The sequence below is a fragment of the Acomys minous genome, assembly GCF_964271855.1.
Source record: "Acomys minous genome assembly, chromosome: 17".
Lineage (NCBI taxonomy): Eukaryota > Metazoa > Chordata > Mammalia > Rodentia > Muridae > Acomys > Acomys minous.
In genome coordinates, this window is record NC_140500.1 from 46,939,589 (window position 1) to 47,069,656 (window position 130,068).

The 130,068-nt window shown below is 42.2% G+C and overlaps 4 protein-coding genes across 9 annotated transcripts in view; 3 read left to right on the forward strand and 1 right to left on the reverse strand.

The window, feature by feature from the left end:
* ARL6IP5 (ARF like GTPase 6 interacting protein 5) overlaps positions 1 to 1,805 on the reverse strand; it is a 22,355-nt gene extending 20,550 nt beyond the window's left edge. The window contains exon 1 of the mRNA XM_084765756.1: positions 1,548 to 1,805. Coding sequence (XP_084621882.1) covers positions 1,548 to 1,723 — 176 coding nt within the window. The 5' untranslated portion in view covers positions 1,724 to 1,805. The remainder of the gene's footprint in view (positions 1 to 1,547) is intronic.
* Positions 1,806 to 8,986: 7,181 nt separating this feature from the next.
* On the forward strand, positions 8,987 to 30,845 carry UBA3 (ubiquitin like modifier activating enzyme 3). 2 transcript variants are annotated; one of them, XM_084765754.1, is made up of 18 exons: positions 9,002 to 9,114; positions 9,300 to 9,341; positions 11,267 to 11,387; positions 12,676 to 12,756; positions 15,146 to 15,228; positions 16,976 to 17,056; positions 20,674 to 20,717; positions 21,910 to 21,974; positions 22,292 to 22,447; positions 23,779 to 23,881; positions 25,810 to 25,923; positions 27,894 to 27,947; positions 28,383 to 28,419; positions 28,505 to 28,586; positions 28,896 to 28,996; positions 29,100 to 29,163; positions 29,255 to 29,309; positions 29,998 to 30,845. In XM_084765754.1, exons 1-18 carry the CDS (start codon positions 9,095 to 9,097, stop codon positions 30,081 to 30,083), a joined length of 1,389 nt encoding a protein of 462 aa, XP_084621880.1. In that variant the 5' UTR covers positions 9,002 to 9,094; the 3' UTR covers positions 30,084 to 30,845. The 2 variants fall into 2 exon arrangements, with proteins under 2 accessions (XP_084621881.1, XP_084621880.1); XM_084765755.1 differs by lacking the exon at positions 9,300 to 9,341 and having other exon boundaries at positions 8,987 to 9,114.
* A 4,788-nt stretch (positions 30,846 to 35,633) lies between these two features.
* Positions 35,634 to 60,408, forward strand: TMF1 (TATA element modulatory factor 1). The gene is made up of 17 exons (XM_084765727.1): positions 35,634 to 35,911; positions 38,096 to 39,273; positions 41,014 to 41,117; positions 42,093 to 42,219; positions 43,905 to 44,010; positions 45,347 to 45,489; positions 46,047 to 46,213; positions 46,719 to 46,875; positions 50,102 to 50,194; positions 50,557 to 50,713; positions 55,227 to 55,419; positions 55,742 to 55,811; positions 56,016 to 56,108; positions 57,597 to 57,698; positions 57,957 to 58,109; positions 59,084 to 59,209; positions 60,172 to 60,408. Exons 1-17 carry the CDS (start codon positions 35,770 to 35,772, stop codon positions 60,313 to 60,315), a joined length of 3,255 nt encoding a protein of 1,084 aa, XP_084621853.1. The 5' UTR covers positions 35,634 to 35,769; the 3' UTR covers positions 60,316 to 60,408.
* Positions 60,409 to 65,452: 5,044 nt separating this feature from the next.
* On the forward strand, positions 65,453 to 101,927 carry EOGT (EGF domain specific O-linked N-acetylglucosamine transferase). 5 transcript variants are annotated; one of them, XM_084766534.1, is made up of 18 exons: positions 65,453 to 66,782; positions 67,371 to 67,567; positions 68,069 to 68,126; positions 69,992 to 70,215; positions 71,362 to 71,462; positions 72,319 to 72,427; positions 76,353 to 76,447; positions 77,186 to 77,290; positions 80,302 to 80,408; positions 84,583 to 84,686; positions 89,064 to 89,156; positions 89,530 to 89,601; positions 89,699 to 89,785; positions 91,589 to 91,657; positions 95,134 to 95,195; positions 97,877 to 97,996; positions 99,031 to 99,133; positions 99,739 to 101,927. In XM_084766534.1, the coding sequence occupies exons 4-18, from the start codon at positions 70,006 to 70,008 to the stop codon at positions 99,883 to 99,885; spliced, it is 1,584 nt and encodes a 527-aa protein (XP_084622660.1). In that variant the 5' UTR covers positions 65,453 to 66,782; positions 67,371 to 67,567; positions 68,069 to 68,126; positions 69,992 to 70,005; the 3' UTR covers positions 99,886 to 101,927. The 5 variants fall into 5 exon arrangements, with proteins under 5 accessions (XP_084622660.1, XP_084622662.1, XP_084622661.1 ...); XM_084766536.1 differs by having other exon boundaries at positions 67,371 to 67,563; XM_084766535.1 differs by lacking the exon at positions 65,453 to 66,782 and adding an exon at positions 66,790 to 66,998.
* The last annotated feature ends 28,141 nt before the right edge of the window (positions 101,928 to 130,068 follow it).

Below are 130,068 nucleotides of genomic sequence, written 5' to 3' on the forward strand. Positions count from 1 at the left end.
GTATAACCTTGGCTGTCCTGGACTCACTTTGTAGACTAGGCTGGCCTTGAACTTCAAAAATACTTCTTTGGGCAATTTTTCTCTGGGAAGAAGCACAGTGTGCAGTAGGTTTGGAGACAGCTGTCTCAGGTCTTCCTACTCTGACTAATGGTTCCTTAGTCAGAGTCTACCACAGTCTGCGTCCTCTGCACACCAGGCCATCCCCAGAGTTGGCAGTACCTTCAGCCACACACAGAAGGATCGCACATGGAGCCTGCATTTGGGAACTGGCGCCCACTCCGAACCACGCCCGGAAATGGGGAACCCTGCCAGTCTCCTCTGTGCTGTGAGTTTGCTCCTTTTGAGGCTCAGCAAATGCCATGTGTCCCTGGGCCAGAGTTCAAGTCTGATTCATCTTAATGTGCCCGGAGCTTGGCACGGGGTCTGGCGCCCCAAGGTAGCTAAGTAAATAAACCACCTAACCTCAGGCCAACTTAAGACATCACCTTATCACTCGCCTCTTCCTACGCCCTCCAAATGACAATCTCTCTCTCTCTCTCTCTTTCTCTCCAGCTTTCTTTCTCTTTGGGTTTGTTCTGAAAAAGAAGCCTTCGACAAGGACTTCTTTTTGGGTAATAAAGTCCTTTATAAAGCCTTTTCTTTAAGTTCGTGTAAGAGATAGCGAACAAGATGGCAAATATAACCACTTAATTTTGCAAAAGGTGGGAGAAGCATTTTTAAAGGGTAAACTACAGGGAAAGGCAGCTTCTAGAAAGACAGGTGCAGAGGTGTGTGTGTGTGTGTGTGTGTGTGTGTGTGTGTGTGTGTGTGTGTGTCTACCCGAATGCCCGGAGTATAAAGTTAACTATCGCAGGGCACTTCTTAACTGTCGGGAATTGAAAAGGCTTTCAGATACAGAAAAGATCGTAGACTAAGAAGCGAAGTTAAAGTGATCATGTCTGGCAACTTCTGGAACAAAAAAACTAAATGAAAAAAACGTCTTGGGGCCTCATTTCCATGTCACCTCACATAGGAAGATGCGCCACCAGGAGATTCGCACCCTCTTGAGCCCAAGCTCAGCTCCATGTACAGTCTAGCAGACATTAGGCATAGAGGCCACTTAAACACGGCCCTGGGTCCACACCCTGTCACTCCAGGCTTTCTCTAGGCAGCCCCAGGACAAGGTTACAATACCACGTTTTCTTATTTTTAAAACACCCACGGTGCTACAGACATCTGACAGGCGGCCGACCTCAGCACGGGGTGGGGGGAACGACGGAGGAGGGGGTAATTTTTATTGTCTCAAGTTCTCAGCAGCCCCCCTCACTTCCCCCCCTCCCGCCCCCAGGGTCCTGGTCAAGTCTCAGCCTCCAAAGCGGAAAAAGAGAAAGGGGGACCCCAAATAGCTGCGGCCTCGCCCTGAGAACAAGTTTCCACTGGGTTAGCCACTTCCCGAGACTGCAGGGCAGACGCTCTTGGACTTAGCCTTGCATTTCGTGATATTGTTCCCGAGGTCCCTACGTCCTGGGCCCCCCGGACAGGTGCTCCGGGCAGGAGACCCCACTTACCCCACGACCGAAATCATCATGGCAGCCACCACCAGGTAGTTGGTCTGGTAATAGAGCAGATTGCTCACTACACGGTTGTTCCATTTGGAAATGTCCCTGAAGTCCGGCCGGGCAAAGCGATCAGAACCCGGGAAGAAATCGTCCCAGGCACGGAGCGGGGCGAGGTTCACCTCCATGTTCCTAGGCTTCGCGAGCTTCGCTTTCGGAATCTGACGGCGGCGGTAGCGGCAACCAGCTGAGTGAAAGATGACAGCGGCTCCTTTGGATTGGCTCTGTGGTTAGAGCACAGCAGGGCCCAGGAAATTGTCTGCGGGCGGGTGTGTTTGTCTGTCTGTGATTGGCTGGAAGTAGTTAGTGCCGGAAAACAAGGACCATCCACTGCTCAGTGGACCAAATGTGGAACAGAATACTGACAGAAAGTAACCAGCAGAAATCTCCTACCTAAAGGTGGTGTCAATTCTCTCTCTAGAGGTTTAAACACAAACCATTTCTTCTTAAAAACACCTTTTATGCGCGTTCTCTGCCTTGGAGGGAGAAAAAAAGGCAGCTGTTCAGACGTCAATCAATCTAAGTGGAATGGAATGGAATACGACCTCAGGGTTACTGGAAGTCCAGTATTGCTAAGTTCCCTACAGATGCATGGAATTTTCATGAGTCACTTTGTGTGAAATCAGGCTGGAAAAATGGGAGAGAGGGTCAGATTGTTGTCCTTCCGCGTTTTTCTTTGCACTCCATTTCTGCTGTCTAGTTGCAAAATTACTGAAGTGCCGCGCTATGGTGATAGGTAGGTGATCAGATCGGTACTGGGCGGCTTCACTTCTTGTGGAGCGTGCTCTTAACAGCGTCAAAGCATACAAGTGCCTGCAGGTGGTCTGTGTTTCTGGGCAGAAGCATGGAGTCCACAGCAGAAAGATTTCTTAGTTTTATTCCCATATTAAACCAATGGCATTTACTTAAGAATTCATAAAAGCTTTATTTTACTTTAAAAGTTACATGTGTGTCTGAGTGGGTATAGGCGTATGAGAATGAAAGTGCCCTTGGAGTCCAGAAAAGACTTTTAGGTAATCTGGAGCTGGAGTTAGAGGTGGTTTTGAACCACCCAATTAGGGTACTGGAAACTGAATTCAGGGACTCAGCAGGACCCCCACAGGACTTTAACCAAGCTATCTCTTGGCCTAAGCACAGACCTTTTTTTGGGGGGGGGATTTGTATATTTATTTTGTATATAGTGCACATCAGATCACATTGTAGATGGTTGTGAGCCACCATGTAGTTGCTAGGGATTGAATTCGGGACCTCTGGAAGAACAGACAGTGCTCTCAACTGCTGAGCCATCTCTCCAGCTCCCTACACACAGATCTTAACAGATGAGGAGACATTTTCATCCTATGCCAAATACCTGTCAAGAGCTACATTGGTTACCACTGCTTTTCTCCAGAGGCTTATGGGCTTGTTGGTATTTCCAGGTAAGGTATTTGTTGGTAAGATGACTCCCTAGTTCCTCTCCCTCTCCCTCTTCCTCTCCCCCCCCCTCTCTCACAAACACACACACACACACACACACACACACACACACACACACACACACGGGTTTCTCTTGTAGTCCAGGCTGTCCTAGACTCATTCTGTAGACCAGGCTGGCCTCGAACTCACAGAGATCTGCCTGCCTCTGCCTCCCTAGTGCTGGAATTAAAGGCGTGCGCCACCATGCCCAGCCCCCTACCCTCTTCTCAAAAACCCAAACCAACCAAAACAAAAACAGGGTCTCACTATGTAGTCCTTGCTGGCCTGTAGTTCTCAGTGAAGACTAGGCTGGCCTTGAGCTGACACAGATCCTCCTACGTCAGCCACACAAACGCTGGAACTAAAGGCACAAACCATCACTTCAAATATATATATATATATATATTTAAAAAACTGTTCTGTATGTGGTTGGTTTAATCTGTGAATGGTAATGGACAGCTTGATAGGTAATAGCTACATGTTGGTTAGTTCACGGGGTGGAAGGGAGACTTTCTTAAAAAAAAAAAATTCTTCTCTCATACATTTCATACCAAATGCAGTTTCTCCTCCCTCTAATCCTCCCAACCCCCACTACCTCTCTGCCACCAGGTCCACTCCTCCTCCAGTCCCTTCCGAAAAGAGCAGTCTTCCCCGGGATATCAACCAAAGACGACATAACAAGATCCAATAAGACTAGGCACAAACCCTCATAACAAGGCTGGACCAGGCAGCTCAGTAGGAGGAAAAGAGTCCTAAGAGTAGGCAAAAGTACCAGGGACTTGCAGCCCCCTCAACCTCTACTGTTAGGGGTCCTAGAAGAACACCAAGCTATACCATAACATTTACACAGAGGACCTTAGCACAGCCCCATGGAGACCCCATACCGGCTCCATGCTGCCCCTTCAGTTTGCCTGAGCCCTGCTTAGTGGATTCTGTGGGCTGCCTTCCTCCTCCCCTCTGACTCCTCCAGTGGAAGGCGGATTGCTAAGATGACAGACAGTGTCTAAGGTAACAGTGTTCCTAAATTTGTAAGTGGTAATTTTTAACCAAACTCAATGAGCTCTACTAAGACCACCAGCGTCCCCCCAAAACAAAGAGTAATAAACACACTTCATGCTATTTTAGTTGCTGATTAGAAAGACAGTTGAGGAAATTATGGTGGCTTTATGCAATTTCTGCTGCCACTGGTGTTTAGGATAGCTTGGTAACTGAATCTGGCAGGTGACTTTGGAGAAATTTCTGTCCTTGTAAAAGTTAACTTATAGTCTGGCACGGTGGCGCACACTTTTAATCCTAGAACTCAGGAGGCAGAGGCAGAGGCAGAGGCAGAGGCAGGTGGCTCTTCGTGAGTTCGAGGCCAGCCAGGTCTACAAAGGGAGTCTAGGACAGCCAGGGCTACACAGAGAAACCTTGTCTCAAAAAACAAAACAAAAAAAGTTATTTTTGGGGAATGAATATTTTGCCTGCATTGTGTGTGTGTCATGTGCAAGCCTTGTGCCTGTTGACATCAGAAGAGGACGTCAGATTTCTTGAAACTGGAGTTTCAGGTGGTCCTAGTAAGACCTGAAACTTGAGTCTGGTCCTCTGAAAGAACAGTGAGTGCTCTTGACGACTGAGTCATCTTCCCATTCCCACAGAGAAATTTCTTAACCTCCCCCAGGTCTTACTTTCCTCACATGTGTTGTTTTAAATGAAAATCCCAAACATTTTACCAATAAGGACTCAGGAGCCAGATGTTTTGGTAAAAACCTGCTAGATCAGAGAGGTAGAGAAAGCACCCAGCTGACTTTCTTACTCAGCTCACATCCTGCCGGAAAAGTCCCCAAAGGCTCACTAGCTCAGCTGACAGGCCAGGAGGAAAAGGCCAAAATATCCCAAGGCCAAAGGCTTGCTAGTTCAAAGCTGAAAAACCCCGAAGGCCAAGGAACTAAAGAGCTAAAAGCTCAACGCACCTTCCACTTTCACAGGCTGTCTTAACTACCCTTCTACCCTTTAATCCCTGTCAGCTGGTTTCTTGCTCTGCCTCTTGACCTAGGATTAACTTTCTTAAATCTGGTGTACAGAAAGCTCTTGGATTAAAGGTGTGTGTTAGGGCTCAACCCCAAGAAACAGGGATTTACAGTTCACAGTCTCAGGGATCACAATGGGGTCAAACATCCTACAACATGTGTGTGCTTTCCTCATACGTAAACTGGGGTTCGTTGAAACTCTGCCACAGAGGTAAGGCTAAATGAGAGATGTTTGGAAGTGTTTAGTGCATCTAATTGTTCACAGATTTTACTGATATCAATGATAGTACAAACTACCCTGGTGAAGCAGACCCGGAAGCCCAGCTACTCCAAAGGCTGAGGCAGGAGGATTTCAAGTTCAGGGCTTGCTGGGGGGTGGGAGGTACAAAGTGAATTCAAGGTCAGCCTAACAACTTGCTGAGACTCTATAGCTCAACATAAAAAGCAAGAAGAGTGCTAGAAATATATCAGCAATGAACACTTGCCTAGCCTGGAACAGTGTTGGTCTTGTGCTCAGTTCCCACTATTAGAACAACAACAACAACAAAAAAAAACAGAGCAAAAGGCTGGTTTAGTCTGCGATTTACCTGGTTGATATTTATAGTGTTTTAACTTGTTTTCAATACTTCTAGAATAATCATCTCCTGACTCCCCCCCCCCCCCCCCCCCCCGTGTTGTCACTGATCATTGTGGCTGTGTCTGAGTAGCTAAGATGGGAGGCAAATGTTCAGACTCCTTAGTACCATGCCAACAGATACCCTAAGCGCTTTCCAACCTCTGTGAAGGCATTGTGGGGAGTCAAAAAGGGGAAGTCCCTGCCCTGCTCTGCCTTCAGAGGGCCAGTGATGCAGGAAATACTCAACTCTGAGACAGTGAGAAGAGAGCTAAATTGAGATGCGGGAGGCCTGTTCAGTTACAGGAAGTCAGAGGGTGTGGCGGAATTCAAAGACCGTGATGAATGAATTAGTTGTATTAGCATCCCACTACAGCAGACAATCTATAGTCAACAAACATTAGCTGGCTATATAGTTTTTACATTTATTTATTTGCTTAAACCTCCCAAAACAGCTGAGCCAAGTGGTGCAAGCTTCTATCTCTGGCTCTTTGGCAGATGGAGGCGGAATGGGAGGGTGGGGGTTGGGGGGGGGTTGCGAGTTCAAGGCTTGTTTGGATGACTTGGTGAGATTCTGTTTCAAAATCAAAAGATAATTGGTATGGATGTAGGTCAGTGGAAGAGGTTTGTTTTTGTTTGGTTGGTGTTGGTTTTTAGCATGCACAAAGCCCTAGGTTCGTCTTCATTACTGCTGATGAAAAGTGATAGAACAGAAAGAGGTTTAGGTTTTGTAGGTTTGGTTTGGTTTTCTGTTCATAGACCAAGTCCCCTTCTTTTTCTCTGAAAATGCTGAGTATGCTTCTGTCTCTGGCTGGACTATGGTAGGTTTCTGTTGGATTGCATGATTTTTTTTTCCCTATATATTTTTTTAATACCTTGTCGTGTAACCATTTTACATGAGAATGACCACACATTGGAGCAACTTTACTCCAGTCTCTGTTTAAAGGCTACTCTTAGCAGCTCTTCGTCATGATTTTTAGGTGTGGGGAGGAGGAGGAGGAGGAGGGACATTCACTGCATTAGTGTCTTATAACAGATGCTGAAGAGATGGCTCAGTGCTTGCTGCTCTTCCAGAGGACCAGAGGTCCATTCCCAGCACCCACATCAGGTGGCCTGCAACCACCTGTAACTCCAGCTCGAGGGGATCTGACACTTTCTTTATGGCTCCTGTGGGCACACACAATGAACCTTTTTTTTTTTTTTTTTTAAAGAAGTCTCTTGGAGCTTTTCCACAGGGACTTAAGTGTTAGTAAGCACCACCATGGGTATCCCTCTGTCTGGCTGTAGACGATAGCAGACGTCCAATAGTTAATGATAAAATGAATCTACTGAGGATTTTGCTCACTTGCCACCATTACTGTCATTATTAGAAAATGGAGGTGACTGTTTCTAATCAGTCAGGCTGATCTAATGGATGTCTCATGTCAGCTGTCAAAATGGTGAGTCATGGTGTCACTCTCAAGAGGCACAGATGCAAGACAGATACCTTTGTAGGCTTCTTTTGAGTGTTTTGTCTGCGTGTATTTGTGTGCTAGGTGCCACAGACTTGAGACTTAGAGGCTATTACAAGGCACTGTGTGGGTGCCGGGTGAACCTGGGACCCCCTGGAAGAGCAGCTATACTCTTATAGCCGAGTTAGCTCACCAGACTTTTCTCCTTCCTTCCTTTCTTCCTCTTATTTATTTATTTTTTATTTTTTATTTTTTGCCATTTCTGTCCTATCCCTAAAGTTCAGTTTCATTCTCTGTGAAATAAGTGGTCAATCTCTGTTAGTTTTTATTCTCTGAGGGGGCCAAAATACTTGCTGACACGAATTAAAGGCCCAGCCCACAGAAACCCATTTTGATCCTAGAGGACATCCCAGTGATGATGTCCATGTATGGAATTGTCTGGGCAAGAAAAACAGATTTCTGAATTGATCATGAGACATGTGACTTAGAAAGAGGTGGGGGTCTGGTGCAGCGCATGAATTTTATTCCCCTACTTAGTGCCTGTCTCTGACTGATTTTTAGCACAGTGCATGCTACTGATGAACGTAGCTTGGGGATCATAAGGGATGAACCTTCCAGAAGTTTCACGGAGAATAGTACAAAGAGAGTGAGTAACAGCCCCAACTTTGATGAGCACCCTGAAAGCTTCATTGATTTTCAGACGCTTCATCCAAAGACCCATCTATTGTGGTAAAATGCAAAAACTGGCATTTGTAACATTAAAGTTATTCAGATCAAGGACTATATTTAAGAACCACTCAAGATTTCACTTACTTTTCAGTCTTAATTGGTGAATACTGTTATTTTCACTTTACAAATGAGGATCAGGAAATGCCCAAGGTCTCATGGTTAATAGCTGGGTGGTAAGGCTTTAAACTGAGTTCAGATTCCATATTAAATTTTTATCTTACCTCAGTAAAGGACATAGATTTGTGTAAATACATATTTGAAACATATGAACATAATTATTTCCCCGCTCTTATCTACCAGGCTCATTCATTTGCATACAATAAAGGACTGTGAAGGAGTAAAGAACTTCATTGGTATTATTACCATTTTTAGGTGTTGGGTTATACAATTAATCTATATTTTAGAACTATCATCTAGCTTATCTATCAACCATTCATTTATCTAATACATATCTGGATATATATTTATGTATAAAAGAGTAGTTTTCTGACAGAATGGTGTAACGCTAAAGTATTAATATAGATTTTCTCAAAGAAAATAAGACTCTCCACCTTCTATTTAATGTCTGAAACTGCATGGGTATAAAGGAAGGATTTTGAATCTTCTTGTAGTATGGGAAAAAAGACCTCTTACCAATTTTCCTGGAGGAAAACACTGGTATATTGGTTGTTTCTTTCTGTTTTTAAATGGCATATATCAGCATCTTATGCAATTATTTGTCAACATATAAGTGTATAAATAAAAATAACACTAAGCTCATGCGGCATGGAAACATTATAGATAGGATACCATTGTTTAAGTAGGTACAATTGATCAAGATTTTAATTAAAGTGTGAAATGCTTGCAAAACCCAAGGGAGCCTCAGCAGCCAATTTACCCAAGGTTACCCACTGTTCAGCTCCGTTTCCCGCACAACCCCACCCCTCCCTCCCTTCCCCTGCAGCCACGGCCTCTATACTGGCCCCGCCTCTCGCTCCTTTTTCTTCTAGCACTGACTGTATCAGCGCTCTGGTCTCGCCCCTCTGCGCCTGCTCAGGTTTTTCTTTCTTAAAGCCCGGTCCCCAAATGACAGCTCCGCCCTTCCCCTTAAATCCCTCGCCAGCCCCCGTTTACGCGTTCCTTACCTGAGGCTCCGCCTCTTCGCTCTAGCTCCGCCCTCCATTCGTCCATTTACCTGCAGTCCCGCCCCTCCCGGGCGGACCGATCCACCGCGAGGGCCTCTGGGAAGAGGCGGGGAACAATATGGCGGATGGCGAGGAGCCGTAAGTATCGGGGTTTTGCCGGAGCGCCGGGTTGGGCTGGGCTGTGAGAGAGCGCGGCGGTGGGCGGTCACCGCTGCCATTCGGGAGACCCCCACCTCCCGCCCCGTCCCCTCGTCCCCCATACCCTTGCGGCGTCCTCTGTGGAGCTTGATGCTGACCCTTCTTTTATTCTCTCTTTCTTTTAGGGAGAAGAAAAGAAGGAGAATAGAGGAGCTGCTGGCTGAGAAGTTAGTGCTGCCGGGAGGCCGGGGTCCTCTCCGGAGACCCCAGCCTCCCCCCCCTAGCCCCAGGCCTAGGGGACCAGCCGCAGCGGGCCCGGGGGGCTGGGAGGGGGGCACCCGGAGCAGGCCGCGCGGCCTCACCCCTGACCCCGTCCCCAGCCCCGGCCACTGGCCGGCCGCTCCCCTGCTCTGCTCCCGCAAAAGCCACCCGGTGCCCCACCTCTTCCTCCAAACTAAATTGTCAGAGCTGTGACCTTGTGGCAAGTGAACCCAATCTAAATCTAAATGGACACGAGGCCTGTTTTGGGTCCTTGGTAAATACTGAGATACCAGTACAAGCTATATAAAAAAAACTTTTTTTAAATGAACACTGAATCAGGAATTGTATTAAACTCGTCATTTTTGCAAAGTAATTGGGTCTTAAAGGAGATGTCGACTTAAGCACTTGCTCCTTCCTTCATTTACCACACAACCTGTATCAGAAGCTTAGTTTCTTGATGCCACAGATTTATATTTCTTTTCATATAACCAATCTTACGAGATTTTACTCCGCTCCCTCCGTAGGAAAGGACAAAAATACTCCTGTAGTGGATGTGTCAGTTCCCAGTAGTACTTTGGTCTTTTCCACCCCCGAATCCCCTTTGGTTGCCTTTTTAAATGCAAGAGTTCGGATTCCTTTCCCACCTTTTAGTTACCTACTTTTTTTTCCCTCCTCTTTTGGTGAAATGATGACGTTTGAGTGCTGAGTGCTTGCTATATGCCCAGAGCTGCCCCTAAGTCCTCTGTAGGATTATCCCTTTATCAATCACATAATCATCAGAAGTAGTTGCAGTCTTCGGTTGAGCTTGCTGACAGTTAAGGGGTTGCCTCAAGGTTAGGATGCACCTGGTTGTGGGATGAAACCAGGCCATGTATCAGAACCTCTTCTTTTCTTGTTATGCAATCTATATTGATCCCTTTTCTTAAAAAAGAAAAATTGATAGCACAGCTGGGCGTGGTGGCACACACCCTGTAATCCCAGCACTCAGGAAGGTGGAAGCAAGTGGATCTCTGAGTTCGAGGCCAGCCTGGTCTACAAAGTGAGTCCAGGACAGCCAAGGCTACACAGAAAAACCCTGTCTGTAAAAAAAAAACCAAAACAACAACGACAACCACAATTGATATTACTAATCTATTTGAAGGTAGAAATTGAAAGGCTACAGCAAAGTTATCACCACCAAACATGAATGAATCTGTGATTGTAAAGTGCCTGTGTTTTTTTGTTTGTTTTTTAAAGAAGGGTCCTACTTTAGTTACATGTTCTCAAAGTTTCTCAATGGTAGTGCCCATCTGTGGCATAATTGTAGCCTACATATTTTCTTTTGTGTGTTTGGTGGCAACAAATCCACCTCAGTATTGAGAGGTTTAAGAAAATACTGGGACCTCTCTGAGGAAAGAAATGTGTGAACCTTGCTTTCATGCAGTACGCTCACTCTGTAGATCGCACTTTTCCAAATGTGGGGAGCAATAGATACGTTTAGATCTAAGCACTTTAGGTCTCAAAGTCCCCCTTACTCTATGTATTTATTATTTCCCTTTCCAAATGTACGGAAGGAACAGATTATGGACATCTACAGTGAGTGTAATACCAAACATAGGGAAGCCCTTTTCTCATTGAATCAATTAGGGTTCCAGCTTAGAGCTCTGGGTGCTGAGGAAGCTGGGAACACAGTGGCTGATTTATTTCATCAAGTGGGTGCGAGTGCTTTCCCATGAAAGATGAGCCAAATCTGGAAAAATATAACCACAGTTTTCCTTTACTATAAGCTCAGTTTTCCTTTTTATTTGAGCAGGTCTGGTGTGGTTACCTTTACATTTGGGGACACCTAATAGTTATAGGCGTGGCTTTTTCATACTGATCTTTGCAGCTGAATTTACTGTGTTCTGTGCAGAATGGCTGTTGATGGTGGGTGTGGGGACACTGGAGACTGGGAAGGTCGCTGGAACCATGTAAAGAAGTTCCTCGAGCGATCTGGACCCTTCACACACCCTGATTTCGAACCAAGCACTGAAGTGAGAAACATTTATTTTTAAATAACTGCTCTAATAGTTTTACATTTCAAAAATAATAAGATGCTTCCTTTAAAATTTGCTCTTACGATACAGATAACTAATAAAATTGTTTGTGAAATTAAGTTATCTTGTGAGTACTGAATTGAGTCTTTACAACTGATTTTATGTAAATAACTAGTGATGCGTTTTTACTCTTTTCATATAAGTTTAAATTTTTTGAGAGTAGGATAAGTTGATGACTTCATATTCTGGTATGCTCAACATTCTAGTTTAAAGTGATTTCTAAGCCACATTCCCCTGTTTGTAGCCCTGCTGTAGTAAATTAATTCTAATAAGATTGTAAGGTATGCTTACTTAAGTATTGAAATTTAGTTGGAAGTCTTTATTTAGCATTGACTATAATTGCATGTTAAAAAATGTGCTTGCAATATGATAGATACATATTTTGAACTGTCTGACTTAAAGCAAATATTTGGTTAGATAAATTTGTTTCTTAGCATAGAGTAGGAGCAAAGTATTCACTATAGTGTTTTATGCCATTTTGTGTCCATGAAGAGATTTTGAAATAGAAATACTTCTCATAAAGTTGTTGTGTAAACTCTTGAATTTGGCTCAGTAGCTTGTGTGAGTAAACCCTTTCCTCCTCTAGTGTAAGAAGAGGGCATAGAACTAACTTTTTGGATAATATAGTTATACATCATATTTTCTTGTACTTTAAAAGTGTTTCTGCACAATAGCATAAGCTTGTCACTGCTGCTAAGCAATGTTGTAATTCTGCTGATCTGGGATTAAGGAAGGTGTAACTGCTCTTGTCTCGTTTTTGTTAGATGTTCAAACACTGATGTACTTTATCTTCTGGTTTTTATATCTTCTCTACTTTTTAAAAATTTTTAAAAATTGAAAAGCATAAAGAATGGGAGAAGTACTAGAGTACTGTAGGAAATATATTACCTATGAAATGTAAAAGTAGACATAACTAGGGATAGTGTTAAAGAATTTTATTTTTATTTTATGTATATGAGTGTTTTGCCTTTATGTATGCACATGCACTTCATGTGCCAAGTACCCACCAAAGTCAGAAGAGGGCATCCCTTCCTCTGGAAGGATTTCATAACTTGTAATTACATTTCTTTGTAATTTGAAATAACTAATGACAAGCCAGGTGTGTTTCTTACGGCTAATTGCCTTTTTTTGTGCCTACGTTAACAACTGTTGTGTGGTTTGTTGCCTTATTCATGGTTCCTGTGGTGATTGCCTAGATTTTAATATGCATTTCCATTCTTTACAGTCGCTCCAGTTCTTGTTAGATACATGTAAAGTTCTAGTCATTGGAGCTGGTGGCTTAGGATGTGAGCTACTGAAAAATCTGGTAATATATGTGTGTGTGTGTGTATGTGTGTGTGTGTGTATTCTCTTAGAGTTAAGTAAGTTTTTTTGCTTTTCTGCCATATGAGGAATGTCTTCATTATTTTTTTCTCTTGAATATTTATTGGGTAAGCTTAGCAGGTCAAATTCAAGACAGTAATAAAAATACATACTATTACTTTGCAACTCTAAAAGTCTTAAAGTCATTTTTCTGCTCTCTCTCTCTCTCTTTTGCTTCCTTTTTTAGCTTAATGCTAATTTCATTTCATTGAAGTAAATAACAGAATAGTTTATCTTTTAATGTGTAATTTCAAATAATTAATTCTTTTGCTTCACCAAATAACCCAGTTAGGTTGGTTTTTGTATTACTTTCTCCAAAAGGATACATTGAGGTGCAGCAAAATTAAAAGACTCCCTCATTTTTTCCCCTGAGTTACAGTGAGGTTCCTAGACTCTAATCCAGATTATTAGTTCTTTATTTAAAGTACGCTTTTTCACTGAAGCCTTGCATGACTTAAGGTGGTTGTTTTTCATGATCATATGATAGTAAGTGCCTCAGATTTGAAACAGCTGAGCCTGTAGCGAAACTACCCAGAAATGCATAGTTGTGATGTAATAGGTTTTGATGAGTTCTTATAACCATGAAGTGACTTTGCATAAGTTTCTGTCAATGTAACAGATTGAGGAAGGAGACAATTACTGTATCGCTGCAGTATACCTGGCTTCTCACCAGGTAGAAACATGGAAAATTAGAATAAGCAGATCATAGCAAGATGGAGGGCACCAATCACCTGCCGAAAGCTAAATTTACTTATTTACAACGTTTATTTTTATTTCATGTGTATGAGTATTTTGCCACATATATGTATACCACATGGGTGCCTGCTGCTCCAAGAGGTTAGGAGAGGGTGTCAGACTGAAAGTGGAGTTAGAGGCTTGTGAGCCACCATGTGGGTTCTGAGAGCTGAACCCAGGCCCTCTGCAGGAGCAGTAAGTGCTTTCAACTACTCAGCCGTCTTTCTTCATCTGACAGTTAGGTTTTAAACATCAAGACAGTCACACCGATTTTCTAGGAAACAGTAGTGTTGGTCCTGCTAAGGTTTTAAAATGAAAAACACCAACTGTTTAGTGCTTTGTTAGTTCTGTGGGAATTGTAGGTCACTGTGGTCTCTGTCTGCGGTGAACTTGAAGTTTGGGGACATAAGACATCTTGAAATCAATAGCAGTAGGTATGGAGTAGTGTGATGTTCCAAAATGACAGCTCCCTCTCAGTTACTCTAGTAGTGTGACAGCTCAAAAGTTGGAGAAAAGAAGGGTTTATGGAGTTTGGGCATTGTTTTTTGTTTGTTTGTTTGTTTGTTTTTATACTAGGCAGGTACAGGTACCTTAAAGCTTAACTGCACTTTGAAGTTGTGATTTATTTTTTAGAATTGCAGTGTATACTATTAAATGCACTGTCATTAAAGGTTAGATCTGAGGATTACTTATTTACTACATCAATGGTTCTCAACCTTTCTAAGACTGTGACTCTTTAATACAGTTCTTCATGCTGTGGGGATCCCAACCATATAATTATTGCTACTTCATAACTGTAATTCTGGTATTGTTACTAATCGTAATGTAAATATCTGATACACAAGTTGGTTTTAGGTGACTCGTGTTGAAAGGGTCATGACCCACAGCTTGAGAACCATTTAATACATTCTGCTCCTTTAAGCGCATACAGAGAATGTGGGCCTTTCACTCTATCATTTATTATTTTGTTTCTTTTAGACGTAAGTATAGAAGATAAGCATTTTTTTTCTCTTCCCTTTCACTGCCTGTTAGTCCCCTAAAGGCTCATTCTAAATAAAAGGAGAGACTCTGACATTAATGTTGCTGATTAACCAGATGGTTATTGAGCCTCCTCTTGTAAATTCCAAGCACCATTTTAGGCATTACGACTCAGAATGGAGCAATATAAGCAGGTGTTTATGGAACTCAGATTTTCATTGGGGAAAAAAAGAGAGAAGGAAGGTATGTGGAATGTCAGCTGGTAATCCATGGGTAAAGAAAGGCAGCCTGGTGGTGAGGTCGGGGGAGCAGTGTCCTAGAAGAACACTGGGGAGGAAAGGCTCTAGGCAGAGCGGGCAGCAGATGCAAAGCGGTAAGGTTGAGAGTTTTCTCTTGGCTTAAACCTGAGTGCTTGTGCAGTTTTGTTCTTTAAGAAGATTCTTGATTTTTTTTTTTTAATGCCTTGCACCACAAACTTTTGTTTTAGCCAAAGAATATAATTATGTAGAATTTATTGCTGAAAATGTATGGATTTAGGACATAGATTTTGAAAATCTATGTTATGTTTTAAAAGAAAGGAAGCTCTTGCCTAATTAGATTTCTTTTTTTTTTTTCTACAGGCATTGTCTGGTTTTAGACAGATTCATGTTATAGACATGGACACAATAGATGTTTCCAATTTAAATAGGCAGTTTTTATTTAGGTAAGTTTGATATTTTAAAAATTCTGATAAACATTTGAATATTTGTACCTTGCAATTAATTACTGAGAGTCTAACATGGATTTTACAAATAGGAAAATGTATTGAGTATTTGGGTGATGTTTGTCGTATAAGCACTTATGTGCATTTTGTATATCTTTACATTCTGACAACTTTTTAATGCATTACTGCTTTGAAACAGACTGAGATGATTGGTTGTTGATAACAAGCCACACCTTTTAATTTGTAACTAACATGGTTACAGTAATAATGATACAGAGGTAGCTAACTTGGACATGGTGCCAAGACAGTGACTCGCCATTTTATTTAAGATACTGTCTTGGTTCAGCACTCATGTCCCCTGATCCTGTAAATGTATGTACAGATCTCACTAAACCCATGCTGGAGTTCTTTTGTGTGAGGCTTACAAAAGCACAAAAATACATTTAGAAGAATCTTGGCATGCCACTGTTTCCTCTTCGAAACGGGAAGAGCCTCTGTGCAGAGTGTTTAATTGGGTTATTCAAGTCAAGGTTTCTAACTCATAGTACTTTTCTATGCAAGTAAGGACAGAATACAGTTCTTAGCACCTTATAAATAAGGAAAAAATAATTCTTTATTTAGAAGAGTAAAATTAGCCTGATAAAATGTTTCCTTTGAAATTCTAATTTCAAATAAAATAAAAATTTGATTTGCTACTCTAAGAAAAATATTTACACTGCTGGATATGAAGGATACAGAAAATAAGGATTCAGTGTCTGGGGTGTGTGTGTGACAGGACATCGTAGCGAAGCACCTGCTCTTCTGTGTGAAGAATGACTCATTTCCTTGAGGACTGTGCAGAGACAGCAGACGCTAGTCATGGGCTCCAAGAGATACTGCGTCCTTTTGTACTTAACATCTGGTTATTATCAACGAGAGATGCTTCCAGATTTTATTTTCAGCTTCTTGAAAAAGTTGATACCTTTGAAATTTATTCTTTCTTTTAAAATGTGGTTGAGGAAGCTGGGGCGAGTGGTGCATATGTGTAAGCAGCAGCCTGGGGTATGTAGTGATGCCTGCCTCAAAACAAACAAAACATAACAAATCCCACCGTGCTTTGGGGACTCTGATTGCTGCTTAAGTGGCACACCTTGGATGGATGTGATACTCAGAAGGTCCTCCTTTCCCAGGCTTAGTCTCTGCGTACATTTTACTAAGACCAGCGTATAAACACAGTGAAGTAGGAATGGTGGCTCCCACCTGTATTGCTTAGAGTTTGAGACTGTGCTGGGCAGTATAGTAAGCTCAAGACTAATCCGAGCTATAGAGTGAGATTCTGTCTCAAAAACCAAACAGCAGATTGAAGTTCTGGTTCAGGCTGTACTCCTGGAAGGCTCTACGCCTAGGGTATTTTTCTAATAGGAAGAGTCAGTGGTTGGAAGTAGTCGCTGCATGAGCTGTTATTAATGCTTTCTCCTGCAGAATGCAGACTCTGCTATTCATAGTTCATATTATCAGTTAACAAATACAATTAGACATGCTGTATTTATTTGGACTATCAGTAAGGGTTTAGTAACTATGTACATGCTCACATACAGACACACTGCATACATGTACTTTTAAGAATAATTAAAACGTGCAGTTAAAATATTTAAATATTTTTTCTAAGAATGTTATAGACTATCCTTTTTTATGTTTGGAAGCTAATTAGGTAGACAATCTAAATTTTTATATTATGAATGACAATTTAAAATAATGTTTTCTATAGGCCTAAAGATGTTGGAAGATCCAAGGCTGAAGTTGCTGCAGAATTCCTAAATGACAGAGTTCCTAACTGCAACGTGGTCCCGTATCCTTTTCAACACAAAGAGTACTTCTTTAAACCCCCCTGACTATAAAAGATGCTTAGTAGAGAATCAGCAGTGTGACCCTTTTCTACTGAGGAAATGCATATCATTTCTGTTGTAGCCCAGCCTTCCCTTTATGGTTATGTTCATAGTTTTGGCTTTGAATTTTAAATTAATTATTTAGCTGATGTCATTATCTGCTTCTGTTTTAGTTTTAGTAATAATTAAACATTTCTACTAGGTGCATCTTTACCTACTCCTTATATCTTAGACAAAAATTTACTCACAGTGGATCACACATGTAATTTGTAAAGCAGTAAAATCAGGGGATAGAATAGATCATCTTTGGGTCCTAAGGCTTGAAGAACACTTAAGCCACATTGAAATTAATAGCTGTGCTCTGAGAGAGACTGCTGTGGTACTAAAAGGACAGGCTATACACTGGAGAAAATTTAAAAAGTAGCTGGCAGCGAAGCCGTCTAGAATTCAGTTATCCCTGGCTATCTGTGGGAGACTGATCCCCAGATCCTCTCAGGGAATCCAGATCTACTAATGGTGCGAAAGGGTACCCTCCTAGAGATGTGGCTCACTGGTAGTGCACTTACCCGACATGTGTGAAGCCCTGGGTTCAACCCCCAGTATTATGAAATAAATACTTAAAATGTGTAGTGTTTCTATATCAGCTATCCACAACTGGATATTTATACAGTCTGATATTTTAAATACCTTTTAATTATTTATAATACTATGATGTAAATGCTATAAAATAGTTATCATATTATGTTATTTGGGACTAGTAAAAAGATAAAACCTGCTTATGTTCGCTACTGCTGGTTTTTCTTTCATAATGTATTTCTGACCCAGGGATGGTTGAATCTATGCCTAGAGCACCTTCAGATGTGGAAGCTTGAGTGTTTATTAAAGAATTTCTGAAACTTAGCAGTAAAAAAGCAAGTCCATTTAAAAAAAATGGATGGAAAAAAATGGATAAAATTTGCAAAGAGATAGTTCACTCAAGAGACAGATGACAGAAAGGTCATGAAAGGCGCTAGTCATCAAGTAAGACTGCAAAGACCCCCACTGATGCTGGAGTTTAAGGCCAGCCTGAATAACTAGTGAGATCCTGTGTCAAAACTGAAAAAGCTTGGGGATATAGCTCAGTTGTAGAGTGCTTGCCTAGCCTGTATGGGGCACTAAAGAATACCAAGAAAAAATGCTTCAAAAAGATATTTCATACCCTTTAAAGTAGTAGAAGTAGTAATATCTAGTGCTGGAAGAAATAACAGAAAAATGTGGTTACTTATTAGGATAAAAAAGTTGAAAAATACATTTAACTGTGTTACCCAGTTGGTTCAATTGGGGCATTTTAATGATATTACTACATATGTCCTAAAAATTCAGTACACCATTGCTCACCCCAACTTTATTTGTAGAAGCCCCAGACTGGAGATAACTAGACCCTGCCTCAGTAGGTGAGCTGTTAAACTGTAGTACTCCCATGCCACAGAACACCGCTAAACAGTAAAAGAGCAACTCAAGAAACACCTGGGATGGAGCTCATGGGCATTTGAGGAAATTGCCAGTCTTGTGAAGTGATATACACAGGATTCCATTCATATACTGTTCTTAAAATGAAACATTTAGGAAGATGGAGAACAGATTAGAACTCAGCAAAGAATAGGCATACGTTGGGGGTTGGCATAGATGTACATTGAGAGATTTTAGCCAGATGCCATGGCTCATGGCTTAATTCTAGTCCTGGGAGGTAAAGGCAGGGCACTGCTCCAGGTTGAAGATCAGCCTGGTCTACACAGTGAGTCCCAGGCCAGTCAGGTTATACAGTGAGACTCTCAGAAAAAGCTGGGCTTCCAAGATAGCTCATTGGTTAACGGTTCTTACTGTCTAGCCTGGGACCTGATTCCCAGGACCCCCCTGTTGCAGGGAGAGAATGAGTCTCCAAAGTGTGCCATGACACACACCCTTTATTCACAAATATAAAGAAGGGAGAGGTGACTGGAGAGATGGCTCAGAGTTTAAGAGTACTGTTTGCTCTTCCAAAGGTCCCGAGTTCAATTCCCAGCAACCACATGGTGGCTCATGACCATCTGTGATGAGATCTGGTGGGCAGGCGCACATGCGGGCAGAATACTGTATAAATAATAAATACATTTTTTTTTAAATGACTGCCTTTACAGCTTCTGGTGAGTATGTTGTATAGAAGTAAATATGCCTAAAAATGGAAATATGGTCCCTTTATAAGGAAACAATTAAAAGGGAGGATATTTACGGTCTGTCTAGCACTGCTGTGGAGACCTGGGAAACTTGCTTCTTGGTTTCTAGGCTGCCACTCCTCCCCTGCTTCCTTTGTTTCTTTTTCACCTAGTTCTCAGTGTGCCTTAGGTTCCTGCTTGTCCATCATTCAAAGGGAATAGACGTCCGAAGGGTGAGGGTTAGAAATGATCTGATGGTTTTTTTTTTTTTTAAATACCTTCCTTTGTGGGTAGGAGTCTAGAGTAAACATATTGTGTGTTGTCCCTCTTTGTGTTGTTGTTGAAAAAAAAAAGGTGCATTGTTTAGTATCATCTTATTAAAAGTTCTTTTATTAGAAAACTTAAGCATATTTTGTGCCCACTTGTGCTTTTTTGTTTTTTGAGACAGGGTCTCTCTGTGTAGCCCTGGTTATCCTGGAATTTCCCATGTAGACCAGACTCTCAAGTGTTGAGATTAAGCCGTGCGGTACTCGTGCTAGTCGCTTACTCATTCTCACTGCTGACACAGTGGGGACCCATGTGCCTGCAAGTGCGCTGTGACGACCAGTGTTGGTGACTGGCTGAAAAAGAGACCACAGCTGAATTTTACAAGAGGTAGAAAAATTGCACACTTTACCCTGAGGCCCCAAGCCCCTTCAACCCAACAAGGCCAGCTGTGCTCACATCTTTGAAAGCTGTTGCGATTCTCTGTATTGTCTTTATATAAGGCTGACAGTGATTCTTGACATTTTTTGCTAGTCTATTAATTTCTTAGTAAAAATATTTTTTCCACACAATATATTTTGACTATATTTCCCCCTCTCTCACCTCTTAGGTCCTTCCCATTTCTCTACCCACCCAACTTTATATTCTTTTTCTCTCTTAAAAACAAAAACAAAAACCCAAAGCCTGAGAAACACTCCCCGACTAAAACACAAATCAAACAAGCAAAAGACTAGTAATGCAAAAAAATGCCCAAGTAAAGCAAAATGAAGCAAGAAGTTCACGAAAATATCTCAACTCTTTAATTTTTTTATACATTTATTTTGTGTGTGTGAGTGCGCGTTTGTGTGTGTGTGTGTGTGTGTGTGTGTGTGTGTGTGTGTGTGTGTGTTTGAGTGTTTGTAGGGGGAAAGGAGAGAGACAAGAGACAGATCTGCCTTCACTTGTGGACTGTGGCATATACATAATGCGCAAAATAAGGAAAATAACTTAAACATTTTTGTCAGAAAATAGGGTTGTGTTCATTTTAGCAGCTTTCTTGAATTCCACATTGATTACTTATTGTTTTAGATAAACACAATTTGTTTTTATGCCATTATTAAAGAAGTTTGAGACTTAGCATCTTAGGCTCCTTGACTTGGATTCAGACATTTCAACAAGATTCAAGATTTTAACGACACTTTCTACCGACGTAAGTTCTTGAAATTAAATTCTCATTAATTCTTTTATTATTATGTATACAGGGCTCTGCCTGCATGTACACCGGCAGGCCAGCAGAGGGCATCAGATCTTATTATAGATGGTTGTGAGCCACCATGTGGTTGCTGGGAATTGAACTCAGGACCTCTGGGAGAACAGTCAGTGCTCTTAACCTCTCAGCCATCTCTCCAGCCCATTAATTCTTATAGTTTGTTTTGTTTAGCTCTGCTCTGTGTGCATGGCTGTCTTTAGTAGTTGGTTTCTCTGTTGCATTTTTGAATAAGTTTGTTGAATAACTGAGATACCACAGTACTGGTTTTTAGTAGATACACTATCTGCTCACTTGAGTAAGAATTACTGAAGAATTAGGAGGGTGGGAAGATTGTAATAAAATTAGGTTGTTTTTTTTTTTACAAAGTAAGATTTGTGTAACTGCCTTTATTTATATTGATAAACTGTGTTCAAAACAGTTTTAGAGTCACATCAAACTTGGATGGAAAGTAGAGAGCAAAGATGCATGGGAAATTGTGTTTTCTGTCCTGTCTCACAGCCTTGTTGGTATTCCAAGTTACTTGGGATACTTGGGACTGAAGAGAGACTCGGATGCAGAGAAGCCTTGAAAAAGCAGGGCAGTCAGTCTCAGAAGCATATTTACTGACTGTTAACAAAAGTTCTTTTTAGAGTGAGGCCACACACCAGAGCCCCTGATCTAATCTGTGTGTTTCTTCAAGGAACATAGGACCTCTGCAGTCTCGGTCTCTATTGTACACTTTTTGCCTTCGAAGGTATTGGGACTAAGATCACACGAAATCCGTAATGCTCCTTCAGAAAACAGTCACTACTTAGCACAAGGGAGGCCTAAGTACATCTAAAAGCAATTGTTCCATTCTAATGTGTATACCAGATACAGTAACTACTAAATTCCCACTGCAAGCCTTTCTTACTAGCCAGGGTCCACATGCACTGATAAATGGATACAGTCGGTAGGCTGGTGCTTGGGAGGACTGAGGAGAGACATCAGGGTGCAGGGAAGCCTTGAAAAAGCACCGTACATAGGCATGTTTGTACACACTAGACTTAGAGGACTAGGAACGCTGAGGCAAGAGGACAGAGAATTTGAGACCAGACCAGACTACATAGTGAGACTATATAAAAAACTAAATGCGGATTTTATTTCCTCATAGAATTTCATATTATTGTATGTGGCCTGGACTCCATCATAGCCAGAAGATGGATCAATGGAATGCTGGTAAACACTTCAGTGTTGGTTCTCTAGAGACCTTTCCTATTGCTTTCAACATAGTCCAAATCAGAATTGTCATCTTTTTGTAAAATCAACGTTTTTTTTTAATTGTAAATTAAGTAGCTGTATACCGCCGTTATTGCCCTCATTGGTGTTCAGTGAGAATGTGTTTGTTCACTGTTAGGAAATAATTCCTCCATTCTGATACATTGTTGCTGAGTCCCAAACTGACTTGTAGGATTTGTTGGGAGTATCCGGTTGCTGCTTTTTTTTTTTTTCAATTTCCCATTCACTCTTTAAAACCATTTAAAACATTTCCCTAGATATCTCTTCTAAACTATGAAGATGGTGTGTTGGATCCAAGCTCCATTGTCCCGTTGATAGATGGGGGCACTGAAGGCTTTAAAGGGAATGCCCGAGTGATTTTGCCGGGAATGACTGCCTGTATTGAGTGCACCCTGGAACTTTACCCACCCCAGGTAATCAGGAAAGCACCTGCAGTTTCCTTAGTATCTTGGGTTGTAATGAGTGTTGATTGTTATGTCTAGTTAGTATTTAGGGTTTGTAATTGAGGATAAACATATTTAAAATATGCTAAAGGCATAGGCTAGTATTTACCATAAGGAAGACATGAGGTCAAACTTACGCACTTCAGCATCAGAACAAAAGCGAAATTTAAAACAAAATTTGCTAAGAAGATTAAAATATGACAGCCTACTGTTTCTAAGACACTGCATATCAGGTCTTATGTTTTAATGGTTTCATACTAATTGTTTATTTTAATTATATATGTGTATATGTGTAAGTATGTAGGTATGCGAGTGCAGTGTCCCTAGACGTCAGAGGTCACTGCAGCTGGAGTTACAGGCTAGTATGGACTGTCTAATGTGGGTGCTGGGAACCAAACTCAGGTTTTCTGAAAGAGAAGTAAATACTCTTAAACCACTGAGTCATCTTTCCAGCTTCTTAATTTTTTAATTTAAGAGAAATTACGAAGTTGCAATAAATTATATTCTGTGTTTTTCCCAATATACCTGCCCTTAGTGTTAAACTTTATCTTAAGATAAAATGTATATACATAAGATTCAGACCTTTTTGGAGTCTTAGGACATATATTTCATGAATAAGGGAGATCTGCTGGAATTATTTCATAGAACACAAATACTAGAAAAAGGCTGGTGAGATGGCTCAGCAGATTAAGGCTGAGTTCAGTCCTAGGACCAGCATGGCAGAGCTGAAACTTCTCTTCTGACCTTCACATGTACACTGTAGCATGTACTCTCTCGTATGCATGCAAAACAGGGCTAATAAAAGATTGGTAAATAGGATTAAGAACGATCTTTCCAAAGATAGGCCTCCTTAATCTATATAATTGTTTTAAAGAATAGTTGTGAATTTGATCTATAAATAGTAGCTCTGAGTATTAACTTACAATTGGTTTAATTCTCTGCTTTTGTGTTGGTTTGTATTATACCTTCACATTAAGTACATGTAAAAGTAAGTCATTCACATTTCAGAATTTATTTAGTACTTTTCTTTTCGTTGCCGGTAGAACTTGAGTGTATATGCTCTAAAAATGTAGGACAAATATGTCTGTCTTTATAGGTAGCTCAACCTAAAGAGACTCTGATGGCCTCTTATTAGTACAGAAGTTAGTATAGAATTATTACAGAAGTTTTAGTTATAGTGTTTGGCTTATATTAGTCAAGAGCTGAGATTAATTCTGTGAACTAAACCAGAACTGGAAGTTGCACTTGATAATAACTCATCATGTAAATTTTACTAAGAAAGACAAACTGTGTGGTTTTAGGTCAATTTCCCCATGTGTACCATCGCATCCATGCCCAGGCTCCCAGAACACTGTATTGAGTATGTAAGGATGTTGCAGTGGCCCAAAGAGCAGCCTTTTGGAGGTAAGTTAACAATCTAGATTTAGAAAGTGCCAAGAGCCACCCTGTTAAGGGAGCTAGGCATGTGGGCTATCTAGGAGGTGATCCGGTATCCAAAAGGTCTGTACCAAGATGCACTCCCAAAACTGCTTCCAGCCTCTGACATGCTGTCAGCAGCCATTGATTAGGGGAAGTCCAGTAGGCATGAGAAATCTCTGGAGGAGATCCAGTATTTGCAAGGTCTGTATCGTGATGTACCCCGAATTTCTTCGAACCTCTGACTACCCGGTCAATTGTGCACTGCTGCATCTCTCTAAAAGCTGGCATTAGAGCCCGGTATGGTGGTGCATGCCTTTAATCCCAGCACCCAGGGAGGCAGAGACAGGTGGATCACTGTGAGTCTAAGGCCAGCTTGGTCTACAATGTGAGTCCAAGACAGCGAGGACTACATTGATGGCCAGCCTGGTCTACAAAGCGAGTCCAGGACAGCCAAGATTACACAGAGAAACCCTGTCTCGGAAAACCAAAAAGAAAAAAAAATCTGACATTGGTGTGAACTACTTTCTGGGTATTGACCAGTTCTGATTTAGCAAACTTCCAGCAGGATCTTGTTTGAGGATACTGTTTGTTGTTCAGATGAATTAATCCCTGGTTATGGAATTCCTGATTTGATTCAAATAGTTTTAAAAGTTAAGTTGTTATAGATCTTCTAAAACAATTTTAGAGATTTTATGGCAGCAATAAATACCTTTGTGGACCTCCAGATGCCTCACTAGGGACAGCCTTGTGACAGATTTGTGGCTGCTTCAGATAAGCCTCCACTCCAGATGGCACCAGGAATCCTGGTATTTCACCATAAATATAGGCAAGTTGGTTTAAACTTCCCATAATCCCAAGTTGGAATGAAGCTATCTTGAGATGTCTGAATTTACTCTGTTCCTTAACAGAAAAAAAATATTGTCCTGAACTTATTATGACCTAAGAGATAGTTGGATAATGTATAATTAGGTCAGTCCTAGTTGATAAGTTGTATATTCTTGTAAGTTTCAGACCCTATTAACCTTAGACCCTGTCAACCTTCGTCATTCTGAACTCACTATGAACTTATGTAATGAATACATAGATAAGAAATGTTTACCTTTAAAACATGTAACCTGTTGTATTTTAGAATTCATCTGTTTTTATGATTAAATGTCCTCTTTTGACTATGACGTAATTCCCTTTTCTTAGAAGTATAAGTACGGTCATCAACAATAAACATTGAAATTGTGAAGCCCTACTTCAGTTGAAGATGTCTAATTTCACCCACCTTTTCTCTTGAATGTATGTGTTGAGATTGGGAAACCTGACTTCAGTTGAAGTCGAGATGCCTAATTTCATCCACTTTTTCTCTTGAATGTGTGTGTGTGTGTGAGTGGTTTATTTTCTATCCCTCTCTTATTTCTTATTTCCCTGTAGATTCACAAATAGGTTAGCAGGCTCAGGGCTTTATCAGCCTTTTAGGATTAACAGGTCTAAGTTTACACTAGCTTACTGGAGATCTCCACAAAGAGGAGATCAAAGAGCCTCCTTTTACGACCAGAACCTGCTCCCTCCCTCCCCCCTGCAGTCTCTAGCCAGAAGCCACTTTTATAGCCTGAGCCATAGGAAAATTATGGTTAGTTTAAGTTCTCCTCCTTGGCCACAGTATAGCCAGTCCCTAGAGCAGAAACCTTGGGCTCCTTTTCTTCTTCCTTCTTTCAATCCTGATAGTTGTCTGAGCCATCAGCTCTGGCGACCCAAGAGATGAAGTGAACTGGAAGGGCATCTGCATCCAGCCCCAGAGACCCCACCCTGGACCGCTTCAGAGCCGCAGCTGGGCATTAACCAGAAAGTATTTTATATTTCACTGAGTTTGACACTTCATTTAAAAGTTGCCTTGTGGTTATGTCTGTCTGTCTCCCCTACAACAGATGGCGTTCCATTAGATGGAGATGACCCTAAACATATTCAGTGGATTTTTCAAAAATCTGTAGAGAGAGCATCACAATATAATATTAGAGGTGTCACCTATCGACTCACTCAAGGTGAGTTAGTGAATTATCATGATGGTGGGATTGGTGGAGAATGCTCTATGGCAGTGAATTTCAACCTGTGGGTCATGGCCCCTTTGGAGTTCAATCCCTGTGCCTAAGATCTACATATCAAATGTTTACATTGCAGTTCATAACAGTAGCAAAATTACAGCTGTGAAGTAGCAGCGAAAATAATTTTGTGGTTGGGGGTCACCACAATCTGAGAAGCTGTATTAAAGGTGGCAGCATTAGGAAGGCTGAGAGCCACTGCTCTGTGGGGAGAATGCTTGATAAGTGATGAGAGATGGCTGTGCATCTGAAGTGTAATTAAGGAACTATGGGAGCAGTGGGTTTCCAGTTGTTCCAAAGATGGAGGAAGCTAACTTAGCAGAATATATACTACTCAGCTAGTGGGGATTGAATGGTATCACTGATCATATTTCTGTACAGTTGAAAGAGCTCTTATCTTCAAAGTCTTAACTGTTCATTTCATCTTTCAAAGAAGAAGAGTTTATTCCCTCTTGGGAGCAGTCAAAAGACTGCTAGACAGTTACTCTATATTTTGAGCAGAAATTTGTGCCTGCCGAAGACAAAAGAGGGGATTAGATCCCCCGGGACTGGAGTTATAGAAAGATGTGAGCTGCATATGGGTGTTGGGAACTGAACAGAAGTCTTCTGGAAGGGCAGTAAGTGCTCTTAGCTATGAGCCATCTCTCCAACTCCTAATGACCCCTTTTAATGACTAGTTTCTAACTTTGAGCATAGTGATCACATTCTCTCCATATTTTAAATCTTTACCACTTTAAAAAAATATTTATTTATCATGTATACAGTGTTCTGCTTGTGTATATGCTTGCACACCAGAAGAGAACACCCGATCTCAGTTTAGATGGTAATAAGCCACCATGTGGATGCTGGGAATTGAACTCAGGACCTTTGGAAGAGCAGCTAGTGCTCTGAGCCATCTCTACAGTCATATAAGTTTTTGCCATTCTTAAATCTTCCTGATTCCTTAATCCTTCGGTATGGCACAGGCTTCGAGTCTTGGCAGTCTTCTCTGGCTAGAGTCCAGTTATCCATCCTTCTTAGATCTCCTAAGCCAGAGTACAGCATTCTACAGTTAGACTCAACTCTGATGAAGCATACAGTCTTAAAGAAGAGCTGATGTTTTACTATCATTTGTTGTTTGCACTGATGCTCTGTTCCCATGCGTTGGCATTTTGTGAATGGAAGAACTTGAACCAAGTGTATCATCATTACCATTAGCAAGTTCCTACACTTGGTAGGAATAATGTTGTGGATATGATATTTAGTGTCTCAGCCTTGCTTTTGCTATCTTTAGAACAAGGATGTTGTGACTAGCATCACTATGTTAGGAACATTAAATCATATTTAGTATTCACACTATACCTAGAGTACTAGGAAACACTGTTGTTATTGTATTACTGCTTTGCCATTATGTAAAACTACAAAGACTTTACTTCAATACTGTTGCTTAAGATCTTTAACACAGTACATGAAAGATAATAGTTCATGTTTAAGCTTTTCTGTTTGTTTGTTTGTTTTGAGATAACATCTTTGCGAGCTTCCCAATGCTAGGAATAGACACACATCGCCTTGCCTGGCCATGCCTAATTTTGTTTCTTGATTTAAAAGCCTGAAAAGTCAGATTTCATGAAATGGCATTTAACCATCAGACTATAAGTGATTTAATTACACTTTAACTAAAGGTAACTATTTTTTAAATGGAGCTGGAGAGATGTCTTAGCTGTGTGCATATTATCCACAACGACTTCTAACTCCAGCTCCAGGGAATGGGACAAATCTGGACTCTGAGGGCACCTACAAATGCATGTAGTGTGTACACACACACACACACACACACACACACACACACACACACACACCCCTATACATAATTGAAAATAAAATAAATCTTGCAAAAAAGAAATGACCATATTTTATTTGGTAAAAATTTTCAGGGGTAGTAAAACGAATCATTCCTGCAGTAGCTTCTACAAATGCAGTCATTGCAGGTAAGGAAAAAAAAAAACTTTCAGTTTTACTTTTTGCTTTGATTTTGACTTAATAAAATTGACAGTTCTGTAATTACTTGTGTTCTAGGAATTAGATAGTTTCTTGCGTGAGTTACCTAAACCAAATAGGCCACTGTTTCCTCTTGTGTCATTATGTCTTACAAGACATTATGTCTCTTAGACAAAGTGCTCACAGTAAAGGGACATTTTAGTATGTCTTTTTACTCATAGGTTTGGCTTTTCATTGATCTGATGAAGACTTTGGAAAAGGTGTATTACTTGGATTATGAAAACAAATAGAAAACTTGTTCCTTCTTATGTTTTTAAAATATATATTTTGAAATCCATTTCCATAGAAATTATAATTTTATCTTATTGCTGGCTTTCAAATTATCTATTTTTACTGAGTTAAAATGCCTTTATTTTTTTCTCTAGCTGTGTGTGCCACTGAGGTTTTTAAGATAGCCACAAGGTAATGAGTTTTATTTTTAACAAGTGTGTAAGTCCATATTATAGCCTTGCTCGATTAAATAAGCACGAACATTTTGTCATTACAGTGCGTACATTCCCCTTAACAACTACCTGGTGTTCAATGATGTAGACGGACTGTACACATACACATTTGAAGCAGAGAGGAAGGTCAGTAGCGTCAAGTAAAGAAAGTGATTCTCACCATGCAGCCTTTGCTTTTATATTATTAAGATTTTGAAGATAAGTATTCATTCTCTGAGCTACTAAAGCTAATAATATGTACCTTTGTTGGATATCTTCAATAAATGAAGCAAAATTATTTACAGCAAATGACCTATTACAAAAACAAGCTTTAAGGCAAAAAATATTTACATAGGAAATATGCATGATAATGAAAAAAATCTATTTCTATAACCTTGTTTAAAAAAAGAGCGACATTGGTTTGTGTGCCTCTAAATTACTCTTTTATGTTTGTAGGAAAACTGTCCCGCATGTAGCCAGCTGCCTCAAAACATTCAGTTTTCCCCATCCGCTAAACTACAAGAGGTTTTAGACTATCTAACCAATAGTGCTTCTCTGTAAGTGGTGAATATATTTCATTGTAAAAACCAATTTTTAAACTTTAAAACAAAACAGCAAGAACTATTTCTTTAGATAAATGATGTTTGCTACTTTTTTTAGGCAAATGAAGTCTCCAGCTATCACAGCCACATTAGAAGGAAAAAACAGGACACTTTACTTACAGGTGAGTAATATTCATCTTTTAATTTTTTTTAAAAAGAAAATTTATCATTTTTTCTTAATGTGCTATACATTAAAATAATGTTGTTTTTCAGTCAGTAACATCTATTGAAGAACGAACAAGGCCCAATCTTTCTAAGACGTTAAAAGGTATTTTTAAGTAAATGTTTATATTAATAGTTTTCTTTTTTAGTAAATGTCTGTTTATTCCCCCCCCACTCTCTGTGTGTGTGTGGTATGTATCTGTCTCTTGTCTGAATATTGCTAGTACTAGGGATCCTAAGCATAACTTGCCTTGACTTGTTGGCAGGCAGGTACCTTTTCACTGTGCTGTATCTTCAGCCCTTAGTGGTTAGAGATAGGATGCCTTGTGTCGCTTTAGCTGGCCTTCAACTTGTTTGTAGCCTAGGCTGGCTTTAAACTTAGATGTGCTATTAATTAAATATGACCAAATCAAAATTACTTATATCTATAAAAATAACAGAATCAAGCTGGGTGTGGTGGTGCATGCCTGTAATCCCAGCACTTGGGGGGCAGAGGCAGGTGGATCACTGTGAGTTTGAGGCCAGAGTGGTCTACAAAGCTAGTATAGGACAGCCAAGGCTACACAGAGAAACACTGCCTTGAAAAAAAAAAAAAAAGAATTGAATCGATGACTCTTTTAATAGGAAAAAAAAATGAGAACTCCAAGAAATCAAATTTTATCTTTCTTAAAGGGAATTGGATTTTGAGACATCTGAACTATAAAGCTACAGTCTGTATATATGTATGTATTATTCTTTTTGCTGAGATACTTATTTATTTTTGCTTGGGCTAATGATAGTCTTTTCTATTTTAGAACTAGGACTCGTTGATGGACAAGAACTGGCTGTTGCTGATGTCACTACACCACAGACTGTACTATTCAAACTTCATTTTACTTAAGGAAAATAAATCTTCACATATTAGAAAATTCATAGAACTAATATACTTTATAAATGCTAAGGAATTTAATTGAAGAGCTGGGAAGAGGAGGCAGAGGGGAACACCCAAAAAAGGAAATTTAATTGATGTCATTTTTAGCATTAGTGTTGCTAGAATTTGACTTTTATATACATATATATAAAACAAATGACTCTTTTTTAACTTTATAAGTTTCTCTTAAAGACTGAACTTTGGGGTTGGGCTAGTAAGCATTTTCATTAGTAATATGAAAAGCAATGCCTGGAGAGAAAGATTATGAACAAATGTTTGCTTCTTTAAAGCAGGACAAACACTGTCTTTTGTGTGAGCTTGTTATTATGGTCAAAGAATGTATTCCTCAGCTTGCATTCAAGCATCAACATGTATAGAAATGTATCCTTGAATGGAAATGAGGAATTATGTTTTAAGAACATTAAATATTTACAACCTGACATCTAGAGTATATCAAACATAGGCTGTCTCTTCATTGCTGCCCATGTAATTGTGGCTATCCAAATGTGTATTAATTATTGCAGAGTTTAACTTGTCCATAATAATTTGTAAACAGTATTACAGATTAATACCTGTGCATGAAAATAGAAAGCTTTTCATGTATATTTGCAATGCCACAGAGGACAGTATGCACAGACTTAAACCAAGATGTGGCTGTTCAAAGAAATTAATGTTTAAACAGTTATCATTGATGCTTTTGCACTATTTATTAATAAAATTGTACATTGTCTACTTTTTATTGAAATTTTAAGTATGTTAATAATAGGAAATACTTCTATAGTGATGCAGGAATAATTTTTAAATGTTTAACAGTTATTATTACCATACTTTTATTGCACCTGTGTTAAACTTTTAAAATTTTGCTGTAGTGATTTCTGTAGTACAGGCTTCCTGCTAGGTTAACTTGCAGTAACATGGTAAATGAAGTAGAATGACTGTATTTTTATAGTAGAGTCTCTCCCCTAACATGCTGTTTTTCCTTCAAAAATACTAATATCAAAATGGAAGACAAATAGTAAAAAATGCAGTTATAAAGCCAGGCTTGGTGGCGCATGCCTATAATCCCAGCACTTGGGAGGCAAAGGCAGGCGGATCTCTGTCTTGGTCTACAAAGTGAGTCCAAGAAAGAGAAACCCCATCTCCGGGAGAAAAATACAGTTATAATATTTTAATGTGGGAACAGATAATACCTGATTTTCATTTTTTAAAGTGTACAGTGTTTAGTTTTGTTTTTTAACTGCTTAGTTGCAATTTTTTATTCAGATTTGTGGAATGTTAGTGGATGGAATCAGTCTGTCTCTCTGGTGTGGGTAAAATGCAGGAATAGAATTTAGGCACCTCCCACATGGTAGTCAAGTGCTCCATTACTGAGCTACACCCCAGTATAATTCTCTCTAGCTCCATATTGACAAATTTAAGTCTCATGATGAAACCATACAGGGATATGCTTTACCCAAAAGTTACAGAGTCAATACAGTTTCTTTCTTTGTAGTGGTCTCTAGGATCAGACTTAGGGCCTTGTACATTGCTAGGCCAATATTCCATTACGAAGTTGTATCCCCAGTAAGTCCTTATTTATTTATTTAGCCCTTGCTGCTGTACTGGGATTACAGGAATGTGTTGAAAAAACTTTTTTTTTCCTTCAAGACAGGGTCTCACTATGTAGCTCTGGCTATCCTGAAACTTACTATATAGACCAGGCTGACCTGGAACTCAGAGATCTGCCTGCATTTGCCTTCCAAGAGCTGAGCCTTTTTAAAGGGGAAGATTCTTAACATTGAGTGCTTTCTTCTTCATAAAGATGCTGTAATTATCTTCATATTTTCATAGTAGAGGTTGGAAAATAACCTCAGTAGGTTTATGTCATTTGCCTAGTGCTGTGCATTCAGAAGTATTGGGACAGGAATTCTAATAGGCCTCAACTTTTCTTACTTGGCTAAGCTCTTTGAAAGAATTGTTTTATTTAGTACAACCTTATATACTTAACAAGTATTAGTATAATATGCAAAGATATTTTTCCTCTGCACTTGCAAGCTTTACATGCACATGAGTCAAACCCCTGTGCTGACAGTGTTTGTTGGATCACAGGCTTCTGGTAAGGATAATAATAATGAAAAACAAAATTAAGGTTAAAAACAGGGCCTGTGCCAGGCGATGGTGGCACATGCCTTTAATCCCAGCATTTGGGAGGCAGAGGCAGGTGGATCACTGTGAGTTTGAGGCCAGCCTGCTCTACAAAGCTAGTCTGGGACAGTCAAGGCTACGCAGAGAAACCCTGTCTCGAAAAAAAAAAAAAACAAAAGCAAAAGCAAAAACAAAGAAAGAAAAAAAACAGGGCTTGCAAAATTCTACCAAGGCAAGGAAAGCCTGTGATACTCTCCTCAGAGAAGTCAAATTCAAGGGCAAAGCCATTAAAAGTGCAGGATATAAGCCTGATTTGGCACCTCCCTTCAACCCCTTCAGCTGCTGTCTTTGTCACTATGGCAACACATACTCTACGTTTCTTTTTCCTTTGTTGTTCAAGACAGGGTTTCTCTGTGTAGCCTTGCCTGTCCTGGGACTTGCTGTGTAGACTAGGCTGGCCTGAAACAGATCCGCCTGCCTCTTCCTCCCTAAGTGCTGGGATTAAAGGCCTGGGCCACCACCGCCTGGCTGTGCATTTCTTTTCATCCAGTGAAAACCACTTCCTCCCCATGTAGCTCCTCCTCAGCCTGACACTGGCAGAAGGCACTTCTTAGCTTATTGGGATTCTGGCGTGTCCTCAACTTGTGACGTGCCCTGTTCTCTAGGACCTCATCTTCTGTTTGTGCTTTATTGTCTTGTTATTCCTCACCCTATGTGTTCCTCAAGGGCCGGCTTCCCTCTGATGCTCAGCTTCCCGTTTGCCTGACTTTCCCTACCAGGCTCAGCTTTGTGGGCAGGCTTTCCCTGCTTTCCCTCCTCTTCATTGTAGACTTTTTCTGTGTCAAGCCCCACCCCACTCGTGCTTCTTTTAAGGTGCACAGGTCTGCCAAGGGCTAGAAGCTAGCGTCAGCGGAAGTACCCACCTTCAGCCACTAGCCCGGCACTGACATACTCACAAGTGCAGTGCAGTGGGATAAAATTGTTCAGATAAAGTTGCTAAGGGTATGATAAGAAAAAATCCAACCCAAACCTTTTTTTTTTTTTTTTTTTAAGAAAAAGCCAGTCATGGTGGCACATGCCTGTAATCCCAGCAGGCAGGTCTGTGAGTTCTCAGCCAACATGGTCTACAAAGCAAGTCTAGGACAGCCAGGGCTACACAGAGAACCCCTGTCTTGGGGGGTGGGGGAGTCTCTTTATAGCATAGTTCCTTGCAGTGTAAGGCAAAAGTACTAAGTGAACAAGTAGATAATGTGTTAGAATGAGCTGTCCAATACATGGGAAATTGTAGTATATGAAAATAGTTGTTGAAAGGACATTTTAGCTCCATTCATTCATACTTTGTTATGAAGTGACACCCTTGGAAAAAGGATTAATGTCCTGTTAAGAGGTCTAAGAGTGCCTTTGGCCTCTAAAGCACATGTACTAAGGCTATGCCAGCCATGAACCAGAATAAGGTCCTTAAGCCCTTAAGAATGTGATTTTTTTTTCTTCTTTTGAGTATAGAGTCATTGCAGATAAAATTAAATAAGATGTGGCCATTCTCAAATATGGGGGCACTAATCTGGTGTGGTAGGCATCTGTATTAGAAGAGGTGAGAGACAGGGAGAGGGAGATCAGAAACGAGTTATCTTAGAGTTTCTATTGCTGTGAAAAGACACCATGATCAAGGCAACTCTTACAAAGACAAACATTTAATTGGGGCTGGCTTACAGTTTCAGAGGGTTAGCCCGTTATCATAGAAGGAAGCATGGCAGTGTGCTAGGCAGACGTGATTCTGGAGGAGCCAGGAGTTCTCCACCGTGATTCAAAGGCACCCTGGAGGAGACTGGCTTCTTTTGTCAGCCAGAGCCAGTCATACTCTGGAAGAGACTCTGCATTCCACACTGGGCGAAGCATGAGCATAGGAGCCCTCAAAGCCCACTCCCAGAGTGACACACTTCCTCCAACAAGGCCACACCTCCTAATAGTGCCGCTTCTGTTGGCCAAGCATTCAAATACATGAGTCTATGGGGGCCAAACATATTCAAACCACCACAGTGGCGCATCTAACCAGAGAGCAAAAAGGGTTGCCTGCAAAGACGAGAAGATAGAAGTGGGATTCGTTTTCCTGACGCTTTCAGAGAGGACAGCCCTGTTGAACAACTTCAGACTTCTGGCTCCAAACTATGAAAAAATATCTTGTCATTTTAAGCCACCCAGTTGGTAGTTGTTATGGTAGTCCTAGGGAATGTTTTGGGGGATTAATATTACGTAATTTCCCTTTTCTTCCCTCTAAACCCTCTCATATATCCCTCTTGCTCTCTTTCAAATTAATGGGCTCTTTTTCATTATTATGTATGTGTGTATACACATATGTATCCTCAAATACATATATGCAACCTGATCAATCTTTATATGTTGTTTGTGCATGCTTTCAGGGCTGAACGCTTGGTAGTTACCTTCCCGAGGAAGACTGTATCTCCCGTTCCTAGCATCAGCATTCTGTAGGTACTTGTAGTGCTTTGTTTAGGAGTTGGGTTCTCTTTGACCAAGGGGCTGAAACTCTGGATGTTTGGATGAAATTTAGCTTTTAGATGCTGGCAGAATTTTTTTCTTTCCCATTACTGGAACCAAACCAAACAGGTGCTGACAGGACAAATAAGGCCACCGACTTTAAGTCTCCTCCCATGAACAAGTGTGGGAAAGAGTGCATCCAGCCTATAGCTCTTAAGCAGTGTGCACAATATGTACTGATGAGTAATATTTTATTGCTTGCCAAGTGTCTTAGTCCATCCAAACTGCTGTTAAACATTACCACAAAATGGCTGGCTCATAGAAAAGAGAAACTTAGTTTTTACAGTTGTAGAGACTGGGAGGTCCAAGATCAACACAGCTGATGAGGGCACCTATTTCCGGCTGATGGCTGGCACGGCCTCGGCACGTCATGCTTGAGAAGGAAGAGGCACTCTTGAGACCTCTTAATAGGGCGTTTATCCTTTTCTCAAAGGCGTCACTTCGTGACCCAGTAAGTTCTTTAAAAGCCCCACCTCTTAACGTCATTCAGATGACAGAACTTGGTTGTGAGGTTGTTTATTATCTATAAAAGTTCCAGGATGTGATGACCGTGCCCATAAAGTCAAGTGAAGACAGCCAGGCCCAGCACGAGCCCGTCGACTATTTCCAAGTACCAAGAGAAATGTGAGGCCTAGCCGTTGGGTATACAGCGAGGCACAAGCAGCTCGGCTTGCTCCTGGAGGTCTCGGCCTCGGCGCAGACCGAGGAGAAGGCTCACGAAACCTAGAGCCGGCTCTCAAACCCTGTAACTACGGGTTACCCTCCTGTCCCGGATGTGGCGTCACGCCACCGCCCCTGCCTTTCTGCCTGGGCGGAACTCGGCTCCCGGATCTGGTGGTTGTGTACGTGGAAGGGCGGCGCATGCGCAGAGGCGCCCGGCTCAGCTGTGCTGGAGCTGCGGGGCGGCCGCGGGGGGCGGTGGGCTGGAGCCGCCGCTGAGGCCGCCGAAGCCGGCGGGAGCCGGCGCTGAGGAGGGGCCATGAGCTGGTTCAACGCCTCGCAGTTGTCCAGCTTCGCCAAGCAGGCCCTGTCCCAGGCCCAGAAGTCCATCGACAGGGTCCTGGACATCCAGGAGGAGGAGCCGAGCGCCTGGGCCGAGGCCATCCCGTACGGCGAGCCGGGTAAGGTGGCACCAGGGTGTCGCGCCTGCTCCCCGTCAGACCCCAGCCCGCCTGCCTCGGCCCGGGTGCGGGCCCTGCTGGCCTCAGGTGTCAGCTTGCGGTTTGGCCCTGACCCCAGGCCCCACCTGCACACAGCCTCGGAGCCCTAATTGCTGCGCCGTCTTCCGCAGTTTGCGTCCTGGGTCCGAACTATGTCAATTCCGAGTCAGGGAGCCGGGCGGGTAGCGCTTTCCGGGCACTTCACGCTTGGTAGCACAGACTTTACAGAAAGCTTCCTTGTCTTTAGAAGATCCCGAGTCAGGGCCGGTAGCGGAGGTGTTCCACAGAAGGGCTAAACGGAACTCACAATGCTTAAGTAACTTGCTCCAGGTGAGGCACAGAGTGTCCTGGGGATAGGACCAAGGGACTGCGTGTTGCAAGAGTTCCCAACTGTAGTAGCTCCTTTTCTGCGGAACCAGGTCTTGCAGACTGACTGAAATCACTCTTTCTAGGGTTTTCAGTTACTTGTGTCGTGTCTTTTAAGTCTGAGGTATTCTTGCGCACCTTTACGAGTGTGGCAACGGACACGGGAGTGCAAAACCTTTGGATGAAAAGAGTACTTGACCACTTTCTGGTTTTATTTGTACATTATTAAAGACTAAGAACCTACGTTTGAACCATTGCTATCTTAGTTTCTGTATGTTTGGAGGTATGTCATGATCCTTTTCTTTCTATGTGTTACACAGCCTTACTATTGAGCAGCATTTTGTATTTTCTTCTGAGACAGGGTTTCTCTTGCTTTTTGCTGTTGGACTCTATAGAGTTTGAGTTACTAAACTTGAGATCAAATAAGTTTCAAATATAAAGATACTCTTTATCCCCTACCCTGAAACCTGAGGCATGAATAGTACTGTATAATTTATTTTTAAGGGCAGGTTGTCTGGAATGGAGTCAAGTTTGCTTAAATGCTATTTTCATTGATCACGTGTTGTGCTGTGTTTTGAATTACAAAACGACATGGGTCTGAGGAATGGGATAGTTTAAGTGAATGCAAAAGTAACTGCAATTTCATACCAGGTTTTTTCAAGAGGTAAATTTAAACCTTGGCATACGTGAGGATGATAATTAGTTAACTTGTAGTCCTAATCTGACTAGCAGGTCCAAGCAAACTCTCAGAATTAATCTTGCTTTAAGCTTCATTTTCAGTTTTTCATACACTGAACAAATGAATGAAAGACTCTGTCCCCAACTCAGAGTTTCCTCAACACTTCATTCCAGGAAGCTTTGGAATCCTATTAAAGGATAGACCTTGTTAAAGGGCTTCTTGGCTTTCAACGTGTCTCCAGTTAATGTGTGCCCTCTCTGCCAACTTCCACTTGCACACAGTTTGGGTGATTTTGCTCATTTGCAAAACATGTAAAGAAATACCTTGGGCTTGAAGAGGGAGGAACTTGCAGACTGGTCCATAAGTACATAAAAGTGAATTTATTCCCTAGAACTTAGTGTTCACATCAGCTAAATTACGGTTTTCGGGAAAGAATATCTCCACTATCTCAGGTTCAGTCTTGAGTGTCGCTGTCTGTTTAGCTTATAATTGAGTTTTATTTTCTAATGGTCCAAGAGTAAAATGATTGTGTGGCTAAATAGTGCTGTGACTGCTTGTGACCTGTTAGTGAGGGTCTCTGGGACTTCATAAGGGCTATAAAACCTATACCATTACGTTAAGCTTGTGCTGAGAGGGGTAACATACTTGCTTTGGCTAGGCAAAGCCAAGCCTGGTCTGGGACTTGTTTGTAGACTCTCTCAAGTTGGCACACACTGGCTCTATTTTTGGTTTGTTTGTTTGTTTGCATTTTCTTCTGAGACAGGGTTTCTCTACGTAGCGTTGTCTGTCCTGGACTTGCTTTAGACCAGGCTGGCCTTGAACTCACAGAGATGCACCAGCCTCTGTCTTCATATGTGCTAGGATTAGAGGCATGTGCCACCACACCCAGCTTGGTTCTATTTTTTGTTCATTTGTTTGTTTTTTTACACCCAAAGTTATCCTGGAAACTAATTAGTGATGCTGTAAACAAAGACTTTAACAGCTCCACGTTACAGGATTTTTTTTTCATAGACCTTTCTCTCACTTGATACCTCTGATGATGGTTAAAATATTAATGCTAGATATGTTCTATTTAATGACTGAGTTTGTTTTTGTCAAAGGAATAAGTCCCCCTGTGAGTGGAGGATGGGATACTTCAACCTGGGGATTGAACTCAAGCACTGAACCTCAGAGCCCCCCAACAGCCTCTCCTAAAGCAATTACAAAGCCCGTTCGAAGGACCGTAGTAGATGAATCTGAAAATTTCTTCAGTGCCTTCCTCTCACCATCGGATGTCCAGACCATTCAGAAGAGTCCCGTGGTATCAAAACCTCCTGCTAAATCACAGCGGCCAGAAGAAGAAGTGAAAAGCAGTTTACAGGAATCATCATCCCCTGGCCAGCCCAGGACTTCTGAAACAGCTGAGTCAGAGGCGAGAGAAGTGCCAGCCGGGGGCACTCCTTCACCTGTGCCTGAGGGCAAGCATGAGGAAACGGCTAGTGAAGAGCCTGAGGTGAAGGTGCCCTCAGTGCAGCTGAAGGTGTCTGAAGACGTAGTTGATGTAAACACAGCAACAGAAGATGCATCTCCCACGGCCACCCAGTCTCTCACAGCAGAAACTAAGGATGTGGCTTTGGAACCTAAAGAACAAAAACATGAAGACAGGCAGAGCAACACGCCTTCCCCTCCTGTCAGCTCCTTCTCGTCGGGCACGTCCACCACCAGTGATATTGAAGTGTTAGACCATGAGAGCGTAATAAGTGAGAGCTCAGCTAGCTCAAGGCAGGAGACTTCAGATGCAAAGTCGAGTCTTCACCTCATGCAGACCTCCTTCCAGCTCCTCTCGGCATCTGCTTGTCCTGAGTATGGGCGCCTAGATGACTTCCAGAAGCTCAATGAGAGCTGCTGCTCGTCAGACGCCTTTGAAAGAATAGACTCCTTTAGTGTGCAGTCTCTAGATAGCCGGAGTGTAAGCGAAATCAACTCAGACGATGAACTGCCAGGCAAGGGTTATGCTTTAGTACCTGCAGTAGTGAATCCTTCAGCCTCAAAGACTAAAGTAGTAGAGTCCACTGAAGAAAAAGATGAAGAAAATGAGACGTTAATTGCACCTTCTGAGGATGCAGAATTGGAGGAAAGTGGCCGAAGTGCTACTCCTGTTAACTGCGAACAGCCAGACACGGTGGCTGCTTCTACACCAGTAAACGAAGGCCATTCTGTTTCTGGACCTGTGGCTGAGCAGTGTGAAGATGCTGAGAGTCAGCCAGAAGCCCGGCCCGAGAAAGAAGATGTTTGCAAGGTAACTACAAAGTAGAAGAGGGGTTTGGGGTATGTTTCACAGATGAAAACATTTTAATGGGTGTGTGATGATTTGAAAAAATAGATCTTTGATCACTTGTAGCAGTAGGACCTTTAAATAAATAATTATTTATGTTAAAATACTTGAAATTCCTGTAAAGCAGATATGGTAGACTAAGACATTTTTAAAAAGCTTAATGTTTACATCTCTTATGCTCTGTACAGCCTTATTTCAGTTTGTGAATGACTGTTTATGCCACATACATCTTTTAATTCTTCTGAAGATAAACATGTTAAAACAACCTGAATATTACTATTTTTGTATCAAAATGTTTTGCATGTATATGCTATTTATGGAAAATTTTGGATTTCATCTTTTAGTTTGGCTTTATATGAATACTGTTGGTGCTTTCCTATGATTAATATTCTAATGTTGATGTTTCATTGATATAGCAAGTATACTTCTTAGAGTGTTTTGGCTTGGTTTCTCATGTTATTATTATTATTTTTTAATCTGTTGTCAGCTATCTTACATGAAGGGGAAAAGGACATGCCCAAGGAGTAAAAGGAAAACTTAGGAAACAAATTACTTTCTCCCTAATACATACAAGAGAGAATGGTGTCAATTCCTTAATGTTACACCACAGCTTTTCCCCCGATTCTTAGAAATTGAATGAGAGCTGGCTTTTTAAATAGACTTCTGAAATTTATATATATGTGGAGAAATGTACTACAAATGCTCTGTGTTGCTTTACTTAACACTTTTGAAAGCAGCAGATTCTGTTCCCTGGGTTTAATATTATTCAGGAACAAAATGCAATGGTATACTTTTTTTTTTTTCCTCTTCTGAGACAGGGCTTCTCTGTGTAGCCCTAGCTGTCCTGGACTTGTTTTGTAGACCAGGCTGGCCTCGAACTCACAGAGAACCGCCTGCCTCTGCCTCCGAAATGCTGGGATTAAAGGCGTGCGCCACCACTCCTGGCTATGTGATGCTATGCTTTTGAATGAGCAGTAGCAACCATAGAGGATGTGCTGGTACTTGGAGTCCTTAAGAGGTAGCACTAGTTACTCTTCATGTCTTCAATGTTTTTAGTCTGTTCTGACTAGACAAGACTTTTTTGAAGCTGAAAGGTACTCTCTCTCCCTTTACAGTTAAGTTTATCACTGCCTTAGCAAGACCTAAGACATGAGATGATTACTTCTGTTAGCTTTGTACTGATAGAAAATCTAAATTAAATGTTTACAGGTTTTTATAAAAAGATTTATTTACTTATTTTATGAGATTCAGTGTTTTGCCTGTATGTATGTATGTATGTATGTATGTATGTATGTATGTATGTCTGTCTGTCTGTGTCTGTCTGTCTGAGGGCATTGGATCCCCTGAAACTGGAGTTACAGACAGTTGTGAGCTGCCATGTAGGTACTGGGAATTAAACCCTGGTGCTCTGGAAGAGCAACCGGTGGCCTTAACTGTGGAGCCATTTCTCCAGCCCCCTGCTTATGTTTTTTTTTAAAATTATTTTTATTTTTAAGTGCAGTGGATAATAGTTTTAAAAAATTACATATTTGGGCTAAAGAATAATAAGACTACAGTAGGATATCTAGCTACTACTAAACTGAATGTGAAACATTATCAGAATTTTGGAACCTTACTTGGCCTTCTTTTTTTTGTTTTGTTTTTGTTCTGCAGCTCTTTACCTGCATAACAAATTATTGACTTGTGTTTGTTCTGTTTACCCAGACAGTTGAATTTCTGAATGAGAAACTAGAAAAGAGGGAGACTCAGCTATTATCTCTGAGTAAGGAAAAAGCACTTCTAGAAGAAGCCTACGATAACCTGAAGGAGTAAGTATTCAGAGCACACAGGGGATTCCACACAGGATGTGCAGGCCAATGTGCTGTGTTAGAATTAAAGTGCTTCATGATTTGGGGGCGGAGAGATGCTTTAGTGGTTAAGAACACTTGCTGCTTTTGCACAGGTCCCATGTTTGGTTCCCAGAAACCACATAATTCCAAGTGTACCAGGCTCATGCCTGGTATATGCATGTATGCAAACACTCTATATAAGTCTTTACAAAATGTTTTGCCATTTAACTTGTTTATAGGCACTGGAAATTGAGTAGCACTTCAGTTATAAACATATTTAAAGATGACTTTTTTCTCAAATTATCTTTACCATATTATCTTTGGCATTGAAAAATGTTTCATAAAAATACATATAGATATATATTCTTATTCTTTTAGTATTAGTGATTTAAAATACATATTTAGTGAAAATTGAAATCCAATAGTTAAAAACACTGAATTGGTTTACTTTGAGATTATTCAGGAAGTGTGACACAGAAGATTTAGACTTGAAACAATTACTTTTGTCTTAGTGTTACATATCTAATATTGGTGACATTTTCACCAGTGGGTTTGGTTAGATGTTTTTAAAAATTAACTTAGTAGGGCTGAGGATATAGGTCTGGGGTAGAGCATTCTCCTAACATGCATAGCCCTGGGCTCAGTCCTGAGCATCACCAAGAAGTATATAAAGTAACTTTAGCAAGTAATTTTTCTTTGAAAAAGTAATTGGCTGGCCAGGCATGATGACGCCTCTCTGTTATCCCATTAGAGAAACAGGCAGGAGGATGAATTAGAGAAGACACTTGTACTATAGTAGGACCTTGTCTTAAAAACAAAACAGAATACATATTATAGACCTCACCTAGTTCTATTTGAATATGCTATATTGGAGAAAACCTGCATTTTGGGAACTGACCTCATTACCTCTGGACTGTTAAACAGTGTCTTCATTCTCATATATTTTGAATCTAGTGAAATGTTCAGAGTAAAAGAAGAAAGTAGTAGTATTTCTTCCCTGAAAGATGAATTTACTCAGAGAATTGCAGAAGCAGAAAAGAAAGTTCAACTAGCCTGCAAAGAGAGAGATGCTGCTAAGAAGGTAATTGAAATTAAACTTTATAGAACTCATGAATGATCTCATATTTTGGTATTAGAAAAAAAGTAAATATTAAAAACATGGAATATATTTATTAACAAGTAAATTGCAGAATTTTGGTATATTAAAATTGGTAGATTTTGATAGTTTAAAGAAATCTAGGGATTGGAGAGTTGGTTCAGTTGGCTTTGAACCCATTCAGCAAGCATGAGGACCTGAGTTTGGAACTGCAGAACCCATGTAAAAGCCAGGCGTTTGTTACCCCAGTGCTGGGGTAGGGGCTCCTTAAAAAGCTCCGGAGCCAGCCAGCCTTGCCAAAGTGATGAGCTCCAGGTTCAGACCATTTCTCAGAAAAATAATGTGGAGCAGGAATCAGAGAAGTTATCTGAAGTCCACTATATCCTCCCCAGCTATGCATACAAATGTGTACATGCACACACACAAATTTTCTTTAAATAGGTATTTATGTAATTTATATATGAATCCTTGCAAGATACATAGCCAAGGTCATTAAGATAGCTAAAAGTGGTAATTCCATCAGAATAAGTAACAAACCTAAATGATGCTATGTACATTTTAAAAGTAATCATCAGTCCCATTTTCCTACCACCTCAAGCATGTGTACGTCTTTAAGTTGAAATTAAAAGTGTAGTTTGTAGTGGCTAATGACTCCTTCTGTTGTAAGTAACAATGACATGTTTTGACATTCCTATTTTCAATTGCAGTTGGCATTTAGGAGGCTAATTCTGTTATGGGGCCTATTGTACTCTGCTGTAAGATGCTTAGTAGCATCCTCAGCCTCTCCAAGTCATTGTAGTCAGACCTTCCCTGCTTAGTTAACGGAGATTGCCAAATGCCCTTGGGAGCAAAGCCATGCCAATTGAGCTGTTGTTGCCATGTTCCCAATTAGGAACAGTTGCTAACAACTATGTTAATATACTAACAATTCAATTGTTAATTCGAGTCCTAGCTGTTACTAATAACTTGGTATATACATTAACTTTTTGACATTAGACTGTTTTCCCACCTTATTATTACTAATCTCTTAAATTTTAATTTCTCTGTGTGTGCACTCACTTGGCATACCATACACACACAGGAAGATTAGGAGCGTTTGCAGTAGAAGATGCTTGTCTTTTTCTACCACGTGATCCTGTACATCAAATACAGGCCACCAGGCTTAGTGGCAAGTGCTTTTAACTGCCACGCCATTTTTTAGGACCCCTGTCCTACTTCTTGACTGATGTTAATCGTAATTTATTGTTTTTCTGTGTGAACTCTTACACAAAGGCTCATGTTTGGTTGCTTTAATTAGCTAGCTCATTTCAGACACCAGCGATAATATGACACACTTAACCAAAAAACCAAAAAACAATACTGCTGTGTTGTTCCAGATGCAAAGCCTAACGTATAGATTACATGTGTAGAGATACTGAAGGACAGTGAAGTTATCTTCACTTGTATTTCCATATTAAAACTTGCTCACAGAACTGGTGAATGTTGGCTTTTATGTGGCATTCAAAGCTGTTTCTTTCTTTGTCTTAGTTAACTAGATAAATGACTAAACTGACGTATTTACTATGGGAATGTGATTGTGGGTGGGTGGCTTCTTTGAACAGGGGAAAACTGGAAAAATATACCTCGAATGAAAGTAATTCTTTATGCTAACCACAGCTTTTTAAAATTAGGAAGTGAAAACCATAAAGGAAGAACTTGCCACTAGATTAAATAGTAGTCAAACTGCAGACCTTTTGAAGGAGAAAGATGAACAGATTCAAGGTTTAATGGAAGAAGGTGGGTATTTTGTTGATTACTAAAAACAGTCTAAGAAAAGGAAGTATTCAGTGTGTGATAGGTAGTACGTGTTTCCTAATCACCAGTACTGCGTGGGATACAGTGGTGCACACTGCAGTCCTAGCTACACAGGAGGCTGGAGGATCTGGTGATAACTGAGTAACACAGCAACAGTCCTCAGAAAAGGAAGAAAAGAAGAGGGAACACATGTGAAGGGAACAGGAGGAACAAGAAGGAAAGGAGAGGGGGAGTGGGAGGAAAGTGAGGACGGTGTGGGTTTAACCTCAGAAGGGGCTTGTGATGGTTTATGGGAGAATGGGGTAGAATGTATCGAAGAACTACATGCTATGTAGCTTTTGTTCTAGGGAGGTGGGCTTTAAGTCGCCGAAGACTAGACAGAAATTTGCTGCCCTTTACAAGCTTATAACAAGCCATAAAAGAGGCCAGTGTTTATACAAAGCTGTAATTATCTAAAGGCTGGAATTCCAGCATTCAGAAGGTCTCGGAGTCCCTAGTTTAAGTGTGATGAGATGTGGTTTTAGCATTTAGCCTATTTTTTAAATTTAATCTTGGAGGTCTGGTTTTCATCAGTGTATCTTTGTTTGCATCTTTAAGCACAGATAAGATCATTATTGCATATGCAGCCTTCTTTGTATATCACTGTAGTGTTAAATGCTTTGCATATCATTACTGATGGCTGTACAAAGTTCATTGTATGGCAGTATTGCAATTATTTTAATGATTGTTAATGTTGGATCTTCTGTTTTTACAATGTTCATATTACAAATGCACAATGAACATTTCTTAAGTCATTGAATATAAATGTTTTAGACCATGTGTAGAATTTAAGGACAATTGGAACTAGTCACTTTATTTGAAATTACTTTTACCCAACTTTTAAAAAACTTAAATAAGAATTCTTTAAAATAGTAAGTATATTGGATATTACTTGGTACAATATTAGATATGACATACTTCCTGTCTCTTAGGAACCTATTTTATAAGCAGGAAATGTGGGTATATAGTCAATTTTAAAATACAGCTGTTAGCTGCGTATGGTGGTACACACCTGTAGTCCCAGCATTTGGGAGGCTGTGGTAGTCTGAGGACCCTGAGTTTGAGGCTAAAGACTAGACAAGGACTGCTTGTATCTTGTTTCCTAGACTCCTTTCAGGTAATAATTTCAGTGTGTATTGATAATTCTTGCCCAAATGTGTTTTAACAGTGGAGTTAAGGGTTTTTTATGGTATTTTGAGCTCATTGTATGCTACTGGTTAGATAAAGTTTTCTGTAAGGTTCTTAGGCAGTCATTGTTTTGTTTTGTTACAATCACCAGGAGAAAAACTTTCAAAGCAGCAGCTACATAATTCCAACATCATTAAGAAATTAAGAGCCAAAGATAAAGACAATGAAAACCTTATCACGAAGCTGAATAGAAAAGCCAAGGAGCTAGAAGATGAGCTACAACATTTAAGACAGGTGACCAGGGTCATTGCTCTCCGAATATGTATTATTCCTACCTTCTGTGATTGGCTATGGCTGAGGAACATTCAGAATGATGTAATGGGATGTCATGCAAGAAGAAGGCTTTAGTTTAATCGATAAATGAATAGTTGATATGTAACCTAATGTCCACCGTGACCTGATACTTGCCCTGACACGAACAGCTTGAAGGAGATGTTTCCTCTGACTCGGGGTTCCAGAGCATGAGACTCCATGGTAGTGGGAGAGGTGTGACAGAGAGAGGCCTGGTATATGGGGGCAAGTGCATGACAACTGTTACATGGTGCCAACCCAGGAAGTAGAGAAGTGGGGCTGGGCCAACCCTGAAGGTCTGTTCTCCACTGATCCATTTCCTCCAGCCAAAGGTTCCACAGCTTTCCAAAACTTACCACGAGCAGAGCACATGTTCAGACATGTGCCATTGGGCCACATTTCCTATTCAAGTTATAACCAGTGTTAAGAGATTCCTGGAATACATTGTCTACCATGGCAGCATTTATTGAAAAGTGCTCATGTCTGTTTTGATAACATAGGTACTTGATGGCAAAGAAGAGGTTGAGAAACAGCATAGAGAAAATATTAAAAAGCTGAACTCTGTGGTAGAACGCCAGGAAAAAGATCTTGGCCGGCTTCAAGTAGATATGGATGAACTTGAAGAAAAGAGCCGAAGTACTCAGGCTGCCCTAGATAGTGCGTACAGGTATGCAATTTGCAGTGTGTTTTCTGCTATCACTGTAGGAGGTTGAAGAAGTCCCTTTTCCTTCTTTTTTAAAAAATTATTATATGTGCATTGGTATTTTGCCTGCATGCATATCTCTGTACCATATGCCCGAGGAGGTCAGAAGAGGTTGTTGTGTCCTTAGAACTGGAGTTTCAGCCAGTTGTCAGCTGCTGTGTAGGTGATGGGAATTGAACTCAGGTCCTCTGCAAGGACAACCAGTGCTCTCAAATACTCAGCCATCTCTCCAGCTCATCTCTTTTCTATTATCTGAGTACTAGCAGCATTTATAGATTTGTCTATAAGTGAGTTTGTTTTTAGACAAAGCAAGTCCAACAGGGTCATTATAATGGTTAATGTTATTGTAAGATGTGCTTGCTGCTGTTTTGAGATTTCCTTGGTACATAGACATTGCATTAGTGGTAGTATGTGTTTACTTATGCATTGTTCTATTAATAAATGAAAAATATGAATCTACTTTTTAAAGAGAACTTACTGATCTTCACAAAGCCAATGCTGCTAAGGACAGTGAGGTACAGGAAGCTGCTCTAAGGCGTGAGATGAAGGCTAAAGAAGAACTTTCTGGGGCACTGGAGAAGGCCCAGGAAGAAGCCCGTCAGCAGCAAGAGGCATTAGCACTTCAGGTAGGCAGTGATGGCTAAAGCCGCCTTTTATGTGTTTGTTTATGTTTCTACAAAGTGAAACAGTTTGCTAACAAATATGAATCTGTTCTTTCATGAGATAAATCTGGGAGATGTCTGTGACTATGTTACTAGCATTTTTAGGGTACTGGATTGTACAAACCTTACTTGTGTATGTTTTTAAATGTCCCTAGTGTGATGCACACACCATACTGTTATTGCTTGGTTTTCTGTGAGTTTCATATAGGTTTATGAGTGTATAGTGCTGGGGATACAGCTCAGTGGTAGAGTGTCTGCTCCTATATGCAGAGGGCCTGGTACTGCCAGAGGAAAGAGAGTTTTATGAAACTAGGAGGTATCCTGTTGCACACACACACACACACACACACACACACACACACACACACACATATAAATAAAACATACAGTTTCAAGAGACTGCCTTATATAGTTGGTTCTTGAATACTTTTGTAACATTTCTGGAAGTTTATTAACTCAATGAAGAAAGAAAAAAGTTTGGCATACTGTGTTTACAGAATCATGGAATACTGCCAGGCATGGTGATACACACTATCAATCTTAGCCCTTGGGAGGTGGAGGCAGGTGGATCTCTGAGTTCAAGGCCAGCCTGGTCTACAGAGCGAGTTCCAGGATAGCCAGGGCTACACAGAGAAACTCTGTCTTGAAAAACCATATGTGCATATGTGTGTGTGTTATTTATATAAAAATATTTTATATGTATATTGAACATTTGAGATACTTACTTCATTTGGCTACAATTAATGAGGCTGCTGTAAATATTCATTACAGTTCGTTTTGTTTGATTTCATCAGTGCAGGTGATCCAGCCCAGGGCCATTTGTGTGCTAGGCAAGTACTGCCCTAGTGAGCTATAGCTTCATTCCACAATAGGTCTTAATGTATGCAGACATCTCTTCCCAAGCACTGTTCTAAACACACAGAATTATTTTCAGCAACCTCAGTTAACTTTTGGTGGGTGTTTTTTGTTTTTTGTTTTGTTTTGTTTTGAGACAGGGTTTCTCTGTGTAGCCTTAGCTGTCCTGGACTCACTCTGTAGACTAGACTGGCCTCACTCTCAGAGATCCGCCTGCCTCTGCCTCCTGAGTGCTGGGATTAAAGGCATGTGCCACCACACCCGGCTAACTGTAGGTTTTATTTTACATTTTTGGTGGATAAATTATTTACAAATGAAAACTTTGCTTCTAATTTATCCCCTCCCTATTGCTCCTTTTACTCTAAACATAATAACCACTTTATCAGTATTGGGCCTACTCTTCAGTGTTTGTATTATAAATGGAGGAAGGACATATGTATGTGTGCCTTTTGAATATTCACATTTGTGTCTGCTTCATTCTTACAGGAAAGATTCCTACTTACACCATTGATAGCTCATTTATGGTCTTAGTAGACTTCTCTTATATTTTTCATTATAAGTCTTGTCTCTAACAGTTGAACCATTTCTCCAGACTATTCTGATAGTGTGTTTTATACCACTCTGCTATGTAATTTTCAGCTGTATTTTTATGGGTTTGGATTGCTTTCAGTATTTTGCTCTTGTAAATTATGTCATGGTCCACATATCCATGTATTTCTGTCACTTTCAAGAGACCTTTTGTAGAGAAATATACATACGGAAAATACACATAATGTTACTATTTTAGACTGGTGGGTTGGAGACATGCTTCAGCAGGTAGGAGCACTAACTGCTCTTGCACCCCCGGGTTGGGTTCCCATAACTCACATGGCCACTTAATAACTGCCTGTAACTTCAGTTCCTGGTGGTCCAGTGCCCTCTTTTGACCTCCTTGGGCTCCTGTACACATGTGGTACACATGTGTATACTTACACATACACATAGACCCTGGTGTTTTTTATCTTTAAAAATTCTTTCAAATTAAAAATACATTTTAATAATAAAGAAAAATTGAGTGAGTAAGGAATAGGGTGTGGGACTGTCATTAAAAACTACCATGGTGTGTAAGGATTGCTAATTTTGTATGTTACTTTGTTAACATTATCTCCATCTAGGCTTTTTTATTTTTCCTTAAATAATTTATAGCCATGGCTGTGATAGTCTTTCCATTTAGAAAGAATAGTTTTTACACATTGTTTTTTTTTTTTGCATGTGTGTTTTTATTGTTGTTTTGTTGTTGTTGTTTTGTTTTGTTTTTTCAGGACAGAGTTTCTCTGTGTAGCCTTGGCTGTCCTGGAATCCCTTTGTAGACCAGGCTGGCCTTGAGCTCAGAGAGATCCGTCTGCCTCTGCCTCCATAAGTCCTGGGACTACAGGTGTGCATCACCAAGCCTGGTTATTGATTGTTATTTTTAATGCTTGGGTTCATGTAGCTGCATTTGAAAACATTATAATACTGATGGGCATTTAGAGTTGGGTTCCATTCTGTTGTTGCCAGGCTTGCTAATGCTTCAGTGCATCTTTGTGTGCTCTACAGACGATGTCTTAAGGACTATAATGACCAGTACCATTTTCTGATTAGTTAAATATGATGCCACAGTATTTAAAAAAAAAAAGTTGTGGCAGTTACAAAGTGTGCAGCTGTGTGTGAATGGAACCTTGTTTCTTGTTTTTATGCTGAAACAGTGTTGTGCAAATGACACTCAACTATTGTTTCAGACTCCCAAATAGATGTTAACTGTAAGCATACAGCATCACACTCCTTCTCTTTTAGGTTTAGTTTTGTTTTGTTATTTAGATAGGGCCTGCTATGTAACACAGACCTATCTGGAACTCTATGTAGCCTACCTGGCCTGGAAATTGAATACTGAAAAGCAGGTTTGTGCCACCACGCCTAGGTTAGTTAGTTAGTTAGTTAGTTAGTTAGTTAGTTAGTTTTTTGAGACAGGATTTCTCTGTGTAACAGCCTTGGCTGTCCTACACTCTCTTTGTAGACCGGCTGGCCTCAAACTCACAGAAATCCACCTGCCTCTGTTTCCCTGAGTGCTGGGATTAAAGGTGTGTGCCACCATGCCCAGCTGTTTCTTTATTTTTATAGCTCATGTGGCTCTGATCTCTCCTCTATTTTATTGGCAGGGCTGTGCGTATTTGCATATTTTTCTTTGGCTAGCAGAGCGCTGTCTTAAGTAGATAGTGAATATGTTTACAGCATTGCTTAAGGAACGGGATTTGTGCTCAGCATAGATGTTTCCAGCAGGACGTTCCAGCTAATGCTCTGAGTGTTGTCTGTCCTGCAGGTGGGGGACCTTAGGCTAGCTCTGCAACGAGCAGAGCAAGCAGCGGCCAGGAAAGAGGATTACTTACGCCACGAGATCAGTGAACTTCAGCAGGTACTGTCACAGCTCTCCCAAGCGCAAGGTCAAAAGTGTGTCTTCTTGAAGTAACATGACCACTCGCTGGGCTAGTGTTCCTGGATTGAAAGCATTACTACTATACATACCATTCATTGGATGTGTTTTTGTAGCAAATATGAACCAAAGTGATCCCCTGAAAAAAATAGGAAAATCTCTAATTTTGTTTTAAAGGAATTAATTTCATCATGATAGATTGCTATACAATATTATTTTCTTTTTCTTTCTTTTTTTTTTTTGTAAGATAGCTAATTATTTTTTCTTGGAAAAACTAAAGTTTATATGTTTGCTGGTGTTTTTTTTACTGTCAGTGGTAATAATGTGAGAATTTTTTGATTCAGAGACTCCAAGAAGCAGAGAATCGAAACCAAGAACTGAGTCAAAGTGTTTCATCAACAACAAGACCATTGCTTCGACAGATAGAAAATTTACAAGCAACTCTAGGGTCTCAGACATCATCGTGGGAGACGCTAGAGAAGAATCTTTCCGATAGACTTGGTATCCTCTTTCATACTCCATGTTTGATGCAAGAGACATGCTGTCTTATTTGTAGAAGTAGGATAGTGTTAATGACATTGAAATTCACCTGATCTCGTGGGTGACATTTTGTGTCTAACATGTATAGATTTGTCTTTTCACCTTTTTCATGGATACCTCAGTTTTGACTCTTTAAAAACATTTTTCCTTACACAGTATATCAGATACTTTACTGCCTACCATTTCATTTAGTGTGTGCATACATTCCTGCTTACGTGTGTGTGTGTGTGTGTGTGTGTGTGCGCGCGCGTGCGCGCACGCACATGTCTGCATGTGTGTGCATGTGTGCATGCAAGTATGTATCTTCCTGTGTCTATTTGCCTTTTCTATGAGTGCTGGGACTCCCAATTGGAATCCTTGTATTTACACAGCCAGCACCTCACTAAGCTGCCTCCTCAGTCCTGATTCTTTCACTTATTCTTGTAGATGGCTAAACAAATCTTTCCTTTGTCCCTCACCCATTGTGCATCTGACCCCTTTCTAGCTTGTCCACAAGAACTGGACAATAGGGATCAGATACAATTCCAAGTAGTGGTAGAATTCCAGGAGCAGAGGCAAATCTGAAGAAGATGAGGATGAAATCCTACAAGAGAAATTGGATGGAGTCTTTTTGTTTTGTTTTGTTGTTTTTCAAGACATGGTTTCTCTGTGTAGCCTTGACTGTCCTGGACTCACTTTTAGACGAGGCTGGCCTTGAACTCACAGAGAGCTGCCTGCCTCTGCCTCCCAGAGTGCTGGGATTACAGGTGTGTGCCACCAAGCCCAGCTGTTAATGATGTCATATTCTGCTTCCTTATACACACACTCCTTGAGCTTTTCTCGATGCTCTTAATAAAGAAAACGATGTCAAGGTGTTTCTCTTTAGTTTCAGGCCAGTGGTATGTGTGTATACACTGGATATCTAACAGCTAGACTAGAAGCTAGCAAACTCCTATAAAATTGATGCATACAAATCTCATGTATAACCTGAAGAGATAGCACGTTTTAGTGACAAAGCAAATGAGTGAGGGTCAGCAGATGGGGGTTTGCTGTTGTGTTGTTTGTGTTTTCCTTGTCAATCGCAGGGTGGGAAACTAGTCTCTTGGCTTTCAAGTGGTGTTTAGTGGACCCTGGGTGCTGCTGTTTTGCTGACGGAGAAGCTTAATGCATAGGTGCAGGCCTCTTCGGGCTGCTCTAATGAAACTGGGCCTCCTTTCTATCAACTTAGAATCCTTGTAAGATTTGGTCCAGAAAAAGAAACATCTGCTAAAACAAAAACATTTTAAGTGTAGTTTTAGGTTTTCAGATATACAAATATTTGAGACCATGTGATATAAAGAATGATACCTGAAATTGACATCTTTGTTTTCTTTTTATGTGATGGAGTCAAAACCAGGCCTTCTGCATGCATAGTAAGCTCTGTCACTGAGCTACACCTCTAGTCTGAACTTGGCACCTTCTACAGTGAGCATTAATTTAGCATTGAATAAACAGCAGTAAATGAAAGCTAAAACATGGCACTTTGTGGGTTTTAGGTCAAAGCTGGCCTGCCCTTAGGAATGTGTGGTAATGTCCTGTAGTACAGGCAGAGCCACTGCTAGATAGGAAAATGTACTAAGAAGATCATAGGTACACTAGGGAGCATGAGGTAACTCGGAGACCTTGCCAGGTCTGTCTTAACAAGGAAAAAAAGGGAGAATTGCCCTGGAGAGATGGCTAAGTTCCTCGGGTGCTGATGTTCAGTTACAGCACCCTGTCAAGTGACTCACGACCACCTGTAACTCCAGTTCTGAGGATCCTCTTTCTGACTGCTGCAGATCCATGGACACAATTGGCATAGACATGCACAGACATATATTAAAAATATTAAACAATTAGCATTGAAAAAATAATAGTGGAAAGAACCACTGGTTTGGTTAAACCTCAGGCAAGCCTTATCCACTGCTTCTTTGTTTCCATTGAAATTTTGTATTGATAATGAGTTTCAGTGTGTATTTTTTAATTTCTTCAAATATTAGCATTTTACAAAATCAATACATAATACCGCAGGCATGTGTTGACATGGCATAATCTATCAGTGTTATTTAGATTTCTTTTTTTTTAAGGTTTTAAAATTTTTGTTATGTACACAGTATTCTACCTGCATGTATGCCTGTATGCCAGAAGAGGGCACCACATCTCATTACAGATGGTTGTGAGCCACCATGTGGTTGCTGGGAATTTTACTTTACCCCTGGAAGAGGAACCAGTGCTCTTAACATCTGAGCTATCTCTCCAACCTCTATATTGTTCCATTTTTATTTGTATTAGTTCTTTACAATTTTACCAATTGTGTAGGTTCTTTTATGCACCATGTTGAACATCTAAAAAGTCCCAATATCACATGGATCACTCCTCTTGCTCTTATAAGCATACGCACCCATCATCTCTTCGCATCCTCCCTTCCTGTCACACATCCCTGGACATCACTAGCTGTCTGCATTTCTAAAAATTTGTCTTTTTAAAAATTTTAAACATTAAGCTATGGGGCTGAAGAAAGTGTCCAGTGGCTAAGAGCTCTTGATGCTCTTCCAGAGAACCTGACTTCAGCTCCCAATGCTTGAATCAGATGGCTTACAACTGTCTGTAACTTCACCTCCAAGGATATGACCCCTTCTTCTCCTCTCTGGAGGCATCTGAACACAGGCACGCACATGCGTGTGCGTGCACACACACACACAGACACACACACAAATAAAAATAAAGTAATAGAATTAGACAATATTTGGCAATTGAAATTGGCTTTATTAAGCCGCACACGGTGGTGCATACTTTTAATTCCAGCACTCAGGAAGCAGACACAAGCAGATCTCTGAGTTTGAGGCCAGCCTGATCTACATGGCAAGTCCAGGGCAGCCAGGGCTCTATAAAACAGAGAAACTCTGTCTTGAAACAAAACAAAACAAAAACAAAAAGAAGAAAAAGAAAGAAGGAAGGAAGGAAGGAAGGAAGAAAGAAAGAAAGAAAGAAAGAAAGAAAGAAAGAAAGAAAGAAAAAGTGGCTTTGTTGTCTCAGCATTATTTTCTGAAATGCACACAGAAGTTACTACCCCAGAGTGTTGAGTTCAGTTCAGGGCAGCTACCCTGTTCTGTTAGTTAAACTTTGGGACATTGAAATTGGCTAAGGAAAATGACTGAATAGAGAATATTGCTCTGTTCATATACTTGTAGCCTACACAAATAAATAAATACATTTTAAGAGGTCATCAACATTTCGATCCTTCAGTCTTGTCTCTAGAACGTCTGCCTGTGGTTAGTGTAACATGAGCATGGGTATCTGATCTGGTTCCAGGGTTTGACAGCTATGGGTAAAGCTGCTGTAAATGTATGATCAGGAGTGAATGTGGGTGTAAAATTTCATGTTTCTGGATAAAGAATCAAATATGTAGTTGCTGGGCCATATAGGTGTTTGTGCTTTGTTTTTAGAGAAAATGCTGAACTGTTTTCATAGTGGCAATATCTGAGGGAGTAATCCAGTTTGTTCACATCCTTGGTAGCATTTTGGGTTGGCCCTAGTCTTTTCCTTTTTTCTTCCTTCCTTCCTTTCTCTTTTCTTTTTTTCTTTCTTTCTTCCTTCCTTCCTTCCTTCCTTCCTTCCTTCCTTCCTTTCTTCCTTGTTTTGTTGAGATAGGGTTTTTCTGTGTAGCCTTGGCTATCCTGGAACTCTCTTTGTAGACCAGGCTGGCCATGAACTCAAGAGATCCACCTGCCTCTGCCTCCCATGTGCTGGGATTAAAGGCATGCACCACCACACCCAACTTGTTTTTTATTTTATTTTTTCAATTTATTTACCATTCAGAAATTCTTCTATTTCATAATTTTAATGTTCTTTTCCCTAATGATAACTGATACTGAGCATTTGTTTCATATATTTATTTTCTACCTGTCCACATTTTAGGATGAACTGTCTATTCATAGCTTTTGCTCATTTTTTAACTAGACTGTCTACATTTTCACTTCTTAGATTCTATCTTTTTACCTTCTTTTTATTTTAAAAAAGTGGCGGGAGGGAGAAGATAGGGTCTCATAGCCCAGACTGACCTCAAATTCTCCAGGTAGCCAAGGATGGCCTTGAACTCCTGATCTTCCTGCCTCTTTTGCGAAATCTTCAGGATTCTAGGTGTGTTCCACCAACCTTGGCTTATGCAGTGCTGGGATGAACCGATGGCCTCATGCATGCTATGCAAACAAACAACCAGTTAAACTCCATCCCTAGCCTGTTTGTCTTTTCATCCTCTTCACCTACTGCACAAGTTTAATGTTTTGAAGAACTTCATTTTATTGATCTATCTTTATCTTATTCTGATTATCTTTTATTGATCTATTCTTGTCTGTGGATGTTTGGTTGCTCTAGTGCTATTTGTTGACTCATTACTCTGTTACTGAATAACTCCGTTTCCAGGTAAATCCTCAGAGGAGAGAATGCCAACTTGCACATTTTCTTCCTCTGTAATCAGGTGAATCGCAGACCTTGTTGGCTGCAGCAGTTGAGAGAGAGCGTGCAGCTACAGAAGAGCTCCTTGCCAACAAAATCCAGATGTCTTCAGTGGAGGCCCAGAATGCACTGATACGGCAGGAGAACAGTAGACTTCAGGCCCAGCTAGAGTCAGAGAAAAATAAACTAAGAAAGCTGGAGGATGAAAGTAACCGGTGAGTATGTGTGTGTTGTGTTCTTTGTGGTTCCATGGCATTTTAAAGCACCATTGGAAAGTATTTTGTTGGGTTTTAGCTTCATTGCATTGAGTGAATAACTGAAAGTCTCATTTTAAGTCTCAGAGTTCTGGTTTAAAAAAAAACTTTCCACTTGTAGCTGATGAGTGAGTTGCAGTGACCTGGGACAGGCAGCTGGAAGGTTGAGTCTGAGGTGGTGATAAAATGACACTAACCATGGAGCTGAGCTTAACAAGTTGGGTGTTGTAACAGTCTGTGCTCTCACCTTCTCTGTTTTGTTTAATTCCTTCTGGTTTACTAGGTACCAGGTTGAATTAGAAAACCTTAAAGATGAATATGTAAGAACAGTTGAAGAGACAAGGAAAGAAAAGGTATTTCTCAGTGCTCGCTCCCCACCAGGGCTTGCGTTAGAGGTGGATGGGGATGGCAGCGAGCTGCTGAGGAGGTGAGGTGGGCGATATGTAGTCTTGCCTTTGGTGGTGAAATGGGAGCTTGTCGTTCATACTCTGAACCTTGCGGTTAACTCATCATGGGTTAGTATCTCACAGTTACCTCACTGTATCTCTCTCCTTTAGACACTGTTGTGCAATCAGTTAGAAATGGAGAAAATGAAAGTTGAACAAGAAAGGAAGAAAACCATTATCACTCAAGAAACAGTGAAAGAAAAGGTACCGAGTTGTGTTTGTTTGAGCTGGTTTGTGGAGCCAAACTGTTGTGATTGGCCATGGATTGGTCTGTGGTTTAGATGTAATGATGTCTTAAGTGTTTCCTCCTTCTAAAGTTACTAGACTGATGAGTTGTGGTGGCATTGTCAGTACACTATGCAGGGCAGATCTGAAGACACTGGAGTGCATTCAAGTTGGTCTGTGACTGGTTTAGAATTGTGGAAACTTTTACACTTTTTAAAAGGAATTTTGTGATTTCTCACTGAAACTAATGTAGCAAAATGGTTACTTCAGAATAGACCTGACTTGCTGTATCTTTCTGATGAGTAAATGAAGTAAGCTTTTTGTTGGTGGTGGTTTTTTTGCGCGCGTGCGTGTGTGTGTGTGTATATGTGTGTGTGTGTGGGGGGGGCAGAGTTGACACTGGGTATCTTCCTCAGTTATTTCTCTACATTGTTTTATTGAGGCAAGTTTCTTGCTGAAGTTGGAGCAAGTTGATTGGCTAGTCTAATTAGCTAACTTGCCTCAAGGATCCTGTCTCTGCCTCTTGAGTGCTGAGATCACAGGCAGCCACCACATTTGCCTGGCTTTTCTATGGGTTCTAGGGAGATGAACTCTGGCCTCCAAGCTTTAATTCACTAAGCCTCCTCCTTAGCTCCCAAGGAATTGTTTACAAAATGTGTTTTTCATACACTAAAGTAAAGTAGATATGTCAGAAATTTTAGCAACTTTAATAATAATTGATAATGTTACATAACGTGATATAGTTAGCTTTTACAGGCTTTTTCACTAAAGAATTCTCATTATAAAAAAAACAAAGACAACAACAACAAAACCACCTGAGCTGGGTGGTGGTGGAGCTCACCTTTAATCTCAGGCCTCAGGTGGCAGAGGCAGGTGAATCTGTGTGAGTTCGAGGCCAGCCTGGTTTACAAAGTGAGCTCCAGGACAGCCCCCCCCCCAAAAAAACGCACAAACACAAACAAACAAACAAACAAAAACCAAACCAAAACAAAAAACCTCACCTATGGCTAATTGTGTTATAATATAAATGGGGCAATGCAGGCTTTAAATTTTAAATTAAAATGTTTTGTGTGTGTGTGTGTGTGTACATATGTGCATGGGTGCATGCATCATATATATATATATATATATATATATATATATATATATATATATATATATATATATATATATCTCCCATGACATATATGTATGTCAGAAGACAAGCATACTGGAGTTGTTTATGTCTTTTACCATATGGGTCTTCGGATTGAAATCAGGTCAAGCTTGGAAGCACCTGAACCATCTTGCCAGCTCAGCTCTTAATTTTTAAATGCTTTTTATACTCGAGGTATTCTGGCTTTGAGAAATTATATCTATAGCATATCATGGAGAGATTTAATGCCTTTGTTGTCATTAGTTCTAGAAATTTTTCTTGCTTCTTTTATGTTTGTTCTTCAGTCTTACAGACTTTTTTTTTCCCCTAAGGACCACAAGCTGTTCTCTGTCTCTAGTACTCCCACCATGTCACGCTCAAGCTCTGTAAGTGGCATGGACATGGCAGGGCTACAGACATCTTTTCTGTCTCAGGTAATGGCTTACATGTGCCTATGCATAATGGCTTCTATTTTCACATGTGCTGAGTTCTTACCTTGAGTAATGGTAAAGGGAACATGAGTTGTCACATGGGCTGTCACTGTGACCTTAAAGTGAAAAAATTCAAATGATTGTATGCTTTTGAGAAAACTCATAATAGACATTTCAAAGCAAGAGCTAACAGGATCTTTCTTTGAACTGATAGTAGAACATAACGTATTATAACTGTCTTTGTTTTTCTTTAACTGAAAGGATGAGTCTCATGACCATTTGTTTGGGCCAATGTCTACATCAGCCAGTGGAAGCAATCTTTATGAAGCTGTAAGGATGGGAGCAGGGTCGAGCATTATTGAAAATCTGCAGTCTCAGTTAAAGCTGAGGGAAGGAGAAATTAGTCATTTACAGGTACTGGAAAAACTATAAAATCCCATGCTATAGAATCCCGTGAAGTGATGGATCCCAGTAAGTAGTGGCTTCATCTCACCTGAATTTTGAGTGCATTAGGAAATAACATGAATTGGTGACATATAAAATCCATTGTGTATCACATATATTAATATTAAACACTAGAGCCAAATGGTTGAGTCTCCTAATGGACTGGCTGCCAGAATTAGGCAGATTTGCCTGCTGTGTCTTAGGAAATGCTGGGAGCCTTGTGTTATGGCCTCCTCAGAGAGGATTTAGGGACATCTGAGCAGGAAATGGCCCATTCCTTCCCAGCATCTCTTCTCAATAGGAAAAAAGGAAGTGCTGATCCAGCATGCTTGCTCTGTCCCTCCTGTATATGCCACAGAAAAGTTTCCCACCTTCCCTGCTTGAAAGAGTGAATAAAATGAAGGAGACCTGCACGTAGAGGAAAGAGTACAATGGGAGGGAGCTGTAAGAATCACTGCTTATGGAGTGACAAGTGTGATGTGTTTTTAGTTTTTAGTGTTAAACTTTGTACACCTGAAATGAGTACCTCTTCCTCTTCCTATTCCTCGTTTGGGCTATCTTAATATGGGCTGATGTATGTCACCCAGTACTGTGCTTGAGAGGCCGGCTCAGTTTCTCAGGGAGCGATGAAAGCTTTAGCGATACCCTGTTGGGAGGGACAGCTTTAACGTGTGTCCTCGTTCCTCTAGCTTAGGATAAGGAAGATGTGTGTTGTATATTACTTTCTTAGAGAAAAATGTGGTTGCATTTTCAGACAAATCATTCGGTATTCTTTTTTCTTTCTTACATAGTGAACCCTATAAAGAATACACTGCTAAAGAAAGTTAAGGTCCCCTTTTCCCACTGTTTTGCTTCAAAAATGACACACTAAATATTTTTATGTTTGTAAGAGCATTAAACAAGATACGTTTTTATTGAAACCATTTTATTCTTATATTTCTCAGCTAGAAATTAGCAACCTAGAAAAAACTCGGTCCATAATGTCTGCGGAGCTAGTTAAACTAACAAATCAGAATGACGAACTTGAGCAGAAAGTGAAAGAGACACCCAAACTTCGAGTTCAGCTGCGAGTAAGTACTCTTCACTCAGGAGAGCTCTAAGACGTTTTAATCCAGTTACTAAATAGCCTGTTTACGTAAAATGCATATGTATGATTTTGTAATTTCTTTGAAAATTAAGGAGTCAATAGTTGAGTAACGAATGTGAAAGATGAATTTCTGTTGCTGTGTCATTACCTATCTAAAGTGTTTTCCCAGAACGCTTAGTTTAATCAAAGGAAAGAACAAGCTTCTCTTTGTCCAGTGCTTGATAAAGCAAGCATGTACGTCACAGGTCTTTGTAGTATTTGGTTCAATGCTTGCTCCATCACATTATTGGGACATTAATTGACTGTTAGAGGAGACTTTCCAGTGGGATACATGCCAAGCAATACTAAACCAAATTATCACGAAAAAATCTCATCAAGGGTACTTAAATTAATGGGAAGGAGACTGATTAAGTCATAGTTGGAGGGAATTGTAGATTTAGTGGAGAAATGTGTGTGTGTGTGTGTGTGTGTGTGTATGTGTGTGTGTGTTATGTACATGTGTGCTGAGATGCATGCTAGGAAGCCAAAAGACTAAGTGGGTATCTTGCTTTATCACTCACCACCCTGTTGATTCCCTTCAGCCAGGATCTCACTGAGCCTCCAGCCTGCTGTTTTGTGGGTAGGCTAGCTGACTGGGCAGCACACCCAGATCCGGGGTTAAATACAGCACACATGGCTTTTTAGATGGGTGTTGGGGTTAGAAGCAAGGTCCTCATGCTTGCTCAGCAAGTGCTGGCACCACTACGCCCTCTCCTCAGCCCCTCAGCAAGCTTTTAAAAGAAGTTCCTCTTTTTTGCTCTGTATTCCTAGATAAACTGGGTATGAGGTTTTTTGTTTTTGTTTTCCTCTTAAAGAAATGAGCTTATATTTTTGTTCAACTTGTGATTTTTTTTTTGTATTGACTTGAAATAACTGTGGTCATTAAAAATTACAAACATTTTTTAGGATTTGGATCAAAGATACAACACTATTCTGCAGATGTATGGAGAAAAAGCAGAAGAAGCAGAGGAACTTCGCCTGGATCTTGAAGATGTAAAAAATATGTATAAAACTCAAATAGATGAACTTCTAAGACAAAGGCTCAGTTAACCTGCGAAGTTTGTATTCCCATCAGACTAAATGTAAACACTTAATATATAAATGTAGACTTCCAATAAATTCTTTTGTAGAATTAGAAAATGAGATTTGCTGTAGAGTGTAAAAAACTTTTTAAAAAATTCTTTTATAGTACATAGTAATATTTGCAGTTAAATTATTTTGTGCAATATTTGAATTTATTTTTGAAACTAGTCCTTAAAATTTTATTTTTTAAAGCTTTTTTTTTTTTTTGTGCCTTGAACAGCAAAGAGATTTATTACTTTATCCAAGTGTCAACACACCTGGGAAGGGAGATTGGTGTTTTCACATTATTATGGACATATAATTAACTGTATTATATCTAATTTATATGTGTTTGTACATATTGAGAGATTTACAGAGTAATATTAACATCGAAATTTTGAAATCTTTCACACTGAAATCTTCACCATATTTCTTGAAAGTGTTTTAAACCTTCAAGTAAAAAGATTATTAAGCCTGTGACTACTAAATTATAAACAAAGGTTTTCTTTTAAAAGCAGAAGTCACACTGACATGTCTAAAATTTGAAGAGTAACTTAAACTTAGAAATATTTGTTTTGAAATTTCATTCCGTATAACTTCCACAATGTAGTGTGAACAAATATGGATATTTTTGATACTTACCCAGAGAAAGCTATAAATAATATTAGCTAGGTGTATCTAGATAGTAGGAAATCTTACTTGTAATAAATTATGATAGTGTCAGTAGCAAGTGATTTTGAAGTCTTTTACTACACTGTAAAATAAATCTAACAAAAATAAAATCACTAACAAAATTTGCTCTTAAAACTAGTCAATTTACTCTTTAAAAACTATTTGTTTAATTTCTTACAGTTATAGTTAATGTCTTACAACAGAATCCCTATAGCAAAACAGAAAAATAATAGGAGTACATTTAATTTGGGGATTTTATAGTTTTGTGGAGTTCAACATTTTTTTTTCCTTGAAGCAAACGTAGTGTAGAATAGCATTAGGACATAGTTGTGCCCTCTTCTAAATGTTACTTTGTTACATTACTTTCTTTTAAAAAGTTAATCAAGCCAGGCGTGGTGGTGCACGCCTTTAATCCCAGCACTTGGGAGGCAGAGGCACGTGGATCGCTGTGAGTTCGAGGCCAGCCTGGTCTACAAAGTGAGTCCAGGACAGTCAAGGCTACACAGAGAGACCTTGTCTCGAAAAACCAAAAAAAAAAAAAAAAAAAAAAAAAAAAAAAGTTAATCAGGTTGTGTTTTAGACCTGTACAATATTTTGATAGCTTTTATTACTGAAAATTATTTAATTGCTTTTATCATAGACCTTTTTTTATCTGTTCCTTTTGCTTTTCTGTGGTTCTAGCTAAAGTTCAACAATAATCCAAAAATACATGGCATTCCAGAAATAGAATTTTAAGTGTATGCCGTTCAGAGTAGCCTGCTGGAATTTCACTGTGAGTCCACCTGCCTAGTACATTCACACCCTTGTCAGTCCCTGGCCATCTCAGCTATTGAGTCTACTATAGAGTGTGGAGGTGCTGTGTCCAGGTAATCCCTTTGTTCTTTAATGTCCCTAAAGTGAAAAAGCGAAAAGTTAACTGCAAGTGCTTCCTTTAATGGCTGTCTTGCTGGAGGCTGGTAGCTTCCACTGTTTCATGCATTCCCTGAGGGTCTTAAAACCATCCTCCCCTCAATGAGAAGGTAGGATTTCAAGTATAAGCTGTAAGTTTTACTTACATTTTAAACAGCACTTCAGAACACAGCTGTGAGTAGCTATCTTGCAGACTGGAGAACGTTTTGGGGGTAATTCAAGTGATCCTGGTTTTGCTCCTTGTGTCCCACACAGGCTTTCTGTTGTCGGGGCTCTGAATTGTAGCATGAATGAATGTCTTTGGGGTGAAAGTCACAGTCATAAAATTAACTTTCTGTATTTTAATGGTAGAAAGCAGCCTCATAACTTTCGCTAGATTTAAAATTAATATTTAGGGCAGGATAACAAGTCTGATAGCAATAAAAATGTAGAGTTAGAAGAGACAGGAAACCTAAATTTCAAAATTCTTGGAAAGCATTTGAAATGGGAAATATAAAATACTTTTTAAACAAATAGTTTAGAAATGTGGCAGAGAAAAGATTTTGAAATTTAAATTTCCTGTATTAAATTCTAAATGTCATAATATCAGCATTAAATATTTTTCTTGGTCCTTATAAACATTAACAAAATCAGTACTTATTTATAATATGACATGCAACCATTCACCTCTGTCACATGATTAATAGCTGATGTTCACACTGCTTTTATGTTGACTAGTATATACTTAGACCTTTCAGTACATTTCAAGTTGTTAAGGAGTACTGAATAAATTTCTTGTAAATAATCCAGTAAGTGGCAGAATACTTATTAAACACTGGTTGGTCTTTTGTTAAATTTATTTGCTATGTATTATTGAAAATTCTCTACCCATATGCTAGTACTCTATTCTAATGCATAAAATAGTTTATGATTAGATAGATCCATTTTTGAAAAACAAACAAAGACAACTTGGAATTCAGAGTAAAAGAGGCCCAGGCGCTGGTGGTGTCAGACCCTCACTCCTCTGGGAGACCGAATGGACACTGCTGCTGCTGGGCCCCTCTTGAGAACACTCCATAGCATTTAGCATGTAGAATGTACCAAATACATGGCATTACAATTTAAATATCCTAAGTATGAATGACTTCTGACTTAGAGGAATTTGAGTTTTTGTAGTTAAGTAAATGTAAAAAATATTCAGGAAGCATTTTCCCCACTTCTCAATAATTTCATTAATTGAAAATTTTTTTTGAATTCTTACTTAAAAAGCACAGGATTTGGGTCTGGAGAACACTTTGCTAATCTTCCAGCAGTCCTGGGTTCAATTCCTAGCACCCACATGGTAGCTCCCAACCATCTGTAACTCCAATCTCAGGGGATCCAGCATCCTCTTGTGATGTTCTCAGACACCAGGCATGAAGTGGTGCACAGGCATTGATGCAGACAAAACCCATACAGATACAGTTAAAAAAAAATTAAAACACATGATTTGTAGTATTTAAAAGAAAGCCCCTAAATTAAAAAGGAGTAAGTGTGAATATCTTATTAGTGTTTAGTATTATAGACATGTATATTGTAGGTGATCATTTCTCATCTTCATTACAAAAAAGCTGATTCAAGTTTTCTTATCCTTGGTCAGTTTTAAACTAAAATATATTAGCTACATATTTTGTAAAGGGCTAAACGTATGGTTTAAACTATAGATTGATATTATTTTAATGCTAAATGAAAGGTAGTGTGAATAAGCACAAATCTGATTCAAATAAAGTTTTGAAAGTCTGCTAGTGTATGTCACTTTACTGTAATTCAGAGAGGTGCGTCTTTGAACATAGACCTGTGTGGTGGGATACACAGGAGAGATCGGTTTTCCTAAGTAAGTATATTTTTGATTCGTATTGAGACTTCAAGTGAAATTCAGAACTGCAGAATATCCAGATGACTTCCTGAAGCTCTGTTTCCCTCTCAATGTCAGAGCTGCCATCGTTGCTGCTTCATATTGACTTCTCACAACGCCAGTATTGTCACTCACTGTCCAGTTCTGAGAAAAGTCTGGGTATTTTGTTTTTGTGTTTGGTTTTTAATTCTTCAGTCTTGCAGGTCGCTCCCACTAAGGAGATACAAATTGAGTTTTGAAGTTGTTTAAGGCAGATCCTTTGTGTTACGTGCATCAACTGGAGAGCATTCAGGTCCATGTCAGCTTTCACGGATCGCTGTGTATTTATAATGTAACTGTCTGCATAGTTCTAGAATCATCTGTCCTCTTATATCAATATTCCTTCCTTTTAGTAAACATTTAAAATATTTTTCCATCTGTGAAGTAGTACATTTGTGTGTGTGCGCGCACGCGTGCGTGTGTGCCTGTGTGTGTGTGTGCCCCTCAGGTAAGTGATAGCATCATTTTCCACCCTGTAATGTGCAGTGTTCAGAGATACCATCAATTCCTTTTTACACTTAAATAGTTCCACATTTGGTTCTCTCTATCATGCACAAGTCCATGAGCCATCTTTGTAGTCAATGTACTAACACCGTTGAACTGAGCTAAAAAAAAAAAATCAACAAACAAAAAACAGAAAAACCCTTGTGTTATAATTTGGGAGGTTTGTTACAGAAACTGAAAGCTAACACATCTAGCTTATTCCTTCAGTTTTCTGTTGGTGGTATTTGAATTTATATTAAGATCAACTTGTACCAGATGGTGGCAGCAGCTTACACCTTTAATCCTAGCAAAGGAGGGAGATCTCTGAGTTTGAGGCCATCTTGGACTACAGAGTGAATTCCAGGACAGCCAGAGCCACATATAGAGGCCCTATCTCAAACCAAATAAATAAATAAATTCAATTTGAAGAGTCAAACATTAAATTTTCATAATGATTTATTTTGAGGAAATTAGAAATAGCTATTACAGTAATACAAAATTCAATCTCATTTTTAAAATCCTGTCATCTTGTTTCATACCAATCTCTGTGACTACTTAATATGTTGGTATCTAAAAGAGCGCTGAGTGAGTGGCATGCCAATTTGATTGATTTAGCTTGGCAATTAAACCAATCTGTGTTTAGAAGCCTTTCGCCGACTACACATACTTGTTTTTAATCATGCCATTGCACCTCAAGCATAAGCCCATTTAAAGTTGGTTTAAATTAACTACAGTATTTGTTTTATATTAGTAAGAAAGTTACATTTCCTCAACACAACAAAAACAGGATGGTGGCAAATAAGCTGAAAAAATATTTTCTGAAGTTGCTGCTATGGTAGAATGCACAAGGCCCCTTTGCCTTTACCATGCTTACTAGTGTGGGCTAGCAGTTCAGTTAGTTCCACTGGCAATCTCTCAGAGGATCCGAGTTCAAGTCCCAGTACACACACAGCAGCCAATAACTGTGACTCCTGTCCCAGAGAATCTGATGCCCTCTTCTGGCTTGTGTGTGTGTGTGTGTGTATTATATATATATAATATATATGATATATAATGTGTATAGGTATTTTGCATACATATACTACATGCATGTGTGTGCAAAATGCTCATGTACATAAAAATTAAAAAATACATTTTTAAAACCACTAATGTGCTTTAATGTTTGGTACATATAAATAGCATATATGCTTTTGCTGATACTTAAAAATGCATCCCAGATCCCCATACAGTACACATACATTAAATAATATATATGAGATTTTATGTATATTAAGCAATATATATGTATAAAATTAAACACACATACACACATATTAAGCAGGGTTTCCTGGCTGGTCTAGAACTTGCTACATAGACCAGGCTGGCCTCAAATTTACAGAGCTCCATCTGCCTCTGCCCCAAAATGCTAGCTGGGATTAAAGAAAGGTCTTCACTAACATGCTGGTCCATGTGTGTGCTGTATGTTACTGGGGATTGAGACAGGGGTCTTGCACATGTTAGGCAAGTGTTCATTTCCATGGTTGCTAGGTTGCCCACATAGCTTGAACTTGCTTTCCTCCTGCCTCCGCCTGTGGAGTAGCTGGAACTGTGGAGTAGCTGGAACTGTAAGCCTGAACCACTAGTTCTGGTTGCAGTTCTCATGATGGTTTCTTAAATTTTATCTACAAGACTTGCAAGCCTTGTGAGCTGTATGCATCTGAGCATGTTTATTTGGAACCATTAATCATTACAAGTTGGACCTGTTTTGTTTTTCTCATTAATATTGTATAGGTGGGTGTGTCAGCAGCCAGGAGGTCAGAGAACTTAAGTGAATTGGTTCTCTCCTTCCAATTAGAATAGTAAATTCTAGTAAGTACAATTATGACATAGCAGAGCCATAAAACTTTAACAAAGTAGACTTTGATCTTGGGCAATCCATGGGCAGATAAAACTCCCTGGAATCTACAGTATCTTCACCATCCACCAGATAGTGTCCTACTACATTCAGTCTCATTTAAAAATCAGAGCAGCAACTTCTGCTAGGAATGAAAAAATACAATCCCAGTCCTAGGTGACAGCACCATGGTTCACCTGCCTACCTACTCCAGTGCTGGTGCCCTCCCAGCGCCTAGAGGAGCTGCCAGGGACTTGTAGCCGAAGTTCAGGCGGGTGTCCAGCATTTGGGGAGATGGAGAGGGGTGTCCTGCGTCTGAGGTTGAGGAGAAAGCAGGCGGGTGTCCTGCATGGGTTAGGCGGCGGGCTCCGGACTATCTCTGTAACTTTGGCTGATGGGTGGCCAACTGTGCCCTCCAGACAGTCTGGCCACCGGGTGTGGCCCGGGGTAATTCGGGCCCACCCCGAGCTCTGAGCCAAGGTGTTGTTGCTGCTCCCGGGCGCCCCCTGGCCAGGCTCGGGCTCCCGAGGTTTCCGGTGCGCGGCCGCCGGCGGTGACGCCTCGCTGCTCCGGAGCTGCCGCTGTTTCTCCCTAGCCAAGCTGCAGGTGGGCCCTGCGCCGTCCCCATCTGCTACCCGCCCCCGCCTGCACCCCCGTGGGCCCGCAGCCGGATGCTGGGACCTTGATCCGAGCCCGCCGCCTTCAGCTGGTTCCCGGGAGCCTGCCGGTGGCCGCAGACAAGGGCGATCGATGCCGCCGGGCCAGGCCTGCGCTGTTGCCTGGATCCTCAGGCTGGGGAGGAGTTGCTCTAGATCTTCTCCGGTACACCTGGGGCCCGAGCGCCTCCTAGGACAGCTGCGTCCCCAAGCAGCCGGGGCTTGGGTTAGCTGCTGCGGGGCTCAAAGATTTGACTCCGCCACTCCTGGGAGGGGCTGACGTTCCGCAGACTCCTATAAGATCGCCTACTTGGCGCCTCAGGCAATCAAGCCCTGTCTGAGCTCTCTGTCTGCTCACCTACCTTGGGACTTTATAGTCTTTGGGTCCCAGAAGCACTTAACTTTTTCATCTGTCCATTGCCGGCTCTATTGCTGAGCATTGCCCAAAGCCACTCATGTGGTCGCCCCAGGTAACCCCAGGTCTCATTTTTTTCACGGCGTCCAGATTTTTACCTTTTTTCCCCTCTCCTCCTTTTAGGCCTATGGAAATCCAACCAAGCTATACACGAGCGCGCTTTGGCCGGTTTGTGCGAAAGGACGCAGTAGCCTAACTTACTAAAGCTTCCATCCCTATCAAGTCTTGAGAGAGGACTCAACTCCAGGAAGGCTTTCTGCCAGGCCCCGAGGTTGTACTTTCATGCACCACAGCCACCAGCACCCAGCGTTTGCAAGTGGGTACGTGCCCTCCCTTGCAAAAGCCAACTGTCTGATCTGCCTCTTTAGATGCTCCCGGTGGCCAAGGGTTACTTTTCTCCACGAACGCCGGGGTTTAGTTAACCGGCAGAACTCACTACAGGGCAGTAGATTTGGATCACTGAAATCCAGGACTTAGTCATAGCTGTGACTTCATGAGTAAGAGGGTGAGCCCCAGGACTCGATGGCCTGCTGTGATCCTGAGGTTGGCACCGGCCCAGGCAGCCCTGGGAATCAGAGAGCAGGATTACTGCAGGAACAGGTTTGGTCCTAGGAATGTTTTCTCTGCTAATTATCCTGTTGTTCAATACTGAGTGATGCCGGTGTAAGGGGGACTATCTCTGTTCTGCTAACCACTAGCGTTTGCTCTGTGAGTTACTGCGTCCAGGGGCCCCGGTGCCCGCTGTAATATTTCCTTTATGTTAAAATAGCAACTGGTCTCTTGTGGCAAGCTTTTAAAGTAATGTGCTTCATTTCTCTCAGGTTTTGTGCAAAAGGACAAAACACCAACAGCTTCCAGGTGATTCCGAGGACTAAAGAGGTAAGCGTTTTCATTATTAAGTAGCTGGGGTTTTTTTTGTTGTTGTTTGTTTGTTTTGTTTTGTTTTGTTTTGATCAATATGCACTTTTTTCCCCAAGGCAGTATTTTTTTCTGTGTAGTCCTGCCTGTCCTGGCATGCAAAATATGCATTTTTTAATTTTATAAAATTGCCAGTAACTCCCTGTTAGGTCAAGGTCCCAGCTAAAAATATTAGTTTGAATTTACAAGAAATAACAACATAGGCTTCAGGGCTCACAAAGCAAGAAAGCCCTTTAGTTACTCAAGCTGGCAAAGGCCTTGTGCCCAGGATCAACACTGTTCTCACCTTATGACTCCATAGGCCTTGAACTGGAACAGAGCAGTCTATGCATAAAGGTCAGTGAAGGCTGCTTTTCAAAGTTGTGTTGTCCTGATAGCCTTGTAAAGGCCGGACTTAACTGTGGAACGCCCAGGATGTGTTCGGTTATATTTTAGAACAGACACTTAGGGAAAAATAAGCCTTACTGCCAGTAAAGGGGACTGACTGGTGTGAATTTGTCAGGGATACTTAACAGAAACAGACACAAGAGATTTCTCCTTTCTCAGGCGGGTGAACAGGAATCCAGTAAATTCTTGACCATTGTCATTTTTCATAATGCTAATGCCTAGTTCTGTCCTGTGCAGGGAGATTTTAAATGAGTTCTTTTTTTCTGAAGATCAGAAGATGGACGAAACTGACCATAGACAGGAAAACAAACAAACAAACAAACATACAAACCTTACTGTCTAATAAACATGAGGCTCTGGGAGGCGTGGAGCAGCCAGCTGAGCCTTGTGAACGGCTTTTATGATGGAATATAGATGCTCCAGCCTCGGTGGCTTAGGATGGAGGTTCAGGCTAGGGAGGGCTGGTGCCAGAGGATGGGTGCTGCTAGCTGGAGTTATCTTGCTCTCTACAAGGTCACAGACATTCGTGGTCCTCTTTCCTGGGTACCCAAAGGGATGCGAGGCAGAGTGGTACACATATGCATGCACTGTTTACTGATGGACACAGATGCAAATATCTTTCCTCCCCCCCCCCCTTTTTTTTTAAAAAAAAAAACAAGACAACAGCATTTTAGAGCCATTCCTGGAGACTGGTCTCTCTGATGTGCCAAGTTGGGGTGGGAAATATTTCCCACCCGTATATATCTTGCTCCCAGCACAGTACTTGGCACATAGCAAGTGCTCGGTAAATATTTAGTGAACAAAGGAACATGATTTGGTGACATGGCAAAGTATGTAGTGGTCATGCTTAGGAATTCAGGCTTTTGAAAGAGGTTTATTCGTTCACGCGTGGTTTTGGGGATTGAGCCCAGGGCCTCAGACGTGCTAGGCAAGCGCACTACCACTGAGGCATATGCCCAGCCCTAACGAGGGAGTTAAACACTTTTAAACAAGATACTATTTTAAATTTATTCTTTGTGAATTTCACACAGACATACAATGTATTTCAAGTATAGTCACTCCCAACAGCCTCCCAACTCCATGTCCTAAGGAGACATAGACCTAGCTGGCTTTGAACTCACAGAAATCCTTCTGCCTCTGCCCAAGTGCTGGGATTAAATATGTGCTATGACACCTGTCTAAAGAGGCTTGCTTTCCTTCCTTCTTTCTTTCTTTCTTTTTCTTTCTTTCTTTCTTTCTTTCTTTCTTTCTTTCTTTTTCTCTTTCTCCTGAGACAGGGTTTCTCTGTGCAGCCCTGGCTGCCCTAGAACTTGCTCTGTCGACCGGGGCTGGTTTTGAATTTAGAGATCTACCTTCCGAGGGCTGGGATTAGGGCCTGCGCCATCACTCGATGATGTGAGAGGCTTTCCTCCTAAGGACGGTTTCACTTGGCTCTCCAGGTCTGCAGGTTGCTATGTTAATGCTGCTTGTCTTTGGAGCATTGCTTCATGAAGTCCCACTGAGCGGCCAAGATGAGGCTCGGCTCGAGGCGGACAGTGCGCCAGGCAGAGCCCTGTATAACTACTCCAGCCTCCGCCTCCCAGAGAAGCACATTCCCTTCTTCTTGCACAACAACAGGCATGTTGCCTCTGTGTGCCGGGAGGATTCCTATTGTCCGTATAAGGTAGGCCCTATTTATTCTCATTTATTTCTGTTTAGAGTGCTATTTTTCAGTTTGTTTTTAAATTTTACATCTTTATATATATTTTTTTAATTGATTTTTGAGGCCAGCAATGGTATTTTCCTGTGCACGTTCCCTCTCTCATATCTCGGTGTTCGTTCTCACGAGCATGCATGCAGCTTACTTAGGTGGACTTGCTATGTGGCTTCATAGCCCACAGCCACATCTGGCTCTCTACCTTTCACCAGGAGTCAAGCACTGTTCTCATTTCATGGAATAGTCCCAAGGGACAAGAATTAGCTTCAAACCATATCCCACTCATAAGAAAGAAATTGGCGTTTAAATCGCTGGGCAGTGAAAGCTATGAAAACCGAAGCACGTGAGGCTTCAGGAAGAGGAGACCGTTTTTTTTTTTCTCAAAAAAAAAAAAAAAAAAAAAAGGTGGCGCCTCTCCTTTCTGCACTTAGGGGGCTGCTTAGCACCTCATTTCAGTGGTCACACCTCAGCCTCGGCTCTGAGTGAGTAAGACGTGGGCTTGGAAAGGCCTCCAAACAGAGCCCATTAAGAAGTCTCCGGAGGCCTTAGAGATCAAAGAGGGCCATTGTAAGACACTTCCTTTCCCATGGTGCTGGCACAGGAAGCATATGGAATCTGACCAGCATGGCTCCTGGGCCTTGCAGAAGAGCCCTGGCCTCCTTCCGGGGCTGGAGAGCTGACCTTGTCCTGTGTCCGCTGATCTTGATTGATGAGTGGAGTCAGCTAGCCATCCTTTTCACAGAGCTCTTTTAGTAACAGACATTCCAAAGGATATGATTTTTTTTTTTTTTTGCTTTTGTTTTGTTTTTTCCTTCTGGTGACTGATTATAGAATCAGGTTGCTTTCTGAGAAAGGCAGAAGACGGTCCCTTAAAATACCTCAGGAAATCCTAACTCAGGTTGTGTCTTTGTAGTCTAGCTGAAACCTGGACTTGGGTTTTGGAGTAGACATGGAAGAGTGAGTAAAAACAACTGTGGAGACGCTTGAGCCTGCGCCTCTCAGAACATTGCATGAATTATAACATATACATATAAATGTCACAAAAGGTCTGAGAAGCTTCTCTGGGCATCACAAGGGAGTCTATTCTAAAGGTATATATATTTTATGTTCTAGAAACACCTAGAAAATCTACACTACTGCTGGGGTTATGAGAAATCCTGCAAGCCAGAGTTCAGATTTGGCTACCCCGTTTGCAGCTATGTCGACCTGGGATGGTAAGCATCTTTATGCAACCCCCTCCTCACTTCTGAGTCTGTGTTCTCAGAAGTGCACCTTGATGCCCTAACTCCCAGGGAGACTCTCTGGAGACTTCCTGCAGATGCTAATCTGCTTATCCAGGTCATGGGTTCCACCCATCTCACAAGGAGAGGAACATCTGTTATTTCTTCTGTCCGGGGGAGAAACATCATCACCTGTAGAACCCCTCCAGCCCCATATATGCTAAGAAGATAGTAGCATAGGTAGTTTCTTACAGACTCTGAAAGAATAACTATCCATGCTCAAGGAGAGGTTAAATATGATTAGTAATTGTAGCACTGCGTGATTAGTTGTGCAAAATAACCCTTTCTTGCCTTCAGGTCCAGATGACCCTGACTTTATTGATTTCTGTTGTGCCTTTTTATTATAAAAGAATAATATGTGTATAACTTGTTTGGGAGCTTTATGTACATAGTGATAATTTGGGGGGGGAACTGTGATGGCATACTTTAAAAAGTAAGGTAACAATACACTTCCTGCGACTTAGTCAATAGAAAAAAAAAATCCAAAGCCAGAAAAAAAAAAAAGAAAAGAAAAGAAAGTAGGTGGGGCTGGGGTGAGGTGGAAAGATGGCTTAGCAGTCAGGAGCACTTGTTCTTTGTAGAGGTCCTGGGTTCAGTTCCCAGCACCCACATGCTGCCTCACAAACATCCGTAACTCCAGTTCCAGGGGAGCTGTTGCCTTCTGATGCCTGAGGGCACCAGGCATGCACATGGGGGCACACGCAGGCAAAATAGGAATACACATAGAATACAATTTAAAAGAAAAGGAAACAAAAAAAAAAAATCTTAGAATATCTTTCTTTGCAAACAGGACAGACACTCTGGAGTCTGCTGAGGACATGTTCTGGAAGCAAGCTGACTTTGGTTATGCCCAAGAGAGGCTGGAGGAGATGCGCGTGCTCTGCCAGCCAGAGAGAGCAGTGAGTGGCCAACTGCTTGAATAACTTCGCTTAGTTTCACTGTCTATTATCTGTTTCATTATCTTGTAATGTAAAAACAAGATGGCTCAATAACACAGGTTATCTATGTAGCCCAGGCTGGCCCCAGGCCCATGGTCTTTCTGGTTACTGCTTCTTGGTACTGGACTTACGGGTAGAAACTATCAGTGGAGTTGTCACAGTCAGAGCCTGGGCACTGAATAGTCCTAACAAGCTAGACTTGTCCAATTCATCTTCTATAGAATGAAAGCAAATAAGTACTAGTAAAAAGCAGAGAAAGATGATTTATTCCGTGCAGTCACGTTGGGAAAGGATGGGGAATATAGTGGCTTAGCAACTTCCTCAGTAACAAGCACCCCTCACCTCCCCAAACACACGTGAGCTGGAGGTTTAGCAGTTCCAGGCAGGGTGTGGTCTTGCCCACCACTCACCCATCATTGTCTTGGCCTCATTCTTTCCTGCAGGGTGGTCTGACAAGTTGTAAAACATTATGGGGGAATCTCTTCTTAGGAGAATGATACTTCCCCCTTCCCCCCCACCCTCCCCCCACGTCGCCCCACCCACAGGGCCGGCACAAGACTTTAGCCCCTTCCTTCTCCAGATATGAAATTCCTGAGGAAATTCCAACTCCTTGGGAACTATTGCTTCAATAATCTGAGAGGCACGGAAAGGAATGAATGTCTTCATTCCTGGCAGGATGGGTGGAGGGCCAGCACACCCAGCGTGGGCTTGTGCTCAGTGTCCCAAACAGGTCATCTCATTGTCTGCTCTGAAAGGCCAACCCTCCTCTTCACATGTGTATCAGGTAGCTTTTTTTTTTTTTTGAGGCAGTTAGAATATTTTTAGATTTAGACCTCTATCCCCCAAAACACATGCCCAAGAAGATAAATTAATAAATTTCATCTTTCCAGATTCGTTGTCAGTTCGTTTGGGATGGGATGCACCATGACCGGTTTGCGTATTTGTTTAGTCTTGTGTGTAGTTCAGTTTGAGTAGCATAGTTATTACAGCAGGGCAGACAGATTGATGGCACTTTTCTAGAATGAAAAACAGGGCCCTTGGAGAAGGTAAGCAAGTTCTCCAAGACTGCACAGCTATCTTGTGAAAATATATAATACTTAGAATGGGAAGGCATAGTGTGTGTGTGTGTGTGTGTGTGTGTGTGTGTGTGTACTTCTCATCAATCCATGACACACTTCAGTGCGTAGGGCACATACATTGCCAGGGAATAGTTTTAAGTAGAAGATATGAAAGTAGGTCCTTGACTACAGAGCTCAGATCCTGACTCTGGGGCAAACTCGATCTGAAATAGAAATTGTATTCCTCAGCCTTAAAGCCATGCTAACTTTCCAGCATGAGGCTTCGTATATAAGAATTCTCAGCACAGGTCCTGACTGAGGACCTGAACTGTAATTCCCAGCATCCATGCAAAAAACCAAAACCAAGCCAAAACAAAACAAAAACTCTGGATGTGACCATGCATAGGTCAGTAACACCAGCACTGTGGGGTACAGAGACAGAATTGCTGGATGCCAGCCTCACCCCAAGTTTAGTATAGACCTGTCTCAAGGGTATGAGAGCAGGACATGCTGTGTCATCCTCTGGCCTCTCTGTGTGTGCAAGGGGGCATGACCCACGCACATGCACATACCACATACCCATGAAAATGGAATATATGCTCTGTAGTGCTGTTGAAGGGTGTCATATCTTTGGAGCTTGCACCAAAGGGAATAAAGGCTACAGTTGATAGTCATAGCCACAGGCACCTGTAATAGACATTTTGTTTTAGCACATTTGGCTTCAGTCTAGCTACTCATGTGGGAAGGCCAAGGGAAGAGGTGTGACACCACCGTGCATGGTTCTGTCATGGTAGTGCTTCCCTGGACATCATTTGCCTTGGCGTGTGTCATGCTGTCAGCATATGACTCCTTCCTCAGTTCTTCTTTGAGGTGCTATGACAAAGCACAGTGGAGACAGGAGATCCAAGATTAAGGTGCTGGCACATTTGGGTTCTGAGGAGGGCCCTCTTCCAGACTGCAGACAGCTGCCTGGGCTTGGATCACTGTGGGGCTGGAAGAGGAACAGCCCTCTTTGTGGTCTCCTTTGGAAGGATCCTGTATTAGTGACTCTTCCTATTGCAGTAACCACAATAACGGACAAGAAGCAAGTAAGTTTATTTTGGCTCACAGTTTGAGGGGATTCAGTCCATCACAGCCGGGACGGGGTCTGATCACTTTGCTTCAGCTTTCAGGAAGCGCTTTGCTATCAAGTCTCCAAGCGTGTTCACAGTGACCCATTCCTGCAGCAAGTCTTCATCTTCTATACGTTCCACAGTTTTCACAAACAGCAACTAGGAGTTCAAGTACCAAATCTGTGGGGGACATTTCCCATTTAAACTGGAGTAGGTACTAATATTTATGAAGAGTTCAGTCCCCCTCATAACCTCAAAAAACTCCACCACCTACTACCATCAGATAGATAGCTGGGATCGATGATTGATTTATCTTTACATTCATCTATCTATCTATTGATCTATTTATTGATGATTGGTTTATATTTATATTTATTTGTCTATTTATGTAGTATGTGTGTCCATGGCATGTGGAAGCCAGAAGACTTAAGAGTTAATTCTCTACTTCCACCATGACAACTTGTCTTTTTTTTCCCCTCAGGTCATCAGGCTTTGTCTGCAAGCACCTTGACCCTTTGAGCCATCTCACCACGCAAGAGTTAGGGCTTCAACATGAGTTATTTTTTTTCAGGGATGCAAGCATTCACCTCATGATGATCTCTTACTGACTCAGTTCGCAAACACTAAATGAGTTAAGATTCAGGTCCCTCATTCATTGTAGATTTTAGGGAAACCAGTGCAGAAGTCCTTGAAGCACCCTCTCTTGCTTCGTTAATGTAGAAACCGGCTGTGGCTGCTGACTTCTCAACTGTTTCATTCAGTTAGAGCAGCTTGACCGCTCCTTGCTGTTGACATAGAGTCCCACACAGTTTTGTGGGACCATTTCCAGAAGCACCTCACACTCAACTTGGCAAGCTGCTTGTCTGGACTTGAGTTTGAATGTCTCTTATGTGCACAGCCTTTCTGGTTGCCTTTGGCTCCTCCTTAGAAAAGGTGTTTCTCCCCAGTAGTTAGAGGTAGACATGGTTCTGTATGATTGTCCTTTTTTTTTGGTGGTGGCGGGGATGGGACCGAAGAGAATCACATATATAATCCTTGGCTCTAAAACTTGAGGACTGATGAGATGGCTCTGTGGGTGAAGGCACTTGCTTCCAAGCCTGACAACCTGAGTTCAGTCCCGGGCATCTGTGTGGTAGAAGGAAAGAACCAACTCTTGCAAGTTGTCCCCTAACCTCACGTGTGAGCAGAGACATGTGCACACATGTATATGAAGAAACTGATTAAAAACCACTTCTGTCAATGAAGTACCGTGTGGTGACACTTGTCTGTGTTCCTAGGACCTGGAGGATGAAGCAGGAGGAAGATCCAGAGTTTGAGGCTAGCCTGAGCTACATAATGAGCCCCTGTGTTTAATATATATATATATAATGTGTGTGTATATACACAAACATACATAATATATAGTGTATGCATATATACCCATATGATATATAGTATATGTATATTTTATATGCATATATTATATATATGTGTGCTTTATATATTTGAAGTGATAAACTAGAGCATTTGGGAAATCTTCATAGTAAGTTAAATATATGGACACATGCCCAAGTACCCTTGACCAGACTGTTGGAAAGGAGAACACAGCACGGGAAGAGTGGAGAACTCGCTCTGCAGTGGGTCACAGACAACGCTGTCAGCATGGCCAGCTTCGAGAGGCCTCACAGTGCTAATCCTGTTCCCAGTTGACTGTCCCTTGTCTCACTTGTGTTTCAGAGCGACTCAAGTTTGGTTTGCTCTCGTTACCTTCAGTATTGTAGAGCTACCCGTCTATACCTGGACTTAAGGAACATCAAGAGAAACCATGACAGGTACTTCTGCGGTGTGGTCACTGTTAAAGCTGATGGCATTCTGAAATAATCGCAGGTGCAAGGCTATCTCTTGGGTTTGCTTTGTAGTAAAATGGTTGAAGGTTAGGGAGGGGGTAACCCAGCTCCTTTACCTGGTGATCACACTGCTGACTTGGGGCATGGGTAGATTGGGTTCCTATGTTTGTAAGTCAAATTCCAAAGAGGGGCTTGGGGGATGTGGCTGTGCTTGTGCAGATAAACCTGGCACGTGATACATGCTCACAATCCTAGAATTCAGAAGGTGGAGGTAGGAGGATCAAGAAGTTCATGATCTTCTTTTGCTCCATAATGAGATTAATTACAGTCACCCTGGGTTACATGAAACCCTGGTTCCAAATAAAATAAAATGAAATAAATCCAGTGGCTGGAGAGCTGGCCCAGCTGTTAAGAGCACTAGGTGTTCTTGCAGAGGAGCTGGGTTCGATTCTCAGCACCCACACGGTCATTCACAGCCATCTGTGACTCCGGTTTCAGAACATATGATGCCCTCTTCTGGCCTCCAGCGGCACCTGGCATGCACATGGTGCACACACATGCATGTAGGCCAAACACTTGTATATACAAAATAAGAAAAAAAACCAAATCTTTAAAAAATCTGTTGAAAATTGTGTTAGGAAATTAGGTTCTACCCAGAAACTCGAGTCATGAGAAAATTTTCCAGCTCAGCTTTTTTTTTTTTTTTTTTTTTTAATTCACTAGATTCAAGGAAGATTTTCTTCAGGGTGGTGAAGTTGGAGGACACTGTAAACTTGACACTCGTGCGCTGATGTCTGAAGGTCAGCGCAAAAGCCCTCTGCAGTCTTGGTAACATGACTTTACTTATAAATATGTCTCTTAAAGTTTTCATGTTTGTTTTGCCACTTGGGGAGTTTGGAAGGGACTCTAAAATAGAAAAAGGTTACCTAATTTGTACAGATGTGGGCTTTGGAGGAATGATAGGGGCAGATGAATCCCTCAGCTTATCGGAACTGAATATTGGTTTATAAAAATTTAAAAAGCAGGTATAGAGCTTGCTATTTGTAAGTGAGACAAAAAGTGTTTGACACGATGTATTATTAACTCACAATTTCTGTATGTGTTTTTGGAAGCACATTTTATAAACCATACCACCCCCCTCCCTTGGGTATAGAGTTTGGTTAATGAGAAAGTGAGTCCATTCATGTGACGTTTGTTCAGCTGAAAAAGCAGAGCGTTGGGTACCAGCTGGCCTCAGCCCACCTTCCTCCCTCCAAAGCTAGATGCTACCCCCAGCCTTTACCATCACTGATAAGATTTTGAACTTTGAAACATTTAAGGCCATTTTAGGCTCACGGAAATTTAAGCACCATGCAGGAGTTCCCACTGTACCATTGCGCCAGCTCCCTGGGACGATAACGTCTCATTTAACTGTAGCACAGTTACCAAAGGCAGGAAATTGTCACTGATAGAGTCTTATGAACCCACACATATGTGGGTTTCTTCCATGCTTACGTATGCACTTATTTTTTCCAAATGTGCACTTTAGAGAATTTATATTCCATGTCTAGGGACATGTGACCACCACCTTAGCTAGGATGCAGAATCCTTCTGTCATCCTCGGAAGCTCCCACACTTCCCTTATATATGGCTACTTTTATGGAAATTTAATTTCTCATGTCATTCATACTGAGAAAACCATTAGAAATAATAACCTAATCTACCCTCACATAGTAGGTGTCAGTGTATTGTGAAGTTTTGGGGGACTTAACAGATTGTTACCGATAGATGCTTCTTCCATTCTACAAGGCGTTTTTGTTTTAGTTCATTTTGATATCAGATTCTATATTATAGCTCCTCTGGGCATAATTATATTATTTATTGCCCGGTAGCACATTATTCTAAATTATACCCTAGGGCATAGTTATATTTATTATTTATTGCTGTTACAAATCACTCTGAAGTAAAGCAGATGACATTTAGAATCTCACCTTGTTCTGACATCAGTCAGAGTGGGAGCAGTTCAGCAGGGCCTCAGGAGGCTGCAGTCAAGCTGTAGGGGGTGCTGGCTATCGCTAGGCCTGGGAACTTGGCTTCTGAGCTCTCTCAGGATGATCCCTGAGCCTCATTTTCTGTCTGGCTATGGACTGGAGGATTTTGGTTTTTACTATATGGGTCTCCTGGTAGTGCTACTCACACACCACGTGGCGGCCAGCTTCTTCAGGAGCATGAATATGTATGCCTAAAGATGGAAGCTGCTGTGCTGTGTGACCTAACTTCAGCGGTGACACACAACTGTGTTCTCTTGGTTAGGAGTAAGCCATTGAGCTATGACCATATTCAGGAGAGAGGGAGGCATTTATTTCCACTTCTTTCTTTCTTTTTTTTTATTAGTTAAACATTTTTATTTTTTATGTATACATTTATATTATTTCACATATATACAATAGACTACCTATAGCAAGAAGAACCATGACACAATCAGGAATTATATAAATGTTACATTCTTAGTGTTTTGGCTCTTTGCACTTCTTTCTTCTTCTAAAAAAAAAAAAGTTTTGTTTTTGTTTTATTTTGTTTTGTTGAAATAAGGTCCTGCTATGTAGCCCAGGCTGACCTAGACTTTGTGATCCTCCTGCCTCAGCTACCTGAGAGCTGGGATCACAGGTATGTGATACCATGTGTATCTCTCTTCTACCTTTTGAAGAGAGACGTACCAGAGAGTTCTCGTGGGTTAAGTGTTTGTTGTTGAAGCGTGAGACCCTGAGTTTCAATCCTCAGTATCTACATTAAAGCAGTCCGGACACAGTGGTGCACATCTGTAACTTTGAGGGCTCACTGGCCTGTCAGTCTGGCTGAGCCTGCGAGGTCCTGGCTCGGAGAGAGACCCTGTCTAAAAACAGTGCGGTGGCGCATGACTGAGGAAGATGAGCCAGCACCAACCTCTGGCCTCTGTGTGAGGCAAGGAGAGCTCATTTGTATACAGGATGGGGAGGGAGGGAAGGCGGGAGGGAGGAAAAGACTCATGAGCCATCATGCTGTTTTTACATTGTGTTCTGAATGATTCTGCTTAATACGTTTCACATGAGCTGCGGTCTCACAGAGGGCCGATGGTGACTGTACTTAGCCTTAGACAGCCCTTTACACATGCTGGTGTTTGTCATTTGTATGGATGACAAGTGTACCTGTGGCTTCCACAGATGTGTCCCAGTCTTCAGGGACACTTTCTTGTCTTCTGTCTTTTGGAGGCTCTAGGTCATCTTGGTATTAAATATGGTCTTTCTCAGAATCTAAGAGGTCTACAGTGCAAGGATCTATGATCTACTCATCTTTTCCTTTAAGCCCCCAAATGACAGGATACCTTGTTGGCTCTCTCTTAGTACATCTGCTTTCTTGTTTTTGTTTTTGTTTTTCATTGTGTGGTAGTTTCCCAATTGAACTGCCTAACACATTATCCTGAATTTTGAAATCTTTTTTGTTCCTGTCTCAATGTTAAAGTTGCTATCAGAATCTCTAATGTTATTAAACTAAGGAAGGTGCTCCATAGGACTGCTTTATACTAGAGATAAAATTTGCTAGCCAGGTATGGTGGTGCATGCCTTTAATCCCAGCACTCGGGAGGCAGAGGCAGGCAGATCTCTGTGAGTTCCAGGCCAGCCTGGTCTACAAAGCAAGTCTAAGACAGCCAGTGATACATACACAGAGAAACTCTGTATCAAAAAAAAAGACAAACAAAACAAAACAAAACAAAAAAAAAAACAAGCAACAACAACAAAATTTGCCTCATGAGCAGGACCCAGGTTATGGTGTTGCAACAGAACGTTTGGAAGAATCACTTTCTAATTATTTCACAATTCCAGGTTTGCCGAGCTACAAGGCTACACTCAGCTCAATTTCAGGCCCATAGAAGATGCTAAATGTGACATCGTTGTTGAAAAACCAACATATTTCATGAAATTAGATGCAGGTGAGAAGTTACTTGTGTCTTGGTTGATGTGTCTTCTTTTCTTTTTAAGATTTGTTTTTACTTTATGTGTATGGATACTTTGCCTTCATGTGTGTCTGTGCTCTGCATTCATGCAGTGCCCCTGGAGGCTAGAAGGGGGCGTTGGATCCTCAGGTACCAGAGCTTTAGATAGCTGTGCGCTATCATTTGAGTGCTAAGACCTGACCTAGCTCCTGCGCAAGAGCAGGCAGTGCTCTGAACCCCTGAGCTGTCTCCTCAGCCCGCATCTATTTCTTCACATGCTTGTAGTAGTTTTCTGTGAGTTTGTTGAAAGCAGGGTGATAAATGCTGGCTGTCTTCTTTGCTTCCTCTTCTAAGACGGATGAGCTGGTTTCAACTTTCTGTTATCTTACACCTTTAGTATTCTAGAAGAAACTGTCACATTTATGTGATGAAAGAATGTTGCCCAAATGTGCCTTTTGTAACTAAACTCACCCCGTCTGATTTCCCTAATCACTTTTGTTACATTCATGTTTTGTTACTTTTTTTTTAAAGTTAGCAGCTGCAGGTAAACTGTTAGTGAGAAAGAAAGAATGATAATTTCCTATTTCCTATGGCCAGCTTTCTGTAACCAAATGTACTTAAAGCTCTTTGGAAGTCACCCCTGCAATATAATCTTTTTTTTTTTTTTTTTGGAAGCAGCAGCAAAAATAATTTTATTGAAGAACTGCATTGAAGGGTCTCACATTAGAAAGGCTGGAGAACCACTGTATTTTTAAGACCATAAGGGTTGAGGGTAATGTGCTCTTGGAGGACAGTTCTTCTAAAATTCTTCAAATTTCCTGGAGAGGGTTCTAGCTCTCTCTGCTTTCTTCCTTTGGTGATTTCACCATTGCTGTCAGCACATATGATGCAGCCCTCATAGAACACTGCTTAGATATGCCTTTTAGATTTTGAGACCCCACCCTGCAGTATATTCTTGAAGAAGAAAGTTAGAATTATTTTTCCATCATGCCTTTTAGCTCTAGGTCTTGGCCTGCATGCATAACTTCAACTCTGGCAACTAGTGGCCTTTAGAGAGAAGAGACTCGGCACATGCTATATTATCCCGCTCCTTATGAGAGATGGAGATTACGGTGCTATGTCCTATCAAAATTCATGAGTGGCATGGCCTACAGTGAAATATAGAAGCCCTCTGTCTCGAATATTCGAGAATTACCATAATTTATTGATCATATTTTTAATATGTTCTGCCATCTGAGGTTATAATTCTTAGATTACAAAGCACTTTAGATTCAGAAATCAGACAAGTTTAGCTTTTTGAAATAAAAGTGAATTTAAAATGCTTTGTTCAAAGTTCTAACTCATTTTTTTAAAAAGATGCAAATGAAAAAGAAGCAAGAAACAAAAAACCTTCCTGTAAAAAAGTGTGTGTGAACTATAAAACTTATGCAGATCACACGCAATAAAATATGTATGCAGATTATGTGCAATAAAGTATATAAAGTGGGAAGGAATGGGCTAAAATAGATGTGTATCATTTTCTATTTTCATTACTCAGCCTTTCCTTTTTTAAAACGTTTATTTTATATATACAAATGCCCTGTCTGCATGTCAGAAGAGGGCATTAGATCATATTATAGATGGTTGTGAGCCACCATGTGGTTTCTGGAATTGAACTCAGGACCTCTAGAAGAGCAGATGGTGCTCTTAACCACTGAGCCATTCTTCAGCCCAGCCTTTCCTTACGGATTTCACCATCACCTGATTTTTTTTCCTTTGCTTCTTAACTCACCTTGTGACAAGGAACACTGTAACAGAACTTACCCGCCTTCCTCCTACAGCTTGAAGTCTGCACTTACTTCCTCATTTTAAATCCTCAGGACACAGATGTTACAGGACAGGTATAGTGTGCTGTCCAGCTCACCCAGGGAAAGGGGGTGCTCACTACTGCAAGCTTTTCCCGGTAATTGGAAGAGTCACTTTGCTAAGATTATTCTGAGTCACGAAGTTATTCCTTCCAGGGATGGCAAAGTGGCTCTGTGGGTAAAGTGTCACACCGAGTGTGACAGTCTGAGTTTGATCCTCAGAACACACATAGTGGAAGGAGAGAACCAACTCCGGCAAGTTGTCCTCTGACTCCACACACACTGTGGTGTACGTGCACACGCATACATAAGTGAGTAGGTGTAGTTTAAAGAGAGAAGTTATCCCTTGCAACTGTTCATCTAAGAAAACTATTTCAATAGGCTAGAACATCTACTGGCCTTATTTTTTAGTACTGTTTTATTTTCATTTGAAAATGTGCGTTTTATTTGTTATTCCATAAGAAGGCATCCCATTTGTACTTGTGCATTTTCTAGGCTGACTCCTGGGTCCCACATACATAAAATTCTTTTTCTTTCTTTCTTTCTTTCTTTCTTTCTTTCTTTCTTTCTTTCTTTCTTTCTTTTTTAGTTTTTTGAGACAGGGTTTCTCTGTAGTCCTGGCTGTCCTGGAGCTCTCTCTATGCACCGGGCTGGCCTCTAACTCAGAGAGCTACGTGCCTCTTCCTCTGCCTCCTGAGTGCTGCAATCAAAGCTGTGCGCCACCACTGCCTGGCCATTCTCTCTTTCTTACATAAATTTATTTACTGTGAGTGTACTCATGTCACAGCATGCCACTCAACTTGTTGGGTTCAGAGGACCACTTGCAGTAGTTGGCTCTCTGCTTGTTACCTGTGCCCCAGGGATTGAACTCAGGTCATTAGGCTGGGTGCTGGTGGTTGCTGTGTCTTTCTAATGCCTGGCATGGGAATTAAAAATAGTGATGGCTATGGCTGCTGTACACTGTCCTACTAAGCTCCTACCCGTCTTCATGAAGGCCTCACTGTGTGCCAGGCATGTGAGATGCCATCCTCTCTAACTTTATCCTAACAAAGCTCACGCTGCACTGCAACCATCCCCATCTCTGGTAACAAAGCTAACGCCCAGACACTTAACTTATCTAGGGGTGCTGCTCATGAGCCACCAAGCTAGACTTCAGCCCAATTCTTCCAACTCCAGTGTTTATGCTCTGTTAATTAGAACATGAAACACTTGCCTGTTTTATTTGTAATTTTTTGGTTGGTTGGTTTGGGTTGGTTTTTCAAGACAGAGTTTCTCTGTGTAGCCTTGGCTGTCCTGAACTCGCTTCATAGACCAGGCTGGCCTTGAACTCACATCCATCTTCCTCCCTGAGTGCTGGGATTAAAGGTATGCACCACCATGCCCAGCTACACTTGCCTCTTTTATTTATTTATTTATTTGTTTGTTTGTTTGTTTTTCGAGACAGGGTTTCTCTGTGTAGCCTTGGCTATCCTAGACTCACTTTGTAGACCAGGCTGGCCTTGAACTCACAGAGATCCACCTGCCTCTGCCTCCCGAGTGCTGAGATTAAAGGCGTGTGCCAACACCTCCTGGCCCCACTTGCCTCTTTTTTATAACAGTTGATCAGTATTTCCCCAAGAACCTTGTAATCAGGGACTAGAGAAATAGCTCAACCATTAAGGATACTGGCCATACCTCCAGAGGATCTGGGTTCGATTCCTCTTACCCACATGACAGCTCCTGATGGTCTGTCACTCCAGTTCCAGGAGATCCAGTGCCCTCTTCTGGCCTTCAAGGGTACCAGGCATGCATGTGGTGCATAGGTATACTTTCTGGCAAGACACCCAGACACAAAAAACTTTAAAAGTAGTGATTAAATAGGGCAAAAAGAGATAAGAATTGAAAGCTAGCACAGTGTTAGTAGTTGTGATGATTGCCAATTCTTCTGGGTACAAATGTAATTTGGTTGATTTAAAAAAACAAACCAGTAAGCAAAATGAATAATCAGAAGAAATGAGTCATCGTGGCTGGATAGCGCCCCCTGCTGCTCTAAGTAGACCTATGTGGCTTTTCCTTCCTGGGAACTTAATGCTGTCTTATGGGTTGATGTGTAGGAGAAAACAAATGCATTCTTGATTTCAAAATAGCCAATTTTAGAAGTGCAAAAGATTTTTTAGCTCAGTACTTCAAGTTGATGAGTACCTGTGGCTGGCCCACACTTAGGAGAAGCGTGTTTCCTCGCAAATTTAACTATGAACCCAACGAACGCATGTAGAGTGGAATACAAACAGGTGTTCAGTTGTGTGTCTTCTCTGGTGTCACATGCTCTCTCTTTCCCCCAACCCCAGGTGTTAACATGTACCACCACTTCTGCGATTTCCTGAATCTCTACATCACTCAGCATGTTAACAACTCTTTCAGCACAGATGTATACGTCGTGATGTGGGACACCGTAAGTAAGCACCCCCTCGACCCCTTTGCGCCAGCTCTCTCTTGCTCTTCCACTGTGTGCCTCTCACCTTGTGAGGCAGAACTTTCTAAGATGCATGTTTAAATATATGCCTAACCATACACACACTCACACATGTGTAGATGTGTTCAAGTGGATCCCCTGACATATACATAGGCACACTGGCTGGTACATATGGATGCAAATGTGTGATCCTTTGTTGTCATTGTCTTGCTTTGGTTTTGACTTCATTTAAGGTAGTGTCTCAGGTAGCCCAGGCTGACCTTGAATTGACTATGTAGCCGAGGATGACCCTCTGCTCCTCTTGCATCCATTCTAGATTATTCTGATAACAAGTATGGTACTGGGGATTGAACCTAGGACTTTGTGCATGCTAAGCAAACACTCTACCAACTGAGCCACATGCCATCCCATAGACAAGTGTGCTCCTATGTGCTTTGAACTTCAGAAGTAGAGGATTTCCTCCCTTTGGGCAGAGTCTCAGTGTCAGCCCAAGACTCTGGAGGCCTCTGTGACTCGAGGTGGTAGAGCTTTTGTTTACTTTGCCCTTTTGAATTTACTGTCCCCCGACCCCTTAGCTCTGGAGTTGGAACCCAGAGCCTCTTGCATGCTAAGCAAAAGCAAGCACCCCACCACAGAGCTACACCCCAGCCTCTATCCTTTGCTTAATAGTAGCTTCCAGCCACAGCAAGCTTCATGTTAAGAGGCCTGTGTTTTTAGCTCACTATTTAGGGTGAATCTTACACGTGTATCTCAATTAGAAGCAACGTTGTCTGGAAACAGCGGGCACCATCTACAGTTTTCAGAGAGCAGAGTGTACCAGCTAATTCATAAACAGTTGTATAGACAAGGAGAAAGCATTCGCAGACCCTTCATCATAGACAGTAGACTCACAGTGTAGTGCTGCAGACGGTTGTCACCATAGCTGCCTCTCGGAACTCTGGCATGATTTAAAGTCCTTGGAAAACTGGTTCTGCCTTCTTGGCATGCTCTTGCTTGCTTTATCTCTGGCTCTACATGCGCGTCCATTTCTGTCTTGAGTCCAGCTTTACTGTCACTTTTTGGCAGTGTTTCTGTGAGCAAAGGGGACAGTGTCCTTCTGTTTCCTTCTTTTTGCTTAAGTGGGTCACAGTTCCCAGCAAAACATCTCTCAGCAATTCTGCAAGGCTAACAACAACAACAACAACAACAACAACAACAACAACAGAAACCCTTACTATAATCACATCCTCACAGTGGGGAATTTGGATCAGGATTTTTTTTTTTTTTTTGTTTTTCGAGACAGGGTTTCTCTGTGTAGCCTTGGCTGTCCTGGACTCCCTTTGTAGACCAGGCTGGCCTTGAACTCACAGCGATCCACCTGCCTCTGCCTCCTGAGTGCTGGGATTAAGGGCGTGTGCCACCACGCCCGGCTTGGATCAGGATTTTTATTAGTGTACTTTACAGACAGAAAACAGGTGAGTGTTCTAAGGTGACACAGGGAGGGTTGAAGGATTCCAGCCCTGGGCTCAGAAGGCATTTCTTCTGACAAACTTGTGAGGCAGAAGGAGAGACTTAGCAAACACTTCTAGAAGCTTTTTCATGCCTGTTTGCATCTTCCCTAAGTGGACTGAGTTAAAGCGAGCTGGCTTCTATATGCCCTGCCTGTGCCGTGTGCCTGCTGAGGAAGAACAGGGTACAAGGTCACCAGAAAGATCCCTGCCAACCGAACACATGATGCTCAGGGAGTCTGACCATCATTCTGCTATGGATAGGTGGCATGTGTGTAGCTGAGCAGTGTGGTCGGCTACCCCAGTCTTAGCCCTGTCCTTTGCCTGTCCTCTAGCTACCCCCTTATAAACTTTTCCTCTTGATCAGAGATGTCCTTGTTAACTTCCCAGTCAAGCTCTTTATAATGAGCGGCTCTGTCCAGTCGCTCCAGAACCCAGTGCGTACAAGCCAGTCTGGAGATGGTACCATCCATAATTGAACTGTTGTTGGCAAAGCCTTAAGTCAGTGGTTGTCAACCTGCAGGTCGTAACCCCTTGGGGGTTGGAAGACCCTTTCACACGGGTAGCCTAAGAGCATCAGAAAACACAGACAGTTGTGCTGCGATTCATAACAGTAGCAACAAAAATAATTTTATGGTTGGTGGGCACCACGATATGAGGAATTGTATTAAAATTAGGAAGGTCAAGAGCTTAAGTTAATCAACAGTGACACTGTATCCGGACCTAGGCCTTTAGGATGTTACCTCACAGAGCTCAGTGCTGTTGGCTGTCACCTTGAGGTTCACAGGGCCTAGACAAAGCCATCAGCCTCCTAAATCATAGAAAGCCACCTCTTTCCTGGTGTTGATGATTTGCAACACCTTTGTTAATTACTTGTTAATTATAAAGATAATATCTGATTATGATGAGGTCGCACAATGCAGACGTGTGTGGAGTTCTTTTTCCTTTAAGTCTCTTCCCTCTCCGGTTGCCTTGTCCCCCAAGGGTGAAAGCAGTTAGCATATGTGTAAGTCCATTTGAGACTTTTTATCTGAATAAATGGTAATAAATCCTTTTACAAAGTTTTATCAATATGTGTATAAAGATCTCTATGCATATCATTTGTATAAAGATTTATTTATATCATTATATAAAATATGCTCTCAGATTACAAGGGCATCTTTCCATGTGATTTTTTGGAGTAGTGGCAGCATTTTTCCATTTGATGGAATTCCTGCATGTGTTCCTCTCAACACACCTCACATTTCATTTGTTTCTGGCTCTGAGCTATGTACTGGATGCTATCAACATCTTTTCTATGTGCAGTGTTCCCCCTATGTCTATAGGGGATTAATGCCAAGATCTACCCTAGACCCTCACATCTCTGGATGCTCAAGTTGTCTTTGTTAAGTGGTACAGGAGCACATGTGGCCATGCACACCCTGCTAGATGCTCTGAAATCACTGCTAGGTTACTCACATCCCTGGCACATGCAGACAGCCACTAACTATAGTGTGGAAGAAAAACGGTCTGTATACATTTAATAAAGGCACAATTACTTTTCTGAATATTTTCTATCAGCGTGAGCAAACACTCAGATCCAGAGGGTTGACCATGCCCTTCTCTTCACACCCTTACCTTCATTACTTCTGTGGGCAAAGTCCTACAAGTGGTGTTTATGTGTCTGTGGCTCTGGGGGTGTTCAAATCCACCTGCACAGGAGGATTTTTTTTTTGTCACTTTGTGGAATACCCAAGTATTCTTCAGTGTGAGGTGTGAGGATTCCCCTTCTTGCACTGATGGATAATTTGAATTTGGAGGCTGTAGAGATGAAGTTTCTAGAAGTGGCTATTGTCGAATAATTCACAAGTTCCCTGGGAAGGGTCCAGCCAGAATCACTCTATTTTGTTATTCAAATGTCCTTTGAGAGACACGTTATATTACCTAAAGTATCTTATCTCAAGAAATTGTCTAAAATTACTTCTTTTAATTGTTCTTTACTTATTATTGAGCAGCACCAGGACAGTTTCATTGTGATGATATTGAAAGTCTTTACTGGATTATTGCTGGAGAGACAATGAGGCAAAGCTTTTCTGTGTTCACCATACTTAGTAGTTCTCCATACCTTGGAAATGTCTACAGTAAGAGAAGCCTAAAACCTTGAAAATCTAAAAAAATAATGATGATAATTCTATACTCATACAGAGACCTAACATAATGGACAAGTAATTGCAGACTTTGGATATATGCCTGTGATGTGTGCTTCTTCTGTCTCTGGGCTGAATTCTTCAGTCCAAGTCACACCATTAAACATAGAATGAGCCTCTTCCATTACTTGCTAGAGCTCATAATTAACCTTACCCTTCCAAGGAGGAGCTGTGTTTGATAACGCACTAGGACGGCAGGTTCCCATTGAGAAGCCGCTGTCATGGAGTATATGAGGGAAGTCCAAGACCACAGAGCGGCCTTGACCCCAGCCCTGTGACTCCAAATTATTTGAATTCATATACAGTTTCCTCGTGTATAAAATAAGGATAAGGGCATCAGCTAGCTCATTGGAGTTGCAGGGTTGTTTGATGAAGTCATCATCTATAGTACTTAGAACAAAGCCTGGAATAGTATTAGTATTACATGTTGTATAATGTGATATTACTAGTGACATTATTAATGCTAATACGGTATTGCCACATTATTCATTACTCAACAGAGGAGAATACTCATTTACTGTTTAAGCTTTCAAGCCATTTTCTTTCTTTGAGATTTCTTTCCAAGTGCAATCTTACCCTGATGGACTGGGCTCAGTGAGCACATTATTGCATGTACAAATGGTGTCATATGTATGTGTCGTCTTAAGCATCTCCTTGTGACACTAACTTGTTTCCACCTTCAGAGCTCTTATGGATATGGTGACCTGTTCTCTGATACCTGGAAAGCATTTACTGATTATGATGTCATACATTTGAAAACCTATGATTCCAAAAAGGTACCGGAAACCTACTGAAATGTCTTTAAATTACTGTCAGTGACTAACTCATACAGTAAATATTTAATTTGAGTTTCTCTTGGATGTTACCATTGATTTCTGACTTCTTAGTGTTGTTTTGTTTTGCTTTTGGTAGCTAGAATTCTTGTAAATAAACCTTATTTCTATAAACTTGGCAAAAATATGAATTTTATTCTTTTTGAAATAGTTTGCTAGTAAGACTATTTTAGTACAAGATGGAGAGGAGCTGGAATTTACTTTCTAAAATAAGGACTGCTGTTTTGGCATAAAGGATGCACATTTTACTGTGTTATCTATGCTGTGAAGGGTGCATCCCTTACTGTGCTGTCTTCTAAGCTGTCTTCCTTCTTAGGTGTGCTTTAAAGAAGCTGTGTTTTCCTTGCTGCCCCGCATGCGGTATGGACTGTTCTATAACACGCCTCTGGTAAGCATCTAAGACAACATTTCTGTTTCTTGAGGTCATCTGAAATCCCTGGTACCGATGTACTCGCTGTAACGTGAACTGGTATTTTCGTTTTTAGATCTCTGGCTGTCAGAATACCGGGTTATTCAGGGCCTTCTCCCAGCATGTGCTGCATAGGCTGAACATCACTCAAGAGGGACCCAAGGTAATGGCTGTGCTATGAGTTCTGAGGTAGGCTTGATTAGTCCGCTCTCATCAATGCCCTTAGTAGAAAAACACATAAGCAGGAGGCAGCGTTTGCTACGATAATGCTGACAGATCTAGAGTCCTTGGAATTCAGGAGTCAGTAGCCACTGAAGATAAGCTAATGAGTACTGGAAGAATAGGCTTTATTCTCCTTGTCCTTTGTCTATTTCTTTGCCCACATCTCCCTACCCTCTCCCATATAATCCCTGCTAAAAACAATCTACCGTACCAACCAGCAACCAAGTATTAGTGTAATGAACAGGTTTTGTCCTCCATGGATAAAGTCTATGTATTCAGCATATAGTAACTGTGCAAATGTTAGGGTGCAGTGTTATATTTTGCCACATGATACAGTGTAATTATTAACGCACTTGTGTTACCTCAGGTGTCAATCATGTCTTTGTTGTGGGAACATTTCAAATCTTTCCTCCTAGCTTTTTGGAAATAGACAGTACGTTATCGTCAAGCCTGCTAAGGCTACGGTGATATTGACAGCAGACCTCGATCCTCCTGTATCTGTAATGTGTATCTAGTAACCACCCCGTTCATTTCCTTCCAGCCATCCTTCCCAGTGTCCACTATGTACTAGTCCTGTGGGTCTCAGCCTGTGGGGTGTGACCCCTTTGGGGGCTAAACAACTCTCTCATGGAAGTTGTTTAAGATCGTTGGAAAACACAGATATTTACATTATGACTCATAACAGTAGCAAAATTACAATTATGAAGTAACAGTGAAACTAATTTTGTGATTGGGGGTCACCACAACGTGAGGGACTGTGTTAAGGGGTCACAGCGTTAGGAAGGCTGGGAACTACTGCTGTAGTCTATTCTCTACTTTTCTGGCAATTCTCCAGTATTCTGTTGTTTACATCCATGAGATCAGCTCCATTAGCTTCTGTCTCTGAGGGAGAATGTGCAGTGTGTGTGTTTCTGTGCTGTGGGACCATGAGGGTTCAGGGTAGTGTAGGAAGGGTTGAGGGAGCTTCAAACACAAGGACTGCAGCAGCTGGCTACCTCCGCCCTCCCGACCTGGCACCATAAAGCTAGCTCCTCCACCGTCAACCCTTGTAAGAATTGATTACCCTGACAGTTATCAGGCTTCATGCCTTATTTGACTTTCATGCCCTCTCTGCCATGCCCCTCGTGTGTGTGCATGTGTGTGTATGTGTGCACGTGCATGTATGTTCATGCGTGCATGTGTCCGTGCTTGTGTGCATGTGTATGTGTGTGTATGTGTGTGTGTGTGTGTGTCCCTGCCCTAATGCAGATGACGCATACTCAGGGCAACACCCCAGCCCTGGCCACTGGTACAGGGCCATACAAACCTTGCCCCAGACACCCTGCCCATCTCCCCAGGGGCATAATTACTCCACACCAGTAAACTGAACCAGTTCTCTGAAGCTATTCCCAGATGAGTTCATTGCCCGCTCACCTGCCTGCACTCACCAGCACCTGGCTAAGCTTCCCTCTCTCCAGTCCAGTTAGGTGGGCAAGAGCCAGGCTCCCTCAGGGGGAAACAGACACCGGCTGGCACTGTGCCTGACTTACGTTAACATAATGCCTTCCATTTCCCTCCAAGCGGCAGTAAATGACATGTTTTGTCCTTTTGTATAGTAGAGTAATATTCCATTGGTAAATCTATATTTTCTTGTAACATAGGTATGTTTTTATTTCCTGAAATAATGACTAATATTCACCATTATGTAAGTACATCCTTAGTGAGTTTCACTTCTCTGGGTTCCTTTTTTTTTTTTTAACCACAGGATGGGAAAGTTCGTGTTACCATTCTTACGCGCAGCACAGAATACCGAAAAATACTGAACCAAAATGAGGTTAGTGTTTTGGTACAAACTTTTCATATTATCATAATGACTCTCCCTTCCATGGCCAGTGTGCTGTGTTTTTTTTTTTTCAAATTGCATTAGAAGTCTTTATTTGAAACTATTGGTTTCCTAGAGATACATAATGGTCTGTGCCTGCTGCAGCTACCGGCTTTTAGCGTCTCCATTCTCCCACCCCATCCAGATCTGCTCTGTTGTAAATGTTCAACTGCACCAGCTCTAGGCAGAATACGGGCAAAACCAAAACCAAACAAAAGTGAGTCTTGTCTGGACTGCAACAGGAGGCTGCAAATTCTCCCTCCAGGCAAACGGGTAACAACACGCAAGCATGCCTTCTGAGAGACAATTGGTGTTATTTGTATTGCTGTAGCACCCAGCAACACATACAATTGAAAGAGCTTCCATCCACTTGAATGGCTGCATGTCTGAGAAGCTGCTCCTGGACATCCACTTCATTTCTTATGTACTCAGCAGCATAAGGTTATACGTTGCATCCAGCCTCATACTTAGGCAGATAGATAATCAAGGGAGCCTGGACCTGGGACTGTTCTTCACTGTTGTCCTCTGTCACAACAGAGAAATGCAAGAAGAGCTTGAGTGTACCCCCTTGAGCCAAGGCCATCGGAACGGGGCAGGTCAGGGGACAGCATCAAGCCAGTGGGAAGGAGTTCAGGGAAAGGTCCAGTGCTAGCTCCTGCTACGGTGCAGGCCCGAGACTTTGAGAACCTATGGGCAGATTCTGCACAGATACTGTTCCTTTGAGGTGAGATCAGTGAGTCAGCTCCCAGTGGCAAGGCCAAGAGAACCTAGCATTCAGCTCTTCCTTCAAGACAGAATATGGGCCGGGCGGTGGTGGCGCACGCCTTTATTCCCAGCACTTGGGAAGCATAGGCAGGTGGGTCGCTATGAGTTTGAGGCCAGCCTGGTCTACAAAGTGAGTCCAAGACAGTCAAGGCTACACAGAGAAACCCTGTCTCAAAAAAAAAAAAAAAGTCAGAATATGGGTCCCAAAAGGTATGTGTGACAGGGACAACAGGACTTGACTGCACTTTGTTAGTGAACAGAGAATAATACTCGGGTGTGTGTACAGCCCAGGCTTACCTTGAGTTCACTATGTAGGCCTGGCTGGTCATGAACTCACAGTCCTGCTGCCTCATGAGCGCTAGGAATACAGCCCAGCTCCCCGGTGGTCTGGCTGAAAGACGGTTACTGCAAACGTGCCCTGAGGCAAGGTTTGTGGAGATAATGATGTGCGGTTGGAAATTAGAAAAGGGCACACTCCAGGACTCTCGGACACATGAGATTCCTTTGATGTGAATCCACCTCATTAAATGACGAAGAGTCATGCTGCCTAATTAGTTCTCTCCTGGGGGCAAAGGTGGCTGTTTGTAGAGGGAAACTTCCGTCTTGTGACTGCACGTATGTCGTGTAGTTGTTCATACATGTGGACAAAATGGATTGCATTCAACAATTCGATTAGGATACACTGCTTAAGAAGAGAGATTGCATGGCCGTGGCCGGAAGATTTGGTTCCCTCTCCCGCTCCCTCCCTCCCTCCCTCCCTCCCTCCCTCCCTCCCTCCCTCCCCGCCTCCCTCCCTCCCACTCTCCCTCTCTCCCTGTCTTCCTGTGCCAGGGATTGAAACAAGCCTACCACTGCTAATACCTCCCGCCCAGATCAATGCTTTCCGTAACCATTGATGATGCTCTTGTTTTGTAGCACTGCCTAGTAGAGATGGAAACCATTTCAGTGTCAGGCTACAGAGATGCAAAGGACTTGCAAAATCATGGTGCAGCTTTGACACTGTGTTACTTGTGCTCTGTTACCTTCTGTCTGCCAGAATAAGAGCCAAAAATGATTTTAGAAATTACACAGAAATAGAATTTTTTTTCTGCCATCCTTTTTCAAAGGATGGGGCCCAATGTCCTAGTGATTTGTTTGAATGAGACAATGGATGGACAGAGCCATCTCAGCACAGTGTCTGGAGCATCCTCAAAGCACCCACTTGCTCTGAAATGATCAGGAAATAGGGTGATGAATTAAAGAGATAGGGTTAGCATTAGAATTCAAACAAGGTCTAAAATAATAAGCATGAACGATATGCAATACATACAAATTTTTATCTGCAAAAAAAAAAAAAAAAAAAAGAAACTGTAGGAGTTGGGAAGATAGCTCAGTGGGTAAAGTGCTTGCTCTACGAGCAAGAGGACCTGAATTTGATCCTCAGAACCCACATACCAGACCCAGGCATAGGGGCTGGAGAGTGGCTCAGTGGGTAAGAGGGCTTGCTACGAAAGCAAGAGGACCTGAGTTCAAACCCCCAGCGGTGACATAAAAGGCAGGCATGGATGGCTGCATGTGCTTATAACTCCAATATTGGGGAACAGCGACGTTCAGATCCCAGGAGTTCACTTGACAGCCAGCCTAGCCAAAATGGCAAGCTTTGGGTTCAGTGAGAGAGCCTGTCTCAGAATATTACAGAGGAGAAGGGACTAGGAAAAATGGCTCAGTCTACAAAGTACCTGCAGGGCAGGCATGAGGACCTGAGTGTGGCTCCCCGGAGCCCACATACAAAAGTCAAGTATGGTAACATTCTCCACATGGAGACTGGGAGGTGTGGTGGGCAGCGGAGGCAGGTGGATCCCAAAGCTCACTGACCCACCAGTCTAGTAAAACTGGTGGGCTTCTGGTTCAGGGAGAGAATCTGTCCCAGAGAATAGAGGTGAAGAACCACGAAGGAAAGATACCTGGTATTGACCTTGGGCCTCCAAACATGTGCACACTTTCAGGTACATGTTCGCACAGCCACAGTGACATGTACAACACACACACACACACACACACATACATACACACACACACACACACACACACACACACACACACACCACAAATTAAATACAAGGAAGTGAAAAGTCATAGAGAAATACACCTGAAGTCCTCTCGCTTCTGTGTGCACCAACACAGGTGAGTGTACTCTGACACATGGGAAATTTCTTCAAGAAATTCCATTTTTTTTCTGTTTGTAAAGAGGCATTAAGAGGTCTGCTTCCCCTGGGGGTGGCCCGGTTGTAGCCACCATCTACCTGAGAAGATAGGAGCCATACAAGACTCCCATGGTGAGCTTGATCAGAAGGTCACAGCTTACCAATATGCTCCAAAAAGCCTCTACCAAGAGAGGTGGTAATGGGAAACCAGGCCAAGCCCTGGACCTGTAGCCAGAAGACGAAAGTTCGGGTCCAAGTTCAGCCTCTTACTTGTTATATGTGTTTAGGCAGGCCATTTGCCCTTTTGAGTCTTGCTTCCCTGATTTATAGAGAAATGTCAGCAACACACACACACACACACACACACACACACACACACACACAACAAATTTTAATTTAAAAAACAAACTTTAGGATTCATAAAGAGAAGCAGAAAGGAAGGAAGAATAATTTTATGTGTTCTTTTTTTTTTTTTTTCAGTTGGTAAACGCACTGAAAACAGTGTCCACATTTGAAGTCCGGGTGGTTGATTACAAGTACAGGTAAGCCAGGGGCTGGGTGGCGGTGGCCTCATGTCTAGACTGAGCTGCTCACTGGTGGCCATATAGCATTTTTGCAATGGATATGCTTGGCCCTTGTAGACTAAGAGGTGATACTCAGACACTGTCATTAAACAAAATGGGGGCGGCAAGGGCCTCAGGTTCTGGGGGCTGTTGAGCTTTCTGAGGCATAATTTTATTTTATTTTTGAGAAATAATAAATCCATATTTTTTTGAAATTTCTGAATTTTTAAAAGTGATCAGCTGATAATAAATTTTAACATGAACACACATATATACATACATATATCCACATACGCAAATGTATACATGTACACACTTATACATACACACACATACACACACACACACACACACACACACACACACACACACACATATATATATATATATATGGCCTAATTTATCTTGTTAGATAATGAGTTTCAACTTCAAAGGCATGAATTAAAAAATAAAACAAAACCCAACAACCTATAAAAATTCATACTTATTTTTAAATGCTGGCTCAACCAAAAGCCTTAGAAAGAGAACGTGCCTCTCACTGCTGTCTAGGTGGTTCCTGTTGGCTTGAGAATAGTCACATTGTAATGGCAGTATATGCTCTGTGTAGAAGAGAAATATAAGAGTATAAGAAAAATCAAAACGGGCTGGAGATATGGTCAGTAGTTAAGAGCACTTGCTGCTTTTGCAGAGAAGCCAGGCTTGGTTCCCAGCACCCACATGGTAGTAAGCCAGATGTTTGCTTCGGTTCCAAAGGCTCCAGTGGCCTTTTCTGACCTCTAGGGGGCACCAAACACACACACACGGTGCACATACATGCAGGCCAAACACGCAGGTAAAATAGAATCAATAAGTCTAATTTTAAAAATTCACAAAGAAAGCTCAAAAGAAAAGACACGAAGGAAAAATAAAGTTTTCCTTCTATCCCTCACCTACCCATGATCACAATCTAAATGTATGACTGTTGATAGGGTTTGTTCTATATTAAACACACACACACACACACACACACACACACACACATGCCTCTTGTGTTGAGGATCTTGGAGTGGAAATAAGTGAAGCTGTCAGACAGTCACTGCATGTTAAGGCCTGGCTTTCTCTCACCTTACACATGCAGCCATGCTCTGAGGAGGCAAAGCTCCTCTGTTTTACATAGTACACTGTGCTGTGGTGAGCTTTCCCATTGGCACAGGCGGACATGTGTGGCCAAGATGGAGGCCTGGCGTCAACCTGAAGGAGCCAGAGAGGCACCTCTGATGATGGGCCACTGCCTGCTTTCAAGGCTGTCTGAGCATTCTTCTGGCGAAGCCCGGACAATGGATCTACACCTTGTCAGCCTAAGGTGGTCATAAATAACTGATTAGCAATGGCATCTGTGATTGCCAGTCCACAGGTGCCTCCCCAGCTGGCATGTGGCGGTGCATGTCTTTAATCCTAGCATTCCGGAGGCAGAGGCAGGCAGATCTCTGTGAGTTCAAGGCCAGCCTGGCCTACAAAGCCACTCCAGGACAGCCAAGGCTAACACAGAGAGAACCTGTCTCAAAGAGAAAAAAAGAAAAAAGTAGTCATCACACCATCCTTGCCTTGGCACCAGTTCACATTCCTGGACAAACAGACATGTTTCCCTGTTATGAGACACACAGAAAGATCCTCTTCCTTTTTCTGAGTTGAGATTAAAGGAGTGTGCTGCAACTGGCCAGCTTGTAAGTGACCTTTTATGAGCCATTGACATATGCCTGCCTCTCCCAATTTTGTAATGCGCTCTGTAGAATGAAGCACACACACACAGACTGATGGCTGCTGGTGTCTCCTTTGCTGTTGCCTTTCTTAGTTTCATCTCCAGACACTAGCTCCTCCCCACCCACACACGTGGTTTTCCATCCTCCCACTTCACTGGTACCTTGGCTTTAAAGAGCTGTGGAATCTTAGTCTCCTGCGAAGGCTGACAGTGGCTTGTGGCATCTGAGATCATCCTGGGGTGTGACCTCGAGTTCTCACGTCACATAATTTATCCTATTTTTAAAAGTTGTTATTTTATTTTATGTCTATGGGTATTTTGCCTGCTTGTATGCCTGCATACCGCATGTATGCTATGACTGAGAGGGCCCCGGAGGGACTTTTGAGTCCTCCAGCCCTGAAGTTATGGATGGTTGTAGACTGCTGTGTGGTTGTAGAGAATTGAACCTAAAATCTCTGGAAGAGCAGCCAGTGGCTCTGAACTACTGGGCCATCTCTCCAGCACCTTGTTTTTAAAAGCTCTTTTATTACTTAAGGGAAGTGGTTTTCAGCTTGGGATACCCTAATATCTCTTTAGCACTTGCTCATTTTTCTTTTCCAGGAATTGAGGAGAGTGGGCTTCCTGCTAGGATCTTAGCTTGATAGTATTATGTGCCTTTTATCTGGATTATATCTAATTTCATAATTATGTTGATATCATGTGTCATGGTTTTATTACTAATGTTCCCTTGAAAAACAAATAAAAGTTTGTATTTAGAGAACAAGGTAAGTTATCGAAGAATGAATGAAGTTATTAAGGTGCACATGAACTTGTCATAACAGCACAGATGTGGTATGTGACACGCGTGTCTAAATACTGTCACTGTGATCATAAACTAACTCGCCCTTTCTTTCACCTTTCTTGTATCGTCCCGGCATTGCAGGGAACTCGGGTTTTTAGATCAGCTGAGGATCACGCACAACACGGACATATTTATCGGCATGCACGGAGCTGGCCTGACCCATTTACTGTTCCTTCCAGACTGGGCTGCTGTGTTCGAGCTGTGAGTACGGGTGGCAGCGTTTCACAGAGAGCTTATGCGCCAGGTTCTGAGCTAAGCTAAGTTTCAATCTGGGCATTCGACGGCCCTCATACACTGCCATCAAACTGCATGATGTGGTGTCTGGAAAGAAGAGCAGCCTGGAGCCAACAGGTCTGCTGATGCTCTCAATGTGTGGAGCCTCCCTCCCATCCTCGTAGCCTCAGTGCCATTTGCAGGATGTGATCCTGTGGTTTCCCTACTCAGAGTTCTTTACTCTCAACTGGGAGCGCCTCCCTCCCTGCGATCGGTGTGATTTCTGTGCTGAAAGAGAGCAAGGTGGGGAGGGCAGGCAGAGCGGAGGCACTATCTCCAAGATTGCTTACCCAGCCTGGATGGGGCAGAGACAGGGAGAAGGCTGAATCCATAAAGAGAAGGAACGAATGGTTGTTACAAACTTCCAATGCTCCACACAACACTCTCAAGCTGTCAGTGAGGTAGAAGGTAATTGTGAACCCTGTCTTAATTCATTTGTCCTAGAGGAAGAGAGGGGAGGATGGAAGACAGAAGAAAGGGAGGGGGGAGAATGTAGGTGAGATACTGGAGCCCATCAGACCTGAGGTGGGATTTTTGTCACCTTCATTAGCCAGCTGCTTAACCTTGAATGTGTTACCTCCCTAACTCCATTTTCCATATATGTAAAGATACTGTCTTACAGGGTAAACTCCAATTCATAGGCAGTAGGGCATAGGGCAGTGACAACTTCTTGATCTTCCTCTATTCTTTAGAAATTAAGGCAAGATTCTGACAGTATTACTTTAAAATTGTCTTTGCAGTGCTCTCTCGCCTGGGTCCTTTTGCATGCTAGGTCAGCACTACCACAGACCTACATCCCATAGCCCTGAGAACAGTTTGTAAAATTATATCTCTCTTCTTTGCTATTTACAAAATCTTTAGTAAGACCATATTTGGGAGGTGGATTTTCCCCCCCTAGAATGTTACACACTGGGCAACCCTCTGGACAAAAGCCTCATGTCGTGACACTCTTGTATCCTCAGGTACAACTGTGAAGATCAGCGCTGTTACTTAGACCTGGCCAGGCTCAGAGGCATCTACTACATTACCTGGCAGAAGGCCAGCAAAGTGTTTCCTCAAGATAAGGTAACATGCCAGGTGGATTGCTGTGAGTTCGAGGCCAGCCTGGTCTACAAAGCAAGTCCAGGACAGCCAAGGCTACACAGAGAAATCCTGTCTCAAAAAACAAACAAACAAACAAACAAACAAACAGACAGACAAATTATAAGGTAATATTCAGTCAAATGGTTTGGTGTCCAGCTATTAAAATACAAGCCATTGTTGAACCTCAAAGACGCACTTTTCTTCTCTCAAATACTGAAGTGTAGTTTATGTTTGCAAATTGGAGAAAGCTTCAACCTTGTTAAAGCAGCTTACATCAGATTATGTATAGAAGCCATCAGCAAACTGTAGCTCTGATGATACAAATCTGGCCCGCCAATTGTTTTTGTAAATAAAGTTTTATTGGGAACAGCCACAGTTGTCTACATATTGTCTGCGTTTGCTTGTGCGTTTCCTTGGCAGATTATCTGTGGCTGAGAACAGATGGTAGATAGAGCTGAAACTATGCCAGCCTCCGTTGTACAGTATAAGTTAAAATAGTTGTCTTAGCCAAAGTAAAATGATTTCCTGTCTGTAGAAAAGATACACCCTCCGTGACTTTGGGATTTTGCTCTGGTTTATTTCTTCAGGGGCACCATCCGACGCTGGGGGAACACCCGAAGTTTACCAACTACTCTTTCGATGTGGAAGAATTCATGCACCTTGTCCTTCAGGCTGCAGAGCATGTACTGCAACACCCACAGTGGCCACTTAAGAAGAGACATGATGAACTGTAGAAATGTTGTTTACAAGAGGGTGTTGAGCACTTTCACATCCGGACTCACAACCAGAGGAGCAAAACAACCCGTCATACCCTACTACTGTAAGAAGAAACACGACTTTTTACTTTTGAATATAGCTCAGGCTGGCCTTGAACTCGTGGTCCTCTAGCCTCAGCCTCCTGAGTGCTCAGATGACAGGTATGCACCACCACGCCTGGCAACAGAATTACACTTTCTATATGAAAACACACTTTGAGGATATTTTGTCTTTAAGTATTTTCCGTGTTTATTGTGCCATTGCTATTTATCAATAGTAATAGTTTTTGGGTTTTGTTTTGTTTTGTTTTTTGTCTTTTGCACTGAAAAAAGTTACTTTTATAGTTCAAAGTTGGGCAGGTGCCCATTGGTGCAGTAGCGCTTTCCTGTTGAGATACCAAAGTTTTCAGCTTCGATGGCTTTAGAATTCATAGGTGCATTTGTTAACTATAATGTGACGGCAATTCCAGAATGTCCAACCTTGTTGGATAAACTCAGAGCTGGTTTGGTATTTGCCATTGTCTGTTCATAGCTCCAGTTGTAGGGCTTGGGGATAAGGCTCAGTTTAGCATGCTGGCGCGCACACACACACACACACACACACACAAAACACATACCACACACACGGATAACTCTGTGGTTCTCAGGATCAAGCTCCAGGAGTGTGTTACAGACCAGGGTTTTGTCAGCTCCATGTTATGTGCATCAAGAACCTGAAAAAAACATGGCCGCTGTATTAGTCTGTGTTCACATGTGTCATTTCACCCATGTTCTCCCCAAATGTAATGGCCACGTCAATGAGAACCCGTTGGAGCATTCTGAAGTACTGCCTGCACGGACTCCTCAGCCACGGAGAGCATTCATGTTGACTTGGCATGAAGTCGTAGTTTCTGTCAGGCAAGCATTTTTGAGCACACGCAGCGGTGTGCATCCACGTCTGGCTGGAGGAAGGCAACTCCAGTCTTTGTAAAAACTGCGGAGTAGCCACATGAAGAGACACTTTCCCTAGTTTAAAAAAAAAAAAAAAAAGTAAGGCTGTGAAAAGCACAGTAGAGCTGTGAATCACCCAATCAAAACAAAAAGCTCCGGGGAAAGTGGCACTGATTAAAGGGGTGCTGGAGCAGCGGGCTTCTCCTTAAATGGCTTTTCTTCTCACTGTGGAGCATCCAGTTCAGCAGTCAGCAACTGTGGGTTTGTTTTACTGTACAGTGTCTCGTGTTTGTACAGTAGAACAGTGCTGTATTGTTTGTGTCGTATTAACATTTGGGGCATCTCATTTAGGAGCTACTTTTAATTTTTACAGTGGGCTTAGCAAATCGCAGCCAAGGATTTTATTTTTTTTTAAGTTTTAGAGAAGTGACCGACAAAACAAAACAATGGTCACTGCTCCTCTTCGGAAGTTTGCTGCCTTTTGCTTTCAGGGCTTTTTAAAAGACTTATAGACTTTATTTATTAAAATATCTTTAAAGGAAGTAGTGACCTGCCATAGGTGAGACTTCTGTTTGATGGTTAAAACTGTTTGGAAAGAATTGTGACGTTAGGAACTGTTAAATGGCAGGGTGCGGCCTTTCTTTGTGCAGAATACTAAGTAAGCAGGGAACAGAGAGGTGTTCCACAGGAAAGGAAGGACCACGGTGCCCGGTCCTCGAGGGGACACATCTGAAGACTGCTTCTGGAAAACGGATTGAGTTTTCATCCTCTTACCTCATTTCAAGCAGCACGAGGACCTACGTTTCCACTAACTGCCAAGGATTCCAGCAACTGAGAACAATTTCATACTAAGACTATATTTGAATATTTTGCATTTAGAGAGAATATACCTTACGTAAAGAGGAAAGTCCTTTAAAATTTTAATTAATGGTATTATCTTTCATCAGACTTTTTGTGGGAGTAGATCTTCAAATTGTTGTAAAAATTAAAATGTAGAACTGGCCTTTTTTTTTATTAAGTCTGTAAGGACATGTATTTCACTGTACATTTTGGGCATGACTTTGGAATAAAAGTTTCTATATTTCATTTAAATATCCAAGCATCTTCAGGGTTTTCTGTGTCTGAATGTCACAAGGTTGCTTTAAAAAAAAGTCTGGTAGCTTGCACGTGATTAAAATAATAATTAGCTCACTGATGAAGGATTCTGCGTAATCAAAAATTATACTTTACATTTAGTTAGCAGTTGTTTTATCTGATGCTTCCACAAATGTAGTCCTGCATAAACTTTACCAAAATGACAGGAGGATAAATGGCATCTGCTTTCAAGTCAGGGCCTGGAGAGGTGGCACAGGCTGTTCTTCCAGAGGACCCAGGTTCAATTCCCGGCACCCACATAGCAGCTCACAACTGTCTGTAACTCCAGGGGACCCAACACCCTTACACAGGCATGCCTGTAAGCAAAACACTAGTGCACATAAAACAAAACTAAACCATTAGCTGGGTGGTGGTGGTGCACTCCTTTAATCCCAGTACTCAGGAGGCAGAGGCAGGCTGATCTCTGTGAGTTTGAGGCCAGCCTGGTCTACAGAACAAGCTTAGGACAGCCAAGGCTGCACAGGGAAACACTGTATTGAAAACAAAACAAAAGAAAAGAAACACTTTAGATGCTATTAAGTGATGTCCCTGAAGGTTCCAGGCCTTGTCATTCCATACCTGGGTTTCTACTGCTTCCTCCAGTAGCTCACTCAGTCAACACGGAGCCAGCCACTACTATGTACCAGTTACTCTGGTTTTTTTCCTTGAAGATTTATTTATTTTACATATGAGTGCTCTATCTGCATGTACACCTACATGCCAGAAGTGGGTATCAGAACCCAGTATACATGGTTGCTCACCAGCAGGGAATTGAACCCAGGACCTCTTGGAAGAGCAGCCAGTGCTCTTAACCACCGAGCCGTCTCTCCAGCCCTGTACCACTTAATCCTACAGTCTCCGGGAAGACAGCTTAGGTAGAGAAGATGGGCATTTCTATACGGATGTAGAAAAAACACAGTGTTCCAGGCCCTGCTACTGTTGTGGAGAAAGCCGAAGTGAGAACGGGGTGTGGAGACTGGACTTAAGTGGAGACGTGCATGTTTTAAGTATAGGGTTCTCACTGAGGGGGTGACAGGGCGTGTAGAAGACAAGAGGGAGGTGAGGGATGGAGGCTGGCAGATGATCTGACAGTGTCCCGAGGCAGAAGCCTGTGTGTTGAGTTTGAGGAACAGCCAGGGTAGCTGGTGTGCTACAGCAGACTCAGAAGTTATTTAAAGGATAAGGCCACGCATAGGGCAAGGCTCTTTCTTGCCTTCTCGTTCTGATGAGGCATAGATCACCGAAAGGACCCACACAAAGCACAGGGTAACTTGCTCGTATACTGAGAGCAGGTAGCAGATATCTGAGGCTGCGCACTCTGGGTAACAGGCTCTGGGATGACGAGTTGCAAGCTGATGGTTTATTGTGGGAGGATTCTCCTGCTCAGCACAGGTGAGGAAGCTTGGAGCCCACAAAAGACCAGCGTCTGCGCAGGCGCAGGGGAAGACGGCCACCTGGAGTTAAGTAGAAGAAGGTCTTTAAGGGGCACTGTGGGGCATAAGAGCTTCCGGAGAAGTCCCAACGGAGACAGGAGGTGCCACCATCCACATTGGGGCCATAGAGGTGGAGACTAGGGGAACCTTGACCGGGGCAATTCCCTCCAGATGGGGCAGTTATCAGGAGAACATGCTGCTGCGATTCAGCCTTCCCCGCAAGCTTGAGGCCGAGAGCCTGCGGGCGGAGAGAAGGTAAGGCACATGGCGCAGCTTCCGGCTGCCTCGGAGGCCACTGTGTGGGTTGGCTCCATTTTCCTACCAGCTTCCTGACAACTGGAAGTTTGATTTTAGAGTTTGCATTTCGTGCGGATTTCATTTTCATTACATGCAGATTTCATTTGTTAAAAGAAAAACCGTGTGCAGATAGCCCCATGAGCTTCAAACTGCGGATTGCTAACGTAAGGGACGTTCTAATTCTAGAGGCGGAACTATTACTTCGTGGTGTGGATGTGTGTGTGTTGGGGGGCATACTTAGGCTCTGTTGAGTATTATTGGTTCATTCCTCATTCCTACAATCTTTCTAAAACCAAAAAGATCCTTCTTCCATACGTTTAAACAGAGAGTAGAGAGGGTAAGAAATGTACCCAAAGCCACTTGGCCAGCGACAGAGAGCTGGACGCAGGCGTTTCATTGCGAAGGGATTTAACTAGGGATGCTTGCTTGTAATGTAGGTAAGGAAGAAGGGAGGGGAGCATTAGTGGGGTACACAGAGCACCCAGGGGGTTGAGGGGGGGAGTCCTAAGGTTTTGTACAACCACCAAGTCATTTTCTTTGAAGTATAGACAATACAGAGAAAATAGAAAAATAGCTCAGGTGTGGCTGCCACACTTTTCTCATGCCTTTGTCAAAATGCCCTACAAAGGCATCTGAAGGAAGGAAAGAAGCAAAGATTTATTTTGGCCCAGAGTTCCAGGACACAGTCCAGAGTGGCTGGGAGTCGCGGCAGCAGGCATCTGCAGCAGCTGTTACTTGGTGTCACCAGGCAGGAAGCAGACACTGGTGAGGACTGGTGCTCTGCCTGCTTCCTTTCTTCTACTCAGTTCAGGACCCCAGTGCGCGGAATGGTGCTGTGCAGCTTCAGGCTTGGTCTTCATAGCTCAGCTAAGCCTCCCTAGAAACACCAGCACAGCCACAGCCACAGCCACAGGTGTGTTCCCGTGATTATTCCAAATCCAGGCGTGGTAATGAGTGAACCATCGCAGTTGTCCCGGAGGGGAACCAGTCATTTAAAAATGACATCTCAGGGTCTAGGGATGGTCCTCAGTTGGTAAAGGGTTCATCTCAAGTGTGGTGATACACACCTACAACTCCAGCATTCACAAATTGTAGGAAGAGGCTCAGTTTACAGTCAGCTTCAGCTACTGAAGTTTGAGCCCAATCTAAGCTACCTGAGACTCTGTTTGAAAAGCTACCACTAGCCACAAAGCATGCCGACCTCCCTCAAGCAGGAGATGGAGCCAGAACACTGGAAGGCCACTTCTCTCTAGGCACATCAAAAAAGCAGCTGAATTGAGCATTTGCTCAGTTTGTTCTTACTCACTGTGGGCAGGTGTACCTAGTGGCCACGAGGTGGCAGACAAGCCCTTCCAAATGGCTTCTGTGGCCTGTAAAGGCTGTGAGGCTCTGTAGGCTTCTGAGTATGGGAGGAAGACTAGATTCCCATTATGGGGGGAGTGTCATTCCTCAAGTGAGGACACTGGGAACAGCTTTCAGAATGACTGGGAATATATGGGGGCGGGGGGTGAGGGTAGGGGGGTTGCCTTTGTGACTGCCAACAGCTGCATGGTGCGTAATATCTCCTTATCTTGTGAAGGGGCAAGTGCTTTATTCTCTGAAAGCTAATTCTAGTGACAGGAGCTGTTGGGGTCAGCGGGGAGGGGTGGGGGGCTGGGATTCTGGAGAACCTGGGAGATGGGCTGGGGTCTGAGCTCTTAGGAAAGCCTGTCTACAATGTCATGGTAAGACTTCAGTCCCAGTTAGAAGCTAAATCCTTGCTCCTGGGCCTCACTGCTATTATTTTGTTTGGACAGAACTCTAAGTGGATAACTTTACTGATAGTAAGAAACCTAAGAATGACAGAACATTAAGGAAAGCTGTTTAGTGTAGGTGGCACAAGGCTAAGGTTGAGTCCACACGGGTACGATCCAGTGCTGGTCTCTTCAAGTGCTTGTTAGTAATTGGTTTCATTGCTGTGACAAAATACCCAGAAACAGCGAAGGAAGGAAGGAAGGAAGGAAGGAAGGAAGGGAGGAAGGGAAGAAGGACGAAAGAAAAGGAGGGAGAGAAGGAGGGAAGGAGGAAGGAAGGAAGGGAGGGAGGGAGGGAGGGAAGGAGGGAGGGAGTAGGGAGGGAGGGAAGGAGGAAGGAAGGGTCTCTTTTTGGTGACAGTTTGAGGACACACTTCAGCACAGTAGGGAAGGCAGGAGCATGAGGTGGATGTTGGTCACATTATGCCTCTTGTTGGGAAGGAGAGTACTCAACTGCTTTCTCTTTTTTGTTCAGTTTGTGACTCTACCACATTCGGGAGAGAGGCCCCTCCTTAGTTAAGCCTTTCTGGAGAAACACATAGCTGCACATGTGTTTCTGTAGTGGTCCTAAATCCCATCAAGTTGACAAGGAACGGTAACCCTTACAAAGTGCTTTATTTGTACCTAAGATTGGGGGGTTGGAAGACATGGTACTGGTCTTTCAAGGCAGGTTTCCCCACCCCCCTGTAATGTTTTTATCCCCCTGTAATGCTCTTTAGGAGCACAGACACAGAAGTCAGAAGGTCTCAAGCTTCTCAGAAGACTTGAGATACTTTGTGACTCGCTGTCTGACCATATGTAGCTTTCAATAAAAAACAAAAAAATATTTTTTAATCATGTGTTTTCTAGCTTGATTTCTCTTACTGTGGTTAAAAAAAAAAATCAAATTATGACCAAAAGCAACTTGGGAAAGATAGGGTTTATTGGGCTCATACTTCTAGATCACCATCCATCATTGAGATTGATTGGGACAGAAACTTCTGACAGAAACTCAGAGACAAGAACCATGGAGGAGACAATGAACCATGGCTCATCCTCTGATTTATGTTCAACCAGCTTTCTTTTTTTTTTTTTTTTTGGTTTTTTTTTGGTTTTTTGAGACAGGGTTTCTCTGTGTAGCCTTGGCTGTCCTGGACTCGCTTTGTAGACCAGGCTGGCCTCGAACTCACAGCGATCCGCCTGCCTCTGCCTCCCGAGTGCTGGGTCAACCAGCTTTCTTATTGCAGCTCAGGCTAAAGGCCAATCCAATCTGGGCAAACTCCTCATTTGAGACTCCCTCAGATGGCCCCAGACCATGTCAAGTTGACAGCTGACATACATAGGACAATGTGCATATGAGAGCAAGGAGGTGGTGCATGTGAGTGTAGTGCCTGTGAATGCCAGAAGAGGGCAGCAGATCTCCCAGAGATGGAGTCACAAGTGATTGTGAACTGTAGGTGTGGGAACCCAGGATCCTCCCCCAAGAACAGTATCGGCATGTTCTTAACCATCTGGGTATCCGTGGAGCTTTGCTTTTCTTACTTGTAAACTAGTGATGTTATATATTGGGCAGGATGGATTAAAGGAGGTTAAAAGGAAATCCAGGCTTGTTTGTTGCTGCCTCACAGCACTAGTCTGCAAATGCTATTATTAGGCTCTCACACATGGATTCATTGTTATTTAGAGACATAGCATCTACAGACCATTTCAGTTCTGCTCTTAGGACTTCGTCTCAGGCCTAGGCAAGCAAAAATGTCTAGGGCGCAGTCTAGCTGTGTAAATATCTCTGGTGTTTCTTATTTAGAGTGTCATGGGGGTGCTGGCTTGGTAGATATTGACAAGGCCCTGGCAACAGTTTGTGAGGGAGGCCAAGTCAGTGTATGCCAAGGCACCTTCCGCTGGGTGTCAACAGGATGCTATGTTAACCAGTGGGTGGCCTGGCAAACACATACACCTCATCTCAGGCTTCTCAGCACCTGTGACATACGAGTTGTATGTTGACTTGTAAGCGAGAAGATGTCCTATACACTGCACTCACGTTTTTTAACCATGGGATCATTTTCTTAAGGTACATGAATATGTCGTATGAGGATCCCCTTGGACAGGGGACACAACTTCCTTCTAGAGAAGAGGACACCAGGCTGTGCCTTCAGTGTGAAGTTGCACCAGTCAGTTGTATCTTAGTATGTGCGTATACATGTTTATATGCGTATGTGCATATATATGCATATGTGTGCTCATGTGTGCATGTGTGGGGAAGCCAGAAAGTACTACAAATGTTCCTCTGCTATCCCTCACCCATACTTTTGAAACAAGACATCTCACTGAGCCTGGAGTGCATTAATTAGGGAAGGCTGGCTAGTCAGTGAGACCCAGGCATCCATCTACTTGTGTGGCGGTTACAAGGGTGTCACCCAGCTTTTATGTGGGTTCTCCCAGGATCAAATTGAGGCCTTCATGCTTGGGAGGCAAACATGTGACCTGACTGAGCTGTCACCAGCTCCTCTGTTGCATGGGGTTGATTGAAGGAACTCAGTTGTGTTAGCTGGTCCCTGCTGTTGGCGTGAGGATGAGCCGCTGGGCCAAGACCTGACTAATAAGGAGGCTGTGGGAGGGAGGAGTAATGTGTGGATTCTGCTGGGCGTGCTTTTCACACACCAAAGAGATTGCCAAAGTCCTTCGGCAAAGCCCAGGATCCATGTATGGGGTCAGTTTTTAAGCCACCTGGAGGACCCATGAGACCGCTTGTATGTTCAGATTATGAACTGGGGCAATCCCCAAAACCCTACTGATTGAAGGATCTCGAGGTGTTATTGCCAAACTACACCGTGAAATTGATACCGACTGAAACTAAGGGTGCAGGACCTGGATTGTCTCACTCCACATCTGGCGTCACCCAGATTGATATGGCTGCAGTGACATCGGGTGATTCAATCAGCGCGGACCAGCATGGGTAAAAAAAGAAATCGTAGCGTCCCGAGAAATCTGCAAACTAAATCGCAAGGGCCCTGAAATGAATTCAAATTGTGCGCAGTGTTGGGCAGAGATCTGAGCCGGGTGCACTGTTAGCCAGTGAAATCAGGCCCGTTTGATGAACGTCCACTGGAAGACAATCGGCCCATAGGAGTTGAAGTTAAAGGTGACTCTTGCAGGTCCAAGAAGCAAACCCCAAGTTAAAGTGGTATAGACATGTAAATAAGGCAGATGGCAGAGAAGGGCCACATTGAACCCACCAAAGGCAAGGCAGTCAAAGGCCAGGATTAGCATTAGAAAGCCAGCCAGCCTTGAGGAGGCCGGAGAAATTCTCACTCGGTCCCTGAAAACCTGCAAACTGGTAAGGTGGGTGGGAAATGGCTGAAAAAGGAAAGCCAGTTCTAAATTCACAGTTGAAGCACTTCCACAATGATGGAAAAATGTAAATGCCCCAGAAAAATATCTTCGGCTACGTATCATTTTTCAAAACTCCAGGTAATATTCTACAGCATTTAAGGAGGGAATTGACACAAGGTGCTCTGAGCGGTGTTTATGGATGGGCTCCTGGACGCAGAGCGGAGGGTGTCCTCCTCCCGTTTATGAGTGTGTCATGACTTCTGCTTTCCTGTAAGACTAAGAGATTCCATGATGGAGCCCCTCTGATCTTTGCTTGGTCCTGTCAGGCATCTCTATGCAAATCAATTCCGGGCAGAAGTCGCTTTGTAACCCTATCATATTTACCTTTTTTTACCCGATGCTATGGTCTGGGATTGCCTTGTTTTTGCAATTCAAATAACAGAGTACCGGAAAGGAAAGTTTTATAGCGGATGCTTTTTGGTGCAAATAATAAATCTGGAGGGCAAAGGAATAAGGTAACACCCAGGAAGAAGTGCCCATTCTTCTACAGCTGTGAAAGAGACCATACCCTGCCTCTCCCCCTCCCTCTGCCCCCCCAGCATGGTACAACTGTTGATGGAACTAAACAGCCTCCCTCAACCAGGAATCCTGCGCAAAGGTACTGACTGTGGGAAGCCATGGTGAGACAAGGAAATGTGAGAAGCATAGCTAATGTGCCCTTTGCGCATGACACTAGGTAGACTCCAAACGCATCAGCCCTTAATGTTATTATGTCTCTGTCCAGTGTCCATTCTTTTGACAGGGAGAAATAGATTTCCCTTAAAGGGACCTCAGTAGAGCCCTGGTTTCCATCATCGTTGGCCTCCAAAACTACTGTGTAGTTGTCTATTCAAAAGACACCCCCTCCCAAGTCATTTAGGAGATGGGTTGATGGGTTTATACACTTGCACCATGAAAACCAGAAGGAACCTGTGTCTGGGCGGGAGTTACAGGCACAGCCTCATGCAGAGTCTGGGCAGTGGTGCTCATTTAAGAGAAGAGAGGTAGGAGCTCAGAGCTCCAGTCTGTCATTCATGGCCTCTGGCCAGGACAGAAGCAAGGACATTTGCAATAATTCTGGCCAGGGTCACTATGCCCAAGTTGTCTTTCTGGTTTCTATCGTGTCTTCATCATAACCCTCGAGGCTCCTGGTTTTACTTTATCAGATTATAATTTTATCCATAGCTTCTCTGGAGCCAGCCAGACTACAGTCTCGCATGTCAAAAGGAAAGAGAAAAGGGGGGAAATGGTTTGTGGAAACTTTTGGGGATGTAACTTTAAAGCCACCAAAAAACAATGTTAGCTCATACCAAAGACACTTATTGATGACTCCCTCTTGGAAAGCCACATTGGCTCGTGGGTGTATCTTATCTTCCTGAACCCCTTTGTCTTTATCCCTGGGGTGTGAGGGATACAATAAAAGGCCATTAATAAAACCCAACTCGGTTTCATACCAGCTCGTGCTGAACTCCTCTGTGTCAAGGCCACGAGTCCTGGTTTTACCTGAGTCCAGGTCTCCAAAAGAGAACTCCTCAGGCTGCCGAGGATGACAGTGTGGAGCTCTGTTTCTGTTCTCTTACTTCTGACAGTCGGAGCAGAGTTTAGACTTTAGGATTTAGTTTGGAGAATCCAAATTAGCCTGTGGACGGCACCTCTTCTACCCACTGAGCTTTCTTGACACCTACGCAGGGTATCTTGTGGAATGAAGATGTGTGGTGACACTTAGTAGAAATCTGAGGATCCTGGTAGAGTTTGGGGAGCCACAGAATTGGGTGCAAGAGTCAGCTCAGGGCTGCTGCTTCTAGCTGGGTCCCTGCAACGGACCCTACAGGCTCAAGGGCCTCAAGCTGTCACCTGTATATGGCATTGTGAAGGGAGTCACCTCACAGCATTGTGTTGTTGTCAGGATGGGCTGGGTCGTTCTCTGGCATGAGCCTTTTTGCTGGGAAGATGATGGCGAGTGAATAGGGAAGGCAGACACTAACCAGATGGTCCTAGAAGTGAGGATATGGAAGGATAACCATCTGGGGGTAAGGAAGCCGTCATGACCATAAGAGGTACTCTAGGGGAATCCAGCGCTCAGAAGGTGACGCCCAGCACTGGGGAGCTAAAGTCATAAATATTAAGACTTCAAGGTTAGCTTGAGCTACATGAAAGCATCTCAAACAACCAGTTGACCAACCAAGCAACAACCAAAACAAACAAACAAACAAAAGAAAAAACAAAGGGTAGAAACAGGTGTTTAGGTTATACTTAGACTTAATTGAACTTACGATGAAGTGACAAGTTGTAAATATATGCAAATAGCCACATACACATAAATTCACAGTCCAATTATATACAGTGTCATCAGGAAGCCCTGATGAGGGGAGGATTTTTCTTTTAATAAATATCCCAAAAACCTTTAAACAAAAATGTATATATTATTCTTTATTTATTTTCATGAGTTTGTGTGTATACTTGCCTGTGTTCTTAGGCACCAACAAGCAGCCCTTAGAGGCAGAAGAGGACATCAGATCCCTGAATCTAGATTTACAGACGGTTGTGAATGGCCATATGAGCGCCAGGAATCAAACTCCGGTCATTTGCAAAAGCGACAAATGCTCTTAACCATCAAGCGATCTCTCTAGCCTGCATAGATATAGACATAGACATAGGTTATTCATCTTGGGGGTAATGATCAAATGGAATATTTAGAAGTGATCTCAGACATGAAATCCTGGCAGAGTCCAGATTTTTTACTTACAAGTAGGAATGACCATCAAGAGAAGGGAAAAGATATATATATGTATATATGTAAACAGAAGTATATCCAAAGATAGAGGGTGAGGAAAAGAACTTTTGAAACAGCCGTCCTTACTGTGGTATTAAAGACTCAGGGTCATGCGCAGAGAAAACCCTTAAGTGCAGTGGCTTTAACCTTTCTAACGCTGCAACCCTTTAATATAGTTCCTCCTGTTGTAGCAAATCCCTAACCACATAATTAATTCATTGTTACTTCATAGCTGCATTTTCCTCACCATTACAAATCATAATGTAAATATCTGATATACAGGATATCTGATATGTGACCCACAAAGGGGTTGTGACCCACAGGTTGAGAAGTGCTGCCTTAAGTGGAACCTGGCATCCTGTCTCTATGATGGTCTGAGAATGCAAGGGGAATGCTCTTCACTCAGATGGTGAGCATCATGTGCACTAATGCCTGCTCTGTGGACTGTGACTTTTGTCATTGCACTGGATGTTACTGGTGGCCCCTAAGGAGTTTGCTTTGTGGGATACCTGGAATGGTAGAGATGAGCCCTGCCTGGGATGCGGGGATGGTGATGATGTCTTGGGAACAGAGTGCATCTTGGACATAGTTCTATGAGAGTTGTGAGGGCAATGCTCATGGGGCTTTGGTTTCGGTGGCTTCTTTTTTTTTCCTCTGAGCTAGAACACTTGGACTCCTAAGTTCAACACAATTATAGCAGGTATCTTCCATGTCAGAGAAACAAACCAAAAGTACCAGCTAACCTCCTCCTAAACAAACAAACAAACAAACCACTCAAACCCACTACATTTCCAAGCAAGGAAGCAGAATGCTTGGATGGAATTGTTTTGGACAGTCATGTCTAAATATGTGTATCTGAATATTTTAAATTATGGACATGTTATAAAATGCAGCACAGTCCGGTGTGACCTTGGCTGGCCTCCGAGTCACTTCTTATTCTTCTCTCCGCCCCCCCCCCTTGTCTTCCTCAGCGACTCCCCGAGCCTGACTTTATCCTTTGCTCGCTGAGGAAAGAGCAGCGGTGTTATTCATCACGCCTGAAAAATGCTGCCCCGAGCGCAAGGGTTGTGTGCGACAGTGATGTCAATGGGAACAATTCATTATTCCATCAAGCGCTTGGCATGTCCGTCAATGAAAAAATATGTGCTTTAGAACTGACAGCTCAAAATAGTCTTTTCAGCAATTGGCATGCCAAGATCTTGATAGTATAATGAATTATTCTTTGAACCTATCATTTCATCACATCAAATTGGCCATATAGACCGTTCTATGGGGGGAGCCGGAAGGGGGAGGATTCAATTACAGAAGTTTTCTCAAATAGCAAGCAAAACAACTTTGCGACCTGGGAAGGAAAGATGAGAGCTTGGAGAAGCTGCCCGTGCTCAAGAGTTTTATGTCAACTCGACACAAGCTAAAGTCATCTGAGAGAAGGAAACCCCAACTAAGAAAATGCTCCTGTAAGATCACGCTGTAGGCAGGCCTGTAGGGCATTTGCTTAATTAGTGATTGATGTGGGAGGGTCCAGCTCTTTATGGGTGGGGCCACCACCACCCTTGGTAGTCCTGGACTCTGTAAGAAAGCAGACCAAGAAAGCCATGTAGCAAGCCAGTAAGCGGCACCCCTCCATGGCCTCTCCCTTGGCTCCTGCCTCCAGGTTCCTGCCCAGCTTGAGTTCCTGCCTTGGCCTTCCTCAGTGGACTGTGATTCAGGATATGTAAGCCAAATGAACCCTTTCCTCCTCATATTGCTTCCGGTTCTAGTGTTGTTTCATCACACCAGTCGTAATCCTAACTAAGACACTGGATTAAAAGGAATGCCCTTTGAGCAGGCATTGAGATGGACGTAAAATTCACAATATGTAAGAGACCATCCTCACTTCCTATGAGTCTTGGGTCTGAAAGGAAGTTTTTTCCCATTGGCTATGCATTTTGGCATGGGACCTTTTGAGGCAATTTATTACTCTGTTTGTTAGGCAAGCTTAGTGGCCAATAGAGACCCCGATAATTTAGGGCACACAGGTGTTTAGGGCAGCGCCGGGTGGAAGATCAGTTTTTCCCCCGGATTAACCTCCAAATGGAAACTGTTGTCCAAGTACTTGATGCATGGCTTTTCTTACCGTCACGAATCTGATTTCTTTAAAACTCTGCATCTATTTCTTCTGTTACTGTTTAAAAGCAGCACGAGAAAGCGCGCCTCTCACTGGCTTTCTGGGGTCCGTTTTGCACGCTGGCTGGCACGTGTTTGGAGTGGCTCCTGACATGGCACAGAGCATGTGCAGGTTACAGCTGGTCCCGTTTGCCATCGTCCTAAACTGTCAGCTTTATCTCTAGGAACAGCAGCTGTCACATCACGTTTCCTGAATGTGTCTGCACCAAACTGCTTGATGTAAGTGGTTATTTTCAGTCCCGTTAAATAAAGCCTCTCTGTTATAGCAATGGTCATTTGAAATACCATCCAAATAACAGCAACACTAATTTGTTCTCAGGATTGGCTCTTAATTGTTCACCCCTGGTTGGAAAATAGTGCACTGCCTCATTAATCCATGCTGGAATGTTACATTTCATTAAAATAGTATCCAGAAAGGAGCGCTACTTCAAATCCCACTTTTGTGTCCTTCATAGCCAGCAGCACCAGCTAATCTACCTTTTAAACTAGCAACCTGAAGAAAAATCTGGGCATGCATGACCTTTTAATTTGAGCTTCAAAGAAAACATTTCTTAATGTTATATAATAAATCAATCATTACTTGCTTAATAATCTTAATGCATGTCTTTGAAGTCAGAAAGCCACAAGAGAGGCTAGGATTTTTAAAAATTGACAACTCTCTGGTCATTTGATGTAAACTGTGTTTTATTGATTAGCTGTGAAACCATATTTGGTATTAGCTGCATGTAATGGTATGAGATCATAGGAAACAATGGAAAATTAAGAATAGATATACACATTCATATAGAGTTTTAATGGTACATGTAGGGGCATAGGAAATATGACTTTTTGGCATTTCAGTATTTGAAATTTATCAGGTGATATGAGCTTTCCTTTAAGTCCGACTTCTCTTTAAATAAAATCTTGCATGTGTTTTTGCCATGATTCCGTAAGTACATTATTTAAAATGAGCGTTTATCCAGGTTCTTGCATTTATTTTTTGTCCCCTTTCCTTGATTTTTAAAAGAAAACTTCAGTATAGACATATTTTTGCCCCCAAACAATATCCTAGTTGCTTATTATTAATGCTCTGTTTATTATACAGATAAAGGAGGCTTGGGGCTTTCATTTCATTAGGAGGATGAGCTTCAGATAACTCGGTTGTAGATCCAGAGCTTACTTTAATGACTGACTGCTGAATTACAGGTTTCCTGATTTGAAGTGTATTTAGAAGAAGCAACAAAATGCAATTAATCTGATAGTAATAAGAACAGAAGTTAATATTGGCCTGAAGCGAAATCGCTCATTATTAACATCCAGCGTGAATCATTCGCCATCACAGAAGCTCACTTAGGCTTCCTGAACATGTCGCTTCAGTACTCCCTGGGCAGCTTGGCTTCACCTCCTTCTTCCAAGAACTTTACCAAGACTCTGCTAAGAGTCTACATAACACAGAAGCAACACTGCCTTTCTTTGGGCTTCCTAGGTCCTCTTTGTAGTGGAGAATTGCTGAAGCCAGTGCTGACAGGCATCTCAGCACAAAGGCTGCCAGCTGTGTGACTCTGGCATGACATTGAACTCCCCAGGGTCACTGCTTAGTAAGACCTACCTTGAAGGGGACGTAATACCTGGCACTGTAGCTCAAGTAACGGGCACAATGAAAAGGAGGAGATAAATGTGCTATCATCTTTCCCAGGTTTGGGGGACCATGGCACCCATCACTGCCGGACTCCAGGTGGGCTATTAAAAATTCTGGCAGAATAACTCATTGCTCTTCCCTCCGCTTCTTTCCCCGATACCTTCTCCATCCTTTCTGCTCAATAATTAATACTGAAAAGCTTCTCTTTATTGCAACGGTGCTCCCCCCAAGGATTTGTACGTCGTCTCCTGAGTTCTTTCACTTTCCTTTTATCTGAACCCTTGAAACACATTTAGGCAGTGAAGGCTTTATGTGTTATTTTCTTTCAAGAATATTTATGTGGCTACTGCATACAGTGGTATTTCATTGTAGATATATGTGAAAATACAGAGAGGGAAAATTGACTTCAAATAAATCATAGCATTTATCAACTCAAATTTAGGCTGTGCACCGCTCCCTAATTCTTCTTCAAGCACGTATGCATAAATTTCACAAGCATGGATGTACTTCTCATGCGAGGCTATTTATACATGTACACATATAAAAATCTATTTCATATGGTCACGATATACATAGTTCCTGGTAACCTGTTTGTGAATGGGACTTAATATTAACACCTAACTCTTCATCACTACAACCATATTTAAATCAATGTGTATAACGTCTGATGATCCTGTTGAGGCAATATCGTGTGAAGTTAGGCTGCAACTCCTAAATAGTATTTTCAACTCCTAGTGCCTTGAATATCCTTGCATACTGTATAAAATACTTTTGTGCATCTTTCCAGTCATGATCTCATGATGGATTCTGATATCTGGACCCCAGACCATACATGTCTATAGCACTGTGGTTGCATACTGACAAAATTCTAAGTAGCATGTAGCTCATTTCAACCTTCGGCAGAGGTGTAAGCATTCAACTGCTTTCCCTATTGCAGCCCTGAATGCTGCACGCTAATGGGAGGTTTTACAATGCAGATACAAAATGGCATCCACCCAGAAACATCGTAAGAAGAGCACGCATTAGCAGAGCCTATGTTCTACTAGGTGCTCTGGCCATGGAGGGACAGTTGCGGCATCAACGGTCGTGACAAGTATCATAACTGATCCGAAATATACCCAGCTCTGCAGGGCTGCACCCCACAGCACGAACTATTGTTCTTGGCTGAATAAACCCAATAAAAGGGCAGTGGCATACATTATTTAGAAAGCTCAAGTGGCTGTCACTTCTCAAACTGGGTTAAGTGGGAAAGGCTACACGGGTTAATTAAAAGATAACACCATACAGTGGGATACAGTGCCCGGGTAATTGTTTCTCCCATGAAGATAAGTGTGCAATGTTAGGGGAAAAATACACCTGGGTGACAAAAGTAAGACCTTTGTATTTAAAGCTGGAAGGTCTGTCCTTCCCCTGTCATGCGTGCATAAACCTGGTCGTATAATGAAACATTTTCAGAATTATCTCCAAACACTGATGAGCCAGTGCTCATCAGTAGACTTGGGTTGTTTGTAACTGTACAGAAAGATGACACTAACCAGCTTTTGACATTGGAAGCCTCAGACATATTACCAAGGTGCAGTGAATGACATAGTTGCTATTCAGGTGCCTATCCCCACCTTACAGCAGATCCCGGTCCTTAGGCTCTCTTGTTCCATCTACAGTCTGTTCATTTCTTCACTGCGTTATTTTGAAGCACAGCCTGAGCATCACACTATTGTCCTCGTCAGTATTTTATTAGTGTATAAGGTGATTATGACTGATTGGTCCCAATCAACTTAATTTTCTGATTGTGCATTATATCTTCAAAAAAAAATAGCAGTTAATTATGAAGCTTTCACGAATTATTTGACTTGAAGCCTCAGTTTCCTATCCCGTAAAAGACATGCTTAGACTCATAGTTAACACTTTGATGACTGTAATTCCAGATGCTATAACAATGCAAAGTGATGGAAAATTTCAGTAATTATCATTGCCAGGTCTAGATTTTGTAAATGCGTGACTTACAGAAGTACTGAGAGAACGCTGAGCACTAAGATGTAGGGCCCTAAGAAACTGCTGGGAAAGAAAAGGGAAAACCTTGCAGGTGTGTTAGTAAAAGATGCCATGAGGAAGCTTTGGCAGCCAGTGGTCCAGGCACAGGCAGAGGTGTAGGTGCTCTAGTGGACCTATGCACATATTGGTGCTCAGCTACTAGGCAGCATGATAGAAACTTGGAGAAGCTGAGTGGAAGATGGATGAGAAGTAGACAGAGAACTTGAGTTTCTAATGTTAAGTTCTATTAAAGGTCAGATCCTATCACAGTGATAAATACTATGACACGGGAGAAGCTGAGCTGTAAATGGAGATAATTTCCAAGTCTTGCCTGATGATTTCTTCATTTCCAGAGATGATAAGTATTGCAGATTTTTTTATGCAATCAATTCATTTGTGTCGTCCTTAGAATTTATATTTTTTTGGGGGAGGGGGAGAATATCTGGTTGATTTCCCAGCCATCTTAACTTATCAAATAAAGACGGTGAAGTGATTTGGACCCTTTGGCTTTAACTGTTCTAGTTACTGGATACCTAGTGTCTCAGTTATGTTCTGGTGCTATGACAAAACATTATGACCAAGACAACTCAGGAAAGAAACCTTTAATTGGGCTTATGGCTTCAGAGGGTTAGAGTCCACGATGACAGGAACAGCTGAAAGCTCCGATCTTGATCTACAAGCTGGAGGGAGAGAGAGAGAGAGAGAGAGAGAGAGAGAGAGAGAGAGAGAGAGAGAGAGAGAGAGAGAGAGAGAGACACTGGGAATGGCAGGCGTCTTTTTAAATATCAACTCTCGCCACAAAGATGCTATGATGGATGTTCCTGAGTAAAGGAGTTAATGGCTGATAAGATGTTAATTGCGTTGGTGTCTCTTAGATGCCATCTGATATTAACAAGAGCTTCAGCAATCTTAACTGGAAGAAATGAATAAAGTGGACATTATATTGGCAGGGCTTATGAGAGAAATGTGGGGGTGAGGTGAGAGGGCATTTGGTGTCTTCACATCAAATCACACAAGAAGAAGACGTATAAATCATATTAAAGAGTTCAGATTTTATCCTCAGCAGCATGTCTTCCAACTAAAATAGGAAGTGACATAATCGTATTTGGGTTTTAGAAAGGTCATTGTGGATTACAGGGACGTGAGATGGGAGGTAGGAGAAGCAGGAAGGCAAGGGCAGATGCCTCGGGGTAGAGAAGGGCTTTGAGGGTGGACTGAAGCGGGTGGAGGCCAGCGGTGATAATCCACCAACCCATCAAATGTGGCCGCCAGTTTAATGCAGCAGGCGAAGGTACAGAAGTCAAGGATGGTGGTCAGGTGGATGCTGATGGGAAAAACAGAGTAGTCGAGGAAGGAGAAGATGGAGCAGCCATGAGGAGAGACCGGGAAACAACAAGAGAAATGAAATGGGCCTGGGAGGTGATCTAAATGCAAGCATAATGTGGGAAATCTGAATGGGAAGAAACTATATGAGCATGGGGCCTTAGGATGGAGTAATTATTGTGCAGCATTGGCCTATAGGTTAATTAATAGATTACAGTGGTATAAAAAGAACAGAAAAAGAAAAAGAGAGTAGATGACTATGTCGCTTGCATAGTAACAAAGATGGGGAGAAATGCAAGCTTGGAAGGAGGTATGGCAAACTCCATTTTGGATTTGTTGACTCTGGGGTACCTGTGAGGTGGGCTCTCTACTGAAGGTACAAGGTGGATCTTTGGCCTTTGTCACTAGAGCCTAGATCTCACAGGGACTGGAATGGTATTTGAAGCCAAGGAATGAACAGGATCAATAAGCACGTCAAAGCTGGGCACCGTGGCGTACACCTGTAATCCCAGCACTTGTGAGGCAGAAGCAGGCAGATCGCTCTGAGTTCGAGGTCAGCCTGATCTACAAATGGAGTCTAGGACAGCCAAGGCTACACAGAGAAACCCTGTCTCGAAACACCCTCCCCCCCAAAAAAAGTCATACGCTGAATGTTATGTTCTCTTGAACATAACAAACATAACAAATTAGTCCATTATTTTTTAATTGAGCCCTGATCAAATTTTCAGAGTGGACCACTAACCTCTGCTTATAACAACTTGGGACGTTCTTTCTTTCTTTCTTTTTTGCTTACAACTCCAAATCTTCCACATTCCTTTGCAAACCAATTCCGAAGACTTATGAATCATATACTGTCAGGCAGATCATAGCAACAACCCCACTCGACTTCTGGTACCATTTTTCTGTATTAGTTATTTTTACATTGCAGTGACCAAACACCTGACAGAAGCAGGTTAAGAAAGCAAGGGTTTATTTGGGCTCCTGATTCACAGGAAATATAGTCCGTTGTGTTTGGGAAGGCATGGTGGCTGAAGGGTCTAGGTCTGTGGTGATAGGAGGGTGGCAGCGGATTTGTATATGGCGCTGAACAGTAAGCAGAAAGCAGGGATGGGATATAACACTTAAAACTCACATCCTATTTACTCATTTCCTCTTGCTCAGCCCCACACCCTAAAGATTCTATAGCCCCCCCCCCCTAAAACAGAACCAGCAGCTGAGGACCAAGTAGTCAAACACATGGACTTACGGGAGACCATTTCACACCTAAATCATAACATATATAATATATAGGAAAGAACATTATATCTATGTAGTTCAGTTCTACCCACAATTTTAGGGATTAGCTAGAGGTCTTAGAACGTGTCCCTTGCAGATAAGGGGACTTGCTCCCAGGTCAAAGAAGGACCCAGAGTCACTGGGGTATCATGTTAATACTTAAGATGGCAGACATTCTCAGAATGACATGGCAGATTAAAGATGGCCATGAGTTCTTCGACATCCTTCTTGCTGTGGCTCTGCCTCTGCTTCCTGAGTGAACTTTATGACTGCTGCCACCAGCGCAGTATGGTAGAAGTGGCCCCACCCCACCGTTCAGGCTTGGGCATGGAAGACTGTCATCTTCTCTCATTCATGGCTGCCGAAGTATTTATTTTTAGTGCTTGGGTTGCCATTAAGAAAATCTGAGGCCGGGGAGATGGCTCAGTGTGCTAAGGCCACCAAGCCTGGCCCCCTGAGTTTGATCTCCATGCCCCAGGTGATAGGGGAGAATTGCTCACTCTTAGAGGTTGTCCTCTGACCTCCCCATGTGGCACACAGAAACACGCCCCTCAGGGGCTGGAGGGATGGCTCAGAGGTTAAGAGCACTGGCTGCTCTTCCAAAGGTCTTGAGTTCAATTCTCAGCAGCCACCTGGTGGTTCTCACAACCATCTAGAATGAGTTCTGGTGCCCTCTTCTGGCTTGCAGGTGTACATGCAGGCAGAGCACTGTATACATAATAAACAAATCTTTTTTTTTTCTTTTTCTTTTCTTTTCTTTTTTTTTTTTTCTTTTTTCTTTTTTGGTTTTTCGAGACAGGGTTTCTCTGTGTAGCCTTGACTGTCCTGGACTCGCTTTGTAGACCAGGCTGGCCTCAAACTCACAGCGATCCGCCTGCTTCTGCCTCTTGAGTGCTGGGATTAAAGCCACCACACCCAGCTATAAATAAATCTTAAAAAAAAAAAGAAAGAAAGAAAGAAAGAAAGAAACATGCCCTTCATATGCAAATGCAAGTGTAAAATTGTTGTAAAAGAGAAAGAAATCTGATTACCTTGTGGGAAAACACAGAAGCTAGTGTAGAAAGGTCCCACTGACCCTGGCCTTTCAGCTGTCCCACTGATGTCATCAACATATATATGAATGAAGCTATTTGACACTCCCACCTACCTACCTGCCACTGGAAGGCCTAGGCCACAAATACCACCAGAGCGGTGTTATTGTTCCAATGAAGCTCACCTGTATGCTAGCCCCACCAAATGGTGGGAAGCCATAGAACATCCGTTTTTAAGTCACCAAATACTAGGATGTTTGTTAAATGATAGTAAAATGAGCCAGTGGTTGGCTTCCTGTTCCCTTTTAATCCAACTTTCTGAGGCATCCTCCTCCTCCTCATCTCCTGTGTACTGTGAGGCTCCAAAGGCCCATATGTCGCACCAAGTCAATGTGTAAATGAAGGGTGACCATACTGGCTGTCTCTTCTCGGAATATTTTAGGGCTCAAGTGAGATGATTGATGTGAATGCGCTTGATGAATTGTAACACATTCTACAAATATAGATGAACTTAAACAGAATTGTAGAAGACTTGACAAATATGGTTTAATTTAAATAGAATTTTATTGTAAAACTGAAGCCTAAAACTGACAAAAATGTGAGTTCAAGGCCAGCCTGGTCTACAAAGTGAGTCCAGAACAGCCAAGGCTGCACAGAGAAACCCTGTCTCGAAAAACCAAAAAGAAAAAAATAAATAAATAAAAAATTAAAAAAAAATATGGTGATAAATATACAACATTAATGCATGTGCTTATAATTTTAAGTTACCTTAAGATGATTCAGAATTACTTTTTGACTCTCCGTGTGCCAATCTGGAAGCTTTTCTCTGCTTATATAGTGTTTTGTCATCAAGGGATGAATGTTCACTATGCTTTTCTTCCACCTTATGTTGGTCTAAAGAGCCTTATTTCCTTAAGGAAACTGAGCGGCCTCACTCTGGTGGAGAACAAGAAGGAATCCTATCCACATTGATAGACAGCAGGAACAGACTTCCTTGAATGGTTTGGTTTTAGCCACAGCTGACTGGCTCTTAAACACTTGTCAAGTTACCTCGTTAGTAAATTGAATTACAAAATTAGCATCTGTTGCTCCCCAGTCTGGTGATTCGGTAGTGGTTTCCTTCAGGGTAATTGAATTAATTTGTGTAATTTAAATGAGCACCAATCTTGCCTGCCCCCCCCCCCCCGCCCCCTACCCACTGTGATGGTTTTGAGAAAGTGGGTGGATACGGAGTTCAAGAGGAGTTGTGCTTAGCAAAAATGTAAGTGTTGGGATGTTTCTCTTTTTGTTTGTTTGTTTGTTTGTTTGTTTTTAAGTTTCACTCAAGCCTGAAAGAGTCAATTTCAAGTAGAAGCAAAATGAAAGTTGGTTGTGAGGCAGGCATCAGTAGGTGTTTTCCACCCCCCTCCGCCCCCCGGCCCCTCCCCCCAGCCCCCCAGCTATTCTGACAAATCACTTTGAGGTAGGCGCTTGTTAGTTGTGGGGTGCTGTCTTAGTTTCTTTTTCCATTGTTGTGATAGACTGACTACTCTGACAAAAGCAATTTAAGGGAGAAAGGGTTGTTTTAGCTCGCGGTTCCGTACATAACCCATGGTCCGTTAGGGCCATTAGTTGAGTCACAGCCTAGCCGCGGTTAGAAGAGAACAGGGAACGCACGCATGCGCGCTCCTCAGTTCCCATTCTCCACTTCCACAGTCCAGGGCCCTCACAAGGCTAAGACGGATCTTCCCATCTCCACTGGTGCGATGAAGAACATTTCCCATAGGCACGACCGGAGTCCCATCTCCTAGGTGATTTTAGATTTTGTCACCTTGACAAAATTGATATTATCATAGGATATTGACAACTGACACTATGTTAGGAAGCTTGACAAAACCCCTAACTTCTCCCATTAGAGGCCAATGCAACCTTACCTCTGCCAAGCCGTGCCAACTAAAAATGTCCGGAGACCTTACTGACTGTCTCCTGTGGGCCCGAATTTCCCCCTGTTAAAATCCATTGCTGCAGGCAACAGAAGGTGTTCTCATGCTAAGGAGCAAACTGCTTTCTCCTGATTTCCCATCCCAAACCCACTGTTTTGCTTTATTCATTCCGAGTATTTTGCTCCATCAGCCCACCCCTGGTGCTGTCTTCCAGGGCAATGGTAGCTTGTTTATCCCCTTGATATTTGCTCTTCCTTAGCCCCAGTTGGAAACTGATATCCACATTTGAAGGTGATTTTTTTTTTAAAGAAGCCATCCTTTAAAAGGTCATAAAACACTTGGCATTAGGTTCTTAGAGTGTGTGATGAATATTTTAATAGTTAAAAATGTAGCCAGGCAGCACAAAGAAATGATTTAATGTTGTAAATAAATCTCTTTGTGGGATTTAATGTGCAAAAATGGACAGCGATGGCTTTAAAAAAAATCATTCCCCAAATGATCATATCTATACAATCAGGCACTCTCTATGTTGGATCCATATCTGGTGAGAGGGTTCACTATATCTTGCCTAGGTATTAAAGGAAAGCACTGAGATCACCAGGTCTCTTAGGACCTCCGACTGTTATTCTCAAAACTAGAAGCCCATAAGGCCGACTTGCTGGGAAGAGTAGTCATCAGACCCCTCAAGAGAGTGGCCTTCATCACTTTCAACTAAAAAAATAATGATGAACAGTAGCTCAGAGGTAGTGCTTATGCTGTTCAGGAAAAGATCTAAGAGTTTTAGTTGCGTTAACACTCGGTGCTTTGAACTAAGTCAGTTTACAAGCCGTGGCCCAGGAGCCAAATTTCGCTATAGTCTGTTTTTAAACAGCCTGAAAGCTAAAGCAGTTGTTTGCATTTTTAAGTGGTGGAAGAAAAAAATATATATATATTAAAAAGAAACCCTCCATGTTTTTTGAGTTGTGAAAGTTATTTGATACACAGATGTTTAGGTCTATAACTGAGTTGTGTCTTAGTCAATGTTCTATTGCTGTGAAGAGGCACCATGACCACGGCAACTCTTATAAAGGAAAACACTTAATTGGGCCTGGCTTATAGTTCCAGAGGTTTAGTCCATTATCATCAAAGTGGGGAGCATGGCAGCGTGCTGGCAGACACGGTGCTGGGAAAGTAGCTGAGTGTTCTGCATCTGGATCCGCAGGCAGCAGGGAGTGATTCTAGGACTGGCTTGGGCCTTTGAAATCCCAAAGCCCATCGTCAGTAACTCAGGTCTTCCAACTAGGCCACACCTCTCAATCCCTCTCAAGTCCTGCTACTCCCTGATGGCCAAGTAGTCAAATACAGGATCCAACGGGGCTATTCTTATTCAAACCACCACTTTTTGCTTTTGCTTTTTATTTTGTTTTTTGAAACAGTGTTTCTCTCTGTAGCCTTGGCTGTCCTGGACTCACTTTGTAGACCAGGCTGGCCTCGAACTCACAGAGATCTGCCTGTGTCTGCCTCCCAAATGGTGGGATTACAGGCGTGCACCATTGTGCCAGGCTTTGCTTTTGCCTTTTGAGGGAGAGAGAGAGAGAGAGAGAGAGAGAGAGAGAGAGAGAGAGAGAGAGAGAGAGAGAGAGAAAGATATTGTTCTTTTGTTCTCCACATTATTGTCCTCACACAGTCAATCGCTAAACCAGAAGCTCAGAATGTTTTCCGATGATGGTTGATCATAGCTTCCAGGATCCTCCTGTCTCTGATCCACAATGCTGGGGGTACTGGCATGCACAGCTGTGCTTGGCTTTTTACATTGCTGCTGAGGATTTGTACAGCAGGTGTCCTTACCTACTGAACCATCTCTCCAGCTCCTTGTTTTTGCTTTTTGAGCCATGGTTTCAAACTCTCCATTCTCCTCTCCCTGCCTCCCAAGAGCCAGGATTACCGATGTGGTGCTTTGTAATCAAGATGTTTTAGGACACAGTTACACCCTTTTATCTTGCCATCTGCCTCAGTTTTTACACTGTAGTAATGGAAGTAGGAGCTTTGGGCAGAGGCCTACTGGCCCATCAAGGGAAAGGTGCTTAGGATCTGGTGCTTTACAGAAAATGGTGCTGAGCTAAGCATGCTCATTCTCCCTGTTTTGCTGTGGTAGATACAGAAGGGGAGAGAAGCAGTAGATTTAAGGTGAGTCTTTTCCTAGCTAGGTGGCAAAGTTAGGACTTGAGCCCCCACAGCCACGCTGTCTAGGCCTACAGCTCCGCTAAGGTATCCTAACATAGTGACAAGAGAACTTGCTGGCACAAAATTCCTTGTTTTAAAACAACCAGCAAAAAAGAACTCTCCGGAACCCAGCTCCTTTACACTACTCTTTGTATTTGTTCATTGTTTAGTTTTGTACTTAGCATCTCGAAGAACAGAGATTGCGGAATGAAGCAGAGAACATTTTGCCCTCCTTGTGCTATATAATATATATATATATATATATATATATATATATATATATATATATATATATATATTCCCTTGAACACTTCTAAGGGTGAGTGTTTATAATTCTGCTTTTATCCAGGGGAATCCCGGCACAGAGGGAAGTGCCCGGAGGTGCAGTGAACCAAGGGTGGGGAGCAGTGGGCAGAAAGCAGCCTCACATACAAAGGCGCTGGTGGGGAGAGAGAAAATGTCAAGGGCACAAGGACAGTTTCTGGGTCTGCTGTAACTGACGTTTTAATGTCTGTGCAGAACAGTTAGGAACATTCCCCCACCCCCCACCCCCCACAAGTACCCCCTTCCCCCTCAAAACTTCGGTCTGCAGTCTGGCTCAGAATTGGTCTTACTTCATTCAATGTATTCATTTTAGAAGCTCAAAGGCGGCCTGGGTCTGCTGGGATTTGGAGTGCGGTCCTGGGGAATTGCTATGTGTCTAACCTGATGTCTGGGCCTTGATGTCCACCCCCTGGGCTGCTGGTCAAGATCCCTGCCTCCTTTCTTTTGCTTGCCTTGTTTAAAAAAAAAAAAGTAAGGTGAGCGGACACTGGCTCCTCTCAAATAGGGGTTAGCTCCTTCAGGAAGCAACTCACATGTGTGCCTACACGCCTGGAATTTAGAGGAATCTAGGTTTTTAATAGCAGAGGGTGTAATGATGTTGATTTTTGAAAATAGTGAAAAGAAAACTAAGAGGGGGGAAGGCTGGTTCCACGGTATATGCATTTGTCAAAGCCTCTCCAACTGTGCACTTAAGATATCAGCACTTTGCCTCAATTAGAAGGACATTAAAGGGGGGAAAGGCAGGGAAAGCATATATTAAAGGAAAAAAAAAAAAAAGAAGGGAGAGCAGTTAATTACAGGACTTGTGGGGCTGGGTGAGCCCAGAATTACTCTCTAGTAATCACTTCTAATTCTTTAGCTTTCTGGAATCAAGATCAAGGTATCCCCCCCGGAGGGCGGCTTAAACTCAGTCTCCCTGTTTGGCATTCAGCATCCCTTTGAAAGCATCCATTCTAGGGCCACATAAGGATAACTGGTACTTATCCCTGTAAATAGTCTGTGTCAGGAAGGTAATCTTTCTCTGCAAGTCTCTTTATTATGCCCTACGAGATTGACAATTAAGTAAAGGGAAGGGAACTGTGAGCGCTCTCAGATCTTCTCATTTCGTCACTCTTACTGGGGAAAGCGGGAGTGCAAAGGTAAGAGATACACGCACGCACGGGATGTTAAGATAAGGTCCTCAGCTGCAGCTATTCAACCTGCCGCAGACACAGATTTCCAGTCTGCCATATAAATATTTCAGGATCAAGAGGCTTTCATCTTTCTGTGCCTTGCAAAAGAGGAAGATTGGGAACAATCTTCCTTAAAGTAAGCAGCTTTAATCATTGTTTCTAAATCAACTGAAGTGTGTGTGTGTGTGTGTGTGTGTGTGTGTGTGTGTGTGTGTGTGTGTGTGTTGGGGGAGGGTGGGGGGTGGGGAATGTAAGAATCCTGTAATCTTAGGGTGAGTTGTAATCAAATTGTCTAGACTGAGAGGGGAACAGATGGGTTTTGATTAATTTCTACCAAGACTAGCAAGTATCAGACTCAATATTCTTTATCAGCTTGCCAGGGTGAATGTTAATAGTCATAAAAGGGTGAGGGAGAGATGCCATCAAATAAACATGAATTTAGAACTGGGTTATGAATGCGTAAAGGGGAATGAATATACTTAAAAATGTGACCCTTAGCGACTCGACAGAAGGACACATTCTTTGAATCAGGGCAAGCAGAGGCATTTTTAATGGTCACTTAATAGTTGAATGCATTTATAACTGTGGTGTGATGATCTGACAGGATTATATTTTATAATGATGAAGAAAGAGTGATTAGATGTTAGTTCCTGCTCTTTAAATGTTTATCATTTCTTTGTGTTGGGAAACTTCTAATGTTCTTTTCGCTCCTTGTAAATATGTGATAAATTATTGTACATTATAGTTACCCAGTATGCTGTCTACTCTAGAAATTTCTCCTCTTCCCTCCATCCCTTCCTTACTCCCACACTCTGCTGACTGCCACTTGAGTCTCTTCTTGCATGAACCTGAGTCTTCAAGTTTCCACACATTGTAACCAGAGGTCTAGGGCAAAAGGCCTTAGGTGAAGAGACACAAAGGTCTAGATTGGCTGCCTAGCCCAATAACCCTGTGGCAGAGATGGTTAAAGGTCAAAAGCAAAGAAAGGAGTGTTCATCAACTTCCACTGGGATGAGCAACAGAAGAAGGGGTGTGGGGACTTCAAGTTTGTGTTAGGAGAACTGACACGAACTTTCAGGCTCAAGTAGAGATGGATTTGGGGAGAGGGAGCTAAGACATTGTGCATAATTAGGCAGTCTGGTTCAAAGTGTGGTCTGGGTGGTCACTGAGTTCTGGTTCTCCAAGGTGATCGATCTGAAGAAGTTCTTATTATTTGAGGGATCAAGGTGGCTCTTGGGAGATGATTCCTCCTGCTTCTGGATGCAGCCTCACTACCACGGATAACTGACCTTATCTTGGGGTAGTGTGGGTTGTCAGGAGTGATCTGCCCTGTCAAGCTCTGCTGTTCCCAGAAATCAAAACGGCCATAGGCTTAGGGTAATGTCTGGAGACCTTTAGGTGTCTCTGGGCAGGGTGAGGTACACTCTGGTGAAAAGCTGATAGTTATCAGCTTTGAAGAGAAAGGATTCAGATTCCGTATCACCGAGGTTTAGACCTACACTTGCTGAGTTTAAACTTGTCTGTGCGTAGATGTGAGCAAATATCAGACCCAAAGTTAGATAAAGGGACAGATGCAAAATAGAGGCAGAGATGGCAAGCTCCCATCTTGCTTTAGGTACTTCAGGAGTCAGGTAAGGGCCCAATGCCTTTCACCACAAGCATTTCTAATGCCTATTTAACACGTCTGACAGTGAGTGGCGTTTATCTCTGTGGATTCAGGGAAAGTTTTCCAGACATGTTTTCTGACTTAGTCCTTTAGAAACAAGTTTGGTTTGTTGTTGTTTGTATTTTTTAATTTATTTTTTATTTTTTTATTTTTTTATTTCTCCCCATTGCCCTAGGTACACCCTAAAGAGCGCCATCACCTGTCAACTGCATGTGCATTACAGTAAGATGAATGCTGGCCAGATCCAGGGAGCCGAGAAGCCATCTCCAGATTCCACATTTACGATTCTAGCAATAATTGGAAACAAAGATGAACTTCACCAAGACATTAATTTGCAGTGACTTAGACAGTTCAGTTGTCACAGCTCAGTCGTTCTGTGGATGACAGTTCATGTGCTGAGGGGGCACATTCTTGGCTCCCACCACCCTTTGTGGGACTTCTTACTTCCCCAGCATGGTAGAGAACTAGTGGGGAAGGGCTGCCGAGTGGCCCAGATGAGCATGGGTTTTTAACGTGGCAGTTAGAATGGAAAAGTGAGCAGGGAGGAAAGACAGTGTGAAGTGGCATGGGCCCTGCATTTGCGTAGAGTATGAGGTGTTTACCTGCAACAGAAAATCAATAACTGCTTGTTTTAGATTTAAAAATACTCTGCTGTCCTGCTGCTTCTCTTTCCCAGCATAATCTCACGTTTTCCATTTCTCTCGGTCTGGTCTGTGAGATGGGCCACAAATTGAGAGCAAATAGAATCCTAAATATAACCTTCAATATCATTAATACCTAACAAATTGCCAATTGTAGGCAGTATTCGGCCTCCAAAAGTTCTCAGTTATCCTTTACAAAGGAGACAAGGCGAGGCTGAGGAGATGGCTCAGTGGGTAAAGCGATCGTCTTGCGTGTTAGGTGGTTTTATGTCATCAGAGAGGAGGAAGCCTCAATTGAGAAAATGTCTCCATAAGATCAGGCTGTGAGTAAGCCTGTAGGGCATTTTCTTAATTAGTCCTTCCTGAGGGAGGGCCCAGCCCATTGTGGGTGGGGCCAACCCTGGTCCTGGGTTCTATAAGAAGGCAGGCTGAGCCAGTCATGGGGAGCACCCCTTTGTGTCCTCTGCATCAGCTCCTTCCTTAAAGTTCTTGCCCTGTTTTGGCTCCTGCCCTGGTTTCCTTCAACAATGTACTGTGATATGGGAGTGTAAGAAAAATAAACCCTTTCCTCCCCAAGTTGCTTTTGGTCATGGTGTTTCATCACAGCAATGGTAACCCTAACTAAGACATTATGCCAGTGTGAGGACCTGAATTCAGAATCCCTTAAACCCATAGTAAACCAGATATAGTATTTGCCTGTGGTCTTTGAGCTCAGGAGACCCCCCCATAAGTTAGAGAGCGAGCAAGGCAGCCAGCTAGACATACGCTGCAGTGAACAAGAGACTCTCTCACATAAGGTGGAGGCAAGGAGACAGGAAATTGTCTCCTGACTTCCATGTGTGTGCATGACACATATAGGCCACACACACACACACACACACACACACACACACACACACACAGAGAGAGAGAGAGAGAGAGAGAGAGAGAGAGAGAGAGAGAGAGAGAGAGAGAGAAAGAATATGATCTTGTCTGCGGTTGAGGTGGGGTGTACTTACATGCAGGCAGTTGAGTCATTAATGAACTCTGCTTTGTTGTGTCTTTAGTCACCAAAGCTATATGATTAGTCAAATTAGGTGTCCA

Bases quoted from the DNA above. Each gene is read 5' to 3' on its own strand.
- UBA3 (XM_084765754.1), top strand. From the start codon at position 9,095: ATGGCGGATGGCGAGGAGCC. The intron at 28,997-29,099 runs GTAAGTGGTGAA...TACTTTTTTTAG, and splicing joins CTAACCAATAGTGCTTCTCT to GCAAATGAAGTCTCCAGCTA. The intron at 29,310-29,997 runs GTATTTTTAAGT...TTTCTATTTTAG, and splicing joins TCTTTCTAAGACGTTAAAAG to AACTAGGACTCGTTGATGGA.
- TMF1 (XM_084765727.1), top strand. From the start codon at position 35,770: ATGAGCTGGTTCAACGCCTCGCAGTTGTCCAGCTTCGCCAAGCAGGCC. The intron at 44,011-45,346 runs GTGGGTATTTTG...TACAATCACCAG, and splicing joins TCAAGGTTTAATGGAAGAAG to GAGAAAAACTTTCAAAGCAG. The intron at 56,109-57,596 runs GTACCGAGTTGT...TTTTCCCCTAAG, and splicing joins AAGAAACAGTGAAAGAAAAG to GACCACAAGCTGTTCTCTGT.
- EOGT (XM_084766534.1), top strand. From the start codon at position 70,006: ATGTTAATGCTGCTTGTCTTTGGAGCATTGCTTCATGAAGTCCCACTG. The intron at 77,291-80,301 runs GTAACATGACTT...TCACAATTCCAG, and splicing joins AAAAGCCCTCTGCAGTCTTG to GTTTGCCGAGCTACAAGGCT. The intron at 89,157-89,529 runs GTACCGGAAACC...CTTCCTTCTTAG, and splicing joins AAACCTATGATTCCAAAAAG to GTGTGCTTTAAAGAAGCTGT.